Raw genomic sequence first — 144179 nt, 5'->3', positions numbered from 1 at the left:
GAAGCCCGTCCATGCTTTGATCAGGGTTCCTGACGCGTTAACCGCTTCCTTCTTCCCCCAACCTACAAAGTGCTGAACCTGGGAAGCCAAGAAATATAGCCATGGATTAGGGATCGCCAGTCCCCCTTCCGTTTTACTCCTCTGAAGCGTATCCAGACTGATACGTGCCTGTTTGCCTTTCCATATCAGCTTACGAAATAAGCTTTGTATTCTATGGAAATAATGTTGTGGCACCCATACCGGGGTATTATGCAGGACATATAGAAGCTGCGGCATCAAAACCATTTTTATCAGGTTTCCCCTACCCACTGGGGACAAGGGCAACTTACACCACGTCTCTATTCTGGTTAAAAAACGAGAAAGCAAAGGGTCTAAGTTATCTTTTAGGTAAGTTTTCGGTCGTCCAGTCACCACCACTCCCAAGTATTTGAGCTTGGTTACCACTTGTAATGGGCCCAGTGTTTGGGGGTCACCCGGGATTGGATCCAGGGGAAGTATAACGGATTTATCCCAATTGATCCTAAACCCTGAGTATTCTCCAAAGGTCCTAATAATGTTCATGGTACTGTCTAGAGATCTATCTGTGTCCCCCAGATATACTAGGAGATCATCGGCATAGAGAGACACCCGCTCCTCTACCTCTCCTCCCCTGAAGCCCTGCACGTCTGGGGTAGATCTAAGGATGGCCGCCAGCGGCTCTATTGCTAGTGCAAACAAGAAAGGGGAAAGTGGACAGCCCTGCCTTGTCCCCCTCCTCAACTGAAACCCCTCCGAGACTAGGCCGTTCACTTTTATCCTTGCCTTTGGGTCAGCATAAAGTAACTGAACCCATTCAATGTATTGAGGCCCAAACCCCAATTTCTTCAGTACGGCCCATAAAAAGCCCCACTCGACACTGTCAAAGGCTTTGGCAGTGTCGAGTGAGAGAACTGCCCTACCTGTCCTGCCCTCCGCCTCAGCCTGAATATTTAAGTACAGCCTCCTGATATTGACCGAGGTGGACCTATCTGGCATGAATCCGGACTGATCTGCATGTATTAGGGAGGTAATAACCCCTAGAAGACGGTTAGCCAATGCTTTAGCAAATATCTTAACATCTGCTGAAAGTAATGAAATCGGACGATAAGAGTCCGGGCTCTGTAAGTCCTTATCTGGTTTCGGTACTAGCACCACAATCGCCTCTCTCATTGATGGAGGAAGAGTACCTTGCACCTTTGAATCTTCCAGTGCTTTCAATAATCTGGGTAACAATACTTCTTGATGCTTTTTAAAAAATTCCCCTGGTAAGCCGTCTAATCCCGGGGCCTTATCATTGGGGAGGGATATTAGGGCCGCCTCCAACTCCTCCACCGTTAAAGGTGAATCCATACATTCTGCTTGCTCCCGTGTTAGTTTAGGCCAGTGATGGCGAACCTTTTAGAGACCGAGTGCCCAAACTACAACAAAGACCCGCTTATTTATCGCAAAGTGCCAACACAGAAATTTAATTTGTGATTTATACTCCCTGCTCTGTCACAGTTTTCATTGATACCAGCACCCTGAGGGACCAATAAAGCAGAAAATAGTCCCAGGTACAGCGGTCACTTTAAAATAGCTCTGTGCACAGCAAGTCCTGGGCTGTCTGGGACTTCAGGAAGATGCCTGCAGTTATCTCTGGTGATGGCCTGAGTGCCCACAGAAAGGGCTCTGAGTGCCACCTCTGGCACCAGTGCCATAGGTTAGCCATCACTGGTCTAGGCAATTGTATGTTATCTAAATATCTCTCTATTTCTGCCGCACTACATCTAAGCTGAGATTTATAAAAATCTCTATACATATTGTGAAATACCCCCATGATTTCCTTATCCCCTACAATTATGGAGTTATCCGGCGCTCGTATTTCTAGTATCTGTGTGCGGCTCTTTGGGGTGTGAATTATGTTTGCCAGCAGGTGGCCCACCGCCTCACCCTGAACAAAGTACTTCTGTTTAAGGAAAAACCTTTTGTCCTCCGCTACTTTTAATACATGTTCCTTCAAGAGATCTTGAGCTTCCTTCCAAGTGGCCTCAGTCCCCACCGAAGGATTCGCCAAAAACTCCCTTTCTGTACTAAGGGCTCTCTCCTGTAAATGGACAGTTAACTCCCGTGACTTAGTCTTATGTCTATTGATGTGTTGCCGGTATATGCCCCTGATATACATCTTCATAGCATCCCACACTAAGCTAGGCGTAGTAGAGTTGCCATTTCTCACAAAGAAGGACTCTATTTCATTGCCGAACAGGCCCCCTGTGTCCACCAACTGTATCCAGAAGGGATTAATGTTCCAACTACCAACCTGCCGTGGGACTTCAGTTGGGACTACCATTTTAACCAGAACCGCAGAGTGATCTGACACACTACGTGGTAAATACTCCACATCCAGGATATGTTTATGCATCTGCGGCGAGATGACAGCAAGATCTATCCTAGACAGTGTATTATGAGAACTTGAGTAGCACGAGTATTGTCGAGCGTCTAAATTCCTCCTCCTCCAGTAGTCATACCAGCCAACTTCCTCCAATATTCTAGCCAAAGCTGTGGGGCCATCAGTGCCCAGCTGGGCACTCCCTCCAAATATATCCCGACCCGGAGACAGGACCATATTATAATCTCCTACCATTAGGACCGGAATCTGAGGCAGACCATTTACAAAAGCTAAAATTTTCCTGATGACCTCACAGTTAAATGGAGGAGGAATGTATAGTGCAATCAGAATTTGAGGGATCTTATAAATGGAGCAGTGTAGACAAACATATCTCCCCTCAGAATCCACCATAGAAGAGAAACATTCAAACGGAATAGTGGCAGGGACCAGTATGCTCACCCCCCTTGAGTGTGTAGAGAACGTAGAGTGGTAACTATGAGAAATCCACCGTTTCTGTAAGTAGTGTGTGTTATCTTTTGTCAAGTGTGTTTCACAGAGACAAAGTATTGCAGGTGAGTATTGCTGCAGCGTTGAGAAAACCGCCATTCGTTTAGTGGCATCCCCCAGTCCCCTTGTGTTCCATAAAACTACATTAAATTGTCTAGCCATATTGCAGTACATTCTTTATAGAGTGTGAGGACTTCACTGTGGCCCGCATTGCTATCTTTCTCCAGGAGCTGACTCTTCCCTCCCCCCAAACAAATCTCAACAACCCCTTCCATCCCCCCTTACCCATATACATACTAAAGACGTTCTCCCAAGTATGGAAGATGGGGGCACTACATTTGCTTTCCCATACCTTCTTGGCACATTGGTACGTCAATATGAACATAACGACAAAGAACATTAACAGCAAGTATCTATATCTACTCTACTGTGCCTGGGCTCCTGCCCTTTGTAAACTATAAAAGGGAAAAAATCTTGACATTCCTTAACGTATCACCCGCACAGCAAGCTCAATACCCAACATTACTTAACAACTGTCAGGACATTGATTAAGCATAGTGAAAGAGTGTAGCTCACGGTTCCTCCCGGACAGTCTCTCTGAGTCGCCGTTCGTTACTGTCCAGCCACTTCATGGCTTCAGTGGCTAGGTCAAAGAAGTGAGTTGTATCGAACGCCACCACTCGCAATCTGGCCGGGTATTGCATGGAGTATTGGACTTGTAGTGCTCGCAGCTGACGCTTAACCTCCACAAACTTTACCCTCTTCTTCTGTACTTCAGCAGAAAAGTCCGGGTAGAATGAGACTTTGTTCCCGTTGATTGTTAGATCCGGATGATCTCTCGTAGCTCTCAGGATGGAATCACGGTCCTTATAGTGCAGGACCCGTAAGATAAACGATCTTGGGGCCGCTCCAGGCGGCAAAGGACGTGATGGAACCCTGTGGGCTCTTTCGACTGCAAACAACGGGGATAGAACATCTTGCCCCATCTTTTCTTTAATCCAGGTTTCTATGAAGGTCACCGGGTCTTTCCCTTCGCTTTTTTCCGGAATGCCTACTATACGCAGATTATTCCGGCGGAGCCGGTTTTCAAGATCGTCAGACTTTGATATGAGCAGGGAAACATTGTGAGCCAAGCGCTTCAATTCTTTGTGCACAGGAGGCATTTGGTCCTCAATATCACTAACTCTGTCTTCCACTGCATGGACCCTTTCATTCACTTTCCTCAGGTCTTGTCTGACTAGGTTAACATCCTCCTTCAGGCCTCCTATGTGATTATTCATGGTCAGTAATGCTGAACCACAGTGAGCTACAGCCAGGAATACATCTTTGATGGTAGGCTCCTCAGGAACCTGAAGTGAGGCTTCCAGCTCTGCAGCTGAACCCAGTGGCAGCGGACCCTTGGGACCTTTCTTCTGGCGCTGGGGCATAGGGGTCTCCAGAGTTTCCTCCATTTCTGTATCAGAAGCTACTGACTCTGTTCTGGCTGTCGCTGCTGCTCGAGCGGACTTGCCATCCGAGGGCCCTGCACTCTCTCGTGCAAACCGCTCCAATCTTGCCGCTACATCTTGAAACCGAGCAGTGGAAGTATCTTTGGTCTGTTTTACAGGAGTATTTGCACCTTGCTCCCTTTCTTTTTTTCTCGCGCCAGATCTAGACATGTTAGACAACAATTGTGAGGGGAATCAGAGTGGTAGTATTTCAGTTCAACCCTGGCAGGGAGGAACTAATAGGATAGTATAAAGTCCTCTCTCCTTTCAGAGTAACCCGTTGTTATTATAACAGGACCTAGTGTCAGATGAGTCTCCGGATCACAAAGCTACACAGTGCTCTTCCCGCCCCAGCGCTGTAGTGAGGAAGACAATATGGCGGTGCGCCAGACAGTACCTTCACACTCGAGCGACAGTCCTCCTGTGAAGATCCCCCCTCGCGGGTAGTAGCTATATGATGCGCACCTTCGTTCTGTCCCTCCACGCTGTCAGATCCAGGCTGTAGCGGTGAAGCCACCCGTGCGACACTCCGTGCGACACTCCTACAAAGTGGCGCTGCTGCGCTTGCTTCTTTGCCGCGTGTCCTCTGTGCCGGCAAGATGGTGCCCGGGCCCGAGACGAGCCGCGTGTTCCGAGGCAGTACACCCCGCACTGGATCGCGCTGGAGGCGCTGTGCCGGTAACCGGGTGTTGGAGGGGCACTTTCCACGTCCACCTCACCAGTTTAGGCAGTGATTTGCCAAGATTAAGATGTGTTTCCCAGGATGTAGGGCAGGAGCTCCACGCCGTGCGACCTCTTACATTGCCGGTTAGGACACGCCCCCACTTTTGATTTTAATTACATACCTGTTTGCATGTGATTGTGTTTATCTTTTCTCACTTTGTATCATCATAGCTTGAATCTATTGTTATGATGCTGATATATTGCAAAACAGAGTATACATTGTATTCAGTCTTGGTGGCTCCGCCCACTGGTGGTCACATGAGTGCATATATGTAATGTCATCAGTGGGTGCCGCCATTGGCTTGAGAAAGCGCCACTGAGCGCGAAACGGCCCTGTTGCCAAGGCTTGCTTCTCCCTGCATGTGATTTTATACTTCTTCACCTGAATAAAGGACATTGTACTTTTCTAACAAGTGGGTGAGTGCCGTTACTTTTTTCTACATGTTCCTCATTCACCATTACAGTTGCCCACTCTAGCAGTGCACATGTGCCGATATCTATCCAATGTCAACAATAACATCGTTCATAGAATCTGTGGTGAATCTGCATGTCAAGTGGGGTGGCATCAGCAGAAAATCTAGTAATGATATTCATAGCAGCATTACAATACATGTGCATTAACCTTTACACTTATACAATACACACTGTTAATAATTTACATAGGAAAACAGATTATACTTGCTCGGTAGCAGGATGAGTTACTTTCTTGCCTTCTTTTATTTGACATCAGCAGTGCCGGGAGAAGGTAGCAGGGGCCTGAAGGATGGAGCAGTATGTTCTCTCTGTAGCCAATTTACATGTCACCAGCAACTGTATGCCGGGAAAACAGTGTAGTAGTCTCCTGAAGTATTTTCTGCTAAGGTAGAATCCAATTTATTGTACAAGTCAGGACCAGAACAAACAAAGGTTATCAGAGTAGCCCACATTATGAGCGACCGCCTGCGAATCTCTGGCCTGGGCAGATTGTTATTATGACCATTCCTATGACTGGTCAGACTTCCAAGGCAATGACCAGAGAGCATAACAGGGGACACAGGACAGAAAAGAAAGACACACATGATGCTAATGAGGAAGAGGGAGGCCTCCCAGCTTTAGAATCTGAGCTTCTACTGCCAGCTTTGCACATCCTCCTCCCTGTATGTCAGCTCTGAAGTTCAGACCCCTTCACTGATATCTTGGGGGAGTACGGATTTATTGAAAAGACTTCTGTGCTCTGTATTAGTGTATCACACTGGATGTACTGTATGTCTGTTTGTATTCAGTATGTGTTTTATGTATTGTATGCATTTATGGGTGTGCATACGCATTGCATGTATATGTGCATGCAGTATTAGTGTGTCATATGTATTGCATGTGTAGTGTGCAACATTAGGGAATGTTCACACTGTTGCATTGTGTTATTGTTAATTTCACTGGTATAAACCATTCATAATGCTGGGTAGCTTCCAGCAGCTTGAATACCGTAATATCTTTATTAGAAGCACTGCATAAGGCAGGGGTCGAAAAGCTTTTTGGCTGAGAGAGCCATGAATGCCACATATTTTAAAATGTATTTCCATGAGAGCTATATAATATGCACATGTCCCCTAGTAGATAGGTAGCCCCAGCTCATGCCTACCATTCAATAAGTAGCCACAGCACATGTTCTCCAGTAGATAGGTGGCCCCAGCATGTTCCCCAGTAAATAGGAAGCCACAGCACATACCCCCCCAGTAGAGGTAGCCCAAGCATATGTCCTCCTGTAGAAAGGTAGGTATCCACAGAAAAAAAAAAAAGAATACTCACCTACCTGCGCTCGCTGTTTTCATCTCCCTGTTGCTCCCGAGCTCTTCTCTATGACTCAGGCTGTTGTTGCTTATGCGACGGTGCCTGGATCACACAAAAGATGCAGATTGTGGTCAAGTGATATTGTTTCCTGCGTCCAGTAATCAGTGTGTGTCTTAGGCGCGCAAAACACTGGGACTCATTTACTAAGGGTCCGAACGCCGCACTTCTGTCGGGTTTGCCGAATATTTCCATTTTGCGCCGAATTGCCCCAGGATTTTGGCGCACGCGATCGGATTGTGGCGCGGATTGTGATATTACAGCAGACAGAGGGATGGGGAAAAGCCACAGAAGCAGGGTGCATGTTACAAAGACTTTGGGGGGACACCATTCCCCCCCAAAGCCCTTGCATGTCATTTGCATTAAGTACATTTTAATTCTACGCAGAGCTCCTAATAAACATATCATCATTATATTCATGGTGCTGGAAGCTACTCGGCAGCATGAATGGTTCTTACCAGTCAAAATGACTTCTCTTTTTCCTTTAAGGCTTAATGCACATGAACTTGAACAAGTTGTGCGCTGCAAAATGAGGGATCAGTGTGGGGGTGTAAGACAGTGTAACAGTCTGAAAGCCAGAGCACACCAGCCACTAGCATAGTATCATTAGCATCATTTTAAAAGTTGTTTTTAAAAGGAAGGAGGCCTTGGATAACAAATATAAGGCACAGTGACAGATCCATGAGAAAGTACCCCTAGTTTATCATGCTTGATTTTGATGATAGATTTCCTTTAATCATATATTGTGTGGAGGATTTGGCCCAGTAGAGACCGTGGTAGCGGGGTGCTAGGATGCAGTTCAAGACAGGGACACCAGGGTACAGTCCAAACAGGTCTCGCCTGCGTTTATTGCAGCAAAATAAAACCAGCCTTTACATACAGGTATTTGAATAAACAAAAGAAAACCTACCCGTCAGGGTGCTAACTATACAAGTAGACCACTAGCTCACACTAAACCAAGATCACGTGGCTGCTCCAGACACACAGGTCAGAGCTGTGTCCTCTCAGCCTCCTTCCACAGAGAGACAACCCACTCAACTCTGCTGAGTCATTTTATCCAGGCTAATTAGGCTGTTCCCATCACCTGTGTCCAAGGTGCTGGACAAACCCACCTCAGCACTAAGGCCTTGCATAGAAGCAAAACCTAGGGGAAACATACCGCCCATCCACAGTTAACCCCTTCAGTGTCTCACATACCCTCCCCCTCTGTTTGACCCTGTGGGGACGAACACTTTTGGCCATCAGACAGTGGGTACGGGATAGGGCATCGGCATTCCCATGCAATTTTCCTGCTCGATGTTCCACCGTGAATTTAAAATTCTGGAGCATTAGGAACCACCTTGTGACCCTGGCGTTCCTCTCCTTGGCCTGACTCATCCAGGTGAGGGGAGAGTGATCGGTCACCAGTGTAAACTGCCGCCCTACCAAATAATACCTCAGGGATTCCAGAGCCCATTTGATCGCCAAGCACTCCCTCTCAACTATGCTATAGTTCTTCTCAGGAGGTGTGAACTTGCGGCTCAGGAATGTTACAGGATGTTCCTCACCCTCCACTACTTGGGACAGGACAGCCCCCAAGCCCACGTCAGAAGCGTCAGTCTGCACAATAAAGGTCTTGGTGAAGTTAGGGGTGATCAGTATCGGTCCCTCACACAAAACCGTCTTAAGTCGCTGAAACGCCCCCTCAGCCTCTTTACTCCACTTTACCATCACCGCCCTGCTACCCTTAGTCAGGTCAGTCAGAGGTGCCGCTATTGTCGCAAAATCGGGGATAAATCGGCGATAATAGCCCACTATGCCCAAAAAAGCCCTCACTTGCTTCTTGCTCAAAGGTCGTGGCCACTGCTGGATCGCCTCTACTTTATTTACTTGGGGTTTGATGACCCCTCGCCCAATACGGTACCCCAGGTAACGGGCCTCTTCCAGACCCAGTGCACACTTTTGGGGGTTCGCTGTCAGCCCTGCTGCCCTCAGGGAGTCTACCACTGCTTGTACTTTGGCTAGATGACTCTCCCAGTCGTTACTATAGACTATAATGTCATCTAAGTAGGCCGAGGCATAACTCCGGTGAGGTTTTAGCACGAGATCCATTAACCTCTGGAATGTGGCGGGAGCCCCATGTAGCCCAAAAGGGAGTACCACGTACTGAAAAAGCCCATCAGGGGTAACAAAAGCGGTCTTCTCTTTAGCCCTGTCAGTCAGGGGTACCTGCCAATACCCTTTCGTCAGGTCAAGGGTGGAGAAGAACCTAGCCTGTCCAAGTCGTTCTATCAACTCGTCAACCCTGGGCATGGGATAGGAATCAAATTTGGACACCTCGTTCAACTTCCTAAAATCATTGCAGAACCGTAGGGAACCATCAGGTTTGGGAATCAACACAATAGGACTCGACCAGTCACTTTTAGACTCCTCGATAACCCCCAGGTCTAACATCTGCCTGACTTCTTCGGATATGGCAAGCCGGCGCGCTTCAGGGACCCGGTAAGGTTTTTGGTGTACCCGGATGTGGGGTTCGGTTATGATGTCATGCTTGATGACTGAAGTACGTCCCGGTAACTTAGAGAACACATCCATATTTCGGAGCACAAACTCCTTCGCTTCCTGAATCTGGGCCCTGGAGAGGGACTCCGAGATCCGTACTTCAGGCACCTTGGCATTGGGTACACCTACCTCCGGTGTCCCCTTCTTGGAGACAGACGCCTTCTCTACTCCCATGGCCATCAGGGACTCTCTTTCCCTCCATGGCTTTAGGAGGTTCACGTGGTATATCCTCCCCGGCTGAGATACCCTGTAGGTTACCTTCCCCACTCTCTCCATGACCTCATATGGCCCTTGCCATTTGGCCAAGAACTTGCTCTCCACGGTGGGCACCAGAACTAGCACTCTGTCGCCTGGGTTAAAGGTCCTGAGTCTGGCTGACCTATTGTAGACCCTAGACTGGGCCTCTTGTGCCCTTGTCATGTGTTCCTTTACAAGGGGCATTACCGCCGCTATGCGGTCCTGCATAAGGGAGACGTGTTCTATCACACTACGGTGGGGGGTCCTCTCCTGCTCCCAGGTCTCCTTGGCTACATCCAAAAGCCCACGTGGGGAACGGCCATATAACAGCTCAAAGGGTGAGAAACCCGTGGAGGACTGGGGAACTTCACGTATGGCAAACATCAAATAGGGCAACAAACAATCCCAGTCCTTCCCATCTTTGCTGACCACCCTCTTAAGCATCCCCTTCAAGGTCTTATTAAACCTCTCGACCAGGCCATCTGTCTGAGGATGATACACAGAGGTGCGGAGCTGTTTTACCTGTAGTAACTTGCACATCTCCTTCATTACCCTAGACATGAATGGGGTACCCTGGTCAGTCAAGATTTCCTTGGGGAGGCCTGTGCGTGAGAACACCTGGAACAGCTCCCTAGCAATATTTTTGGAGGAGGTGTTCCTTAATGGAATCGCCTCGGGATAGCGCGTAGCGTAGTCCAGGATAACCAGGATGTATTGGTGCCCCCTGGAGGATTTGACTATGGGGCCAACCAGATCCATTGCAATCCGTTCAAAGGGCACTTCTATGATCGGAAGCGGGACCAAAGGACTCCTGAAGTGGGAGACCGGGGCAGTAAGTTGACACTCAGGGCAGGAGCTACAATACCGGTTTACCTCCTCCCATACCCCGGGCCAGAAAAATCGCTGCAGGATCCTCTCTCGGGTCTTATCAGCACCTAAGTGCCCTCCCAGCACATGTTTGTGTGCCAACTCTAGCACCAGCCTACGGTGAGATTGGGGTACTACAAGTTGCTCAACCTCCTCACCCCGTATCTGGTCGACCCTGTACAACAGTTCCCCAATAATCACCATTCGGGGGTATATTTTATCAGCCCCTGGTATTTGGAGTACCCCATTTATCACCTTGACATTCTCCCGTGCTTTAACCAAGGTAGGGTCCTGTAGCTGTGCAGCCCCAAAATTGTCACGGGAAATCTCAAGGTCCAGCATGTCGGCCACCTCCTCGTGGCCCTCGACCTCACCAGCTAGGACCTCTAGGGGAGAGAATTCATCACATGGGGTCACCCCTACTGCTGGTGTGGGTACATCGGCCTCAAAGGGTTCAGGGGCCAAGGCCGGACATACCTGTTGTCCATTATCTGCAACAGCACCTGAGGTGGGTCTTCGTCTCCAGAGGTCCCAAAACACCGGTAAGTCTCTGCCGATAATAGCCTCATGAAAAAGGGTCCCCACCACCCCCACTTCATGGGTAACAGTACCACAAGGGGTATGTAGGTTGATGACAGCAGTGGGATATTCGCGAGTGTCCCCATGTATACACAACACTCCCACTCTCCGCCCACTGTATAGTCCAGGATCAACCAAAGTTCCCCGCACCAGGGTGACCAGACTCCCTGAGTCTAGCAAGGCTTCCACTGTGTGACCACCGATTGTGACCATGCATACTTGGGGTTCTGCATCCGTGACTGACTCTGCCGCCAGAACTGGCCGGGCAAACAGTGACACTCGCCGGGTCTGGTTGCAGTCCATCGGCTCCACTGACAGTGGACAGTTGGCAGCAATATGGCCCATTTCATGGCACCGCCAGCACTGGATACGGCCATGACCTCTGTCACGAGCCTCACTGGGTTTCTGGGTATCCACGCCCCCCAATGAACCCCCTCCCAACCTGACATGTCTCCCCTTTTCCGCAGTAGCCGTCTTACCAGCTGGTTTGGTGACCCTGTCACTGGCACTGCTTCGTGTCGGAGAGGTAAGTAGAAGGTCCTCCGTAGCCCGATACCTCTCTACAAGGGACACAAGATCCTCAGCTTTTGTGGGACCGGCCTGTCCAACCCACCGCTGGAGCCGAGAGGGCAGAGAACGGGTGAATTTGTCGAGGACCACTCTCTCTACCATCTGTGCTGGGGTGCAGTCCTCTGGTTGTAGCCACTTCCGGACAAGATGGATCAGGTCATGCATTTGGGAGCGTGGGGGTAATTTTTCTGAGTAAGCCCACTGGTGGACCCGGCTGGAGCGAACTTGAACGGTGACCCCAAGACGAGCCAGAATCTCCGCCTTTAGCTGGGGGTACTTACGGGCCTCCGTTTCACTCAGGTCGTAGTAAGCCTTCTGCGACTCGCCGGTCAGGAACGGTGCCAGGACATCTGCCCACTGCTCAGCCGGTAACTCCTCTCGCTCAGCTACTCGCTCGAACACAGTGAGATACGCCTCCACGTCGTCGGTCGTCGCCATTTTTTGTAAAGCCTTTTGTACTGCAGCCCGTGCGGAATGCTGGACAACCGGGTACCCTTGCAGACCAGTATGGGACCCCTCAGTAGTCGTCGCTTGCGGTGCTGCCATCATGCCAGAAAACTTCTCCATCATCAGCTGGAACATGGCTCGGGATTCTTCCTGCTGCTGGCGGGACCTCTCCTCCTGCAGCTGAAACATGGCTTGCTGCTGGCGGGACCTCTCCTCCTGCTGCTGGAGCATGGCTTGCTGCAGCTGCCGATTAGCCAGGGACTCTTCCTGCTGCTGCTGCCGATTAGCTCTGGCCTCCTCCTGCTGCTGGCGGGATCTCTCCTCCTGTTGCTGGAGCATGGCTTTAATAAAGTCCTCCATCTTGGCTGTATCCTGCAATTTGCCTGCTGCTTTCACCCAGGCCATGCAATGTTGCAGGATGTAGCGAGCCTTTCAGGTGTATGTCTTTTGAACTGCCCGCAATCCGAAGCACCATATGTGGAGGATTTGGCCCAGTAGAGACCGTGGTAGCGGGGTGCTAGGATGCAGTTCAAGACAGGGACACCAGGGTACAGTCCAAACAGGTCTCGCCTGCGTTTATTGCAGCAAAATAAAACCAGCCTTTACATACAGGTATTTGAATAAACAAAAGAAAACCTACCCGTCAGGGTGCTAACTATACAAGTAGACCACTAGCTCACACTAAACCAAGATCACGTGGCTGCTCCAGACACACAGGTCAGAGCTGTGTCCTCTCAGCCTCCTTCCACAGAGAGACAACCCACTCAACTCTGCTGAGTCATTTTATCCAGGCTAATTAGGCTGTTCCCATCACCTGTGTCCAAGGTGCTGGACAAACCCACCTCAGCACTAAGGCCTTGCATAGAAGCAAAACCTAGGGGAAACATACCGCCCATCCACAGTTAACCCCTTCAGTGTCTCACAATTGATATAATACAAGGCGTGTGGTTGTTTCTGGATACAGGACTCTGAATTGTCAGTGAAAAGGGACCAACTATAGCTCTTAGTCTAGCAACAATATACAACATAATCGATTTATGTGCTCATACCCGATACACAATACCTGGTTTTCTGCAGAAACTGAGGTGTGTATGATGTAGTGCTGCAGCAGCTGAAGTGTGTATTATGATGTTCTGCAGAAGCTGAGATGAGGATGATGCTGTTCTGCAGAAGCTGAGGTGTCGTATTATCAGATTTTGCAGCAGCTGAGGGTACATATGATGATATTCTGCAGAAGCTGAGGTATGTATTATTATTTTCGGGCAGCATCTTAGCTGCGTAATATCAGGTTCTGGAGAACGTAATAAAATGTATTAATAGTGTAATCTGTATGTGTTGGGGGTGTTTCTAAAACTCAACTGATTCTGTGTGTATAGGAAAATGTGACTTCCTTAAATATTTTAGGGCTTCAGGACAAAGCTGGATTTTTAAAATATGCCCTGTGTCACTATAAGTGGTTTTAACATATCCAGGGGATATTGAGATTGTTTACTCGTGACACATTGGGGCAGATTTACTTACCCGGTGCATTCGCGATCCAGCGGTGCGTTGTCTGTGGAGGATTCGGGTCTTCTGGCGATTCACTAAGGTAGTGCGCCCGATGTCCACCAAGTGTCGGTGCTGCGCTGAAGTCCGTCGGAGTTCACCGAGCTACCCTGGGTGCAGGTAAGTGCGTGTCAAGCGACACTTTTATAAATAAAAAAAATACGGGGCAATTCAGGTAAAAATTGGCGCAAAACGGTAAAATTTGGGTAACCCGACGGAAATACGCGATTTGGGCCCTTAGTAAATGACCCCCATTGTACTTCAAATTAGTTGAAAAATTAGCAATAGATTATTTTTTGGCAAACATTTTGAAAAATTCGACATTTTCGAAATTCTTTGCTTTTCAGGCACCTAAATAACATCATAACATCTCCCGAATTTCTGCTTTATTTTGCCATGGCTTTTTGTGCATCCTCTCATTTTTCTAGAATGTTATGAGACTTAGAATTTTGGGTTAAATTTTTAACATTTTTCTGATAATCGCCAAAACCTATATTTAAAGAGACCCACTCAGCTTTTAAGTGACTTTGAGAGGTCTAAATATAGTAAAACCTGTAAAATTATAGAAACTACAATCCTCAATGTATAAAAAAAACTACTTTAAGAAGTTTGTAATACCCTTAGGTGATTTCACAGGGGTTAAAACAAAATGGAGGTAGAAATTACAACTACTAAAAATGTTTGACAATACATTGGCCCACATTTATCAAAAACAGTGCAGTCCCTTTTAGTGCAGAATTTTGTCACGTTGGGTATAGTGCAGCCGCGACACACTTTATAAATACATGTAGAAGCAGTTTACACTGAAAAGAATGTGCAAAGTCAGACTGAATACTGACTCAATTAAATGACGAAAAGTCATAAAACAAAGTTTTATACCCATTTTCACTCGAGTATACCGATATCCTATATATGTTGGTAAACTGCTTTATGGAGCAGTCACATTTTACAGGCTATAAAATGTTTTTATTTTTTGTAACGTGGACATATTATTTTTTCCAGGATGAGATCCACTTTTCAGATACATCATTTAGGGGTATTCATGAAATTTTATCTCTTTCTTGGTAGTAATAAGAAAAGCATTAATTCTGGTTTAGGGTTTTAGCTCATTCTTTTCTTGGCCATTCACCACACTATAAAAATAATATCTTATCTTTATTGTATGGGTCAGCATTATTACAGAGATAACCAATTTATACAGTTTTAGATGGTTGACTGGTTTTGCCTCACTTTTTGGTTTATTATTTTTTACAAAAATTAAAAATATCCAAAAACTTGTTGATTCTTCACCATAAGAAAAATTCACAATTTTATATCTTTATGTTTGAAGTGTGAAATGTGGCCAAAGGTAGAAAGGTTCAAGGGGCTAAATAGAACTCGTTTAGTGAGAAATTCACATGTTTTGCATCTCCATGTTCCAAGAGACATAACATTTCTATGTTTTTGTTTGTGAAGTTGTTTTAGGACTTGTCCTATATAAGCTGTACTTTTTATAGGTACCGTGTTGGGGTAAATGTTACTTTTTGATAACTTTTTATCCTGTTTTTATCAAGTTGGATGTGTTTTTTTTTTACGGCATTCACTGTACATGTTAAGTAACAATTTTATTTTTATCTACAGGTTTCTACGGACATCTTGATACCAATATGAAGTCTTTTTGTGGTAATTTTCATTTTCTGTTGAATCTGATTTATGAGACTTAAACAAGTGATCATTTGTTCAGTGTAATGCAATAGTTGATTGCATTAGCCAGTATAAGCATTCTACATAGGCACACTGTTAAATCGACCCCAGGGCTGCCATGGAAGCTATCAGCACTATCGTGCCTGGTAAGGAGGGTGCTGATTGTCCAGGTGAGTGACCCGGTTATGGCCTATGAACATTGCGGTCACCATGACACAACGTGCATGTACGTTAGGATGCAGCAACAGATTCAATTATAATAGATATAGTGATGCAGATGTGTTTCATTCATAAATATTCTATATTAAGATCTATGGAAAAAACAAGAATTTGCAAAAATAAATGTTCTGGGAAAGTGTTCAAAAACATGGAAATTTGTTGCATTTGCATCATACCATGGAACTGATATTGCAAGTGTATAGTACAGTTACTAATGGGTAGAGAGCCATTCATTATTCATTCCTACATGCATACTCCTATTTTAGGATTTTGATGGCTTTATGGAGGTAGAGCTTGATGGATTCACTCTAAAAATTTTTAAGAGTAATTAAAACAGTAAAACACAATAAACATTTTCAAAGACTTGTTTTATTTACAGGAAACATGATATTTTGCATATGATTTAGTAAGAGTACAGGGAGAGTTGCCCTGACTGCACTCGACCTGGAGTCCTATGGAATGCATGAGGACATAGGTAATACACTGCAAATAATTAACGAATGTAACAAAATAGAAGTGGAACTGGTTCATTGACCTTGATCATATAGTATTGAAAAGAATAAAACAGATATAACAACCCAGATTTATTTATATTTAATTAATTCTATGCCAGATATGAAGCCTAAGGGTACATTCCCACTGATGTGTGGCACGGCAGTTCTTACAGCCAAAGAATAAGCAAGCTCTTTCTTTTTTGCGTCCTTGGCACGGCAAGCATACATTGTGCTCACCATACCACGCCTGGTGCTTGATGGATATACGTCCACATACGGTCCGTGTGAATGGGGCCTAAGGGGCATGTGTTATTACTAAAGTATTATCAACTGACTAACAGTTTTTAGCCAGGAAGTTAGCATGAATGTGTATGAAATCTGCAGATCATGCATTGAATGGTGGTCCTCAATGCCATTCACATGCATTGTATTATCTTTGTGTGGATTTCCAGATTTTTTTTCCACCAAAAATGAATGACCTGGAAAACAGGAGGATAAGCAGCAAAGCAAACTATGGAGCTCATGCAGATGAAGAAAAATAGCAATATCTTTTATTTTCCAGGTTAGAGTTTTCCACAGTTTTATTAGAATAATCTGTACACTTTTTGTGGTTTATTTATTAATGCAACAGTTGCCCCTAAACCCACAGAGACTGGGGCCTCTGAAGGTGTCTCAATAAATTCTTCAAAACTGAAGAATTCACTAAGTACGTGAATGCATGTGAATAGGTAAAGTTACCCTAAAATAGTTTTGGCAATAATCAAGACCAAGGACTTACTCATTCGGTGCGTTTAGATATTTTTAATTATTGTGATATTCTGCCTATAAGGTTCCCGAATAGTACACCACCTAAGCCAAAACCATTCTAAATACATAGACTGACAGTGGGGAACAACAGGTCTACAGGGAACAATGCAGTGGAAAAGCATGACTATTGTAATACATATTGTAATTTTATAACATAAAAGTGGTATACTAAGTTATAAACTGCAAGTTTAGCTAAACTGAAAACAATCAGAAAGTGTGTGGAGCTTTCAAGTACCATAAAAATCATATGCAGCATTACCAAAGATAGCCAACTTGTATTTCCCCCCTTTCCTGGACTTTTGAAGCATAATTTCCCACAATTTGTGCAATTCCTTATATGATTTACAAACCATAACAAAGGATATAGATAGGAAACAAAGCATTAAGTGTTTGTATAGGTTCTAGGTATACATAGCTTCTGGCAGTCTGCATTCAATACTTTGCTTATATTTCCAACAAATTACAAAAAAAGTAGACTATACAAACCATATTGCAACTCAAAGGGGGACATTTATTTTTGTTTTCTGTTATATTTTTTGGGGTTCAGTGGTAGATTTGTGCAAAAATGTGCAACTTAGTTTCATGTTGTGTCTGTTTTATCTTTGGAATATTTTAAACACCAATAGTCGCATGGCTTGCGACCAAATATACCCAGGGTTGGTTTTTAAAAATTAACTTTTTTTTATTTCGCCAAACTGGCGTCATCAGGTGTAGTCAGCCCCGAACCCCTGATGACGCCAGTTTGGCGAAACATGTCGGGTGGGCTTGGTTGAGCAGCATGTTTGAATTTAATTTTCAGCAGACAGAAAATAGAATAGTGTTATAAATCAAATCATTATAAAACCAAGTTAAGATTTATTGGAGTGCCTTGAAGATATGAGAGGAAAGCCACCTACCTTATAGTAACAATTAGGAGACCTCTATGAGTGATACGTCACCACTTATGGTTGTTCACCATAGTAATCTACAAACTTCTTGGGAAGAACACTACTTAATTCTGTCTGTCTGCATATTTTAAAGATGTTCCTTTGTAGTTGTTCTTAAAATAAATGTAATAAGAGGTTATTTTTAAAACCCAACCCTGGTGGATAAAGGGTATTTTTGGTCACAAGCCGTGCGACTAATGGTGTTTAAAATATTACAATTTCCCATCCACCATGGGTTATGTCAATAATGGGGTTCATTCATGTGTTCTCCCTTCTTTTGAAGGGGAACTTTTGTGATGATATGATTTATCTTTGGAATCATATCATCAACATTGGCAAAAAAGCAAACATTTTTGTGAAAGAAAACTTCACTCTCCTGTTGGTGCCAGAAAAAGATTCAAAGGGGTTGCTCATAAATGTGTGACTTTAAAAAAAAAAAAAAAAAAAAGTTGAAAAAAAAAACTATTTAAAAAGTTACAAAAAATGACTTAGATGATTTATGACCCCGAAAGTGTGCAAGTAGGTAATGCAGAAAATGCATTAAAATCCAAGCCTAAATAGAAGGATTCCACAGTAAAATGGAATTTTGGCCCACATTTACTAAAGCCCCAGTTTTCTATATGACTTTGCACATTTTTTAGTGCAAACTGCTTGCACATGTATTTATAAAGTGTCCGAGACATTTCAGGAGCATGCAAATAATGGTGGCACACGTTGTACTATACAACACAAAATTCTGCACATAAAGGGGCATTCTGTGCGCCACATTTCTCATGCAGAGTCTGACAGAAATGTGTGGCATGCCCTATGTTACAGGTGCACCAAAAAAAGTTGGTGTACTCTATTAGAGCAGTGCAGGGAGTGCCATATTCATGAAGAAACAAGAGACACATTTTGTGAATCTGTCGCTAACTGCACCCTCTACAGGCAAACTGCACATAGTGCAGTTTGCACTAGTTTTAATAATTGTGGGCCAATGAGTACCAGAAGTAAAGTACTTGGTCTCGAGTCTTTTAGAGGGAAAAAGTGGTTGTCCATCTGTGGAAAATCATATACAATGTAAAAAAATAAAAAACTGTATGTGAGTGATATGTTTTTTTCAATAATTATCAACATTTTATGCATAAACTTTTTATCACTCCAACAACCATTTAAGAAATTAGTGAGTGAGTTAGAGGAGTGATAAACTTAGCTGCAACATTTTACTTTTGTCAAACCGGACCTTATTTCTGAACTGAGATCCACCTAATACCAGAGTGTTTCACGTAAAAAATCTTGTGGACTTGGAGTTTTATCCGAAGTTGAACTAGTTTGTACAGAAGTACCCACCAATCATAGGACCAGAAGTGAGATCCTTGTAGATATCAGACTAAGGCCTAAAACCCACGAGTGAGTCTGATGCAACTAACTTGCATCGTGTGCTTGTCAGAAAGACTGACCCGAACACTTAGAGACCAAAACTAAACTCAGCATGTCAGTTCTGGTCTGTGAACGTTCAGCCCAGACATTCCGACAAGCACACAATGCAAGTTTGATGCAAGTTAGTCACATCAGATTCACTAATGCGTTTTAGGACTAAAATCAAGGAAATTACAGTGCCATAAATAGCTTATAGGGGAGTGACCTTTTTTTTTTAATTCTTTGATCATTAATGTTGGAGGTTACCTATTGTGAACTTCATGTTTTGCCCAGTACCGGATTCATTCAGGGCATAATTGTAAGCACTAATTCAGACAGATAAGTTGCATGAACCTTACCACAATGAAATAACAATCCAACCACTAGTTGCTTTTAAATTCTGCAGAGTACAGTGTGATGTTAGATAAACTAGTATTATGTGAACAAAATCTGCTGGTGTTACAATATTGATGTCCATCCTTAGAATAGGTCATCAGTATTCCAGTCCTCAAAAACAATGAGCAAAACACGTAGAATATCCACCAATTAAGAATACAAATATACTGTTTAAATTAGATTTTTGAATTAAAATAACAGGATACAACACATGTTGGAGAAATGCACCCTCAATGGCTATAAATTTGAAACTGTTTGTGCATATAATACTAGATCTCAGTTTGTGAAGACAACAGGTAAGTTGTTTCTTTGTTTTATTGAACTACCTGGCCAGAATATAAGAATTGACTTTGCTGGCATACTAATCGGGTATATCTACTTATGATGAGATTATACCCTGGATTTCACATAAAAGAATACATTAGATCCACTCATGCAGCATTTTAAGGTAACAATAACGTTAAAGGTTCATCTAAATGGCAAATTAGCTCTAAATGGAGATTTCCATTGCAGACGTGTATAGCTGACATCTCCATTCTTTTCAATAAGAATTTAAAAAAAACATGGAAACATGCCTGACTTTTGTTTTAAGACTCTCAAGTGAATAGAGAGAACGTCCATGTGCGGTCATTAACCGATGCTGTGGAACAAGGGGTGCCAGATCCTTGTATTTGAGATGTGTGCGGTTTTCTGTCTGCTATAAATTTCTGTAATGGAAAGACCCCTTTCAGTACAACTTGAGATTTTACTTTATCGTAATTGAAATGCCAAAGAATAGATAATGTATGGTCAACTTTTGTTTGGTCTAAGACAAAACTTTTAATAATGCAACAGCTCCAATTTTAACTTGTGACACTGGATGAATATATCAACATGAATTTGTCAACGTATTACTATCATTATTACTATATTTGATTTGCAATTATTGAAAAAAGTTGCATGTAAATATAGCTTAATGTGTCTAAAGAAAGTAACTTAATTGTTTATTTCTATAGAAAGCAACGGTTGAAATCAGAGCTAGCATGCTACAAAAAGTCTCTGCACTGCTCCAGCTTTGACAGTCAGCCTGGAAAGTAGATGGAGTAGACAAGTATATTGATATTACATTGCAATTTATACTTTACGCTGATGGTGGATTGTTGCAGTGTACATCGCATCACATTGTCCTCCGAATGTTGCAAATACACCAAAATAATGTTAAAAAAATACAAACATATATTCCTGTCTAAAATTCAAGCTTCCTTTACAAGTGCAATCAGCTGTGAGGGCTCAGGGTTAGTAACAGCCTAGTTAACACTATCCTCATTGTTACCCACCACACAACCTCCCAGAACATGTAAACATTACAGGGATTTGTAAGGTGCTTCTTATAACTTCTGACCTAAATAGTACCAAGTGCTTTGCTAAATATCTCTAAATTCTCTTGCACAGTCATGCACTCTTCTCACCTTGGATAATATTTGTAGCATGATCTAAATATATTATGTGCCGTGTCATGGACTGACCACATTGCTGTGCAACATATTTATATAGGATGCATTCATATAATACTTCCACCGATATGGCTTATATCCATATCACAATGCACCAAGGCTGACACTGTAATGATTACATTGTCAGCTCTGCTCATATAAGGGGAAGCAGGAACTTGACCCATAAAGTTTGACCCACTCGTATTTGCCTCTTTGCCATGCCCCTTGTAAAGCATGATCTAAAAATTCTCAACATCCGGGGAAAAACAATATAGATTCACTGTGAAATGTACACAGGGATGATGACTGTACTTAATACTTCCCCTTTTCCAATCTTTAAGGGGTTGGCCACTCTAAGTTGCCCATGTGCTTTTACAGCCTTGATAATATTCCCTGAAAGTTCATCAAGTGATTCAGCATTCCTGATACTTACATTAGTGTATTCTGCAAACTCTTACAGATTTTTTGTTTACATGACTGAGCACTGATGAATAGGAAGGGATGCAGCAGCAGAGACATCCTTCTCCCACTCTGTCAGTGAGACGGACTGTGACAGACAGGGACACAGTGGAAGATGCCATGAGGATGGGCTAGAGCACTGAGAGACAGGAAGTTGGGTTTATATGCAGAGGACAGCAAGGTGAGGACAGGGAAAAGCTGAAGATCTCTAAGAAGACAAAGACACCGGTACACACATGCAGTGACATGTCCAATAGAACAGATTTATTAAAAAGTGGCCAACCCCTTTTAATGCATTGGGCCACATTTATCCAGGATTTAAGACAGACAGTTTTACAACTAATATGACAAAGGGGTGTGACTTTAAGGGAAAAGTCAGTGCACCAAAAATATCCAGATTAAGGCAATTTGTAAGAGGTGCAAATTACAAATAGACAGTCTTAATATATGCCAGATTGATCATCCAGCATTCAGAAATCTAGTGCAATAAAAGACTGTCTAGTCATACTTTGCAACTTCTATAAGTTGTAAACATATGACAATTCTGTCTGCCCATGTATGCTCTGGGGTTTTTTACACAGCAGACGTATTCCATAGTGCTGCTATTGTAAATTGGCAGATGTTACATAAGGTTTGTTTTACATGGCTGAATTCACACTGGGGCAGATTTACTTAACCGGTCCATTCGCGATCCAGCGGCGCGTTCTCTCCGGTGGATTTTTTCTCTGCGGCAGTTTTTCCGAATCCGTCGGGTTTCGTTCGGCCACGCCCCTGATTTCCGTCGCGTGCATGCCAGCGCCGATGCGCCACAATCTGATTGTGTGCGCCAAAATCCCGGGGAAATCGGCGCATATCGGAAATATTCGGGTAACACGTCGGGAAAACGCGAATCTGGCCCTTAGTAAATGACCCCCAATGTGTCTACTAACCCAAACCGAAAGACCTGACCTGCTAGTTCAGTTCAGATTATTGGGGTTCAGGCTCTTAGATGCAGTCAACACAAAGATCTTTATCTAACATTCAAAAGGGTGTATTCTTGCAAAAGAAAAAATAAGATGTATTACACCATATCTTGGAAAGACTTTTTCTCATTTGTTTAATACTATAGTAAGTGGTTTGATATTCAAGGAAATGTATGGCCCACAGTCATTTGAAAACATTACTGTACTAGGTAAATTAAATAACCTGTAACCTGTCTAAAAATGTTTCAGTTATGATATAGAAAAACCTGTTCAGACTTAAAAGAGGTTGTACCATTAAGTAAACCAGTCCATGTTTAACCACCACACCATAAAGATAGTATTGACGGCCCTGTTCTCATAACTGCCGGGGGTCCAAGAATCTGTTACCCTGAAGATCAGACAATTAACTCCTATTCTTTGGAAAGCGGATAAGTTTATTTTCTGGTACAACTTTGTAAATTGCCCCATTCCGTAACCCATATTTTTTTTTATTACAAATGCAATGTTACCATCAAATATTTGATATTAATTTTATAAAAGTATGGGTGCGATATTGTTATGGTTACTAGGGTGTCTAATGTTAAGCCTGCTCTTTTTGAGTGTATTAGACTGTGTAAGCTGTATTGTTTGTAATTGTAAAAATTACAATTGTAAAGATAATACATTCATTAACAGAGGCAAGAATTATTAGAAAAAGGAAAGCATTAAATGGGTCACCCCATCAACCTCTGGTCACCACATAGCATGAACAAGAATAGGGGAAATACGTTTCTTGTTCCAATTCTAATGGAAATCCCCTATAAGAAAACCTGTAAGGTGAGTCTAACTATATTGTCATATTTATTATATTTACAGATATGTTACCGTACAAATTAATTATTGCCAACATAAAATATATGTTCTCTTGTGCAAATATAAACCACTAACTTCCCAAAGTCCTAAAGTGCATAAAACTGCATAGGACATTGTACAATGTAATTTTTATTATAGTATTATTTATAACATTATAGTATAAATAACATTTATTCAGAAATTACTAATATAGGATATATACATACACTATTTATTTTTATATACAATGTGTTTGGAATAAAGCCACTTGTTTTTTCATTCAGTACTTGGAGTGCTGCTGAATTAATTGTGTGTGTATATATATATATATAATAAAAATATAACTTTTAGAGGCTATTTTATTTAAAAGCAAACCTTTACCCATGGGGTTGGGTGGAGGGTGTCACTCTATTGATCTGTGACATTTAAAAATTGATGCCTTCTTGCACTAGGAGCAGGCTAAGTATCTTTGCGTATGTGCACAGCACTTTTTGTTCAGATTCAAACATTTTAACAAAAGAAAAAAAAAGTTGGCAATTAATATGTTTTTAGCATAAACATTAAACAAATGTTGATGAAAAAAAAACACATAAACTCTAACCAAGCATATATAAAATCTATCATTCTTAACCAAGTTTTTGAAGGTTAGGAATAATTCAAGTATCTGATATAAGGCTCTATGGCTGCATTGGTATCATAATGTCCATTTATAACCACAGTGGAGCCATGGTAGCTGTCACTGCTGTGATTTCTAATAGAGATACAAGTGGGTGGTAATGTACCATTGCATAATAATGCAGGAACCTCCGTAGAATCTGTTTAAGTCTAACTGCTGTTTACCACTACCCCGTTTGTATACTAAGGATGCCACTGCTTTTATATCAATGCTTTTTCTATCCTTAAAGGGGTTTTCAACTAGTGATGTTAGCTCAATAAAGATAATTTTCACCCTTTACTTTACAATTTTACTCAGAGTTATTGCAGTTTTAGCTCCTATCCCTCCCTATGCTGCTCAGTGTAAAATCCCAGGGTGTGGACGGGGACTCTCTAAGCAGACAAGTGCATTGTCTGTCTATAATGCACTGTGCCACAATGCACTAAGATCGTGCCCCAATATCTTGCATCTATTGCTTCCTCGCATCAGACTTACGTGCAATGCATCTCGACACAATTTGAAAGTTAAATCCCGTGCTCAGTCCGAATCTGTTGGATCGTCCGAAAACACGACCCCTAATTTGTGTCATATGGAAGCCAGCGCAGCTGCGCCAAAAAATGCCAAAAATCACAGAGCAGACACCTGTTAAATACCTGTCCAAGCCATGCAATACCCCCAAAAAAGTCAAACAGTGCGACAAAAGTGCGATCTGCAACCCTTAGTAAATGAGCCCCATATTGCTCCATGTAGTTTTGTGGGGTGAAAATGTGGTTACATTATCAGGGTACAAGGTGTATGTGTACTTGCATCTGGCTTCTGACATTGTACTAACACACTGACACATAGAAACCATGGAGACCATCTCACAGATATGTGCCTGCCATCCCCTTCCCCCAGACCACTTATCTCTTTGTAGCTTGTAGTTTGCAGCCTCTCTCTCTGCTCACCATCTGCTGACAGGATGTAATCAGTCAGTGTCTCTGAATTCTCGTGCAGAGGGTGTGGCTATGGACAGTAATCTCAGCAGCACGATCTCACACAAAAATCCAAGATGGCTGCCGACCCTACGTGAGAAGTTACTAGGTTGTGTCTAGGGGAAATTGAAATTGTGTACAGTAGGACTGACAGAGACAGGTTAGACTTATATCTGTGAAATGCTGCATTTTTGATAACAGTGAATTAGAAAATATGTTATTTTAATATGCTGAGTACATATTAGAAACTTGTCTTCGTAGGAATACCCCTTTAACACCAGAAACCATTGAGTCCCAACCCTTGCCTGAAATTGTTAAATGGGAGTTCCCAAAATGCATAATTAATAGTTACTAAAACTTATTAGCTTCTAATTTTGAAGGGAATTTTTCACTCAAGGGAACTACAGTTCTGTTCACTGTAGAATAGAAAACATTGCAATGAACATAGTAATAATACAATTCTGCTTTGGAAGAATCGCTTTAGACTTTGCATTTGTACTTCTAAACATTAACCTATTCTAGTCTAACCAGAAGAAAAAGAGTTAAATGTGGTAGGGTGGAGCTACAGTCTGCATTGGCCAGCAAAAATTACAAACAACAAATGTGAATGAAAAGAAAAACGAATTATAAACATTAAGAAAAAAACATTTTGGTCTCTGACATTTTGGTGTCTTCTTAAATAACATTAAAGCTATAGTGTGTATTGAAGCTATGCAGCTATGGTGCGGCTGCATTACTATCTTTCCTTTACTTTGTCCTATCCCTTTTCTGAGTAACATATACCAAGCATGATCCCTTTATTGCTCTGCCCCTGGATGGTTCCCTAGTCATTCAAACAACTGCCATTGTTTCAGGATTTGTCCAATTTAAAGCAATTGCAAAAAGACAATGTTAAATCCCTTATGGGACTCCAACATAGTCATTTTTACCTATTATGTATAAGGGATTGTTGTGAAATTTACAAACATATAGTTACTGTCAGGACAAGGGATAAAATAAAGAAACATACTCATCTCTTCAATCCCTTGCAGCTTCACTTCCAGCATCTCAATGGGTTCCCTGCTTTTGGCAAAATATCTGACAACACCAAACACCCTTTTAAACAGTCAATAATGTCTTTCTTGTCTTCTATCACAATCTGTTGTCTCTACAAAGCCAAAAGAAGCATAAAGAAAATGGTAGATACTTGTTTCTGTAGATCAGACAGAAAGTAATATCTTCATTAGTTATTACCATGAACCCTGTTAAACAACTCAAGAAGTTTAATTTATCCTTTGGAATATAGAGCCCCATTTCAATATGTAACATACCATAATCATGCCAGAATCCTGTAACCCTGACAAACATTGTGGATAACCAATCACACAGCTGCACAAATAAGCATTCTTTTGCTGTATTTAAGTCTAAATCTTAGAGTAGACGAGCAGAGTTTCAGTGTTTCTGCAGGTATAATAATAGTGCAACCTCTCCAGCGTTTTTTACTTTCACCTCCTTTCATTCATTGCTTCCAAGCATTCCCCACCACCCACAATTGTAGAACACAGTTCCCCTACCTGGTCCCCTGTGCTGAGTTTATACTCTAAAGTCCCATCCCTCCCATGAGGATAGTGATAATTAGGCAACCCCAAATATACTCTGATATAATTATATATTTATATATATATATCTATATATACTTTTTATATTGATTTTGAGAAATTTCTAGGTTTTTTTTGGTTTTCTTTAGGAAGTGTTTCCAGCCCCCACACTTGGACACCCGGCATGAATTTCTCCTGGACCATTGCCGCTTCCTGGAGGTGGAGGAAGTGGAGCAATCCCTTCTCGAATCCTGGGTTTACGTCCTCTGCGTGAGGGGATACCATTGCAGCCATCCTTTTTTAGGTGTCTGTGTAGATGGTCAGAACGTACAAAGGTTTTGTGGCATGCCTGGCATTGGTAAGGACGCAGACCTGTGTGTACTCGAGTGTGATTTTTCAAGTCGTAGTTGTGAGCAAACGCTGCACCACACTGCTGGCAAAGGTAAGGCTTCTCTCCTGTGTGCTTCCGCATATGGACCTTTAGCTTGTCCTGCCTTTAAGAAAGAGAAATTGTCTCATAGTTAGTTATGTAGATAGTATAGAATATTTAAAGGTCAATGAACTTTTTCAAATGGAGTAGAATAAATCTTGAGCATACCCAGAATTCTATAATCTGTACACTTCTCAGTCAACTTACCCTCATTCCTATTTTATCATCTGACAATGATATTGCTAAGTTATGTCTTATTTTATTAGTACATGTACCCTATGATCTGGAAAGCGCTGTTGAATATGGTAAAGCTTTATAAAGATTTTGTACTATTATAGGTCCAAAAGTGAAAGAAGAACTGAATGGGAACAAAAAGGGTATATGGCAGATTGTCCATGTGTTCTAGTAATTCAGGCAATCATTTTTCATTCCTTTCCTGTCAACAAAGCTAAACTTGGCTTGTTTTTTGCAGGTTGAGTTTAATTTTTAAATAAATGAGCTTTAGGTGCACTCAATGGGGCACATTTACTTACCCGGTCCGACGACAATGAAGTCCGGCGCGATTCACCAACATCGTGCGGCCGAGATCCTGCATCTGTCGCTTCCCCGCTGAGGTCCACCAGAGTTCAACTTCTTCTTCCCGGTGCATGTAATTGCATGGCTTGCGACACAATTTGCAATGTTAAATCCCGCGCGTTACAGAATCCGTCGGATTGACCAACGGCCCGCCCCCCGATTTGTGTCGCGTGAAAGCCGATCACCGGGGACACCCGGTCCACGGACCCTTAGTAAATGAGCCTCAATGTATTCAATATCCTTTTAGCTGTTAACTAAACTTTTAGCAAATAAAGAGTGCAGATGATCATAATAAATTTATATTATTAAAGAAAAATGTTGCTGTGTCCTACTTTTTCTCCGCCTTTCTTTCTTGTATAAACAGTTTGTGTAAATCGACTTTCTGTCCTGTACTCTACTGGCAGCTAAGAGATAAAGGAACTCAATGGGGCAGATTTACTTACCCAGTCCATTCGCGATCCAGCGGCGCATTCTCTGCGGTGGATTCTGGTCCAGCCGGGATTCATTAAGGCAGTTCCTCCGACATCCACCAGGTGGCGCTGCTGCGCTGAAGTTCCCCGGAATGCACTGAAAATCCCGGGGCAATACAGGGAAAATCGGCGCAAATCGGAAATATTCGGGTAACACGTCGGGAAACCGCGAATCCGGGCCCTTAGTAAATGACCCCCAATGTGTCTTAAGTGTCTAATGACTTTATCTGCTTTTTACAGATAATCTAATCTCTATTTTATCTTTATATTTTCTTAAATATTTTATCTTTAGCCTCTTATCTTCTGCTGCATTGGGAACTATAGGTAATTCGAAAGAAGGAGAAAAAAGCGACAGAGGGGCTGTTTTCCTCATTAAAGGGGTTGTCCACTTTCAGCAAATAATTGATATAGTATCATAGTATCATAGTATATAAGGCTGGAAGGAGACGCAAGTCCATCAAGTCCAACCTTCAAGAATTAAATAAATGTTTTATCCCCATAACCCGTGATATTTTTTCTCTCCAGAAAGTCATCCAGGCCTCTCTTGAACATGTACATAGAGTCGGCCATAACAACCTCCTGCGGCAGAGAGTTCCATAGTCTCACTGCTCTTACAGTAAAGAACCTTTGTCTATGGTGATGGTAAAATCGCCTCTCCTCTAGGCGTAGAGGATGCCCCCTTGTCCTGGTCACAGGCCTAGGTATAAAAAGATCTTTGGAGAGATCCTTGTACTGTCCGTTCAGGTATTTGTACATTGTAATGAGGTCTCCCCTCAGTCGTCTTTTTTCTAAACTGAATAATCCCAAATTTTGTAATCTGTCAGTGTATTCTAATCCCCCCATTCCCCTAATAATCCTGGTTGCTCTCCTCTGCACCCGTTCCAGCTCTATTATATCCTTTTTATACACTAGTGCCCAAAACTGTACACAATATTCCATGTGTGGTCTGACCAGGGATTTGTATAAGGGCAAAACTATGTCTTTATCATGAGAATCTATTCCTCTCTTGATACATCCCATTATTTTATTTGCTTTAGCAGCAGCCGCCTGGCTCTGGTCACTAAAATTAAGTTTACCATCCACCAATACGCCCAAGTCCTTTTCAGCTTCAGTTTTACTAAGTAATTGACCGTTTAGAACATAATTATACTTTTTGTTTCCATGGCCCAAGTGCATAACTTTACATTTATCTACATTAAACCTCATCAACCATTTCTCTGCCCATCCCTCAAGCTTCCACAAATCCCTCTGTAATGCTAAACTATCGACCTCAGTATTTATTACTTTACACAGCTTAGTATCATCTGCAAATATTGAAACTTGACTGTGTAAACCCACTACAAGGTCATTAATAAAAATATTAAAAAGAAGTGGCCCCAATACTGACCCCTGTGGCACTCCACTGGTAACATCAACCCAATCTGAGAATGTGCCATTAATGACCACCCTCTGTTTTCTATCACTAAGCCAATTACTTACCCAGATACACAGATTTTCTCCTATTCCCAGCAGTCTCATTTTATATACCAACCTTTTATGTGGCACGGTGTCAAATGCCTTTGAGAAGTCCAGATATACAACATCCACAGCGTCCCCCAGATCCAGTCTTGAACTTACCTCCTCGTAGAAACCAATCAGATTAGTCTGACAGGACCGATCTCTCATAAACCCATGCTGACGCTGGGTTATAAGGTTGTGCACAGTGAGATACTCCAGGATAGCATCTCTAATAAACCCCTCAAATATTTTCCCCACCACAGCAGTTAGACTTACGGGTCTGTAGTTTCCAGGATCGCTATTTGATCCTTTTTTGTATATTGGTACCACATTTGCTATGCGCCATTCCTGTGGAACATAACCAGTCCTCAGTGAATCTTCAAATATTAAAAATAACGGTCTGTCTATCACCGTACATAATTCATGCAGAACCCGGGGGTGTATGCCATCTGGCCCCGGTGATTTATCTATCTTAGTGGTTGCGAGGCGGCGCCGTACCTCTTCCTGGGTTAAACTGTTGACATTATAAAAAGAATTAACATTATTCCTCATTGTGTCTTCCACCAGGGGATTTTCCTGGGTAAAGACAGTTGAGAAGGCGACATTCAGTAGATTGGCCCTTTCCTCATCTCCTTCCACCATGACCCCCATGTTATTTCTAAGGGGACCCACACTCTCTGTTTTTAGTTTCTTATCATTTATATACTTGAAAAATAATTTGGGATTATTTTTGCTCTCCCTGGCAATATTTCTCTCAGTCTCTATTTTTGCGGCCTTTATCTGCTTTTTACAGGATTTATTTTTCTCTCTATAATCCTGTAATGCCTCATCGCTACCTTCACGTTTTAGCACCTTAAACGCTTTATCTTTCTCGCTTATTGCTTTCCTTACAAGACTAGTTAGCCACATAGGGTTTTTCTTGTTCCTTTTATGCTTTTTCCCATAAGGTATGTGTTTCTCACAGGACTTTTTCAGAATATATGAGAAAAAGTCCCATTTTGGGGGGGGGGCTTTTGTCCTTGAGAGCATTATCCCAGTCTATGCCTTTAAGGTCTTCCCTTAGTTGCTGAAAATTTGCCCTCCTGAAGTTTAGAGTGTTGGTTGCCCCTTCACTAACGCTCTTAGTAAAGCGTAATACCAAATCAATGATATTATGATCACTATTCCCCAGGTTCCCCCCAACCTGTAGTTTTGATATCCTATCAGGTCTGTTGGTAAGGATAAGGTCCAGCAGTGCCCCCCCTCTTGTTGGCTCCAGGACTAGTTGCGACAGGTAATTGTCTTTTGTTGTTGACAAGAACCTGCTACCTTTGAAGGACCTGCAGGTTTCTGCCCCCCAGTCAATATCTGGGTAATTGAAGTCCCCCATGATAAGTACTTCACCATGCTTTGAAGCCGCATCCATTTCACTTATCAGCATTTCCTCTGCTGCCTCCATTATATTTGGAGCCTTATAACAAACCCCTAGTAATATTTTATTTTTATTTTTCCCTCCTCTTATCTCCACCCATAGGGACTCAACATTTGCATTTGTGTTACTGATGTCATCTCGCAAGACGGGCTTGAGGCAAGAATTCACATATAAACAAACCCCTCCCCCTTTTTTATTTATACGATCCTTTCTAAAAAGACTATAACCATCTATAGTAACAGCCCAGTCATAGCTACTGTCCAGCCATGTCTCGCTGATACCCACTATATCATATTTCCGTTCCAACATCAAGAGTTCCAGTTCCTCCATTTTGTTTGTGAGGCTTCTGGCATTTGTGTACATACACTTTATATGGTTTTCCCTGTCCGTATTCCTTTTGTCCTTATTCCCCAATCTCATTCCAGCCCCCCTTCCTCCCCCATGGACTATGACCCTTCCCAGCTCTCTATGTACACCGTCTATTTGCCCTGCACAAGTGTAATTGCCCTCCCCCCAGGTCTCTAGTTTAAACACTCCTCCAACCTTCTAGCCATTTTTTCCCCTAAAACAGCGGCCCCCTCCCCATTGAGGTGCAGCCCATCCCTACTGTAGAGCCTGTAGCCCACAGAAAAGTCATCCCAGTTCTCCATGAACCCAAACCCCTCCTTCCTACACCAACTTTTGAGCCACTTATTTACCTCCTTGATCTCCCGCTGCCTTTCTGGTGTGGCACGTGGTACAGGCAGTATTTCGGAGAAAATTACCTTTGAGGTCCTTGCCCTGAGCTTATGGCCTAAATCTCTGAAATCATTTTTAAGGACCTTCCACCTTAAAAATATAGATATAGTTTGTGTAAGGAAAAGTTGCACAATTTTCCAATATACTTTCTGTATAAATTCCTCAAGGTTTTCTAGATTTCTAGATCTCTGCTTGCTGTCCTGATATAGAAAGCTTCTATGTTTACTTCCAGTGGATAGAAATGTCCATGGACACTCAAGTACATGAGCCGTTAGTATAACACGGCTCGGATTACTCTCTGTGATAACAGCTCATGCACCTGCTTGTCCATCACATGACCATGGACAGATTTCTATCCACTGGAAGTAAACATAGAAGCTTCCTATAGAATGACAGCAAGTAGAGATCTAGAAAACTGTTCCTTACACAAAAAATATCAATTATTTGCTGGAAGTGAACAACCCATTTAAGTATATAGGAATGTTTACTATTTTACTCTACACTATTCATTTCTGCAGTGAAAAAATTGCTTAATAATAATCCTTTATTTATATAGCGCACACAGATTACGCAGCGCTGCACAAAGCTTGTCAAATTGGTCCCTGGCCCGATTGGGCTCACAATCTAAACAACCTAACAGTATGTTTTGAAGTGTGGGAGGAAACCCACGCAAACACGGAGAGAACATACAAACTCTTTGCAGATGTTGACCTGGGTGGGATTAGAACCCAGGACTCCAGTGCTGCAAGGCAGAGATGCTACTCACCGTGCCGCCCACTTACCAAAGGTAAGTCATTTTTTAACTTTCATTTAAACTTTTTTAGGGATCAAACTTTTTTTTTTTTTCACCCTCGCCGTTCAAAGGCCATCATTTATTTTCATTTTCAGTGATCATAACCATATGGGGAATTACTTTTATCGATGGCACCATATTGGGGTACAATGAAGGAAATTGTGATTCTGATGTTTATTTCTACGTTTTTAATTTAGCGTCTATGTATAAATAACATTCCAACTTTCCAGGTCAGTACAATTCAGGATACTACTTTTTAAAAATATATATTTTTTACCTTTGCAGTGCAACTCATTTAAATTGTATGGTCTCTACTGCTCTCCTACCCAGTTCCTGGGATGCATCCAGCTCTTCCTATTCACGTCTTATTAGGTTTTTGGAACAGCTAACTGGGACATGAATAGGTAGTGCAGTGGAAGCAGGTAAGGTGGAGACGCCCCCTTCTGCAAGCATCATCATGGGTGGCGGTGTTTATCAAAGTCCAAGAAAAAGCTAGTGTGTATAGGCAAGGATAAATATAGATTTTTATTACTTATAATTCAAAATACACACAGATAGACGTCATGCATCAAAAATTCATAAAAACAATTAAAGGTGTAAAAACACACATCAAAGAACACACAAGTGGACCAAGATGAATCACAATGGTCCACATACAGCCACGAATGCAAGAGAGTAAAGTCAATTCCCACAAACAAAATAAACAATAAATTGTTACAATAATACACACATGCCAGTCCTAGAGAACCAAAGTATTGAGTGGTATAAATCTAGGGACTCCTTCAGTAGTACCTATAAATATCTGAGAACCCCTATGCCCAGAAACAAAATCATTAGCTAAAGTAAACAAGTATATACAAATAGTGGGCAATAGGGTTCCCTGGTGGCTCAAACCAAGACCTAGGCACTCAGATCAATATACACCAATTGGACTGTGGTTCAGTCCAATTTCAATAAAGGTGAATTAGGGTTGCACCGGCACCAGTATTTTGAATGCGTTACGATACCCAGAAAAGTATTTGAATGTTTAGGGTGCGGTCACATGGGGCGGTTACATTGCATTTAGAAATGGAATGCAAACATCTGGGGGCGGGGCTTGATTACATTTGCATTTCCATTGAAACACATGCGATTAGTATTTGCCAGGGGGCTTTAGTGTTTTATGGTAGCTTTAGTATAAAGGTAATCCTGGTGATGTTAAATACCATTATATGGTGAATATAAAATACTATACTAAATAGTATAATTTAGAGCTCATGTAGACGGGTGTTTTTGATGTACGTATGCTCTCCTTTTTTTGCGGATGGCAAACAGACCCACTGTTTCCTATGGGTCTGTTCACATGTCCATTTTTTCACGGATGTGCAGACAGTGAGAGAAAAATGACAGCATATTTTGTCTCGCATGCAAACCACGTACATCATAAGCCAACGGATTTGCAAAAAAAAATGGACGGCAAATGCATGACATGACATGCATGAAGAGTGTTTTTTCTTCAGATGTTGCTAGGCAACCAACTGGGCAGGGCAAAAAGTAGACTAGAAACCCGTCAGCTTTTTTTGCATATGTGAAAAAAACAGATGGCGTACAGATACAATATGGAATGATCACAGACATCATGTCTGCATTTGTGCTGATGAGCCACCGACGTGACCATCTGAATGAGGCCTTATTTTTTGGCTTATACATTTTTATTCATTTAATTTAACGGTATTATATGTTTAAAATATTATAATCTGAGGCACCTGCCTTCCGGTTCGGATTGGGCACAGTGGGCCCCCGCTATGTCTGCTGCGGCTGGGGCCTCCATCCCCACCTGAAGCCCCTGCCAGTGCGTGACAGCACTGGTACTCGATGTGGCCGTCAAGTGCCGTCTTTAATGTAATGCGCGCATTGTGCATGCGACGCGGGCGTTTTTTTTGCCGGCACACGCCGCGTTGTGTCCGCTGATGTGCGGCAGCGCGTCTTGTTCCTGTTGGTCGTGCTGTAGCGGGGAGAAGAGAAGAAAAGGACGTGGGAGCGCTGCTAAAGGTGAGTGAATTTTATTATTTTCAACTATTGCAGAAATATATACATATATTAAAGGGGCCCCTAGAAGATTACCATATTTTTCGGACTATAAGGCGCACAAAAAATCCTTTGATTTTCTCAGAAAAAAGGTGCGCCTTATAGTCCAATGCGCTTTATATATGAACCATACTTACACTCATTTTAGCAGGCATTTATTGATGGTGCGCCTTATAGTCTGAAAAATACTGTATATATAATAATGGGAGTGGTTGCAGGAATATATATAATTAATGGGCACTAAGGGTGGGGGTATACAGGATAGGAGTAGTAGTACTGTGCCCATTTATACAGGACAGAAGTAGTACTGAGCTGTGCCCATATATACATGATAGGAGTAGTTGTACTGTACTGTGCCCATATATACAGGATAGGAGTAGTAGTACTGTGCTGTGTCCATATATACAGGATAGGAGTAGTAGTACTGTGCTGTGTCCATATATACAGGGTAGGAGTAGTAGTACTGTGCTGTGCCAATATATACAGGATAGGAGTGGTAGTACTGTGCTGTGCCCATATATACAGGATAGGAGAAGTAGTACTGTATTATCCCCATGTATACAGGATAGGAGTAGTAGTACTGTGCTATGCCCATATATACAGGATAGGAGTAGCAGTACTGAGCTGTGCCCATATATGCAGGATAGGAGTAGCAGTACTGTGCTGTGTCCATATATATAGGATAGGAGTAGTAGTAGTGTGCTATGTCCATATATACTGGATAGGAGGAGGAGTAGTAGTGTGCTGTGCCCATATATACAGGGTAGAAGTAGTAGTACTGTGCTGTGTCTATATATACAGGGTAGGAGTAGTAGTAGTAGTAGTAGTAGTGTGTTGTGTCCATATATACAGAGTGGGAGTAGTAGTACTGTGCTGTGTCCATATATACAGGATAGGAGTAGTAGTACTGTGCAGTGCCCATATATACAGAGTAGGAGTAGTAGTACTGTGCTATCCCCATGTATACAGGATAGGAGTATTAGTACTGTGCTATCCCCATGTATACAGGATAGGAGTAGTAGTACTGTGCTGTGTCCATATATACAGGGTAGGAGTAGTAGTACTGTGCTGTGCCCATATATACAGGATAGGAGAAGTAGTACTGTGTTATCCCCATGTACACAGGATAGGAGTAGTAGTACTGTGCTATGCCCATATATACAGGATAGGAGTAGTAGTACTGTGCTGTGTCCATATATACAGGATAGGAGTAGTAGTACTGTGCTGTGTATATATAAACAGGATAGGAGTAGTAGTAGTGTGCTATGTCCATATATACTGGAGAGGAGGAGGAGGAGTAGTGTGCTGTGCCCATATATACAGGGTAGAAGTAGTAGTACTGTGCTGTGTCTATATATACAGGGTATGAGTAGTAATAGTAGTGTGTTGTGTCCATATATGCAGGATAGGAGTAGTAGTACTGTGCTATCCCCATGTATACAGGATAGAAGTAGTAGTACTGTGCTGTCCCAATTTATACTGAATAGGAGTAGTAGTACTGTGCTAAGCCCATATATACAGGATAGGAGTAGTAGTCCTGTGCTGAGCCCATATATACAGGATAGGAGTAGTAGTACTGTGCTGTGCCCATGTATACAGGATAGGAGTAGTAGTACTGTGCTATGCCCATATATACAGGATAGGAGAAGTAGTACTGTGTTATCCCCATGTATACAGGATAGGAGTAGTAGTACTGCGCTGTGCCCATGTATACAGGATAGGAGTAGTAGTACTGTGCTGTGTCCATATATACAGGATAGGAGAAGTAGTACTGTATTATCCCCATGTACACAGGATAGGAGTAGTAGTACTGTGCTGAGCCCATATATACAGGATAGGAGAAGTAGTACTGTGTTATCCCCATGTATACAGGATAGGAGTAGTAGTCCTGTGCTGAGCCCATATATACAGGATAGGAGTAGTAGTACTGTGCTGTGCCCATGTATACAGGATAGGAGTAGTAGTACTGTGCTATGCCCATATATACAGGATAGGAGTAGTAGTACTGTGCTGTGTCCATATATACAGGATAGGAGAAGTAGTACTGTATTATCCCCATGTACACAGGATAGGAGTAGTAGTACTGTGCTGAGCCCATATATACAGGATAGGAGAAGTAGTATTGTGTTATCCCCACGTATACAGGATAGGAGTAATAGTACTGTGCTGAGCCCATATATACAGGATAGGAGTAGTAGTACTGTGCTGTGCCCATGTATACAGGATAGGAGTAGTAGTACTGTGCTATGCCCATATATACAGGATAGGAGTAGTAGTACTGTGCTATGTCCATATATACAGGATAGGAGTAGTAGTACTGAGCTGTACCCATATATACAGGATAGGCGTAGTAGTACTGTGCTGTGTCCATATATACAGGATAGGAGTAGTAGTAGTGTGCTATGTCCATATATACTGGAGAGGAGGAGGAGAAGTAGTGTGCTGTGCCCATATATACAGGGTAGAAGTAGTAGTACTGTGCTGTGTCTATATATACAGGGTATGAGTAGTAATAGTAGTGTGTTGTGTCAATATATACAGGGTAGGAGGAGTAGTACTGTGCTGTGTCCATATATACAGGATAGGAGTAGTAGTACTGTGCTATCCCCATGTATACAGGATAGGAGTAGTAGTACTGTGCTGTCCCAATTTATACTGAATAGGAGTAGTAGTACTGTGCTAAGCCCATATATACAGGATAGGAGTAGTAGTACTGTGCTGTGCCCATGTATACAGGATAGGAGTAGTAGTACTGTGCTATGCCCATATATACAGGATAGGAGAAGTAGTACTGTGTTATCCCCATGTATACAGGATAGGAGTAGTAGTACTGCGCTGTGCCCATGTATACAGGATAGGAGTAGTAGTACTGTGCTGTTCCAATTTATACTGAATAGGAGTATTTATTAGGACTTTTATATAAAATATTTGATAAGAGGATCAGTAAATATTAGAAGAATAATTAAGTAGAGCATTATATAAAACTTAATAAATACATGAGAGCACTATAAGACTGTATAGATGAAATGATTAATAGGAAATTATATATTATGTAATTAATTAAAGGGAATTATGTCCAATTTAATTCATTAGGTGCATCATATGAGGAGTCGCAATGTACTATTTCATTTATGGAGAGCACAGTATGGTTTTTGTTATGGGGGTATGTTTTGTATGTATGTATTTGTGGGTTCACAGTGTGGTCAGTTGTGAGTGGTAAATATTATTTATGAGCACATAGTAAGACATTGTTATCCAGGTGACATTGTGCTGTAGTGACCGTGATATTTTCAGTTGCACAGTGTGGAGCAATGCCTCACAGAGATGAAGATATCTGGTGGAAAATTCTCCAGTGATAAGAAAAAAAAAGGGAGAAGTTGTCCTGCAGTTCAGTACCCAAAGGAGAAGACGTGTGATATGTGAGGTATTGAATCTCACTTCTACGGTTGGTAACTGTAATTACTGACTAACTATCTAGACTATTTCTATAATGTCAGTGCATAGTCTTCTGATGTGGTGCAGAGAATATACGGAGGAGGTGAAAGGTTATAGTTAGTTATTTTTACTGGTAAGTTATTGCTAAGCACAATGCAGCCACGGCCCCAGGCACCCCAGTCCGACCCTGTCTGAGAAGATCCCTCTCTATACACCGTGTAACAGTGAAGCTCTTAGTTACATGAAATCCTCCTATAGTCAGCCACTAAGCCCATAGTCTAGTGGACAGAGGCTTTGTCCTTTATTTAATTCAGTTAAATAATTTTTTTGACATAGAGACCATGGGGGACATTTATCGTGCGCCAGCATTTCGCAGTGGGATACATCAAGAGGCTTCTGCCTCTTGATCTATCGGGCCCAGAGGTTGAGCAACGTTTATTCTACGCCAGGCAGCAAGTGCGCCAGCGAGGGGACAATTACGCCCGGTGCCAGCCCAATCCCGGATGGCCGCAACCACCCCTCACGCCCCACTGGCGTGAAGGTGGCGGAGAGGGCAAATTGTCGCAAGTGCTAGCAATAAGCTAGCATTTGCGATTATTTCAGGGCCTCTGCCACGCCACGTTAGATCCTGATAAATATGCCCCCTTGTGTCTGGGGAACCCTTGGGAGATGGTGATATCTCCCGGATGACATGGTCCCTACTCTGCCGCTAACCTGAAACATCTCTCAGAAGGAGTCGATGCAGATACAATATCGTGAGTAAGTCATTCAGTACCGCAAGTAACAGAACCTGGTATTGAACCGTTCTGGCTGGTATTGAATACCTTCTGTCCCAGAAGGTATTGTCTCTCAGAATGCCGAGGTGCTTTCTGGCATACCAGACAGTGTCCCTAAAACACTCACTGAGAAAGGAGGTCCACACTCGTTAAGCCGTGGCTTGATGGTGCTCTGCAATTTCCATAAGCTCCATAGAGATTAATGGAGCAGAACGGTCATGCAAGGCCGTCTGCTCCACTAGTCTGACAGAGCGACGAGGGGTCCGAAGGAAATACATCGAACTCCTCGTTTTCATGATCAGTGGGGTCTCATCACTGAGACTCCCACTGATCAACAAGTTAGGATAGAGCCTAAATTGTGTTGGGGAAACCCCTTTAAAGAAACCTTTGGCACTAAGCCAAGTATCTCTTACACTATTGCTATGCATGGAAACGAGGCTAGGTGACAGGAGATTGCCCAATGTGGGAGCTTTTCTGATTGGAAATCTACAACCGTGTTGAAGAATAGGATGGAGCTTCTGATTTTGTAAAAGCATAGGTAGGTATTTTTTAATGATACCTTGAATTTTATTGACCTTTTCACTAAAGGTTGTGACAAACACCATTCTATGATTAAATTTGACTTTGTTTTGTGTCTGCATATGATCTGAACGTGATCGATTTTGGCTAATGTTTTTGGCCCTTAGTTACATCTGGCCCTCAGCATTTCTCCAACTATAATTCCTTTTAATGTGTGGGTAGGATGACATGATGTACCATGTAAGATGGCGCTTCTGGCTGCAGCCTTGCGGTGTGTAGAACTGTGAATGCAACCCAAATTGAGGTCAAGGAACGTGATTTCATTGTGATGCCATTGGTAAGTAAAAAAAACAACTGATACTGGATCACCTGCTGCAGAAAAGGGTTTGAATATAAAAACAGAAATATTTTCTCCCACTATGTGACAGAGATTGAAAGGTATGGGGAAAATGTAGCCCCCCTCATCACTGTGCCAGGTCGCTGTAGATAGAAAACCCCATTTCATTGGAAGTAATGATATGCCAATGCAATATATACCAGTATTCTCCCTTCTTCTGGTTTCTAACACTTCTATTTTACAGGTAAGCCACGAATAATTAGGAAGCCATATTGTTTGTCGTAAGACAGACAAAACATGCTTGCTGTCCTTGGGGTAACCATAAAAACTCACAACTAAGGTCCGAAGCAGTGAATCTAACCATGCTCTTAAAGGGGAACTTGTCACCACAACCATCATTTTTCACCATGCACATGTTTCAAAAGCCCATAACATGTAATGTTTGGGAGCAGTATAAGTTTTCTATATCATTTAGTATATTTTACCTGGCTCCGTGCCAAGCTCCCAGGCCCGGCAGCAGGTATTCAAAATCAAACAGATCTTTTCCCCAGCCCACATGCTCCAGTCCCTCACTCTGACATCATGGATGGGCGGCAGCTAGGAAGCAGCCGACGTTTAAGTTTGAATTCCTACACCCGGACAAGCGTGGGAGCTTGGCAAGGAGCCAGGTAAAATACACTATATGATAACAGCGAACCTATGCTGTTCACAAAAATGACATAAGCAATCTATAATATTTTGTAACTTATGGCTAAATCGTGCTGTTGGATTATTGGGTAATACATTTGCACATCTCCTGGAACTTATCTAAAATCAAGGTTCTAGAATAACAGGACAAAAATCTATGACTAAAGACCAACGGGAATGAAACTCGATACAGTGCCAAGAAGTAGCAGAGGGGAGAGTGAGGCAGTATATTAGCCTGTGAATCTGTAGTATGGAGGGGCTCCGGGAACTGCCCTAGTAACCTTTCAGGCTCATTCTCATAATTTTAAAAGTTGATTTCAGAAGAAAGGAGGATAACAAATGTAAAAAGTTTACCACAATCATAGTGCCTGGGTGTATGAGTAGGTGTCCCTGGTTTATCCACGCACCAAATTTTAACACAAAAAGCTGGGAAAACCTAATGACTCGGATATAAGCCTAGGGTGGGAAATGCATTGGTCACAGCCTCCACCCAGTATATATCTAGCCATGTATAAATGCCTCCCATCTTACTGTTTTTAGGAAAGTACATTTTCTTCATATAAATATTCTGGATTTGTACATATGTTATTGGAAATTAAAAATTTTCATGTAATTTTTGGATTTTATACCAGTTTGCTGCTAAGTTGCATGAAGGTAGTGTGTATGAATTTAAAAGTAATTTTTTGTATACATGGTTGTCTGTGATTTCTGAAAAAATAAGATTTTGACAGAAAAGGAGCTTTTTACTTTGTGCGTTATATATTTTTAAACACATCTGTGGATTGCAACCAAATATTGCATGGTCTTTTGTTTTAGTATTTTTGGGAGTGTAAATTCTTGTTGATGTTGTGTATTGTGGTATATAAAAATTTGCTCACTTTGACTTGTTACTTTTATATCCCTATTTGAGTGTAAACATCTGCTTTGATGTGAGTTTTATGTAAAAATGTATGTTTTCAATGTATCTTTTTAAATAATTTATGTTTATCAGAAAGTGGCATGATGGTGGTCCAGGCGATAAACAGTTAATAAAGCTCTGTGTAGCGCTGCATAATCTGTGTGTGCTAACTAAATAAAGGAATTATTATTAATAATTAATTAATTAATTAATAGGGAGGACCAAATCTGCTTACTGACATTTCCTTTGCTTGAGTCTGTGTGACAGCAGTGTTCCTGCCCTTTGAACTGTTTTATTGCTTTATACTATACAAGGGTTGTGTGTATGCTCCTCCCTTATATAAGTTGAGTCAGCCAAGACATCAATGAATTAATTGTCTATTACTGCTGGGTTAACCTGCTTTCTTTTGAGTTGTATTTGGGCAAACAAACCCATATATGTGTTGCCTCACAGACAGGCCCGTTTCTTCCACCAGGTGGGGCAGGTGTCAGCTGGTGAAGGAAACAGTGGCCGCCAGCAACAGCACACTGCCCCCAGGAGATTAAAAAAACTCAGTACTCACCTTCTGTTGCTCCATGGGGCTCCTCTTCTCCCTAGTATTCTTCAGCAGTAGTGTGGGCAGTGCTAAGTCTGTGCGCTTTGCCCGCATGAACAGTAGCACCTAGACACTAGATACAGCACCCTACAGCTGCACACAGGCAGAGTGCATGGACTTGCCTCTACCAAAGCTACTTCTGTAGAATCCCGGTAGAAGTGTTTGGATTCTTTGAAGCTAGTTTTCTTCCTGTGGTTAATAATGCAGTGCTCCCGTCCTGCAGGGGTGATGCTTTAGAGGTATACAGCGTGTGATAAATGGGGTCAGTCATTGATATGTATACAGATGCATCATCTAATATATAACGCTGAGTGTATGTATGTCCACAAAAGGAATCTGCACTGTTGTTTTTACAATCACCAAATTGAGGACAGCCGCACCTAGTGACTCAGGGAATGTTATAGACTAGGTTTTGAGTTGAAATTTTCACCCTGCGCTTTCCAAAATGACATTAATCAGCATCTACAGGAGCCATTTTCTGCTGGTTGCTGTGGTAGCCAATCACAGCTTGGCTTCCATTTTGCTGCAAGTCATTAATATGAGCTCTGAGCTGTGATTGATAACTATAGGTAATGAGTATAAGATATCTTATGCGTGAGGTAAGATGACAGATAGACAGGTAGATAGATAGAAAGACATATAGATAGATATGATTACATAGTTAAAGCAGCACAACATAGAAAAATATTGCTTTACCAAAGACAGGTTGCACGCTGTTTGAGACTAGGCATAAGGTACCCCACAATTAGTCAAAGGAAAAAGCAGCACACCAAAAAAAAAGTGAGCCTTTCTCAAGCTAAATATTAGTGACTACAAACAGATATTTATACAATATGGAGGACATCACATAACACAACAATCTCCACCCATATACAAGTTCAAAGTTCAATAGTGCCTATATCATAACACATTCAAATCAAGAATCAGAGAAAAAAGTAGTGTGTCACTGACATGGTTTGATTCAAAAAACATAACAAATTTTATTAATATTCAACACTGAACACAGACATGCATATAAAATCAATTAAAACTGTACCAAAGTACATACAATTGTCTACCATGTTATGCACTATGGTCGGTGCAAAAACAAGACACCTCCTGAATGGGTGGTATCCACCCAAAACCACCCCTAAACAATGAAAAGACACATATAAAGTGCAAGTGCATCTGTCAAGCTGCCATGGAAGTAAGGGTTAAGTCAATTAATGCCTACAATGTAAACATGGTAAAAAGACCCCTGAGGAAGTCTCCAGTTGGAGACGTAACGCGTGGGGAGCCCTCCACCTCCTGATCATTCCACCACCCCGCCTGCATGCTGCTATTTCTCTGGTTTGTTTGCCAGGTCACTTGTTATATGTACTAGGGTTTGCCTCCATTACCTTTATCGACTTTTTACCATGTTTACATTGTAGGCATTAATTGACTTAACCCTTACTTCCATGGCAGCTTGACAGATGCACTTGCACTTTATATGTGTCTTTTCATTGTTTAGGGGTGGTTTTGGGTGGATACCACCCATTCAGGAGGTGTCTTGTTTTTGCACCGACCATAGTGCATAACATGGTAGACAATTGTATGTACTTTGGTACAGTTTTAATTGATTTTATATGCATGTCTGTGTTCAGTGTTGAATATTAATAAAATTTGTTATGTTTTTTGAATCAAACCATGTCAGTGACACACTACTTTTTTCTCTGATTCTTGATTTGCTCGTTTTGAGTGTGTCGACTATTACCTCTACTTGGTGCAGTATTCTGCTGTGCAAGGTTCCATTTTCTATTGACTATCATAACACATTCATCATAATAAGTAGTGCAATACAGGCGGTCCCCTACTTAAGAACACTCGACTTACATACGACCCCTAGTTACAAACGGACCTCTGGATATTGGTAATTTATTGTGCTTTAGAAATAGGCTGTAATGATCAGCTGTAACAGTTATCAAATGTGTCTGTAATGAAGCTTTAGTGTTAATCCTGATTCTTATAACAACCCAACATTTTTAAATCCAATTGTCACAGAGACCAAAAAAGTTCTGGCTGGGATTACAATGATAAAATATACAGTTCCGACTTACATACAAATTCAACTTAAGAACAAACCTACAGACCCTATCTTGTATGTAACCCGGGGACTGCCTGTACATAGTATACCAAATGTATAAAATAGGTGCATTAACACGAATAAGTAGAATAATTGCCTTACATAGAATAAACATTGTTGTTCACAGCAGAAGTGCAATCGGACTAGTGCAAATTTAAAATCTACTTTTAGGTAGATAATGGATACTTACCCCATCGTTGTACAAAATCACAAAAAAGCACATGCAAATAAATTGATCCTGATAGTAATATTACATCCCTATCCCGAGAGTCCATACCGCTTTTGATACATGACAAGATCTTCCTGGCTTTAGAGGCAGCTGATTGACATTGCATGCTGTCATTTAATCTATGATCTACTAGTACCCCCAGGTCCTTCTCAACAAGGGACACTCTCAGATTTACAATGGTAACACAGCCACACGGCTGAAGTAATACAGCTCACCCCTTCAAGCCTTGAATCCTCCTTCCTCGTGGTGAAACTCCAGCACTACGCTACGCAAGAAGTGTTCGGATAAAAATAAAGCCTTTATTTCAGATATAGCAACCATACATCATTTATCGTGAAGCGATTGAGATCAACCTGTTTTGATGACTGAGTGTCTTAATCATGACCTAACATATGTACAAACAACACGAACACTTAAACTTCTCACCTGGTGTATACGCCAGTGGATGTTTCTTCACTAGCCCGATCACATGATCAACCTCACTTGTACTGGCGGCACATTTTAAAATCTTGCAGATTAAAATCAAATATTATTATATAAACAAGGACAACAATCAATGTTAAAGTGGAGGAAACAAAATAAATGTTTGATTTAAGACGATTATAAATTATCATATAGATATACCGACCCAATGCATCTGCCTATATCTTAGCACTTTAAGATATCTTAAACTGATCAATAGGGAGTCCCTTGAGGCCTTAATACAAGGTTGGATCTTATCACCACATGGTAGGATGTGATCTTTTATGTTTTGTCTCATTTATTGTTGGAATTTGGAAGAGCAGTACTATTGACGTCCCCAACAATTGCCATAAGGTATATATATATACTAGTACTGGACATGGTTTTAACTTGTATGGACACTCTTCTTTTCATTAATGTTTGTGTTAATATATAAGCTAAGATGTAGGCGGATACATTGGGTCGGTATACATTATCTATATGACAAGTGATCAGGCTTGTGTAGGAACGCCCAGTGAAGTGTACACTAGATGGGCAGTTTAAATGTTTGCATTGTTTGTACATATGTTAGATCATGATTAAGATGTTCAGTCATTGAAATGTGTTAATCTGAATCATTTCACTATATATGCTGCATGGATATTATACCTGAAATAAAGGCTTTATTTTTTTTGAAGACGTCTTGTGTAGTAATGGAGTTTCTACTATCTACCAGATTTATTCCTTCAAGGACATATGTTGTGAATTATTAGCCCCCAGATTCATAACCTTGCATTTATCCACATTGAACTTGATTTGCCAAGTGGATGACCAAATGATCAGTTTGTCCAACTCACCCTGGAAAATACTCCATAGACTGTATTAAACTAGACAGCTTGGTTTCATCTGCAAAAATAGACACGGCGCTATTAATTCTTAACTCTACATCATTAATAAATATATTAAATAGTAGTGGGCCAAGCACAGAACCCTGGGGTACACCACTCATAACTGGTGACCATGCCGAGTAGGAATCATTGACCACAACTCTCTAAATATTATCCTGCAGCCAGTATTCAATCCAAGTGCAAACGATTCCTGTCAAACGAATAAATCTTATTTTACCCATCAGGCGTCTGTGAGGAAAGTCCAAGAACACAATATCTACAGAAGCTCCTCCATCGAGGCATCTGCTCACCTCTTCATTGAAGCAGATCAGGTTAGTCTGACAACTTCTATTCTTAGTAAACCCATGCTGGCTGTCACTTATTGTACTAATTGATGTCACATACTCCTGTATGTAGTCTTTTACTAACCCTTCCAATATTTTCCCCACAATGGAAGTTGATCTTACAGGCCTGTAATTGCCTGGGGAAGTTCTCAGTCACTTGGCACTGTACCAGTCATTAGGGAATTTCTGAAGGTTTTAGACAGCAGCACAGCAGTAACAGAACTAAGTGCTTTAAGAACTCTGGGTTATAGCCAATCTGGTCCAGGGGCCTTGTACACATTTTATTTATATATATTTATATATAAGTTATTATGAATATTTGGGGATTATGTATGGGTTCACTTGCCATAAGAACATATGGTAGTGTTACTAATTATGGTCTCCTATTTTCGCCATGTATTCCCTTTTAACCCTTACAGGATTCAGCCCTTTTAAGTTCTTGCGTTTCTGTTTTTTGCTACGCTCATTTCAAAAGCAATCATTTTTTTGTTTTTATGTTAACAGAAATGTCTTAGCGCTTGTTATCTGTGGGACAAATTGTACTTTTTTGTGGTGCTATTTAATATTCCATGTAATGTACTGGATAGCTGGAAAAATATTGCAAGTGCAGTTAAATTGACAAAAAGACACATTTGTGGCGTTTTGTTATTGGCTCTGTTTTTACAGGTTTTATCATGCGCTCCAAATGACACTTTCTATTTATTCTTTGGGTCGGTACAATCACAAGGATATCACATTTATATAGGTTTTAATAGATTTAAAAGGCCAATAACTTTTCACACTTTGGTGTATGGACCCATGTAAGGTGGTAATTGTGGTATGTGCTGGCATATTAATTTATATCAATTATGGATCTATAGGACTTGTTAATTTATAGGAATTTTTATTCAAAAATGGGGAGATTCTGACATTTGGACGCTATTTTCCATTACGGTGTTAATGGCCAGAAAAAAAATCTTTTTTATATTTTAATAAAACAGGCATTTAGTGATACGGCGATACCTATCATGTTTACTATTTTTACTGTTTATTTATTTTTTATATGTGTTCAAGGGAAAGGGGGGAGATTTAAACGTTTACTTTTCTTTACATTTTATTTTATTTTTTGTACTTTTTTTTTACCATTTCAAACCCAGGGTGCTTTAACCCTGCAGAATCTGATTGCTTATATTATATACAGCAATACTACTGTAATGCAGTATATAGCAATTTTACTGATTTCTAATGGCCTGCCATCTGCTGGCTACTAGAGATCATTACACATGGCAAGCCTACAAGTGTAGGCTGCCATGGCAACATCATCAGAGGGCGACGATCAGCCATCCAAGATGGAGGTGCCCATGAAATGGTAAGTTAGGTGCCGTGGACGGGTTCGTGGGAGCAACAAGCGGGTGTATGTGGAGAGCTCAGCCCGTGAGCTCTCTCAATACACCCCCCACAGCACCAGGACATTTTAGTACGTCTTGCTGCGCCAAGGGGTTAAATGGAATGCATAATAGGATAATATGTAATTTTAAGTGCGTTTGAAACTGACATTCACCACTGAATTAGGAGAAATAGCAAAAAGATAAACGGCTCACCCATCCACTATGAATTCACATTAGTCCATCTGCTAGATTCAGTGTGAACGGTGCCCTTGATGCGTGATCAGAAGATCCTGTGTTCCTGTCACTCATACACAGGAAAACAAAACTATACCTTTTTTAGATCTTCTCCTAACGGGTCACTCTGAAAAAAATACTATCGCTAGAAAACCCACCAGTGGTAATGCCATTTTGCATGCCACCAGCAACCAACCTAAACATGTTACCCATAATCTACCAGTGGGAGAATTTATTAGAGCCCGAAGAAGTTGTAGCGAAGATTCCGCATTTAATCAGGAGTGTAAAATTATGAGGCAACGTCTACTGAATAGGGGATATGATAACCATATACAGGCAGTCCCCGGGTTACGTACAAGATAGGGTCCGGAGGTTTGTTCTTAAGTTGAATTTGTATGTAAGTCGAAATTGTATATTTTATCATTGCAGATCCAGACAAAAAAATTTTTGGCCCCAGTGACAATTGGACTTTAAACATTTTTTGCTGTAATGGAACCAAGGATTATCAATAAAGCTTCATTACAGACACTTTACAGCTGATTATTGCAGCCTGGGACTATAGTAAAGCATTCAGAAAGCTTTACCAGAGGTCAGAGGGGTCTGTCTGTAACTATGGGTTGTCTGTAAGTCGGGTGTCCTTAAGTAGGGGACTGCCTGTAATAGATATTGCTGAAAATAAAGCCAGAAATAAAGACAGAGAATCCCTATCACAGAACAAACTAAAATCCCCTGATAACCAACAGATGCAGGTAGTTTTCTCTACTCCATACAGTACAGATTACTACAAAATAATTAATATTTTGAAAACTTACCTGCCTATTCTTACTGGAGATGACAAACTCCATGAAATTTTTAAGAATGGCTGCCGTTTTGTAGCCCGAAAAAGCTACCTCTATAGGTGACATAATCTCACCTTCTGTGTACCAAAGCCATAGTAATACTCAATCCAGTACTTGGCTTAATGTCAAAGGTTCATATCCCTGCGGAGGGACTAGATGTAACATATGTCCATATATCTTGCCTCCGAAAACTTTTTCCTCTACACATACCAACAATACATTTGATATTCTATCCATGATAAATTGTAATAGCCGGAATGTAATATATCTGGCCACCTGTAAAATACAATAAGTGGGCAGCACTATTAGACCCCTTTAGACTAGAATATCTGAACACATCCGACATGCAACAAAAAATGACCAGTTTTCTAGTAGAGGTATGTCTTGTCTCTCTAGGCACTTTCTCAATGTACATCAAGGTAATGTCACCAACTTACGAGCAATAGAGAAGGTTACCGCCCCTAGACGAGGGGAGATGTACTGGATACTGAAATTGGACACACGTACACCTACACGTCTCAATAATAGAACAGATACTATGTACCTGTTTTGATTATATACAATATGTACCTATTTTTTTTTTTAGAACGTAGTAATTCCATGGCATTTACACCGTATGTTATCTGTTCCTCAAACACACCTGCAGACATTGTGCATGCACATTTTATGCTTACTCACGCCCACAGGTTGTTTAAAAGTGCCATTCAGTACAGAAACTGTAGACCATGACTAAGGAGGAAATATGTAACGTCCGAAACGCGTAGGTCCATCTGTGCTATATTTTTTTTTATCTTGTGTGTAAGCTTACTACTTTTTTCTAATATGTCATATTTTTCTATTTTTATGGAGTTACAATTAAGAAAATGGATTTTTAACCTAGAGAACATGAGTGCTGGATCTTCCACTTGTCTCTTACAAATTCACCACTGAATATTGGTTGAAAAACCTTTTCTTATATCTGTTTTCAAAGAGTAGTTTTTCATTTGCACATGGTCCGATTGCACTTCCATTATGGATAACACTGTTTATTCTATGTAAGGAACTTATCGATCTTAAATATGACGATCTGCATTTAGATTTTGCACACTGACAATTGTAATATTGTCATTTGCACTTTTTAAAATATATTTTGTATACTATGTATTGCACTACTTATCATGATGAATGTGAATTATGATATATGCACTATTGCACTTTGACCTTTTATAGGGGTGTGGAGTTTATTATATCATGTGATTTTCTCCAACTTATATAAATATCTGTTTGTATGGATTATAGTGTATGCTGGACTATCCCCATAATTTACCTCAGACATCACTCTCCCATAATTAATTGTAACATATACAGTGTCAGGACCAGAGCCTTTTTCATTTTTCACTCACCACCTACAAAAATCTATATAATTTTTTTTTTAATTTTTCCATGTAAAGAGTTGTGTATGGGCTTGTTTTCTGCGTAACAAGTTGCACTTCATAGTGACGGTATTTATTATTCCATGGCGTGTACTGGGAAGCGGGAAAAAAATTCTGAATGCAGTAAAAATTATGAAAAACCGCATTTGCGACATTTCTTGTGGGCTTGGATTTTCCGTCTTTCACTGTACAAAAAAAAGTCTTCATTTTGCCATCTTCTGGTGCTAATAACTATTTCATACTTTGGTGTACATAGCTGTGGGTGGTGTAATTTTTTACGACTTTTGATGACGTTTTCAATGCTTCTATTTTAAGGACTGTGCAACCTTTTGATAGCTTTTTATTGAAATGTTTATATTTTTCACATCTATTACAATGTGCAAATCTTTGTGTGACCCGAGACTGTCATGGCAACGGATCACCGCTCCCCAATGACGTCACTGGGAGCGACGATCGGTGACTGCTCGTTTGGCTAACACAAGGGTGTTAGCGACGGGTGTTTAGTTCATTGTGAAGCAAACACCCGGTGAGTATGAAGAGGGCTCAGCCCGTGAGCCTGCTTCATACTCTCCCCAACGCAGCTAGAAATAGAGATTTACATATATACTTCACCAGAACAAAGCTTAGTACATAAATACAAAATCAATATGGAGGCCACATACAGCACAAGAATCGAGCAATGTACAGAAACATATGCCCTATATGCATATATTCAGTATCCAAAATGATTTTACATATGTACAGAACCCCCTAATTTACATGTATATAGAACCCCCATATATATGTATGTATATGTGATGATGCATCTGTACATATCATTGATCACACACTGTACCACTAAGGTATCACTCTGCAGGAAGGGAGCGCTGCACTTAAAACCACAGGGAAAAAACTAAAGAATCCAAACCATGAATGTTCAGAACATCAGCTTAAAAACCTAATAAACCATCCTTTGTATATAGGGATCCAGCACACTGTAGACCCCCCCACCCAGTACATAGGGAGCCAGAACACTAAAGCCCCCCAGTATATAGGTAACCGAAGCATGCTGCAGCCCCCCAGTATATAGGCAGCCACCACACTGCTGCCCCCCCCAAGTATATAGGGAGCCAGAACAGTACAGTCCCTCCACTCCCAATACATTGGTAGCACCTGCACACTGAAGACCCACCCCAGTATATAGGTAACCCTAGCACACTGCAGCCCCCCAGTATATAGCAAGCCAGCACACTGCAGCCCATCCCCCAGTATATAGGGAGCCAGAACATTACAGTCCCTCCAATACATAGGTAGCTCCAGCACACTGCAACCCCCCCCCCCACCCTCAGTATATAGGTGTCCCCAACACACTGCAGCCCCCACATCCCCATGTATATAGCCAGCCCTAGAACACTGAAATCAGCACACAGCAGCCTCCCAGTTTATAGGCAGCCAGCACACTGCAGCCCACCCCCAGTATATAGGGAGCCAGAACACTACATTCCCTCCACCCCCAATACATAAGTAGCTCCAGCACACATACATGAGTACATGTATATAGCAGAGCCCTAGCACACTGAAGCCGCCCACCCCAAGTATATAGGGAGCCAGCAAACTGCAGCCCACCCCCAGTATATAGGTAGCCAGAACACTGCAGCCCACCCCCAGTATATAGGGAGCCAGAACACTACAGTCACTCCACCCCAATACATAGGTAGCGCCAGCACACTGCAACCCCCCACCCTCCGCATATAGGTGTACCGAACACACTGCAGCCCCCCACACCCCCCATGTATATAGCTAGTCCTAGCACACTGGAGCCCATCCCAAGTATATAGTGTGTAGGGAGCCAGCACACTGCAGCCCCACGTACATAGGTAGTTCCAGCAGATTGCAGCCTCCCACCTCCCCAGTATATAGGTAAACAAAGCACACTGCAGCCTTACCCCCGGTATAAAGGTATCCCCAATGCACTGCAGCTCCCCTAGCCCCACACTGTAGCCCCTACACCCCCACATATAAAGTTAGCCCTAGCACACTGCAGTCCCTCCGCCCCCAGTACATAGGTAGCCCCAGCACACTGCAGCCCATGCCCCAGTATATAGAGAGCCAGCACAGTGCAGCCCCCTCAGTATATAGGGAGCCAGCACACTGCAGTCCGCTACCCCCAATACATAGGTAGCTCTAGCACACTTAACGCTCAGTATATAGGTGGCCCCAACACATGGCAGTCCCCACGTATATAGGTAGCATTAGCACACTGAAGCCCACCCCAAGTATATAGGGAGCCAGCACACTGCAGCCCCTTCACCCCCAGTACATAGGTAGCCCCAGCAGACAGCAGACCCCCAGTATTAGGTATCCAGCACACTGCAGCCCCCCACCTCCCCCAGTATATAGGTAGCCACAGCACACTGATGCCTATCCCCAGTATATAGGTATCCCCAGTGCACTGTAGCCCTTTCGCTCCCATTATATAAGTAGCCCCAGCACACTGCAGCCACCCCCAGTATATAGGGAGTAGTCCCAGTACACTGCAGCCACCCCCCAGTATATAGGGAGCCAGTACACTGCAGTCCCTCCACCCCCAGTACATAGGTAGCCCCAGTACACTGCAACCTCCCACCCACAGTATATAGCTAGCCCCAACACACTGTACCCCTTACAACCCCCCCAGTATATATGGAGCCAGCACACTGCAGCCCCCTACTCCTAGTATATACACTTACCGGCCACTTTATTAGGTACACCTGTCCAACTGCTCGTTAACACTTAATTTCTAATCAGCCAATCACATGGCGGCAACTCAGTGCATTTAGGCATGTAGACATGGTCAAGACAATCTCCTGCAGTTCAAACCGAGCATCAGTATGGGGAAGAAAGGTGATTTGAGTGACTTTGAACGTGGCATGGTTGTTGGTGCCCGAAGGGCTGGTCTGAGTATTTCAGAAACTGCTGATCTACTGGGATTTTCACGCACAACCATCTCTAGGGTTTACAGAGAATGGTCCGAAAAAGAAAAAGCATCCAGTGAGTGGCAGTTCTGTGGGCAGAAATGCCTTGTTGATGCCAGAGGTCAGAGGAGAATGGGCAGACTGGTTCGATCTGATAGAAAGGCAACAGTGACTCAAATCGCCACCCGTTACAACCAAGGTAGGCAGAAGAGCATCTCTGGACGCACAGTATGTCGAACTTTGAGGCAGATGGGCTACAGCAGCAGAAAACCACACCGGGTGCCACTCCTTTCAGCTAAGAACAGGAAACTGAGGCTACAATTTGCTAAAGCTCATCGAAATTGGACAGTAGAAGATTGGAAAAACGTTGCCTGGTCTGATGAGTCTCGATTTCTGCTGCAACATTCGGATGGTAGGGTCAGAATTTGGCGTCAACAACATGAAAGCATGGATCCATCGTGCCTTGTATCAACGGTTCAGGCTGGTGGTGGTGTCATGGTGTGGGGAATATTTTCTTGGCACTCTTTGGGCCCCTTGGTACCAATTGAGCATTGTTGCAATGCCACAGCCTACCTGAGTATTGTTGCTGACCATGTCCATCCCTTTATGACCACAATGTACCCAACATCTGATGGCTACTTTCAGCAGGATAATGCGCCATGTCATAAAGCTGGAATCATCTCAGACTGGTTTCTTGAACATGACAATGAGTTCACTGTACTGAAATGGCCTCCACAGTCACCAGATCTCAATCCAATAGAGCATCTTTGGGATGTGGTGGAACGGGAGATTCGCATCATGGATGTGCAGCCGACAAATCTGCAGCAACTGTGTGATGCCATCATGTCAATATGGACCAAAATCTCTGAGGAATGCTTCCAGCACCTTGTTGAATTGAGGCAGTTCTGAAGGCAAAAGGGAGTCCAACCCGTTACTAGCATGGTGTACCTAATAAAGTGGCCGATGAGTGTAGGTAGCCATAGCACTCTGCAGCCCCTACAAACCTCAGTATATAGGTAGCACCAGCACACTGCAGTCCCCAGTATATAAGTAGATAAGTAACCCAAGCACACTGCAGCCCCCAGTATATAAGTAGCCCCAGCACACTACAGTCCACCCCTAGCACAATGCAGCCCTCCCCACAATATAGGCTGCCCCCAACTCCCCAATATATAGGCAGTACCCCCCACTCCCCAATATATAGGCTGCCACCACATTCCCTGGTATTTAGGCAGCCCTCCCACTATATTGGTAACCCTCCCTGCACTCCCCAGTATACAGGCAGCCCCCCCCCCCCCACTACCCAGTATACAGGCAGCCCCAGCTGATTAAAAAAACTAATTGCTCACTTTCAGTCTCTCACCGTGGGTCCTCTCCTCCTCTCTTCTATTTTCAGCAAGTATAAATACTTTTTTGCTTATGATGTCATCATCACATGATCCTTCTCAGTAGTACAGCCGCCGGTTAACGGAGGGGGGACAGATTTAGGGGAAGTTCTGCGTGAGAAGTGGGCCAGACCTGAGGGGGTTGCTGTGTGAGATAAGAAAATCCTGGACTTGGTGTTTGAAAATATAGAGGAAGCCAAAAGGACTAAGATTGACCACCACTGGGCAGGTTAGACCACAATATTGGCAAACCAGTCTACCAGCAGCTGGTCAAGAGAGTATACCCACTACTGGAATGTGTTTAAAAGGCTACATACATCAATATGTAGGTCAATAATGTTACAGGGAACCATACATTCTGCTTAGACTCCATCATCCCTGAGGAAGAAGTCTGGTGCTACCCTAACAATAAGCAGTGGGTAACCAAGGAGCTAAAAAAACCCACGCTGAATAGGGAAAATATTGCAATGAGAAACAGGGATAGAGCTGCAATTAAAATGATATAGTCAGAATTAAGAACCAAAATCCATGCAAGAGGGCATATGTGAGTAAACTGGAGGCCAAACTGAGTATTAATGACATGAAGGAAGTCTGGGCAGGCATGAGGAAAATCATTAGCATGGGGGCAAACAAAGGTATAGCACAGAATGGGAACTAAAGGTGGACAAACTGAACCCATTCTTCAAAAGATTCTCAGAGGGCTACAATGTCAATCAACACTGGGTATCAACCAAGGACACTCACTCCCACCTCACATCCACTACTACAATCCTTAACCAAGAAGTCAGCGGGGTTAAGGTATCAAAGGATGATGTGCAGCATATCTTGTCGGTCCTCAAACAGAGCAAAGACATTGGCCCTGTTCAAGAATTCTAAAAAGATATTCTCATGAGCTAAGCAACCTGCTTGAATACATTTTAATCAAGTTCTCAACTGTGGAAAAGTACCGGATATATGGAAGATATCCTGTTTGCGTCCACTGCAGAAGTCAACAAAATCAACCAAATGTAGTGAATTCAGGCCAATCCACCTAACTTCCCATATTATTAAGGTTTTTTAAAAAATCTGAAGGGAGTGGTAGAGGGGGAACTCGACCCACTACAGTTCACTTCCAATTAAAAAATGGAAGTTGAGGATGCAATAATGTTTCTATAACAAAAGGTCTACTCCTATCTGGAGCACACAGGCACCACTGAATGCATTCAATACCATCGACCCTATTAGAAGAAATTTAATCTAACACTACTAGAAGAAAAAATTATGAACCTTGACTTGGATCCAAAAGTAATCAACTGGATCCTCAACTACCTAAGGAACAGACCACAATTTGTACAAATGGGCAAAGTATGCTCAAACTTAGTAATTAGCAACCATGGACCACCATAAGGCAGTATTAGCCCTGTATCATTTTACCCTATATACCTCAGACTTCAGACACCAATCAGAACAATGTTGTCTACAAAAATTCTCTGACGACACGGTTATTGTTGGTTGTATTAGAAATGTAAGGACAACATCTACCGGGAAGTCATCAACAGTTCAACGAGTGGAGCAAGAGCAATAAACTCATCTTATACATGAACAAAACCAAGGAGATGGTCATAGACCTGAGGAAATGTAACGCCAATTAAGATCAAGGGCTAGGTAATATACAGGGCCGACTCCAGCACCCAGTATACCTGGGAATAGAGCTGCTGTGGAGCACATCTGCACATCTTCACTGCCTGGATGCCCCCCTCATGAATACGCTGGACCTCTGCAAGTGCCACAGTGTGGCAGCGCTTATCAGTATGTTCTGCTACCTCAATAATATTAACAGGAAGAGGTCTAGGAACAGCTTTTCATTAGTATGTAAAGCTAGTCCTGTATTTTTAACTGACTAGTGTCAATTAAGATAAGTCCTGCCCCTTCTAAATAAAACAGGGTTCAGTTCATAAAGATGATCTTCCTCTGGTTAAATTCATAGTATCATAGTATATAAGGTCGGGAAAAGACATAAGTCCATCACGTCCAATCTTAAAGAATTCAACAAATGTTTTTTCTCCATAACAGTTTTGACAGACCAGTTAGACTTCTAATCAACTCTTATAACTCTTATCTTATATAGTCACCTGTATAATAGACTCCTGTCCACAGACTGCATTAATCTGTCAGGCTCTAACCTCTACAACATGTGTACGACCAAAGAGCTTTCCAAGGATGTTGGGGACAAGATCATAGACCTCCACAAAGCTGGAATGGGCTTACCATAAGTAAGGCGCTGGGTAAGAAGAGAAATGCTGTCTATGACCCAAAGAACACCGTCTACACTGTTAAGCATGGAGGATGAATCATCGGGACTCATTTACTAAGGTCCCTGCGCCAGTTTTCTGGTGGACTTTGCACATTCTTTCATGTATAAGTAGTATATATTACCAATTTTTAATAAAATCACATGATCATAATTAATCTCAAATTTTTTTTATGAAAGAGTTGTGATCTGTAGGTAATATATACATGGTTCAGGAATAGCCCTTATACTGTATTTGGGTATTTGACACATACTTAAATTGGATTAGAGTATTGTTTTTCTTTGGTGTATACATGAAGTGCCTGTGCCACGTGTGACCCTTTTGTGTTGAGACTACACTATTCTTCATGCTTCACAAATGACCGCTCCAGTGCACAGTTGGACCAGACCATGCTCCACATTTAACAAGCAAAGTCCGACAGAAGTGTGTCGAACGCCCAATGTTAAAGTTGAACAAAAAAAAGTTGGTGCACTCTGTCGGGGCAGTGCAGGGAGCGCCAGATTCATGAAGAACAGGCGCTACAATTAATAAATCTGCCACCCTCTGCACACTACACAGGCAAACTGCACATACTGCAGTGTCCACTGTTTTTATGTGCCCGATTATGCTTTGGTGGTGTATCTCTGCTAAGGGCACAGCACTTCTACACCGCATGGGAGAATGGATGGAGCTATGTACGATAAAATCATAAAAAGTGACAACCTTCTTCCCTCCACCAAAACATTAAAAAAGGGTTGTGGAATCTTCAGTGGCTGCTGGGGTGCACTGTGTCAGCTGGTGCGACACTAGGGCGGCACTGTGGCTGCTGGCCAGGGGCCCTGTGGGGCATGGGGACTGTGGCTGCTTGGCGGGGACAATGTGGCTCATGGGGGGGCACCGTGCCTGTCTGCAGGGCAATGTGGCTGGTGGGGGGCACTGTGGCTGGCTGCAGGGCAGTGTGGCTGCTGTGGGGGCAGTGTGGCTGCTGGGTGGCACTGTCGGGGCACTGTGGCTGTTTGGAGGGACTGTGCTTGCTTGTGTGGGCACTGTGGCTGTTTGGAGGGACTGCGCTTGCTTGTGCGGGCACTGTGGCTGCTGGAGGGGCACTGTGGTTGCTGGTGGTGGCACTGTGGCTGCTGAAGTGGCACTGTGGTTTCTGGTGGGTGACTGTGGCTTCTAGGGAGGCACTGTGGGGTCTCTAGTTATTACCTCAAAAGGGGCTTATACTCAATACTCAGCAAAGAGTCTGAATACTTGTGACCATGATATTTCAGTTTTTTTTTGTTTAATTAGAATAAAATATCATTTTCTGTCAAGACGGGATACAGAGTGTACATTAATGAGCAAAAAAAAGGTGTCTAAATACTTTCCGCACCCACTGTATATTATAATCAATTAGACCCTGCAGGGTTAAAGTACCCTTGAGGGTCTAAAATAATAGTAAATAAATTATTTTTAAATGGTAAATAAAAAAAGGAAACATTTAAACCACACTCCTTTTCCTAGAGCACATATAAAAATATCAAAATATAAAAAAGATTATTGCCGACCACGAACACCATAACGGAAAATAGCGCCCAAATGTCCAAATTACCATTTTTCCACCCATGAATATTTGAACAAAAAATTATCAATAATTAACATAGGTCCCAAATTGATATAAATTAAAATGCCAGCACCTACTTCAAAAAATGACATCTTAAATACTACACCAAAGTGTGAAAAAGTTTTTGGCCTAAGAATTTGGCAAATTAACAAAAGATTTACACTTTTTTAAATCTACTGAAACCTATATAGAAATTTAGTATCCCTGTGATCATTCCGCCCCAAAGAATAAAGGGGAAGTGCAGAATGAAAGCCATAAAAACAGTGCCCAAAAGAAATAGCTGAAAATGTGTTTTTTTGTCAATTTCAACTGCACTCTAAATTTTTTTCAGCTTTCCAGTACATTGTATGAAATATTAAATGAAGCCACTAAAAAGTAAAATTTATCTTGCAGATAACAAGCCCTAACACATCTCTGTAAACAGAAAAATAAAAAAAAGTTATCGCTTTTGGAATGAGGGGAGTAAAAAACAGAAATGAAAAACAAAAAAAGGTCCTGTAAGGGTTAACCCATCCCTGACAAGTATCTCCAACAACCCATCCTTAGGCCATAAGAAATATGAAACACTTATGAAATACTTCCTTGTTCCTTAAAGGGCACCTACCACCACAAATCTACCTATAAAGGTAGATCGGGTGGTAGGTGAATCAATGGGACGTGAGGATAGCCCTTTTAAGGGCTAATCCTCACGTCCCCGCACTGTTTTATAAACTTTTATTACTTATATATGTTAATTTACTTATGCGGCTACCGGGGCGTGGAGTAGCCGCATCTGAGGTTACACGAGGCGGCTACTCCACGCCCCGGTAGCCACATTACTCCTCCTACTCACCATGTTCGGCGCGCAGCTGCTCGTAGCTGCGCGCCCTCGTCCGCCGATCCTGCCGTCTGCGCATGCGCAGAATAGCAGGCCCGCGCCTGCGCAGCCCCGGCTTCAGAGCAGTGACCGCGCAGGCGCGGGCCTGCTGTTCTGCGCATGCGCAGACGGCAGGATCGGCGGACGAGGGCGCGCAGCTACGAGCAGCTGCGCGCCGAACATGGTGAGTAGGAGGGGTAATGTGGCTACCGGGGCGTGGAGTAGCCGCCTCGTGTAACCTCAGATGCGGCTACTCCACGCCCCGGTAGCCGCATAAGTAAATTAACATATATAAGTAATAAAAGTTTATAAAACAGTGCGGGGACGTGAGGATTAGCCCTTAAAAGGGCTATCCTTACGTCCCATTGATTCACCTACCACCCGATCTACCTTTATAGGTAGATTTGTGGTGGTAGGTTTCCTTTAAAGTTTTTCTGGGCTGTATAGTTCTTAGTACCAAGGTTACCATCTTAAAAGTTTCCTGTTTTGTAAAATTTTTTTCATTATTACCCTGTTTCCCTGATAGTAAGACACCCCTGATAGTAAGATGTAGTGTACGTAAGACGTACCCCGAAAGTAAGACATAGTAAACTGTAAGTTGGAAAAATATAAGCCATAGTACCGGTACCTTTTGCTGCATTAACTGCGGGATGCGGACGGTTAGAGCGGGATGTGGACAGATCTGGAGCGGAATGAGCGGAGGGATGTGGAGGCCACGGGAGCAGCAGTAATGTTCTCCGTGGTTCATCAAGACTATGGACAACATCCAAAAATACGTTGCCTCAGTGCCCTCATGTGCAGCTGCTGGTTGCCCCGCTGATTGCCCAGCGGCTCCTGCATGAGGAAGAAGAAGCCACACCTCTACCCAGCACCGCAGAGGAATTGATCAGATCCCCATTACGGTACCAAGTAAGCAATTCACAAAATGCACCATGTAAAGTATAAGACATACCCTGAAAGTAAGACATAGTGGGACTTTTGGGGGTAAAAACAATGCATGACACTCTTACTTTCGGGGAAACACGGTATATTTTTTTTACAGCAATCTACTCATTATCAGCACATAAGCAGTGAAAAGAAAAGTATCTGTAGATGAGAGTAAACAGAATCCACTATTCACATCAGGTGATGGTCAGGGCTTATGTATGCCTCATCCATGCACAGGCCAGTCTGAAAATTCCCATAAAAAACAAATCGTTATCCTGATGATGTTACATATGTATAAGATGAATCAGTTATCAAAGTAAAACAAAAATAATAACAATAACAAAAATTTACGTCAATTAGTGTATGCCATCATTACCTGGTGAATCGGACCTTGCAGATTATGCACTCATATGGTTTCTCTCCAGTGTGAGTGCGTATGTGCCGAGGCAGCTTTCCTGCTCCCTGAATAACTTTTTCACAAATTGGACATTTTTGAAAGGCCTTAGCCCTCATTTTCTTCTCCACTTTTTGACTCCAGCCTGGATAGCCACCTCCCCCTTCTTCACCATCCTCTTCCTCCTCTTCTTCGTGAGGACCACTACGGAAATATTTCAAGTAATAGTCCATAATTCCCTCTTCACTCTCATCTTCTGCACCCACACCCTCTCTCTGAGAGGTACTCATGATGTGCTGCAACAGTGCACTTGCTGTTAGACTGTCCATTTCATCTAAACATGGTGCTCCAGCAAGTCCTTCAAGCAATGGTGAGCCTTCTGCATCCTGTGGTTCAGTCCCCCTATCACAATTTTTATCCTCAGGCATTAGCCTGTAATGTCCATTCTGTGGAGGGACATACATTTGGTCCTCATCTTTCCCTTGCCATTCATCCAAAAGCTGCCCATCTGACCCATTCTCTTGTAATGACTGGTTATATTCCTCTTCCAATTTAGAAGACAGCTCTGCTTCTTGTCCCAATGCACAAGTGCTGTCCCAAGGACTCCCTTCCTGTCCCTTACTTTGAAAGTACTCCAGATATTCCTGTGCTCGTGCCAAGTTCTGTGGATCAACCAAATGTTCAGATTCTTTATATTCTAAAAAAGGGCCATCGAGGAGGTCAGCACATACATTTCTAACTGTGCCAATATCCAACAACCGTGAGGCATCCAGAATTTCCCCTACATTCCCTGAACTCAGTGTTAAGGTGGCTGTATAAGCAAAGTCAAGAAGTGCAGAGAGGGATTCAGCAGTAACAAAGTCCAGCTGATACACAGTAAGTCTTTCAGCTGCTGGACCTGAGGTAAAGAGCTGCCTGAAGTAGAGGCTGCATGCTGCAAGGACTGAACGATGTGCAGGAAAATCCCGACCTTGGCAAAGAAGAAGTACATCACATAATTCCCCCCGCTGACGCTGCCCATTGAGAGCACACAACACATCACTACCGTGGTCCGGGAAGGGAATTCCAATTGGGCCATCAACAGCAGAAGATGCCATGCTGCTTCAACTCTGTAAGTAGATGAAAGGGAAATATGATTTGTTAAAAAGTAATGGCTAAACTCTGCAAATCAGAATTAATTTAAAAGTGTGATATTGAACTAAACCAGAAATGACTAAATCCGTCTAGTGCGTAAAACAGTCTTAAAACAATATCCCTTCACAACTGTCCTATTTGCACAAAACTTGTGTAGAGAATACATATATACACATCATGACAGTGTCAAACAAATGGTCGTATCCCCAGAACCGTGCCACTTTGAAACACCCTTCTGTCATATTAAAGAAGAAAATCTTACCTTTAGTATTATCTTACAATTGTATTTCTAGGTAAAAATGAACAGGAAAAAGGGGTGATTATCCTCTTTAATAAGACACCAGAACTGTGTTATAAGGTGTAGGCAGGATGCAGAAGACACAATTGACACAATTTACCTGGCAAAATTTACAAAACAAAGATACATTTTTCACATTTTTATTTGTCTTCTAATTCTAAAAAAAAAAAGTCTTGTGTGTCATGAAAAAACTAAGCAAAGCAGTAAAGCAGTTCCAAAGATATCGTTATTTGAAGAAGAGCATAACAGAACTCCAAAAATTTACCTTAAGAGTGGTTATTTGGTTCTGTTGCATCTGTAAACACAATACTGGTTCAATAATAAAGAGGAAAATGTCTTTACAATGACACCAGAACTTTGGTTCCAGGGACAAGTTATAAGTCTTTAGATGAATACAACTGTGAAAAACAGCCATGGCTGCACCAAAGGCAATACTTTTTAATGAATCATCGACCAAGGCCATTATTTTTAACAGACCGTGCAATCAATCTTTGAAGTATCTATAATTTGTTGAGTAACTTTTAGTTACCATATATACTTGTGTATAAGGCGAGATTTTCAGCACAAAAAATGAGTCAATAAAAATAAAATAAACTTACATACTCACACTCGGCGCAGCTCCTTTTCTGTCTTCTCTATGGTTTATTAGTCGGAGGAGACATGTCCATGTGATCTGCCGGCCAGCGCACACAATGATGCAGCGGTCTCGCCGCTGATGCCGTCATAGTGTACGCTGGCCGGCAGATTGTATGGACGCGTCTCTGCCGACTGTTACAGCAAAGAGAAGAAAGAAGAGAAGCCAGGGACTGGAGCATTGGGGGGCTGCCCGGGCATCGGGACCGCCCGAAGGTGAGTATGTAGGTTTGTTTTTTTATGTGCTTGGCAAACTGCAGGCTGGCTAGCTGTATACTACTGGGGGCTGGCTGGCTATATACTTCTGGGGGCTGGCTATATACTGGGAGGCTGTGACCACTGCATTTCCCACCCTCGGCTTATACTTGAGTCAGTAGGTTTTCCTGCTTTTTGGTGGTAAAATAAGGGGTCTCGGCTTATATACTCAAGTATATACGGTACTCTATGGAGAGGGTGGAAAAAAACTTGACTCCCACCTTTAATTTTCTTTGCATTTTGAAGTCAATACAATTCTGTAATATGAAATATGCATTACCCTACACCTCTTTAAAAAAAACATTTGATTACTATGCTTTTTTCATATATTATTAACTTAAAACCTGATTGTTCTTTATTTAAGTTTTGGAAGACAGGATAAAAAAGCAGCAATTTTGTCCTTTTAAAAAAACAAAACAAAAACATCATAGTGCAGTTTGGTATTTTGACACATAAAGGCAGCAGGAAAAGGTAATTTTCCTTTATCTTGCTTATTTTTAGTTTATTTCCATTTTTTAAAGTTCCCCAGGAATATGTTAACATTAATGGATTCAATGATCATTGACATAAACTGCATTAATTACTGTGTAGTAAATACATTTCCATAAAGAGTTGTAATCTACGGGTATCAGAGAACCTGCAGGATGAGGTAAATATAAGTGTTGGAACATTTTACAGGTTCCTTCCCTTTCTTGCCCAATTTCCTGGGAGTAGAAGCAATCTCAATCAAGGCTGCATAGGAGGGGCTAAGTAATGAAACTGGGCAAAAGAGGGTATACTGCACTTTGAGGGCACTCCATGGTCCACCAAAACAGAGTGCCTACATTTTGTCTTTGCACAGGCTAATGGTTTGGATCCCTATCTTGTGCTCCTTTCAGAGTGCCACAAAAATGTTTGCACCAGAAGAGCATAAAATGAGAATTGATCATTGTGGTCCTTTGTTCCTAGGAAAAGTGTCTCCCCCTTCTGTGGTTTGTATGCTGCCCACTTAGTATGGAACCTTACCTTATTGTTTTTTGCAGTTTTTTGCACAGTTTTAAATTCAAGGCTCATACTTTGTTCCTCCAGAAAAATGTATTATTGTTTTCTACATTTTTTTTTATATTTTCTGACTATTTATTGTTTAGGGACAGACAAACTACTAAGGGAGACACCTTTATTCTTCCTGTCTTTATTATACCACATTTCTTACAAAATTTTACTTGAAATGCGTCACTGTAATTATGATTGACTAATAAAGTTTATATGATTTTTCAATACTCTTTTCTGCATACAAGTGTTTATTTAGCAGTGCTGTATGTTGAAATTTGTTTATCAAAGGATATTTAGCTTCTTTCACCCTGAATAGGTATATTTGTATAACGAATTATCATGTGGAGACAAAGAATCATACAATATTTTGTCACCACACAGTTTGTGTTTGTCAGCATCACATTGGTTGTTAACACCAGAGGATAAATAGTTCTCATGCCAAATGATAAATGTTGAGCGTGTTTAGATGGACAATAATAAGGAAAACACAGCTGATCTTCGGTATAAAATGCTGTAAGCAACCAAAACATGGTGGGGTTAATTTACTTACAAGGTCACTCCAGTTCACCTTGGTGGTCTTTTTAGCATATTTCTAGGCCGTAGCATGATTGAAAAATTATCTTTTATTGCTTTGGAAGATGCAGTCAGACCCAGCCTCCTACAGTCAGTTTTCTCTGCCCACTCCATGCATCTGATATGAAAGTCCCGCCTCATATTTGTGATATCATTCTCCAGGTATTTGGAGATCTAAGAGGCAGGGCTGGGACGCTAGATGCATGGAGTGGGCAGAGAAAACTAATTGCAGGAGGAGGGATTTCCTGATTGCAGTAGGTGGGGTTGCCTGACAACTTGACTGCATCATCAAAAGAGTAAAAGATGAAAAGATAAAATTATTCATTCATGCTGCAACCTAGAAATATACTTAAAACATATCCAATGGACATACATATTACAGAAGAATGTACTGTTTGTAGGCTTGGGGATTAATGTGGTGACATGTTCCCTTTAACAATGCTGCTTGGAGCCCTTGGTCAATAAAATGTGGTGCATGTTCTGTGTGTAAAACAAGGCAAAATGATGAAAACTGAGATGTGAAGTGTCAATAATTCTGATTTGAAGAGACAGACTTGGTATTTTAGTACAATGGCTTTGTTTTGTCAATGGTCTTCTTATAGATCCATTTATCTTGTGCAGTCAAAATAATTGAGCACGGAAATTTATGATAGCAATACACCATCTATGTATGTTTGGTGTCCTTTATTGTAATAAAAGCAATATTCAAAAAAATATTATAACCATACATGGGAACAATTCTGTAAGAATACTGCTTTACTAGAAAATTAGCCACAAAATTAGTACACTCACTAAAGCATAGGAAAGGAGACAATAGCAAACAATGGATCAGATCTATTAAACTGGCAGTGCAGGGTGTGCCATGATAATTGAAGAAGGTGCCAGTGTTCAATAATTTGGCGCACCCTGCACAGAAGTGCAGTTTGCATCACTTTTAATAAATCTGGGCCAATATCTTGTTCAGTTATTTTCAACTGAGAAGTCATTCTATGATTTGTATTGTAAGTACCTAGGAGGCACTTGAATATTGCCAACACTCTGAATTTCCTTCTGATGCTTTTCTTTACAGGCTAGTGACAGATCAGACTGACTGCAAGTTTAATATGTGCAGTAACAGTGGCGTAACTAGGAGCTGATGGGCCCCAGTGCAAAGTATGTGCCAGGCCCCCAACTATAATGTATGGTATATAGTAATAGTCTTCTCATATGGGGAAAGTGACACCATAAGGGCCCCTTAAACCTCTTGGGCCCGGGTGCGACCGCAACCTCTGCACCCCCTCAAGTTACGCCCATGTGCAGTAATATACATGGCATCATTGCCCACATATCTTCATTATGCTGTGCTTTTTCAGTGGGTGATTTACCTTCCTATACAAATTTCAGAAAGGAGCTGCCCCACCCTGTAACTCCCACAGGGTGATATGTGCCCAGGATGCCTCACCCAACCGCCACAGAGATAGCATTTATATTTTATATATACTTTTAGCAAATAGCTTTACTTATTGAGGCCTTTGTGCCACCTGCAATACTTTGATCATTAATGTAAGAAGTCAGGATACAGCTGGGCACTTGTAGTGGCTCATTACTGAACCTAAGCATGACCTGTGCCTGCCCCTCAGCCCTGTCAGCTGACTGAATGTCTATCTGACAACACAAACGCAGTGGTTGCCACCATGTCTGAACATGACCTGGCACAGCCCTTCCCCCACACAGACTCTGCCACTTGTGTACATGACCCGACTTCCCCCATGGTCTAGCCTACCCCTCTACTTCCCACTCTCACACCTGCGTCTGTATCGGATCCAGCTGCTCCCCAACAGCAGGGAGGCTCTCAGCTCACGGACACACACACGGAACAGTCACTGGCAGACTGGCATCCTGCCACCCTCCACCCACCCTATGCGAGGTGGGGCCTTGTGCTTCCCGCTCATGTTGGGGGGGGGGGGGCTGCTACAGCTGTACACTACCGTCAGGTTGGCACATTATAGCTACGCTGCCAGTCCAGCACTTCAAGCAGAACTGGTAGTCGGGCTGGCATATCACGGGCTAAGCTGTAGTAAGTGGGCACCTGCCAGCACACTGCCAAGCTGTTAGGAAGTCATTAAGCCGGCAGAGTCCATGGTCGCTCACCACGCAGCTCTTACAAGTCATCTTTATTACAGATAAGAGTCAACTTGACGCTACAACTGCAGGCGAAGGGTTAATGACCCGTACAAGAAACAGGAACTTGGTATTATAGGGCTGGGTACGATACTTGCCCCTCCCACCATTCCATCCTATTGGACGTGGTGCAGGGTTGTTATCCGTCCCTCGTATCAAGTCTGTCATTGGCTTCGCTGTCATTTGCGCTGAACCTTGGGATATGAAGTCCATCCGGGCCCTGTCATCTGGAGCGTAGGTTCTGTGCGGGGACTACAAGTCCCAGCTATTCAGAAGACTTCTCTGCAGAGCCCGACCCGTGCGCGTATTGGCCCCCTCCACTCCCACGCTGTTACAACCTTTTAGATGGTGGCGTTTGGAAGTTCCCGCTGTCACACAGCAATCTGTAGTCGGACACAAACCACTCAGTCATTATGTAGAAGTCATGTGCGTTCCAGTCATGTCAGGGGCAAGAGAGCAGATGCTACGGCCGACATGGGGTTAATGCTTCCGGTCATCAGCTCCCACAGAACCGAGAGCGGCCCAGTCTTAAGTTGTGGGCGGTGCGCAGCTGCCTACCTGCTGCTGGGGAGGTAGATGTGTGCAGGCACCGTGCATAGACTTCTGCGCCGCCGCCGCTCTGCTGCTGCTGCTCCCTTCCTGGTTTCTGTGAGGACGCGCGGGGTACTCCCTTCTCTTAAAGGAGAAACGCTTTCTGCCACCTCTGCTGTGAAGGAGACTGGCACATGGTGCCAGTAGTGCCCACATGTTGCTATGGTATGCCGCAAAGCCCATTTGTGGCACATGCTTAAAGGACATCTACCATCAGAACAGCACCTCCCCGCCCAGTGCCGAGGTGCAGGTCACCCTATCAGAGAAATAAGGCTTTTAAAAATATGTAAATGAGCCTGAGGCGTTCTGCTGAGCGCCTCTTGGCTCCTCCGATTCACCCGGTGTAACGTCACCTGCTTGCCCCCTGTAATTCTGCATTATGCGCGATCATAGCACGTTGCATAGATGCTATGCTATGATCGCACATACCGCAGAATTGCAGGGGGCAATCACACCGGGTGCTGTGACGGCGGAGCCCGCCCAGCCAAGGGCCATGCGTAATTAGTAATTGGAGGAACCATACATATTTTTAAAAAGCTTATTTCCCTGCACTGCTTAGACATACTAAAACAACATTACGGGGAGGTGAGTATAAGCAGTGGTCCCCAACCTTGGCTGCACCCAAATGTTTTTTCCATGGATTGGAACCATGGTCTCCCTTTTTATACCACATATACTTGAGTATAAGTCAGCCTGAGTATAAGCTGAGGCATCTAATTTAACCACAAAATAAACTGGGAAACTTATTGACTTGAGTATAAGCCTAGTGTGGGAAATGCAGCCGCTACTCATTAACAAAATGTCCAAAGCAGGGCCCCCTCAAAAATGTACAGCCCAGAGCGCCGGAAATTGCCCCTTGGCTCTGTATCTCCTATTTCTAACTTTTATTTTTCAATTTACAGCAATCACTGTGTGCCATGCTTAATGAAGACCAGGATCCAGGCTGGCTTGAAAATGCTAGTCTTTTGCTGTGCCAGATTTATCACTGTGAGAGTAATTTCTGGTGCAGAAAAAGACTTGGGAGTATTGGTGGATAGTAATTTCAATTTAGTGACCAGTTCCAGGCGTCTGCTGCTAAAGCAAATAAAATAATGGAATGTATCTCTCATGATAAGGCTGGGTTCACAGCCAACTTCTGCTGCCAATGTACACAGGGGGAATACAGGGGGGAGGGGGATCCCTGGGCGACGTATCCCACTGTACAGGCATACAGTAGGATACGTCTGAGCCATACTTTGTGAGGACATGTCAGAATTCTCCTGACATGTCCTACAACATAGGACACAAAACATAGTGTGAACACAGCCTAAGGACATAGTTTTTCCCTATGGTCAGATCGCACATGGAATATTGCGGTGTATAAAATGGAAATAGTAGAACTGTAGCGGTTGCAGAGGAGAGAAACCAAGATTATTAGGGGAATGGAGGGACTAGAATACAACAACAAATTACTAAACTTAGGGTTATTCATCTTAGAAAAAATCTAACCAAAAATCTTTTTATACCTCGGCCTGTTTCCCGGAAAAGGGGGCATCCTCTACGCCTAGAGGAGAGGCGGTTCTACCATCAACATAGATAATGGTTCTTTACTGTGCGAGCAGTGACATTATGGAACTCTCTGCCACAAGATGTTGCAATGACTGATAATTTGAACATGTTTAAGAGAGGCCTGGATGCCTTTAAGGAGAGCAAATATATCACATTGTATGGGAATAAAACTTTGTAAGTAGTACCTGTTGATCTAAGGCAGGAGTGTCAAATTCAGTTCCCACAGGGGCCATATTAGCCTTGAGGTTGCCTTAAAGGGGCTGAATGTCAATTTATTACTGTATAAATGTATCTATTAGAGCTGTTGAGTAGTTAGTTATACAGTACTACCATTATAGTCACAACCACAAAGCTGAACATATTGTTAAGTGACGGAGACACCTCCATGGCAAGTGTACCACCCAAAAACTAGTCAATAGTCAGAGTGACCCCACAGCAGCCACCAGAGTTCCCGCCACAGTGCCCGCCAGTGTACCCCACAGTGCCCTCCACAGCTGCCAGAGTCCTGTCACACCAACCCCAGTGCACCACATCAGGGCCGATTCTAGCATATTTGCTGCCTGAGGCGAATATTAAAATGCTGTCCCCCCCCCGCTCCCTGTTCAGTAAATACTGAAAACTTTACTAACAATTAACATCCCAACAGACAGCTTACTGACACTGTGTGACTGACTACAGGTTCTGGAAGTCATTAGTGGCATCTAGTACCTTATTGATGACAATCTCTTCCATCAGGAGGACTTTATTCCGGGTTCTCCAATCCATAACATATCACTGCTGAATTCATGGCCAGATATCTTCAGCTCCATGCAGCATCTCCACCCGGCGTCCCTAAAAATACCACAGTCACTTACAGTATGAAGTCTCCTGGATAACAACACTGCGCTCCTAAATAATATATACCCCTCACAACGTAATGGACGTGACTCCCCCCACATATAAAACATCCCTTCACTATAATATATACATTCTACTGGAATTATAGCATGCACAGCAGCAATCAATATACAACACCCCCAATTTATTAATACAGACCCCCCCCCCCATTTAGTTTACACGATGCAAAGTTGTATCCTATTGTATCCTATAACTAATATATCCCACCCTGTTACATAAGATTTTATATATATTTTAATGCACAGCACCCCCCCCTTCCCAGATAAAAGGATTATGGCCCCATATAAAATGCACAGCACCCCCTCCCTCCCAGATAAAAGGATTATGGCCCCATATAAAATGCACAGCACCCCCCCCCACCCCAGATAAAAGTATTATGGCCCCACATAATATTAATAGCATCACCCCCCCCCCCCCAGATAAAAGGATTATGGCCCCATATAAAATACACAGCACCCTCCCCCCTTTCCAAGATAAAAGGATTATGGCCCCATATAATATTAATAGCATTCCCCCCCCCCTCAGATAAAAGGATTATGGCCCCATATAAAATGAACAGCCTCCCCCACCCCCCCAGATAAAAGGATTATGGCCCCATATAAAACGAACAGCTCCCCCCCCCCCCCAGATAAAAGGAATATGGGCCGATATATATAAATATATAGAAAAACCTCCCCACCCCTACACAGCTATATTAACTATATAATCCTATATCCCCCCCTTATTGGCCACTTTTAATTAGTAGCGGGACATCAAAAATAATAAAACTTATACTTACCTCCGGCAGGGTGCTCCCATCTTCTCGCGGCTCTCCTGTCAGCCACGGCTCTGATCAGAGACACAGGCGGGTGACGTCATCATCCGCCGCCTGTGTCTCTGCTTAGAACGGAGCGACGCCAGCAGCAAGATAGGCACTGCGTCGCTCCGCTAATAAATCGCGTCTGTCTCTTAAAAAGACAGGCGCATTTTATTTAGCTGGTGGGCAATTCGGGCAGCAGCGGGCGCCCGAATCACCCACATTAGAGCGGCGAATATCGCCGCCCTTTACAGGGACCCGCAATCTGCCGCCTGAAGCAAGATTTTCATCTCGCCTCATGGCAGATGCGGCCCTGCACCACATAGTACTCACAGTTCCCCCACAGATGCCATAGTGGCCACTATAGTAGTCACAGTGTCCCCATAGTAGCCAGCAGTCTCTGCCTCTCCCCGATGCATGTCCCTCTGTGAAAAAAAAATTTAACTCATCCACTCCCCTGTTGCAGCGGTAGTTATCTTTAATGACGGTTGTACATGCTTTAGAGCCGACACTTACAACCATCATTCACAGAAGTAAAGAAGACGACCACTGAATGGGGGTCACGCCCCTAGGCAAGTCAGAAAAGTGCCAAAAAAGGTCTAAGATCCTTGATAAATGCATCACAAGGCATTTTAGACAGTATTTTTAGCTGAAATCTGAGGTATGTGCGTTAATAAATTCCCCCTAATGTGTTCACACCAGATAATTGGCAGAAACACAGCGACAATTATGAGAGGAACAAAACAGAGGTACAGAAATCCAGTCTTCAGGAAGCAGGCATTAGGTGCAGATGAGAGAGCATATCCTGTATTAAATAGCTTCAAAGGATGTGACAAGTGATGGTTTATGCAAATGCCAAAACTTGACAATATTTCTCATACCCTTGACATGTCAGCAGGACAACTCATTGACACAGGCAAATGTGCAGTTGACAAAAGGTTTTCACAGCTGCTATGAATTAATATGTTCAATATCTCCAATCATTATAGCAACTAAGTGCTGCTGTTTTGCTGAGAAGAAGGGACTCCTGCAGCGCGCAGGAGTTTCTCCAGATCAAATCTGTGTTTACAGTGAAACACTTGGGATCAGGAATGTACGTTGTAGACAGGCAATCGGGAAACACTCCTCCCCGAACTGTGTTCCTAAATGTAATTCAAATGCAGTGTGTGAACACAACCATCAGGAATCTAAATGTGGCCACTAACCCTACGCAGGAAGCGCTGTGGTGGTGACATCACTGCTGCATCTCCATACATACAGACCAGAGGATGATAGGGGCATAGCGCTGGACCGGAGCATCAGAAGGGGTAAGTACAACTGCTTTCTTGTTTTACAGACTTCCCACTTCACTTGTAAAAAATACACAAGCCTGGACAACCCCTTTAACCCCTTAAGGACGCAACCTGTTTATAGCTTAAGGCTCAGCCCCATTTTTTGTATTCTGACTTGCATCGCTTTATATGGTTATAACTTTTGAACTCTGTTACTTATAAAAGCGATTCTTAGATTGTTTTTTCCTCACGTTGTACTTCATTGTAGTGGTAAATGTTGACTGATAAGTTTTGCGTTTACCAAAAAAAGAAATCAATTTTTTTTTAAATTTGCCATTTGCCAAAGTTAAAGAGGACCTGTCACCCAAATTTTCGGCACTAAGAGCTGCTTACTAAAGTATACCTAAAATTGGGGTTTTCTGGTACATCGCCATATCTCCTGTTCAGCATGCAGCCTGGTTGGTATTTATGAGCTACTTAAGCACTATGCACTTTATTTTGCCTTAACTGGCTATATGACCTCCTACCAGGTTTTACTTTATATGGATTAACTTTACATTGAAGTTTACTGTTTACACTTGTACTGCATTGTATTTACTGACTTCGGTATCCAATATACTTGTTCAGGTATGGCTGTGCACTTTTTGTTCACCAGGGATTGATTTTATGGGTTGTTTTTATTGTAGTGATCATATGTGTATTACTTTGGTTTAATAAAATTTATTGTACTTCATACAACGGTATCTTTGTATATATTTTGTGTACTTCATTGTACAAGGCCTGTATATAGGTATACACAGTTAGTGTTTGTAGCAGTCCTTGCTTTTCACATACCTTCCTGGATAATTGGTATTGATTAAAGCCATAGATGCTCCACTAGGGAACTCTGGGAATTATTTGGAAAACGTATTTGCATACTTCCCATACTGCAGGACCTGCTTCTGCATAAATAAGTAGCAGAAGACTTTGACCAAAACATGCAACCAGATTTTGACAAACCAATAAGCATTAGAGAGACAGCGAATACCCCAGGATGTGACTTTTAACTGTTAGTGACCTGGGTGGAGGCACATGCACCCAGATGGAAGAGAGTATACATTTCACTCAACGCCAGTCGTGGTCAAGGCTAGATTATATACTAGTTATCCACTGTCAGGATCGATGGTGGTGAAACCAATAAACCGCCGCGAGCAATGACATAAGCCGACACCTGGGAGCAGAGTCTAAGTGGCACCTGGTATTCACCAGAGCCCACCGCAAAGAAGGTTGGACTTGCTGTGGCATGATACCACAGGTCGCTCCACTGGTGCGACTTGCTCACAGTAGTGGTCAAGGCGAGGTACAAAAACGTCAGACAGAGTCATGGTCAGGACAGGAGGCACAGGAGTGGAGTGGGAAACGAAGCAAACGGTCAAGACAGACAGAAAGAATCAAGATCAGGGAATGAAGCAGAGGTCAGAATGGGAAAATCACAAAAGTCACAGTAACACGCTTTCTCTCACGCAACAGGGCACAAAGATCCGGCGCAGTACAAAGGAAGAGGCATGGCTATATAGCAGTGCAACGATTAGCAGTGCGCTGGCCCTTTAAATTTCACAGAGCCAGCACACACGCATTCTAGGGGTCAGTGAAGCGCACTCCAGGCCACAGGAGCCATCGCTGGAGTGTGGACACGTGAGCAGAATTGCAGCCATCGTGATGGGGCGCCGCCATACGGGGGCACACAGTATGCGCAGAGTCTGCGTTTGCTTCTCTGAGAAGACAATACCATATATGAAGTGGGGAGACCCACCAGGGGCTTTGAGGACACTGAAGAAGTCATGGCGGATACGGAATGAAATGCCAGCAGACAGCGTGACTGGCATTTAGGTCCCTAACAAAGGACTTCCCCAGTCTGCCAGTTGAGCACAGGAGCGTGGCGCTGCAACCCCAGAAGACCCAGTAGAACAGACGACATAGACAGACTGGGGTAACATATAAAACAAAAGTCTTTCCTTGTGCATTGTCCCAACTTGCAGACAGAGACTCAGTACAATACCAGACTGGATCGCAGAGAATCTGCACACTGACGGACGATATAACCAGCAGCTTTTCAAGACAGACCACAGGAAGATGATGCTGGTAGACCAGAGCAGCATCCAAGAAATCTTCCGCAGAGCCGGAATCCGGGAAGGCAGAAGCTTTAAACTGGCTACCTGTCCTAGAACTGCGGAGGACAGGAATGCTCAGACGTGAAGAGACTCACGTAGGGAGGCCTCTCCCAGGAACCCTAGGTGCTTGTGTTTCCCAGAAGGAGTGAACAGGTCCTGAGAAAGTGCTCTGGGCTAGCACAGTAGAGGCAGAAATTCTCCTATCGTCACCAGGAGCACTTTTGGGGTGTCAGATGAGCTTTGTCCACCTGCATGGCCTCCTCTGCAGAAGGGCTGCATGAGAGCTCGGAGGCAAGAGTGTGTAATTGAACTACGTAGACTACAACTGACAAGTCCCCTTGGTGCGCCCTAGAAGTCGGGGACAAGCGCGCACAGCAGAGGGGAGTGAGCAAGGAGCCGGGACGAGTGAGATGCGCTGGTGGAGCGCTGGCGGGGCAGAGCAGCACGGGTGAGCCCGCAACCCGCGATGTGGGTCGCGGGACCACCCGTGACAGGAAGTTCTTATCGCAAAGACCAAAGGGCAACAAGTTTCATGTGAGAATCAGTGGGCGGCATGGACTGAATTCCTATCTGTCCACCCATTATGATTAATTTATACGGGCTAACTAAAATCTAGTAGCAACATTTGCTAACTCATTAGAATAAACGGAGGAACTTATATGGGCACTGCTATTTGTTTTCCATTATTTGTTACTTTTTTCTTTGCTATGACATGTATTGCTTGATATATAACTATGCCTTTTGAAACTCTGATATTATATGCTATCATTTGTATCTATTGTAATACATGCACTGTTGTATCTTTTACAATAACGAGCCAGGAGCCACAGCAGATTTAAAGGGCCAGCGCGCCATTAATTGGTGCTGGCCATATTGCCCAATTCTACATAAGCCTGCCTCTTCCTGCAAGCCTTGCCAGATCTTTGTGTCTCATAGCCTAAGAGAAATCTTCCAAGCAAGTATTCCTGCGTTCCTGTGTATTCCTGCGTTCTTGTGTGTTCCTGCGTTCCCGTGTATTCTTGTGTGTTCCCGCTCCCGAGTCCTGTGTTACCCGAGTTCCTCCGTGTTGCTGTGTTCCGTGTGCCTGTGTTCCCGTTCCCACCTGCCTGGACCTCCCGTTGCTGACCCCGGACTTGGACTTGACGTTGCATCTCTGCCGCCTGCCCTGACCCTGTGTCTGGACCTGACTACGAGATTGTCATCCGCTAAGGTACCTCGACCTCGGCTGCCACCGCGGGCTGGTCGCACCTGTGGAACGCCCTGGTGGTATCCTGCCGCAGCAAGTCCAACCCTCTTTGCGGCGGGCTCTTGTGAAAACCAGGTGCCACTTGGGCTCCGGTCCCAGGTGTCGGCTACTTCCATCTCCCGCGGTGGTCCAGAGGATCCACTGATCCTGACAGTAAGATCCGGCCATGGATCCCGCCGAGGTTCCGCCTCCCAGTCAGCCAGACCTCGCTACCATAGTGATCCACCAGTCCCGGCAGATTGCCGCACAGCGGAAACAACTAGAGCAAGTCACCGCCATGCTGCAACAGCTGCTAGCTACCCAGCATCTGCAACAGTCTCCTGAGGCGGCCGCTGCGACTCCTGCTACCCCAGCTTATCTTCCTGCTGCTGAACCCAGTCTACGTCTCTCTTTACCCGGAAACGCCAGCACCTAGGCTTCTCGGGAGAAGCTTCCCTAGGTGTGATTAAAGCTTCTCCACACTTGACTCTCCCAGTGCTCCTCAGCGTTGGCACTGGCACCCAGATTCAAGTTTCCACCTTCCTGGATTCAGGCTCTACAGCGAACTTTGTGGATGCTGCCCTGGTCTCCCAGCATCACTTCCCGGTGGTTCGTCTCGAGAAGCCATTGTCCATTGCCTCGGTCAGTGGCCAGATTCTCTCCGTGCCCATCCGGTTTCACACGGAACCCCTGCTCCTGCAAGTTGGTGCATTACATAGAGAAAGACTTTCCTTTTTTGTGCTGCCCCAGTGCACTTCCACTCTCCTGCGCTTCCCGCTCCGTACCAGGACTTCGCAGATGTGTTCTCCAAGAAACAAGCTGAGACCCTTCCTCCACATCATCCCTACAATTGCCCCATCGACCTGCTGCCTGGATCTTCTCCTCCTCGGGGTCGGGTGTACCCGCTCTTGGTACCTGAAACAGCCGCCATGTCTGAGTATGTCAAGGAAAATCTGCAAAGAGGCTTCATTCGCAAATCCTCCTCTCCGGCAGGCGCAGGCTTCTTTTTTGTCACCAAGAAAGATGGCTCTCTCCGCCCCTGTATTGACTATCGCGGTCTTAACAAAGTCACCGTTAAGAATCGCTATCCTCTGCCGCTGATCACGGAGCTGTTTGATCGTCTACGGGGTGCGATAGTCTTTACCAAGTTGGATCTTCATGGGGCCTACAATCTTATCCGCATCAGGAAGGGCGACGAGTGGAAGACTGCCTTTAACACCCGTGATGGGCATTTTGAATATTTAGTTATACCTTTCGGACTCTGTAATGCGCCAGCCATTTTCCAAGAGTTTGTCAACGAGGGACTTATTGTAGAGCTGTGTTGTGGTTTACATGGATGACATCCTCGTGTATTCTGCTGACCTCGACTCCCACCATTCCCATGTACGGAAAGTGCTCAGCCGCCTCAGGGCCAACCATCTTTACGTCAAACTGGAGTGTAGCCTTCCATTCCTCGGCTACATTATTTCCGATAAAGGCTTGCAGATGAATCCTGACAAGTTATCTGCGGTTCTTCAGTGGCCACACCCAGTGGAACTGTGGGCTATTCAAAGATTCCTGGGCTTTGCAAATTATTATAGACAATTCATTCCTCACTTCTCGACTCTGGTAGCTCCTATGGTGGCGCTAACGAAGAAAGGTGTCAATTCTCGTGTCTGGCCCCCAGCGGCTGAGGAAGCCTTCACGAGACTAAAGTCTGCTTTTTCTTCTGCATCTGTCCTTACCAGTCCTGATACCGAGAAGCAATTCTTTGTGGAGGTTGATGCCTCCTCCGTAGGAGCTGGAGCGGTCCTTACTCAGAAGGGGCCTAGGGGCCGAACTCTATCCTGCTGCTTCTTCTCCAAAACTTTCTCCCCCACAAAGAAGAATTATTCTATTGGAGATCGTGAGCTTCTGGCCATCAAGATTGCCTTGGAGAGCGTCATCTGTTGGAGGGAGCCAGATTTCCAGTCAGCATTTACACAGACCACAAGAACCTCCAGTACCTACAGTCGGCTCAGTGGTTGAACCCGCGTCAAGCCCGGTGGTCTCTCTTCCTTTCCCGTTTTGACTTCCAAATCCATTTTCATCCTGCCGAGAAAAACATCAAGGCTGACGCCTTGTCCCGTGCTTCAGATGTTATGGGGGAGGACTATGCCCCTAGACACATCGTTCCTCCTGAGAGACTTGTGCTGCCAGCGCCGGTGGACCTCCGGCAATTACTTGCCAGCAAGACTTATGTGCGACCTGGACTTCGAAAGAGGATCCTGACCTGGGGACATTCTTCTCGTGTGGCTGGGGTGCAGCGCTCTGTGGCCCTAATTTCCCGATTCTATTGGTGACCTGATTTGGTCAAGGACGTTCAGAATTTTGTGCCGTCCTGTACCTCTTGTGCTCGTAATAAGCCCTCACGACAAAAACCAGCTGGTCTTCTGTTGCCGTTACCCGTGCCTACCTGCCCGTGGTCCCACATGGCTATGGACTTTATTTCAGATCTGCCACCATCATCTGGCAATACCGTTATCTGGGTGGTAACCGACCGTTTTTCGAAAATGTCTCATTTTGTTCCTCTGCCAGGTCTGCCGTCTGCTCCACACCTTGCCAGCCAGTACTTCACCCACATCTTTCGCCTACATGGACTTCCGTTGCACATCGTTTCGGACTGAGGGGTCCAGTTTGTCTCCCGCTTCTGGCGAGCCCTGTGTAATCAACTTCAGATAAAACTGGACTTCTCTTCTGAGTACCATCCTCAGTGTAATGGACAGGTTGAAAGCGTTAACCAGACTTTGGGCTGTTACCTGCGTCACTTTGTCTCTGCCCGTCAGGACAACTGGTCCACTTTACTACCTTGGGCAGAGTTCTCATATAACTCCCTGGATTTGGAGTCTGCTGGTGCCTCACCTTTCTTTGTTCTATATGGAAGACATCCACGTCCACCCCTACATCTCTCCGTGTCTGTTGATGTTCCTGCTGTGGAAGAGTTGGTAGCAGACCTTAAAGCTATTTGGGAACAGACTCGTCAGTCCCTGCTTCGGGCGTCTGCCAATAAAAAACGCAGGTCTCCTCCCATCTTCTCTCCAGGGGATAAAGTGTGGCTGTCTTCAAAATATTTTCAGTTGAAGATTCCCAGCTACAAGCTTGGCCCTCGCTATCTGGGTCCATTTGAGGTGCTGAAGCGCATTAACCCTGTGGCCTATAATCTGCGCCTTCCTCCCACCATGCGCATCCCGAACTCCTTTCATGTCTCCCTGCTCAAGCCTGTCATCCTGAATCGCTTCGCAAGTTTCTCCTCCTACATCAGTGGCGGACTCCCCCAACACCTATGAGGTAAAAGAGATCTTGGACATGAAGACGGTGAGGGGGAGGCGGTTCTTCTTGGTTGACTGGAGGGGGTTCGGGCCAGAAGAAAAGTCGTGGAAGCCAGAGGACAATATATTGGATAATAATCTTCTGCAGAGATTCCTCCAGCCTAGGAGGAGGGGGAGGCCGAAGGGGGGGCACTGTCACGGGTGGTCCCGCGACCCACATCGCAGGTTGCGGGCTCACCCGTGCTGCTCTGACGCCGCCAGCATGCCGCCAGCGCATCTCACCCGTCCCGGCTCGCTCCCCTCCGCTGTACGCGCGCCCCGACTGCTAGGGCACGCTCGCGGCATCTTCTCCAGATTTAAAGGGCCACCGCGCTGGCCTTATTGCCCAATTCTACATAAGCCTGCCTCTTCCTCAAGCCTTGCCTGATCTTTGTGCCTTGTAGCCTAAGAGAAAGCTTCCATGCAAGTATTCCTGCGTTCCTGTGTATTCTTGCGTTCCTGTGTATTCCCGCTCCTGATTCCTGTGTTGCCGTGTTACCCGAGCTCCTCCGTGTTGCTGTGTTCCGTGTTCCCGTTCCCACCTGCCTGGACCTCCCGTTGCTGACCCCGGACTTGATGTTGCATCTCTGCCGCCTGCCCTGACCCGGTGCCGGGACCTGACTACGAGATTGTCATCCGCTAAGGAACCTTGACCTCGGCTGCCACCGCGGGCTGGTCGCACCTGTGGAAAAACCTGGTGGTATCCTGCCGCAGCAAGTCCAACCCGCTTTGCGGCGGGCTCTGGTGAAAACCAGGTGCCACTTGGGCTCTGGTCCCAGGTGTCGGCTACTTCTATCTCCCGTGGGGTCCATATTTCATTCAACCACGCAACAATTATCTCTCATTCCATAAATACATTGATTATTTTTATGTTTTACTGTTTTCAACGCATTCACTATGTAATAAAAAAAGATATGCAACTGGAAAATTTCATTCAATGAGATTGAATATGTGGTATTTAGTGTTCCCTATATTGAATAAGCATTGTATATAATTGCTCAAAAATATTTGATGTATTTATTATTTTAATATGTATTGTGTCGCCTGTGGATGAAATGATTATATGAATTGTCTTTACTAAAATGAAATATATTAATATACTGTATAATATAAAAATTGTCTGTGTAGATACTTGTAGGAATGGGCTATTTTAGTTCCCTCTGGTGGTCCTTGCTGGGTAATACAACATACGTTCACTGTATGTGAATGGGTGTGGGTAGAGATGTGCAGACTTGATGTTCAGCTTCGGGGTTCAGCCACGCAACCTGGACATATTACCAGATTGGCGACTGTGCAACCCTCTGGCCAATCATAGCCATGGATAGATGCTAGAGGCATCAATTTGTTGAGCCCCAATTCAGCAATATGTCCTGGTCACGTGTCCGAACATGAATGTCCGGTCTGCTTGACAGAAAATGGCATGCTAATGTATCTCAGGCAAACTGGGCAATTATGGTGAGGTTTTTTTTATAGTGTAGCAGAGTTTTTTTTAAAAAATTTCTATTGAGTAATATTAAAGAGAACCCGTCATGCAAAATAACCCCCCTAAACTAAATATATTTTCATAAACTGCCATTAGAGAGCATTGCCTCTATCCCTTCATTGTCCCTCTACATGCCTGTAAACCTAAGCAATGAGGTCCTAAAGCTGTATGCAAATGACCTGTGAAATGTCCAATGAAGCATTAGCATATTCAAGCTGTCCACTCTATTCATGAGTGGGAGGTTCAGCCACACCCCCAGTGCTTGAGTGACAGCCTGTATAATGATGTGAGGCTGTATAATGATGTGCTTCCTGGTGCTGGTGGCCACGCCCCCTGCAGCCTGTGTGTGCATGTGTGTGTGTTTAGGAGAGATACAGCAGCTCCAGGCAGCCATGTGCAACATCCCCCACCGGGGTCTAGCCCTTGAGGTGAGGCCTGGAGACAGCCGGGGCCCGCGGTACCGGAGTGGCTGGCGGTTGCGGCCTAAGCACGCTATTGTCACGGTGCTTGGTACGGGGGAACCGGAGGGCTGTCCTACAGCCTGGCAGGTCTCCAGCAGGGTGGTGTTGGCAAGAAAAGATGAGGGAGAGGCTGCTATAGCGGATCTCCCTGGGGCAACCCCTTAATGTCCCGAGTGTGAGCCTCTGGGTGATGGACAGGGTGCCGGTGATGAAGGCAGCCGTATTAGCAGGGACCAGACGGAGACAGAAGTTGAAGAAAACAACTTACAGTTCTTTATTTGAACCGGCAGGAACCGCAGCAACGTGCCTTTAACAGGTAAATGGAGTGCTGAGATGTGAATTGGAGGGAGCCTCAGGAGATAGTTCACCAGCCTGGATGTAGAGGGCAGGCTGGGAGGCAGCTGTGTCCTGGTAGGAAGCTTCAGCTTGTCCTGTAGGGCTTCAGGTATCACCTTTAAAGGTAAGATGATACCCCTTTTCCTCACTACACTAACTCTAGTCTAATACTCCACTCTTCAGAGGCAGGGGCTAAGCTCTTCCTGCTCTGGTATGGGCTAGACAGAGATCCTTCACTCACTCACTGATCTCTAGGATTTCACACTAGAATCATCTCTCTAATTCCCCACTAGAATAATCATCCAGAACATTCCTGGCCAGAGGTTTTATTACCTCCCTTTGGTCAGGTGGTGGCTGCTCCTCCAATCACATCTCAGCTTACAGAGCACAGGATGTAACACATATCATTGGACAATAGCATCTTGCATCATACAAAATACTTAACCTCTGCCTTGCCAGGCAGGATTCACCACTGCAATATCCCCTATGTCCTATAAGGACCATGTAGTTTGATGTGATTACATGCAGGTGGGACGTATTCGCAAACACTCCCTCGCCATTGCATCGGCGAGGGTGTTGCATACCCCAGGGGCAATTGAAAGAGCCGCCCTCGGCTCGACTACAGATGGTTTTGGGCACAGAGGGGGCTAAGGGCACTTCTGGGAAGTGCAGGCTATGTGAGGTGTAGGGACAAACCGCCCATGGTCCTGGAGACAGGCACCTGGGTTGGTGTCGGACTAAGACAAAAACATATAGCTGTATGACAGTTGGTCGCTGACGCCATTAAACCGAACTGTACAGTAGGAAAGGTGTGGTGTCATGTCCTGTAATCCACTCCTTGCACCAAGGCCTGTATATTTGTTGTATCAACACTTCTTCCCTGGCGGCAATTATATAGTGTGTATATCTGCATTGCGTTAGCATATGCGACACAAGTACCTCCTGACTGGCATCCTTACCCATGTATGGGTGGCATCCAGGTGCTATCTTTGTAACACCCCCGGTCCCCTAAAGACCCGCAGTTTACGGACTACCCCCATGTGCAAACCTCGGTTTGAGGGATCAGGTAGCGGTCAGTGTTTTACAAAAAGACGGTCCGACACAGCCACACTACAACCTGAAAAGCCTATGAAAGGGTTAATGCAGACTACTGGCATATCTTCTGACAGTGTGCAAACAGGTAAATTCACATTGGCTTAGGAGCCCAATGGGTACACATCTTGAACGTTACAAACGTTACAGAAGTAGATAGGCTACTCAGGGTAGCACGGTAGTAAATGTCTCTTTTCCCTCAAAGAAAAGGCATAAAAAGTGCAAGCAGAATGTCCGTACCTAAAAAGGAAGGCATTAAGTGCAAAATGATAATAAATTAAGTAGCCACTTTTCCTTGAGGTTGGCAAAAGTCTCTCAGAAGGTCTCTAGTAACAAAGTCCATCTTCTGGGTACAGCCCTTGAGGTGGGGAAAAGTGCACTAAAGAAACAAAGGGTCTCCTCTTTGTGTAGAGGGACACAGTCCTTTGGGTAGGAATCTCTGCTGTGGCAGAGGAAAGGGTGCTATCATAGCACAGGGCAATAATCAGGTTCAAGGTATGTCTCTTGACTGAGATAAATAAGGGTTAGAGTCTCAGGAAAGTCTCTGGCTCTTTAGGGAAAATGGGGATAAATACACATATATACACATGGTACAGTACCTGAAGTGGGCTACAGCCCTTCAGGGGTTACTCTGCATCTTCTTCGGTGGTAAGTACTTCGGTGGCAGAAAAACGTACCTGCCTCCTCCTTCTGTGTGACACCAGCTGATACTCCTGCAGGTACGCAGGAGCTTTACCTTTTGTCTCCCTTTGAGACCTTCGCAGTTCCGGCTGGGAGAAGATAACAATCTCCTCATCGTCCTCCTCTGATTCAGGCGCTGGAGTCGGAGTCTCAGCTGGCTCTGATGTTTCAGGGGTTGCAGACAGTGAAGCCGGATCATCCTCCACAGGCAGCAGTATTGGAGACTGCGGTGGGGATGATGGTCTCTCCGAGGTACCTCTTACTGGAGTGGAAACAAAACAGAATTGAGGCACAGTCACAAGTTCCAAGAAACTGGGGGTAGGCGAACACAAGGAGGTCTGTAAGTTGGGGGTCGAGGTGAGAGGTGTGGGCATAGGGGCAAAAGGACGAAGACACCTCTTCAGCCGGTTCCTATGTACCCGGAGTGGTGGACGGTCTCCTCTTGAAATCTCGTAGACTTCAGGGGAGAGACTGTCCCTAACTAGGTATGGCTCACGCTCCCAACGCCCATCTAGCTTACTGGTAGGATGGTTGTTGCGCAGCCACACTCGATCTCCTGGGGCAAAAGGCTCAGCACAGGCATTACGATCAAAGTCCCTTTTTTGTTTCTCCCGGGCCTCTTCTAACCGCAGATCCACAATTTCTCTGGCATCCGCCAGGCGCCTCTGGTGTTCGTGAACCCAGTCAGTCTGGGGGAGTAAAGACTGGGAATCAGGGGACTCCATGTCCCAGGTCATATCAGCAGGGAGATGGCCATGTCTCCCGAACATCAGATAATATGGGGTGTACCCTGTGGAGCAATGAGTGGTATTGTTGTACAAGTACACTAATTCGGGCAACAGTTTTGGCCAGTCAGCCCTTTTTGCAGGGGTCAGAGTCCAGCATATTGATTAGAGTCTGATTCATCTTTTCACAAAGCCCGTTGCCTTGGGGATGATAGGCTGTGGTCCTCAGCTTCTTGCAGCCATATAGAGTGCACAGCTCCTGGAAGACTTGGGACTCAAATGCTGTTCCTTGGTCTGTAAGGATCTGGTCCGGACAGCCATAGGGGAGGATGAAGCTCTTCCACAGGGCCGCTGCGGTAGTCCTTGCAGACAGATCCCTGACAGGTACTGCAACCACAAATTTGGTATAGTGGTCGATGATCGTAAGAGCATAACTGTGCCCGGGTCTACTGGGCTCCAACTTCACGTGGTCCAATGCCAGGATCTCCAAGGGCCGTTGGCTCACAATGGGACGTAGAGGGGCCCTTTGATTGTGTCGCTCTCCTCGAGCGATGGCGCAGGCTGGGCATTCTCGACACCAGGCTTCAATGTCGGACTTCATGTTGACCCAGAAGAATCGCCTTCGGAGGGTGGCTTCAGTCTTCTGAGCGCCAAAGTTTCCAGACTGGTCATGGTACATTTCCAGTACTATCTTGGCGTCCCTCCTGGGAATCACAATCTGGTATAGCCGGTCATAAGTGATAGGGTCCAGAGTTCTTCTCTTTAGCAGACCCTGGTGCATGCTCAGAGTCTTTCTCTGGCGCCACAATTGAGACAGTTCTCCATCAGCTCTTCTGCGCCGGATTCTTTCAGGCACTCGCCCACTAGAGAGATAGTCCATTACTTCTCCTATGGCACGGCTATCAGCCTGAAGACTCATCCAGAGGTCCTTTTCCGCAGGGGGCTCTGACTCTTCTTGACCCGGGGGCTCAGTCAACCGTTGTTTGAGCATCTGGAAGGCAGCTGTCTGTGTCTCTAACCTGTGTATTAGGAGGATGCAGCATGTCAGCAGATGACATACACACACACACTAGCCATGCTTTACTCTACATTACACACAGACATGAGCAGGGGGAGGAGAGGGGAGGGGGGACAGGGGTGACATCACTGCCTCTGACCATGTGACCAGACTCACTTACATGATAAAGAATAGATGATTTTACAATGATTAATGTATGAAATAACTAGATAAAGGCTGGGATGGGATCCTTGTGAGCTGTTCCAACAGGTAGAGGTGACAGGACAAGTGACACAGACCTGATGACAGGTGTCCTTTAATGTTTCTGAATATTTATTACTATGGTTTTATTTTATATGTTCCCTTTGAGGTCATAAAGGACCCCTAAGGAGCATTTGCAGAAATTTGTGTCGCATGAAGAATAGTGTAAAACGGACACAAATGTGGTGCACACTTATTAATAGATCCATGCACCGTGACTCTGGTAATTTTTTTATATTTGTTATCCATTATCTTCTTTCTTCCAAAAAAAAGTAAATTATGCTAATGAGCCTGAAGGGTTTTGGTGGGTGTCTCCAGAACCCGTCTGCACCGCTGTTACAATGAGCAGCGCAGGTCTCCCCTACCCCTGCAATTCTTGCTGCTGCTACATTAGATTGGCTCTGGTGGGTGTTTCAGGAAGGAGAAAAAAGGGGGCTGGGTGAGACATGTTCTGCTCATAGTAACAGCCTTTAAGTCTGCAGCACTGAGCGGATCTGGTAACACCCAGGCTTCAGGCGCATTAGCATAATTTTAAAAGTTAATTTTAGAAAGAAGGAGGCCATGGATAACTAATATAAGATGCTTACCATTGTCACACCCTGGGTCTATGAGTAATTGCGTCTGGTTTATCATGCTTGATTTTGACCATAGATCTTAAACGACAAAACACATGCTGCATCTTCCTAGTCGAAAGCAATTAGGTCTAAACATATAGGAGGAGATTTATCAGTGCTCACAAGCCAGTTTTCTGGTGTAAAAGCAACTTAAAGGGAACCTACTACCACAAATCTACCTATAAAGGTAGATCGGGTGGTAGGTGGATATAAGGGACGCAAGCATAGCTCATTTTAGAGCTAATCCTCACCTCCCCGCTAACTTTTGGTACACTTTATTGAGCTAATATGTAAATTTCGTTATGCGGCTACTGGGACGTGGAGTAGCCGGCACGAGGCTACACAGCGCGGCTACTCCACGCACCAGTAGCCACATTACTCCTCCTACCCTGTTGCGTGCGGCGCGCAGCTCCTCGTAGGCCGATGGTAGAGCAGGCCGCCGGTAGAGCAGTCCCAGCTTGTCGGACGAGGGCGTGTAGCTACGAGGAGCTGCGCGCCGCACGCAACAGGGTAGGAGGAGTAATGTGGCTACTGGGGCGTGGAGTAGCCGCGCTGTGTAGCCTCGTGCCGGCTACTCCACGCCCCAGTAGCCGCATAACGAAATTTACATATTAGCTCAATAAAGTGTACCAAAAGTTAGCGGCGACGTGAGGATTAGCTCTAAAAAGGGCTATCCTCACGTCCCTTACATCCACCTACCACCCGATCTACCTTTATAGGTAGATTTGTGGTGGTAGGTTCTCTTTAAATGAAGGGGGGCGGGATATTCCTGTCCCTTGCCTGTGCACTTTTTAAAAACCTGCAAACTTTCCTTCGCAGGTTTTTACTTGGCGTAGTTTCGTCTGGTGGCCGCATCGACCACCAGTGCATAGACTGTAAGCTCTCGTGATCAAGGCTCTCATTCCTTTTGTTTCATCTGGTTATTACTATGTTATGTCTTATTTTATTTACATATATAGACTATGATCTGTAAATTGCTATAGAATATGATGGCATTAAAGTATGTAAATGTTTATTATTATTATCTGCGATAGGGAGAAGCTCCTCCCTGTTTTTTAAAAAAACAGACCCTTGCTTTTGTACAGCCCTCTCCTTTGTTTTCACTGTTCTACTCACCAAATGGCTGATTGAGTGGAATATGATGGGATCCATCCATTATAATACCGCAAATAGCGCACAACATTATTCTGCAATGTTCTGTGCAGTGATTTTGAATTGACGTGTCTCTATATTAGCAGCCTTATTGGAAAAGATGTAGGATGCTGTTGTAATAAATAGGAAGGGGCAAGGAACATGGGTGCAAAATTTATAATAAATAATTGTTTCAGAGTATCCTCTTAACTCGATTCCCACCACCCACTGACGAACTACATCAGCGGACATGAGTCTTGAGTCTGCAGTGACAACGCTGCTCTTTCTGCAATCAAAGAAGCAGGGCTGGGTCTAGAGAGACCCTAGGGAGAAGGCAGAATCTGTTCATTACTCCTTTCTGCTCAAGTAGCACCTATCTGCAAGGGTTGATCAGAGCTGCCGGGTCCCAGTAACCCCTGATCAGATGGCTCTTATAGATGCCACAGTTACAGGTGAAAACTAAAAAGTGGGGAAAAAAATGTAACAATGAAAAACTGTGGAAATGCCCCCCATGGGTCTTTATGACTCCATGGAGGACATATAACTATTTTAAAATAAACATTAATATTTTTCAATACAATAAAAAAAAATCCCCCGCTACACTATAATAAACATTGCCAGTCAACCCATTTGCCTACTATACATATTATATATCATAATGACCATCACACATCTTTTTTTCTCCTTTTTTTAATCTAAAAATTATTTATTATTTTTAACCTTACGTGTCACGAAAAAAAACCCTAACCCAGCACAAACACTTTTAAGGTATTACATAGAAAGGAAGTTATGGCCCTTTGCTAAAAATTCCCTATTCATTAAAGGACATCTACCACCAAAATAAAAGACTGTATGCAAATAAGCCTGAAGGCCTCCAGCCTCCATAAACACCTATGAAGCCTGGAGCCCCTCAGGCTCATTAGCATACAGTCCTTCATCCTGGTGGTAAAGCCTACAGTCCGTCATCCTGGACAGAAAGCGGTTAAAGAAGCTTAGTAGCTGCAAATTAGTTTCCAGCACAATTCCAAAACTGGTGCAGGTGTATGGACACATGTGGCTGCCACCTCAAAGGTAACCACGAATGCAATAACGTACGTTTCAGGGATCATTTGGGGTGGATAAGACGCTTGACAGGGAGGAATGTATCGGTTACTACTGTGCCCATACACGGAAGTTACATTTTAGCATTAGCCGATGGCGTCATCCTCTGCATTAGAATAACACACAGCTCTCTCAGTTCTTCTCAACTATGCAGTCGCCGGCCATTGATGACATGATGACGTTCATTAATGTCCTCCAATCACTTGAGCCCAAGCGCTGCGGGAGGCGGAGCCCCAGGCCAGACCAAGACGTCATTGCCCTGGCATCCCGAGCATTACGAGTCCGGAAATACTGGGTGGGAGCGAGAGAGGAGCCTGGCACTCCTGCCGCTAGCAGCCGAGCACAACACACCGAGCCTGGGCACCATGAGCGGCTTCCGCCAGCAGAATGTGGAGGACTTCTATGAGATGGGAGAGGAGCTTGGAAGGTGAGAGCTCGGGACACAGCACGCATGTCTGCAGCCTCTGACTGTATATGCTAAGATCCCTTTACTGTGATGAGTGGTAATTTGTAATACATTGCTGAGGGCATTGTCCATAGTGCGGCCCCCATATGTGCAGCCTCCTGAGACACCTGTCCTTGTGATCAATGGGGTCCATCCATCTCCTTCCCCATAATGACCTATTCTGTTTGGTGGTACAACCTCTGGTCTGACACTCATGCTGGCTGCATAACATTGATAACTGTTCCCAAGGCCCCTTGCACATAAATATATAATGTGGATGGACTTGTGCTTGGCATTGTTTCAGGGGCGCACACGTCCCATTATATTTATATGGACTTATGTGCGAGGCTGCAGATTCCACGGCCCTTTGGTGAATGCCCATGCCGCATATTGTATATATTCCTGTCTGTCTTTTAGACTCTTCTATCATCAGCATTGCTAAAGGGACCACCGTCCCAGAAACAGATCATGGTCATCTATGTCCATATTTCATTGCCCGAATATTGTGTAGGGACCAGAACTCACAGCAACATGGTCATCAGTGGGTCACTGCTTTCCTTTGCAGCTACTGTCTTGTACTGTAGTTACAGCACAATAGATAACACTGCTTGCAGTTCAGGACCTCAGAAGATCCTCCATACTACGATTTCTGTTTGACCGACTCCCAAATCACTCTACAAGCAGTATTTGTGTAGAAGCTTCTATAAGCTTTCCAGACTAATTTTTAATGTTTCCCAGTGGTGTATCATTCTTGGGCTAATCAGTTTTTTAGGGCAGCACAGTGGCTTAGTTCAAGTCCCAGGGTCAACATCTGCAAAGAGTTTGTATGTTCTCTCGGTATTTGCATTGGTTTCCTCCGGTTTTCTCCCACACTCCAAAACATACTGTTAGGTTGATTAGATTGTGAGCCCCATTGGGGACAGGAAACAATTTGGCAAGCTCTGTGTAGCGCTGTGTAATGTGTGTGTGCTATAAAAATAAAAGAATTATTATTATTAAATAACTTCTCAGTGCCCCAGGTTATTTAGCCCTTTTCTTCTTTCTTTAAGAGATCATTGTTGGGTTCCGCTGGGCAGCATACAAAGAACAAATCAAATACGCCAATATAGGTGCCCTACACAATATTCTTTTCACTTGTGGGATGATTTTGGAGCTGATAAATGAAGAGAGGATAATTCGCTGACAAGAAATATTGTTTTTTTTCACATTCTTACTCTCCTCTTTTCAGTGGTCAGTTTGCAATTGTGAGGAAGTGCCGGGAACGTAGAACAGGAGTCGAATATGCTGCCAAATTTATAAAGAAGCGCCGATTGTCATCCAGTCGCCGAGGTGTGAGTCGAGAAGAGATCGAGAGAGAAGTGGACATCTTGAGAGAGATTCAGCACCCAAATATAATCACCCTTCATGATGTGTTTGAGAATCGCACTGATGTGGTGCTCATACTAGAACTAGTGTCAGGAGGAGAATTATTTGACTTCTTGGCACAAAAGGAGAGCTTGAGTGAGGAAGAAGCCACCATGTTCCTAAAACAGATTCTAGATGGGGTTCACTACCTACACCACAAAAGCATTGCACATTTTGATCTAAAGGTATTATGAGACATTAGTTTTTTTCCAATCATAGTTTATATCATAGGTAGAAACCTCAATGGAATGTAATTGGATTCCTTTGTATTTTTGACAGAAGTAATACAGAATGTTTTATCCTTGGTATCAAATTATAAAATGGCTAACGTAGCTCTTATTTAACAGGCATCTACTACCAGGATGAAGAACTGTATGCAAATGAGCCTTAGGGCTCCAGACTCCATATATGTTAAAGAGGACCTGTCACCCCCAAAAAGACCCCCACCAAACATGCCCCCATAATCCTCTCCCCAGCTTTTCTATATATGACAAATTTATTTAAATTTATATCGGGGAAAGTTGTTTGCAACAGATCTGACCTCTTATCAAATAAGAGGTCTGATCCTTGTATCCCCTGCGCTGGCAGTTGGCTTTATTAATGAGGGGGCCGGCCGGCACTCCCCCACCACACCCCTGTCAGCAGGAACCCGTAAGAGAAGCCATGATTCGGGTGGTGCTGTCAATTAGCACGGAGGCAGCCTCTGTAATTTTGGCGTGGCCGGTCAGTGTAGTCAATAAGCATGGCGCAGCCGCATCACGGAGAGCCGGCAGGGATTGCGCAATATATGCGATGCTGCTGTCTTCTCTTACAGGTCCCTGCTGACCGGGGCATCGTGGGGGAGTGTCAGCTGGCCCCCTCATTAATAAAGCCTACTGCCAGTGCAGGGGATACAAGGATCCGACCTCTTATGTGGTAAGAGGTCAGATCTGTTACAAACAACTCTCCCAATATAAATGAAAATAAATTTGGCATGTATAGAAAGGGGTTGGGGAGAGTATTATGGGGGGCATGTTTGATTTGGGGTCTTTTTGGGGGTGACAGCTCCTCTTTAATGGAGCCCTCACGTTCATGTGCATACTCTTTCATCCTGGTGGTAAATGTCCTTTAACTTTGGTGTATAGATGTAGAAAAAGTTTGCAATTGAAAGTGTTAATGATTCTTGTCATAACTGCATGTGTCCATATAATAGTATTAAACTAATTAAATACTTCAGTCTGGTCATCAGTAGAGGGCCCCTACAGCTCCATTGCTTACCAGATTTTTGGTGGTCTAATGTAGACATTGCCTTGAGATGGAAGCTGAAAGTATAGCGCAGAAGGGATTTTGTATGTGTCAGATTGCCAGTTATATGGGTTAATCTATCTATTGCCACCTTTATTGAAAACTGTTTTATAGGTTCAGAACTTATTTCCAGGTTCTCTAAAGTTTAAAGTACTTTGTCTGAAAACAGAAACATTTTTAGAATAGTGTGTCATGGTCTATAATTTTCAGTCTGGATCTAGCAACATTCTAATTTATAAACATTTACACATTTAAACATTTTTTTCATGATTGTGAACTCCATAAAGGCAGTAACAGCTGCCATGGATACTTTGATATCTACATCAGAGGCTCTAAGAGCTCTCATTTCATCACATTTGCTAGAAAATATAGTATTGAATGCTAAATTATTTTCCTGAGAAATAGCTAAGGCCTAAAACCCCTTTCAGTTCTGTCGTGTTCCAGATCTGCCTCTGCCGTTCTCTGCTTCCACAACGTACCGTAACAAAGAACCTGATTGTACCTTATTTGTACCATACTTGTTTGAAGCTTGAAAATGTTTTATTGTTTTGTTTCGACTATGAATCCAATTCATTTTCTTTATTCTTCAGCCAGAAAATATCATGTTGCTGGATCAAAGCAGCCCAAACCCCCGAATAAAACTAATAGATTTTGGAATCGCCCATAAAATACAGGCTGGAAATGAGTTCAAGAATATATTTGGAACACCCGAATTTGTTGGTAAGTATGCCAAGCCAGGCTAGTATAGGTTTGTGGGCCACAGCTTGATAACTATTGCATACAATAATAAAATATAAATAAAATCTGGTAGAATGTAATAAAATCGCAACAATGCCTTTGCCCTCCTACTGGTTATACTCTGGGCTCTGGTGGGGTGAATTGTTTTTAATGAACACTCTGTGAGCACACCTATTTTTGGGGGAATTAGTTTTACAGTTTTAACCGTTATGTATAAATAATATTTAAAGGTAAAGATATTACTGGCTAGGTTTTCAGCAACACACATCCCATATTCCATATTGTATCCACCTTTTACACAGACTTATAAGTTACAGTAGTCAATGTAATCTAATGGGTAATGGACACTTTATATAGTGCAGACTTCAAAATATCCACTTTCCCTCTTCATCAAAATGGCTGAACCCCTAGGTTAACATGGGGTAGCATTATGGCCATATGTCACCGACCAGGTTCACAGTGTCATTACAGAAACTAGTGACAAGGTTCAGGACATCGCCCCAGTGGGCGGTGTGCTAAGTGTATCACTTCTACGATGACACATTGAACATGGTCAGTCCCTGCAATGAGGCACTGACCCTGTGCAGCCTAGTGTGGTTGCATATTGGCATGTCGTGTGGGATGACATGTAATCTGGTTTGATGAAACTACCTAAGTATTTGACTCTGAGTGCTGCCATTATGATTTAAAGAGAAGCTTACCCTGGCTTTACCCCACTAAACTAACAGTACCCTCAGATATCTTTTTTTTTTCCACACTGCCTTTTTTGTTTTAAACCCAGCCATTTATCTATTAAAAAAAAAATCTGTGAAGTAGCATGCAAATGAGCTGAATGAAAGGGGGAGCATCACAGTTGTCCATATCTTGGACTTAATAGTATCTAAAACTGGAACGGTGGAAACCGATTTCTATCTGCTGCTTACATCCCCAACTACCTCTTTACCTGCCTGTATCTCCAGTTCCGTAGTTCACATATCTCATAACCTACCTTGGGGTACTTCTAGTTTTTGTTGTGGTAAAAGCTGGTGACGGTGGTGGAATGGCACAATATGCACACTATAAATGTTGAAAAAGGTAAGGTATGTGGATAATCTGAAGAATACAATGGATTTTGTGCAAATGTACTTATCGTACAGAAAAAAATGCCAAATAAGTTGGAGTAAAAGTGGCAAATGATACAATATGGATATGATACAATATGGATATCATACAAATTTGAAATGTATGCTGACGAGAGATTTAGTAGGAGGGGCATATCTACTTCTGTGATTTAAAGTCACTGGGGGTGGGGGAGAGTTAAAAAGAGCTGGGGAATCTTAGAATTGTGCTATAAACTGTAGCAGGAACCTGGCAAACACTCAAATGCTACAGTTGATGGGCCAGGGTGTCCCGGCCTGGTCTACTCTGCGCCCTCTCCATTGACTTGGGTTGGGGGGGACCTCCAAGAAGGTCATGATAAATTTCCCCCATTGAGGGTAATTGAGAGAGGTTTTACAGCCGCAGCATTGTACCAAAGATATCTGCACACTCCTCCATCCATTGATGTGGAAGTTGTTATGATAGAGGGGAGCACAGCCATGTCTGCATTACGATGCATCAAAACTCTGGTACTTGTTCTATACTTTCAAACTCGGAACGGTTCAATACTGGGTTTCTGTTATTTTTGGGTACTGAATGTCTTATGCTGTCTGCAGATAATTCCTCACAGTAGACTTCAGGAAGAAAATCCTTTGAATAGATATGTCGGGTCGGGGAATGATTTGTATAGAAGTAATTGGGGAAATATAATCATCTTTCCATATATGTTGATTCCTAAGGCTTCCTCAGATATAAGGTTTCTAAATTATTTCATAATTTCCCAGACCGGGATTTGAACTCCACTCCACCACTCTTAGAGATACAGTACCTTTATCTAGATTGGTTGTGAATGGGAGGGTTTTATCTCACTAGAGCTTCTATAGAGATCTCTCTATATATAACTACATTTATATATATATATATATTTTTTTTTTTTTTAAACTGTAATTGATACAGTTAAATAGAATTAATAAAAATAAATTAAACATTTTATATTTAAGGGGACCTGTTGCCTCAATCAGATTTTAAAAAATGCCTACAGTACCTTAGAGAACATTTTATAGTCATCTTAATGCTTCTAATCCTGTTAATCTGCCTTGCTGCTGTGTGATAAAAACAACTTTTATTTTTCTTGTCTTTCATTTATCCAGTCAAGAAGGCGGGAGAGCTTTCCAATCCAGTCAAGCTCTGCCGCCTCTTAACTGCTGCTCAGGCTTGGACCTACGCCTCTCTAGGTCAGCTTTATGTTACTGAACTTTAGTTTCTAACTTCCCTGCGTCTGGAATCCGCCTGTTAATTTGGCGCCGGCGAGCATGTCTGCAGTTCTGAATCACACCAACACCGTGCATGTTACTGACGCATGGGCTTTGCACCTGTAGGACCGGAAGTGCATGCACACTCCAAACTAACAGGCGGAAGTTTGAAACTAGGGTGTTGTGACGTAAAGTTGTAAACACCTTGTGACCGCAACCTAAACACTGAATTCAGATAATATGTTTTTCTTTACTTGAAAGTATCACAGCGAGTGTCGTGGTACTTCTCCACTCGAAACTCTGGTATCGATGCAATCCTAGCTTGCGTGGCCTAATCAATCTACCGAAAGCTACAGGAAGCTTGCTAATAGGGCTCCTAAGGCAAACAGCAAATTTTAACATGGTCTGAAAGGCCCTATTACCCTGCCTAAGTTTACTATAAGTGTTCAACACACTTTGAACTACAATAGTTAATAGAATACTGTTTTCTTGTTTTTTCTTTTCTTTGTAGAACCATAATAATTTTAATACGAGACACAAAAGGCTTTAGAGTCGGGTGGCACTACTTCATAATCATCGTGTTGACATCAAATAACCAAATCCAAATAACAAATCTGACATCAAGGGAGCAGTGGTGCTCTGATTCCCTTAATGTGAATAGGTCCCAATGGTGCATAAAGAAAAACAGTGGAATCGGCACTCACCAATCTTCTCCTTTTCAATGCTGTTTTATTGATGCATACTTACAAAAACATTTCATAAATGTAATTGATCGAGGTGAGGGGGGGAGGGAGTACGTGGGTAGACTCACAAGACAATCAAACACATGACAGCTGTTTCGCGCTCCCTGCGCTTCATCTGACCTGTTTGAAGCGCAGGGAGCGCGAAACAGCTGTCATGTGTTTGATTGTCTTGTGAGTCTACCCACGTCCTCCCTCGCCCCCTCACCTCGATCAATTACATTTATGAAATGTTTTTGTAAGTATGCATCAATAAAACAGCATTGAAAAGGAGAAGATTGGTGAGTGCCGATTCCACTGTTTTTCTTTATAATAATTTTAATGTTTTTTTGTTGATGAAACTTTAATTGGTACAGTTTGTTTGGGGTTATTACATTACTGGTGAGCATGCACAGCATCACTCTGTTCATATGGAGCGTGACAGGCCCCAGTTGTGATTACGGTGATCTGGCACTTCTCTTCTATGTTGTGGATGCTCATCTATGTTAAATTAAAAATCTAAATTAGAATAACTCTTATTCTAGTTGTGTAAGTAATATATGATTTCTGATATTCTTGATTTACAGCTCCTGAGATTGTCAACTACGAACCTCTAGGATTGGAGGCTGATATGTGGTAAGCCATTTTCTTTACTGCAAATTGTTATTAACCACACTGAAATTAAATAACCATATCTTTTGACTCCTCTATATTTTCACACCCCAATTTTTTTTTTTCTTAAATGGGGGCCTGAATTATATAAATAAAATTTCTATATACAGTATTCTCCACTGGTTTTCCTCCTATGAATAAATATAGCCTAGATGGCCTAGCTGACAAGTTTATAGCAAGTCTCTGTTCACCATCAGCATTGTGTTTCCATTGCTCTTTCTCTTTTATAAGAATTAGAACAGAAATGCAGAATTGCACACAACTTTATTTGGAACATTTTTTTTAACATGCTTTAAGAGGTGTGCAATTTTTGGCCTCAGGGGACACATTGTCATTCTTCATCAGGAACCAGAACAGATGTGTTTGGGAAGGAGAGGACTGGGGACCAGTAAGTACTTTCCACACATACTTACTGATATCCGGGCTGTACTCTTCGATAAGCACTTCCCATGCTAATAAGTGTTCATTGGATTCTATTAGTGATGGCAAATAGGAGGATGCAGTTAAATCACCAGAGAGCCTTTTTTCCATACTCCTGACCAATTCTTAGGATAGGGTTTTTTGGGGGATTTTTGTGTTTGATCAGTGAACTCCACACCAATCCCTCTATTTAAGTACAACTCATAAAAAACTTTGAACTGCGACAGTGGGGCAGGTTTATCAAACTGTTTGTGACAGAATTCAGGCAAATTGGTTTGGCCTTTGGAAAAGATTGTGATTTTATGGAAAAGCTGTGCACCAAAAATGATGGCGCAATTTTCTTGATTAAACTAGACACCATTATGACAACACGGTCTTAACTAGACCAGATTTATCATACAGCATAAGGCTACGTTTACACAAACATATGCCCGCCGGTGTGTATACGTCTGCCTTGTATAGGAGGAGGGTTGACCCTTTCCCTCTCCATAGAAATGCAATGTGTACGGGCCGAAACACTAGGAAAATTGGGACATGTCCTATCTTTTCCCCTTGTACGGAGCGGTATGATGCTGCACTTGGCAAGCTTGCAGCCTTGCATACGTCCCCCATATGGTCGTGTGAATGTAGCCTAAGACTGTCTAGACTAACTTTAGTTTGTAACACAAATCTCCTCCAGCATTGTATGTTTTGAGGTCCGTCTCTCTGAGATCTCTCTCAACCATAATATTTTGTATGTTTGATTATTATAAGAAATCTACAATCAAATTTAAGAGAAATGTTTTCTTAAATGATTATCAAACTTTAACCTCCATATCTTTTCCACACAGGAGCATTGGAGTGATCACTTACATATTGTGAGTATACTTTAACAGTTGGGTGTCCTTATTTTGATTTTTAATGTAATAGTTTGTAACATTTTAAATAACACATCACACACATCAACCTGGAAATCTAAATAAATCAGAGCCAAGACAGAATAGTTCCGAGATGTATAATAAATGGAAATTACCATACAGCTTAATACTACATCAAGTGTAGATCTTCCTTGGTTATACTGCATGTTTTTAGGGTCATACAGAGCCTATCTTACTAGTGTTTTCTTCATAGGCAATGATGTCCATACAGCTGAAAGTCTCTGTACGTAGAAATTACTTCCTAACCCTAGAATAATGATTTTTGTTTAAGGCATTGACCTATATTTCATTAGTATTTGGTACCATTCCCTTACACTGTATGACTTGGGTCAAATGTTTTGGATATCCTTCTAAAAGCTTCTCACAATAATTGGTAAATTGGGTCCATTCCTCCTGACAAAACTGGTAAAACTGAGCCAAGTTGTACGCCGCTTTGCTTATACCTGTCTTTTCAGGTTTGCTCATAAACTTTCAATAGAATTTAGATCAGGGTTTTGTGATGCCCACTCCAAATCATTTACTTTATTATCCTTAAAGAGGACCTGTCACCAGAATTTTACCCCCCAAACCAACAATGCCTGCTGGTAAAGGCTTACAAGTTCTACCCATATCATCTAAAATTATCTGCAAGTGAGGAACTGTACCTTAATTACAGCCATTTTCCTGATATACGAATTGGCATACTTGACTCAGTGTCTCTTCAAATCACTCCCTTTAATGCCAGATAATATAAGGTTATACCATTTTTAGCTAAAAGAAGGGTGTCAATTAGGTTTCTATGGAGCCCAAGTAACTGCCACTAAGTACCCGCTTCAGGTCATTGTGCATCTGGAAGACACCTTTGCTCCCAAACTTTAACTTCCTGGGTGATGTATTGAGATGTTGCTTCAGTATTGTCACTTAATGTTCTAATGTTCTTTCCTCGTTATGACATCTATTTTGTGAAGTGCACCAGTCCTTCCTGCAGCAAAACAACCCCACAACATGATGCTTCCACCCTGTGTTTCACAGTTACAGTTAGGATGGTGTTCTCGGGCTTGGAAGCTTCTACCCTTTTTTTTTTTTCCCCCTCCAAATATAACAATGGTATTTATGGCAAGACTATTCCATTTTAGTTTCTTCAGACCACAGGACATGTCTCCAAAATTGAAGGTCTTTGTTCCTGTGTACATTTGAAAACATCAATATGGCTTTTTATGTTTCTTTTGGAGTAATGGCTTCTTTCTGGCAGAGCGGCCTGTCAGTCCATGTCGATACAGTATTCGTTTTACTGTGGGTAATGAAGCACTCTTACCAGCTTCAGCCAGCATCTTCAAAAGGTCTTTTGCACTTGGGTTGATATGCACATTTCAGAATAAAACATGTTCATCACTGGGACACAGAACCCGTCTCCTTCCTCCTTCCTTCCCATTCCCTTGTTTATACAGAGGAACAAGGCATCTTCAGGTATCTTCATATTGTACCCTTAAATTATCCTTGACCTAAAACGGTATAAGTTTATTCTTATTCATTTCCGATTTTGAGAAAAACATGCAGATGTGTCTTTCTATATAATGTATGTAAACTTCTGTTTTCAACAGTTTTTATTACTGCGCTCACTAGTATCTACTTATTGTGGGGAATCACTCTAGCGGATGCTAGGTAGTGCAGGAAGCAGGGACACGTGCAGGTTATAGTCCAAATCAAGTGTTTTATTCATACGCTGTGATCAAACAACTTAACCACTTGGTGCTCTGCACCATACTAGTTTGATGCAGGATCACCTGGTGAATCGCATGTCGCCATGTCACCTGTCATGGCGATAATCCCTAGGTGTTACCCGTAGTTTGGTGCACTTGCCAGCTGTGCGGATTGACCGTGTATTGAGTGCGCGTTATCCAATTTTTCCTCTGTGTTCCGGCTAGGCTGTTTATCCAGGTAGTTGGGTGCACATTATCTAATTTTTCTGGTGCATGTTCTTATTTTTCTGTGTACAATGTACAAAACGTACACTGTGTTGGGGGCATACAACATGCTGGCCTCTGACACAGAGTAAGCTAGTGGGGATGATGTCCCTTCTATCTCTCCTCTTCCTCATCTTCCAGTGACCTGGAAGGACCACCAAGAAGGTGCCAGAGAGTTGAAGGCGGGAAAAGTGCCTGGGACTTAATTGTAGTCAAGACAAATCTCTATCACCCCTGTCACTGCAGCAGAAATGGAGAAGTATTGGGGTATAATACTTCTTATGGGGATTGTAAAGAAGCCCGCAATCGGGGACTACTGGAGCACATTCTGTACTACACCCTGATGTTCTACATGGTGATGAGTATGGTGTGCTTTGAAGCCATCCATATCTTTTTGCATTACACCGACCACACACAGTGCCCACCCAGAGATAACCCCAGTTATGATTGTTTATTTATGGTCAGGCCCATATTAGACAATTTTAGTGCTAAGTTTGCCCAGGCATATACCCCCGTGAAACGTGGCCATAGACGAGTCCCTGGTAAAATTTAAAGGGGGACTTCAATTCCGCCAGTACCTGCCCAATAAGAGGGCAAGGTATGGCATGAAGATGTATAAGCTGTTCAAAAGTATATCAGGGTATACCTCCAAGTTCAGGGTGTATGAAGGAAAGGACTCCACTTTGGTTCCCCCAGAATGTCCCCCGCCCCCCCTTTCTGGGTTTTACTCCGAAGATAATGTGGGATTTGGTGCACCCACTGCTGGACCAGGGCTATCACCTCTACCTGGATAATTTCTACACCAGCAATTTTTTGCTTGGGCAAAAAAATTAGGAGGCAAGAGAGCAGGGCACTATGCAGTGACTCTGTATTGTGTGTTAAGTACAAGGACAAGAGAGAGGTCCTTGTATTCACAACAATACATGGGTCCAGAGCACCCCTGTACCAGTACAGGCTACAGGGGTTTCTACTGTACTGGTCCCTATTGGCATCTACATATGCATCATGATGCCAAAAAGGAAAAAGAAATATGTAAAATGTTGGTCCTCCAAATGGCAGTTATTCCCTTTTGAGCCCTGCCGTGTCTCCATCATGCAGATTATTGACACATATGGGATATTGCCATACCCGGAATAAGCCACAAAGATTTTTGGGGTATTTGTCCCCAGTGGCATAGGTTGGGCTGATTTTCATTTGTCACTACAATGGCATATTTGAGAAAACAATGCAATTTTTACTCTGCACCCTTCGCTTTGCATTCTATTTAAGCCAGCATCTAGGGGGTTAAAATGCTCATACAACCCTAGATCCATTTTTTGAGATGTGCCCTTTCCAAAATAGGGTCACTTCTTGGGGATTTCTGTTATACTGGTACCACCAATCAAGTGAAATCGGAGCTCCAAAATATATATTTTGCTCCTTTCCTCCTGAGTACTGCTGTGTGCTTAGCTGGTAGTTTATTGCATATGGGATGTTGCCACAGAAGGATTTTTGATGTGTTCGTTCCCAGTTGTATGAGTTGGGCAAAATACATTTGTATTGTATTGCATTTGTATGGCATATTTGACAAATTACAATGCAATTTTTACTCTGCACTATTCGCTTTGTTTTACATTTTGACCAGCATGTTGAGGTTTAAAATGCTCACCTCGACCCCAGATAAATTCTTTGAAGGGTGTAGTTCCAAAATGGTGTCACTTCTCGGGGGTTTCTATTGTACTGATTTGAATAGTTTGAGATGTTAGGTTAATAAATTGTTGTTATGGTAACACCATAACCATATACTTGAGTATAAGCCGAGGACCCTAATTTTAACACAAAAAACTGGGAAAACCTATTGACTCATGTATAAGCCTAGTATATAACCTGGTAGCTCTTGCCCCCAGTATATAGCCATCAGTCCCTGTCCCCCAGTATATAGCCAGCAAATGTACGAATCAACACTTTTTTTGCCATTTCGCAACACATGAAAACCTTATCTAGCTCCATGTATGAAAAAGTTATTGGAGTCAGAATAATGGTAAAGGTAATAATTTTTTTTCGGCACATAATATATTTTACCAAAGATTAAAAACTTAACACCTAATAAAATCTATATACGTTTGATATCCTTGTGATCCTATCAAACCAAAGAATATTTGAGAGGCCATTTAGAGCACACAGTGAAAGACGTAAAATCAGAGCCCACAAGAAAATAGCAAAATGCAGTTTGTCAATTTTACCGCATTTTGAATTGTATTTCCACTTCCCAGTATATGGGATGGAATATAAAATGCTGTCACTAGGAAGTAAAATATGTTACGCAGAAAATAAGCCCTCATACAGCTCTGTACACGGAAAAATAAGAGTTATTGATTTTTTGAAAGTGGGGAGCGATAAAAAGTAAAACGGAAAAAGCCCATCAGGGACAAGGGGTTAAAATGCCCCCAATACCACATGATAAAAAGTTTACAAATTCTCTGGGATAAGGATTTATGGTTTGGAAATGCAATCCAAAGGCTCCACTTGTGATAACATATTTAGGTAACATTAATTCAATTAATTTTAAACTGTCGATGCTGCAGGTATAGGGCCCAATAGCCTGGCACCATAAGCCGCCTGTACATTCATCCAACCAATTGTCCGCAAGGATTGTGCACATATTCTGTTTTATAAACAACGTGCACACATTTTATGCATTGTTTGCACATTGTATGAATTTTTTTTATAATTTTTATTTTTTATATTTTTCATACATATGAATTTGTCTACTATTTTTTAACCTAAAGAGAATTACTATGATACTCAACTCTTGTGAATAAGCAAAAAGATTCCCAAGGACGAAACACTGGATCCATCATTGATAGACTATTTATAATAATATCTTTCTGTAACATACCACATTGAGTATTTATTCTTTTGGTTATGCATTGTAGTATGTTTTACAAGTAACAAAATTAAATTATTTTTTTCTATATGTGGTCCAAAAAGAGACCGATCCTATATATTGCCCACATTTTGTATACAATTTCTTGTTCATAATTTTCCTTCTTTGGTTTGAAGGTATTTTTTTTCTTGTGGCAGCACATAGGACTAGGGAGATAAAAAATTGATAAGTGCCACTATAAAGATTTTATTACATTAATACAATAGCACGTCCCTCTCTACACGTGTACCTGACTGCCAGGCACACGCTCTTGGCCAGCAATATATCAGGAGGTACTCTGTTACCTTTCCTGTATGAACGCAGAGCAGCCTGCAGTCTAAATCTGGCTCTAACTGGACCTGTGGGCTATACAAGCCCACCCAGGACAAAAGCATCCCACTACCAGCCTACCCCTACTCCATAATAAGCAGCTCCAGTCCTGACATTACAAAGGTGTCTATGCTAGCTTTTTTATGGATATTCAAATGATCTTTTTTTTTTTTTTCTCATTTAATTACCATAGCTTTTTCTTATCTTCACAGGTTAAGTGGAGCATCTCCTTTTTTGGGGGAGACAAAACAGGAGACTTTGACCAATATTTCAGGTGTTAATTATGATTTTGATGAGGAATATTTCAGCAATACAAGTGAACTTGCAAAGGATTTCATACGAAGACTGCTGGTCAAAGATCCAAAGTGAGTTATTACTTTTCCATAATAAAAATTAAGCTATAACCAAGGTTTTTTGGGCTATCTATGCATTGATAGTTCCAATCTCAAAGCAGGGGTGTTTATGACTGCTAAAGCAGTCTACAGCAGCACTTGTTTCAGTGTTTTTTCAAAGTGGTATTGGAATTTGTTCCCATATTGATTTAACATTTATTCCGTATGCAGTGGATACCATTAATATCCTGTAATTCCAATGTAAATTTAATTCCTTAGGAAACGGATGACAATTGATGAGAGTTTGGAACATTCATGGATTAAGGTAAGAAGTTATTCATTATTTTTTTTTTTTTTTTTTTTATCCTATTGATAAACAGAGCTGTTTTTTTTTTATAAGGATTTCTTCACATCTGCATTATGGCTTTTGTTATCAAAAGGCTTTTACCAGATCCTTTGTAAACAGATCAAATAAACCCAGTTGACCTTTATGGCTCAAGCATTTTGATGAGAATAACTTCATAGTTTTAGCCCATTTGATTTACTACAGGGCCTTTGATGTAAATTGCTTGTGTTCTCTCTAGACAACTACTTATCTTCAAAATTGTATTGTGTCTCTAAACAGGCAATCAAGCGGCGTAATGTTCGCCATGAGGACAGTGGAAAGCGGCCTGAACGCAGGAGGTTAAAGACCACTCGACTTAAGGAGTATACAATCAAATCCCACTCTAGCATGCCTCCTAATAATACATATGTGAATTTTGAAAGATTCAGTCATGTGTTAGAAGAATTAGGAGCAGCAGAGGATTCACTCCGTGAGCTCCAGAAGACTCAAATGACTTCACGTGAAGACCTTTGTGCTCTCCGCTCAATTTATGAAGAAAAAGAAAGCTGGTATCGGGAAGAACAAGAAGGTGTGGCAAGCCAGCTGATGGGGCTTCAACAAGAGCTTCAGCGCGGAGAAGGCCAGCGTCGTCAAGTTCAAGAAGATCTGCGGACTACCATGCTAAGTTCAAATGGTCTGAAAAGGAAATTTAGCAGATTGGAGAATAGATTTGAAGCATTAGCTGCACAGGTTACTGCGGAGGTGAGCTTTGTTGAAGAGCTACTGAAGACTATGGAGAGGCCAGGAAGTGAAGATGTCCGAGGTCTATGCTAGGCATAGAAAAACCTTAATGAGTGCATGCTAAAAATTCTCTTCAAATATTTGATCTCTGTCTTAAAGACTATAAATGTACAAAGCTACCAGTGTAAAAGTAGTGAATGAATCAGTACATTACAATCCCACATTCCAGTAACATTATAAGAGCTGGGATCTATATAAGGAGCTAGGAATTCTTTCCCTAGAAGTGGTGAGAAAAGTCAGTCATCAAAGCTCCAGAAATATGTTTAAGCCAAAAGTCTTTGCATTACATTCTTTGGTTTCACTTTCAGCCCATAAAAATACAAAGAAATACACTTTTATATATAAAATTTGATTTTATTTAAACCTTCATTTTATACATAGTCTTTTTCATATATATTATGATCATCTGATAGAAGTGAATGCTACCCACCACTTGTTTTGCCCCTACCATTTATTATACCTCGTGTATAGCATTTGAATATGCAAATACAAGATTAGCTCTGTCTGTGGTCTGCCAATTTCTTTATTGTATTTATATTTCTAAGTGTTGAAAAGAATCTTTCCTGCCTGGTCTCGGCAGTGGAAGCTGATATTCAGGAACAAACCAAAGATTTCACACATAAGTGAGCATTTTGTTTCCTACCTAACATGTATGTTTTTAACAACTACTTGTGTGTGTACACCAGCAGCTGTGATGACGGATGAGCAGCATGTGAAGGTGAAGTTTCACAGGTATGCTTTGTGCAGAAACACTTATACTCTATTCTGTGGTGAGATAGATCATCAGCAACCCCACACACCGTGCCTTTTTAGATGTCTTTATGTTCCACTGATGCCTCTACTGATGAACCTAGAGCCACCAATTTTTATTGATGTCCTGTATCATTCATAGAGGCAGGGAGCTGCAGTATACAGTTGAGCTATATACCTCCTTGTGGACACTGCTAACACGACTGAAGACAATTCCTGAGGTGAGAAGCAATGTTGATTTCTCTTCACATAGCCCCCACCTTTCTGAAGGAGTGATAAATGCTTTATCAGGGCCGAGAAACAAAGCCACTGTGTCTCACCTCCTCCTCACCCCACCCCAGGAATTCTCATCAGCTAGAGGGCTCCCCTTTACCACATGGTTCTTACAATGTGTGTGTAAATGTGGCGGGCAGGGTGTTGGGTAATTTACTTATGTACAACTTTTAAAAGTTGACTTCTTTCTTGAAATGTAAAGTAATTCCCCCTGGTTCAGGAGGTGCCTTACCTCATCAGTTGCCATTCCTGTCTATCAACAGCTGGAGATGGAGGGTCATGGGATCCTAACTGTCCATGACCAATCTACTTTCTAGGACCTTCAACCAACTACAGGTCTGTACGGACCTGTGGCTTTGGTTCCCAAATCAACCTGTATGTTTTGGGGGTGACCTCTATTTTCAATTAAGAATAAAAAAAAAAAACTTGCCTATGCCATTTGTACAGTGAAGCCAGGGTGTACTAAGCCGGCTTCGTTTGCTCTAATGTGGATGAAGGCATGAGTAGTAATTTTTTTTTAATGCGACAAAGTAGGGGCCAGTTTTCCAAACTAAACTACAGTTCACAAACTGTGGGTGGTTTTCTTGTTCCAAATTGCCCTGACAGGATCCCTTTTAAGCTTGTATTCATGAATGCTATCGAAAGGACCAGGCAAAAGTTAAGAATCACATGGCCCACCATCTTCATCCTTTGAATGGCAGGTGATGAGGTGAAAGATGTATCTTAACTATGGGGCTTTACTTAACATTTCGGGAAAGTGGTGCAGAACTGATGTTTATTGGTAAATTACCTAATATTCTGTTCCCCACACTTGCACACATGATGTACTTCAAGCTAAACCTGCACAGTATCATTTCTAATTATTCTGGAATACTAAATACATATTTCATTACATCTACTAGGATACCAGAAATGTACTTATTCGCATAGCAGACCATACCTAGTGCATGTCTTTTGTTTCTGTAGAAAAACTACATTTGTCAATAGCTAACGTAGGAGAAACAAATGGTGCAAATTTATACCCCCCCTCCATTTCCAGAAGTCTTTTGTGATTCTTTGTAACAGTCAGTGCTTCACTTTCATTTCTGCCTGACTACAGTTTAATGATTGTTGCCCTCAGATGCTGTAGAAGAAAAAGAATATACGGATATGTAACAATAATATACAAGAGTGATTAATTCAATAAGTTTGCAGTTATTCTGAATGCTTCACATGTGACCCATTAACCCATTTGTGACTAAGGTTATTGGTGCCTGAATGTCCAAGTTAATTTCAGTTATTCTCTTCTTTAAATGATGATCTCTTTGGTACTACTTTACATATTATAAAAATGTTTACTTTGCTTCTTGTGACATGCGAGACTTGGTAAAATTGTGTAAATCTTTACCAAAATATATTATAAATATGTAAAGTCTCAATCCATTACCATTTTCCATGTTAAGAGGCAGAGGGTGCATGTACTTTTCCACAGTGTCTTCTGCAGCTCCTGCTGCATTCTGCTTCAGCTGATTAAGTGGTTAAATTTGGTCATATCCCCTGAACCATGTGACATAGAAATACAATTCTGGTGTTCTATTAAATAGGCGAATTTTCCCTTTAATACAATAGGATTGTCTTTTCTAGGTGACACAGAACCGGAGATATTCACTGTTTAACTTAAAGGGGAAATGAGATCTGTTTTTAACCCCTTAACAACCAGGCTCTTTTTCGTTTTTGCGTCTTAATTTTTCACTCCCCAAGTAAAGAGCTGTACGATGGCTTGTTTTCCGAGTAACAAATTTCAATTCATAGTGATGGTATGTAATTTTCTGTGCCGTGTACTGGGAAGCAGGAAAAAAAATTCTGAATGCAGTGAAAATGATGAAAAACTGCATTTGCACCATTTTGTTGTGGGTTGGATTTTACGGCTTTCACTATGCGCCATAAATAAATTTTTTTTTTTTATACTTTGGTGTACGGAGCTGTGGGCGGTGTAAATTTCTTTTTTTACGACTCTTGATGACTTTTTCAATTTGATCACTTTTATAATTAAAAGGTTGAAATTTTCAACTTTGAGCACTATTTTCCATTACCTCCAGGAATAACCATTATTATATTTTGATAGATTGATCATAACGTAACATGTTTATGATTTTTACTGTTCATTTATAGGAATTGGTGGTGTTCAAGGGGAAGGGGGTGATTTGAATTTTTAGTGTTGTGTTTTTTTTGTTTTGTTTTTTTTTTAATTTAATGTTTACGTTTTAAAATTTATTTATTTTTTTAAACCCCCTACTGTATTTTAACCCTCAGTTGTCTGATCCTACCGTACATGGGGATTTTGCACATCTGTTACAATGTGCGAATCGCACATAGTAATGGTCTAAAACATTACATCCAAGGCTGTCATGGCAATGGATCGCCACTCCCTGATGACGTCAGGGGGAGCGACAATCCGAGCTAAGATGGGGGTGCCCATGCGCCGCCAGAAGCTTTGCCGGAGGTGATCAAAGGGTTAACAACCGCAATATTTTTTAATGATGCCTTACTGAACCATTCTTTTCAATTGGCTTTTTCACACTTCAGTTTTTTTTCTACTGATCCATTATTGTCAATGAACACAAAAAAAAAACTGGAAAAAACTGAAGTGTGAAAAAGTCCTTTGGAAAGAATGGTTCAGTAAGGCATCAATGAAAAATCTTGAAGCTGGGAACAGAAAACAAATCTGTACGTGTCTATAAGCCAAAATGGGTTCAGTGAAAAATCACGGATGTAAAAAAAAAAAACCCAAAGCATGAGTGGTCAATCCCTTTTTAAGTTATCAAGTTGCGAAAGCCATGAATCTTAGTGTTTCATCTGTGCGTTTTTTGTCAAACCCGGCAGTTCTTTTAATTTGGCAAATGTAATCACAAATTCATTGAAGAACATCCTTTCACCAGTATAGAAATGACAGTACTAATAGAAACATAAAAAAAAAATTACTATTGAATAGTACAAAGATTACCTTGAAAGACGGCAGTTACGAGTTATGACATAGCTTCCTGTGTAGGTCAGATCACATCGCACTGCGTTATTGGAGAAATCTGATTCTAGGACTTGGAACTTTGGATTCACAGATACCTGAAACATTTACATTCTGATATTGTTTGTATTGTAACAAAGTCAGTGCTTTATACCACACTTGGTGCTGCTTGACTTTTCTTTCATCACTTTCTTCAGTGTATAGGCATATTTTAGCATGCACCAAAAAGGGAACATTAACACATTAGTCATTAAAACATCTTTTATTTCCTTATATTAAAAAAATATTGTATCCAAAGAAAAAGGGTTAAAATTATCAGCTTGTGGATCACAGTGGTTGTGTGTGCTTCACACGTTCTTTCATATCGAATTATCAATTAGTCAGTACCTCACTAAGGGCTCTTTCACATTGGCATTGTTTTTCACATCCGTGGTGCAGTGATTTCCACGGATATCTTACAGAGCCATTGTTTTCAATGTATGTTCTTATAGAAGGGCCAAAAGAAATCTATGGGTGCCCAAAAAAACATAATTTGGTTTTCTCTGTCTGCACAAAAAGAAAATCTGTATGCATCCATAAGCCAAAATGGGTCTCCTCATCCAATTATGCCATTCAATTTATTAACCACCTCTCTCTTTCACATGGAGGGGCAACCCAGCACGTTAGTTCTTTACAGTAAATGGATCACATTTATACTAATTCCCTGTCTAACTGAACCATTGGAGTTTTGATTAGCTAGTCTCACTGTTAGCTCAACATAGGATTTTTACTGGTAACATAATGCTGGATTAAAATCTAAAATAGTCCACCCAGCATGTTTCACCACCGAGCGTGGCGTCCTCAGGGATGCTAGGGCTTTAAAAGATGCCGCATGCCAGTTCCTTTTATAATCACACTTAGTGACGTGTACACGTGTGCTTGTTCCTCTAAGCCTATCATTGTGAGGAAAGTCCGGATCATGTGTTTGCTGTAATTATATTATCATCGGTTACTCCCATGCACTTAGAGCACAGCAGATTGCTATAGTTTCTATGTGCCTGCATGGTCAGCCCAAATTGCCCATTCAGTTTTAATGTACCTCCCTTGTGCAACACAGTGAACTTCAGATAAATGCGCAACTGAATGTGTTAATGTGCATGTGTGGCCAGTAGTCGCTCACGCATGGCAAGATACTTAGACTGCTGCAGTAGATATCTATGGCACACGCTCTCATCTGGCTTACTTCACTTCGAGTCACTTAGAGTGCAGAATGCAGTGCCTATGTTCCTGGGATCTGCTCTGACCCCAGTCCAGTGTACGTGGACACTGACAAAGGACTTGGATCTTTGCAGATTCCAAAGATACACACAACACTTGGATGAAGATTAGATTGGCTTTGATTGCTGTCATAGTATTATCCTTAATAGCGCTTGCCATTCTGAATCACAAATCTATACATATTGAGTTATCAATTGACATTTTCTTATCCCAAAAGTATTAATTCAGCAGTCTCGGAGCTTTGGCCGTGCACCCGCAAGCCTGCCTTCTGCGCATGCGCAGATGCCGGGTATTTGAACGAGGGCGCGCAGCTACGAGGAGCTGCGTGCCGAAGATGCAATGGTAGGGGGAGAAAAGAGGCTACTGGGGCGTGGAGTAGCCGCGACATGTAGCCACAGGTCTGGCTACTCCACGCCCCAGTAGCCGCTTAAAAAAAATGTACATATCTGCCGACTAAAGTTTTCTTAAAGATAGCCGGGATGTGAGGATTAGCCAAAAAAAGGGCTATCCTCATGTCCCATTCATCAACCTACCACCCGATCTACCTTTATAGGTAAAATCGTGGTGGTAGGTTCCCTTTAAAGCCTAAAGTTGGCCATATTCTTTAGATAGTTACCATGTAAATGCTCATACCACCGAAACCTATTCCATCCGGTCTGCCACCAGCTTTCCTGCTGCTCAGATGTATCTTAGCAGTTTTTACTAATTGATGCATGTGGTGTTTGATTGTTAGTGAAATTGTGACTTTTTAATAAAATAATACAGTACTATAAAGCTAAGCTAAGTGACATGCACGTAAGCCAGATGTTGAGTTAAGGGAGCACTTAAGTAGACAATGTGACATGTCCTCTTTAACATGCATTCAAACTTATTGACGTTTTTACTCACCTTGAGGATATATTTTCCTGGGTGTACGTCAGTAATATCAATCCACTGACAATCAATATTTGCATGGTAAGTGTCATAACATCCTGGGCTCAGACCCTGGAATATAAATATAAATAGTCACTTTTTCACAATATTACTGCAGTACAAACCTGGCAAAATGTCTGATGCTTGAACATTGTATGGCAAATGTGAAAAAAAAACATTCTCACAGTTAAAGGAAATCTACCATCAAAATAAAGCATGATAAACCAGAGGCACTTACTTATAGATCCAAGCATGTTACTGTGGTAATCTAATATATTTGTAATGCATGGTCTCATTCAATTTAAATTAAACTGTAAAACTTATGCTAAGTGTTCCCAGAGCTGCTTCTGGCTGCAGATTCACATTGTTCAGAGCACTTCCCTTCCCACGGTGTAATAGCCTGTGAATCAGTAGCATGGAGTGGATCTAATAACATCACAAAAGCCCTACATACTAATTAATTTTCAAAGTTGATTTTAAAAGGAATGAGGCCGTCGATAACAAATATAAAAAGAGTAGCACAGACATAATGCCTGGGTCAATAAGTAACTTCCCTGGTTTATCATACTGGATTTCCTATAAAATAATACAAAACCTTTTTAACTGTTAATTTGTCAATAATGTATCACCTGGGTGTGTGCTGTACATGCATAGCGCCGTCTTACTCCTATATCACATGAGGTATCCTCCAAGCAGAAGCTTGCCTTGTGACCTTCTGCCACTTTTCGATTGGTCACTGAATCCAGGAGATCATAATGACTGAAGGAATCCATACTGTGATAATGCCTTTAATAAGACAAGTATGCAAGTTAAAATAATGAAATAGCACTTTAGTTTATGATATTACAAACTAAGTACTCACTGGTGGCAGCTGTGCCATTCCCATGTATGCCTTGGTTTAACTGGTAAGAAGTCTGCTGTACCACGGTTTTTAACTCTTTGAGGGAAACGAAGTAAAACCCTGGTACTTAATTCTAATGTACCTGGAGAGTAGGCTGATCTAAAAAAAATTGGAAAAAATTATGTACATTGGGATATGATTAAGAAAATGTGCCTCAGTAAAGCAGTCTTAAAGTATGCATTATTAAATCAAATATTAGGTACAAGAGGCTGTACACAGTGGGGCACATTTACTTACCGTCCCGTCGCGATCCCTGAGGTGCGTTGTCCGAAGAGGATACGGAGCTGCCGCAATTCACTAAGATCGTGCGTTCAATTTCCTGCATGTGTTGCTTCTCCACTCAAGTCCGCCGGAGTTCACCATCTACTTCCCGGTGCATTGCTTGCGTCACAATTTTGAATGTTAAATACTGCGCTTAGCCTGAATCAGTTGGGTTGTCTCAGGTAACGCCCCCAATTTGTGTCGCATGAAAGTTGGCGCCAAAATCCAATTGCGTGCACCAAAAAACCTCAGTGAAATGCGGCACAGAACGGAAAAGTCGGGAAACCCGGTGAAAATACGGTCCGCAGACCCTTAGTAAATGTGCCCCAGTGGGTCCTAGTTGTAGTCCTATGTGTCCTTCTAATGACAATGGCACATTTCAAATCTAATCATTCTGTCCAGTGCTGAATTTTACCTTTAAAATTTCAAATCTGAAGGGTGATTAACGGGGGCAAGAGTCCCATGGGCCCCGGTGCAGAATTCCTAACTGCCCTAAATTTGAAAAGGCTGGATACAACATATATCTACTCCACACACATGTAATATATACACACATACAGGGGGTGTGGGCCACTGCAAAATGTTCCTGTCCTGTATGCACTCACTATAGTCTGCGAGCGTTCAAGGTTGAACAGTCACTGGCAATGGCACCAAGAAGGCGTGGGCAGCCAGGAGGGGGATTTTATAATACGTTGGCATATGAAATATCTCCCTCACATAGTACAAATAACCCCATATACTGCATATCCATATAAATGCAAATACACACATCTATTACACATAATTAACATAACTCACACATGGGGGAGATGTAGCAGCTCCTGTGCCGGTGTATGATACTGGCCACGCCTCCTGCTCCCGCTGGACACCTCAAAAGACTTAGGCCTCTTGATGTATTTGACCTGCGGTGCTGGGGCCCAGGTAAAACAACGCCAGGTCCAAACTGGCGTACTTTTGCTTAAAAACCTGCAAACTACACAGGTTTTTCAAAATTACGCAGCCACTCGTCAGGAACATAGTGTGCAAGAAATTGCATTTATATTAGTGCTACTACGCCAGAAATTCCCCTCATATTGGTGTTGACTCAAGGAAAGTTTTTATTATTGTGGCAGTGTACAAACAAATCGTGAGATGTTTCAGCTCAACACCATAAGCCTTTGTCAAACTCGCTGGCTGTGCATTTGTATGGCAGGTTCCAATCTACTCGATTCTCAGGTACACAAAACTAAATAAAACACAATACAGCAAGGTGCAGATTAATGACAGTCTGTCCAGGAAGAGAGAATGCTCACTCTATTATTAATGGCGCCCCCTACAATAATAATACCAGTGTGATCCTTGAGAACAATATTGCTTACTTAGCGCGGGCGACGCGCCAGCGGGGATACAGGAGCACGGGTGAGCCCGCAACCCGCGATATGGGTCGCGGGACCACCCGTGACAGTACCTACAGGGAAAGGCAAGCTCTGTCTTTTTCCCCGCTACAGCATGGCACCGTGGGCAATACATACAGCAAAAAGGATAGCTGTATTGCCCATTGAAATGCATGGGGTCATCTTCTAGAATAGCATACGTATGTCAAGCAGCCTTACTGTTATATTATTAAAGGAACACTACAGGATTCCATATCTTTTTATTTTGTCACGGTTTGCTTAATTGGATAGACACCAATGTTTTGCACCCCTTTTTTGGAAATCAACAACTTGTTTTCATAGGATATAGTAATATAAATTACAGGAACCAGATATGTTTCTGAATAAAATAACAAGAAATGTTAATCTGTTTTCCCTCACCTGGCTAAACAGTTTTCTTCAGCTGCACATTGAAGACTATACAAAGGAACCCTCTGAATATATGTGGCAGTTTGGATGAAAAGAGCATCAGGAACCAAATCAGGAAGTCCTGTGGATTTATTAGATGAGTTGAGTATAACACACAGGAATTCCAGCAAATACTGTTCTAAACAGTATATGATATATATTAATACATACAGTACTAGGATGGTATAATTATATTGGCAACACCTATTTCTCTAACAAACATTATATCTTTCAGACTTCACAACATGCCCTATTTGTCTGATGTGTCATGTGCAGTACAGCTGGTGCAATATCACAGTTAAAAACTGAAGGACAGTGTTCGCTTTGCAATTAGCATTGGGTGTTGGAAAACAATATATTAATATTGTTAATATAGGTAATATTTGCCTTTCTAAAAAAAAAAAGTGGAATGGCTTTCCTTACCATACTGATAGTGTCTTGTTCCAGGTCGCCTTCCTGTTGGGACCAAATTGGACTGTACTAAATTCCTGCTCCTGTAAGGGCTTCTTGGTTCATCCCCTGCCATTCTCTGTGTGGCTGGTTGGGACCCTACTGACCGGGTTGGTGTCACTACATCAGGTGCAATATCATTTGAATTTGAAGGAGTTCTACTTCTCTGACTAGAAGATAGTCCTTGAATAGGCTCACTGTGAGTTGCATCATTCCTATGAGTTACAGCTCTCTGAGGCAGAGAACTTGTCTGTGCTTCATTCACCGTAGGAGTAAGCCTTTGACTAATTGTAATAGGTTGTGCTGAAGTTAACTCATTTCTTTGTGTATTAGTCCATGGAGTGTCCTCAGTTGTTTGCACTATACTTCCTTTTGTTACAGCATTTCTTGGAGTCACGATGTTCTCCCTTGTATTAATTCTTGGTGTGGGCAATCTGTGTGTGGCTTCATTTCTCTGTATACTGGTTGTCTCTGTGATCCCAAACTGGTAAGTAGAGGGCTGCAGTTCTCCTTCGACTTGTGTTGGATACACTCTTGTCACATCATTCCTCTGGGTAATCTCACTCTGAGTTACCTCACTTCTTTGTGTAGTGGAAACTTTGTGCACTTCCTCACTAGTGGAAGTTTTCACTGCAGCATCATGTCTTTGAGTGGGAACCTGAGCTACCAAGCGACGTTGGTCAAAGACTCCTTGTCTACTAATACTACTTAGATCTCCTTGTCGTGGTCCAGGATATCTCCTTGGGTTAACATGATTGTGTATTTCAGAGATGTAGAAGGTACCAACTCTATGATCAGAACCTGAACTCTGGAGACTAAAAACTCTTCCATTTGTCTCCCATCGAAATCTGCGACGCCAGGAACCTCTTGGTCCATCCTGATGTGCTCCATGAGAGAAGAGGAGTAGAAGTAGTGGAATGAATAAGAAAGGAGGCATAGCTTAGACTAGTCAAGAAAGTAGATTCAATTTTGGGGTATAAGTAAAGCTTCTTTGAGGCTATGTTGGTCATCTATTGTATCCTGTACTGTTTTGTAGCTTGGCACAGTACTTGCGAAGGGTATGGTGATTCATAGGTTTGTCATTCCACAGATATATCCTGCATAAGCTATAGGTTGTAGTGATACTATCCTCTCACAAATCATTCTGTCTTTTCATCTGTAAATGTAAAACCCTCTTAACCCGCATGTTCATTACCTCCTCCCACTACAGATAACACCTCCTTTTTCAAGTGTGCTTATGTGGCCTTTTCTCCTGTCTTCTCTATACATACATAACACCTCTATGTAAAACACTTAGCTATCCTACTTGTTAATGTTTCCTTGAACATAGACTATTGTAATGATAAACTGTGACTTAGGACTAAGCTTTTTTTAATCTTTTTATAAAAAAGAAATACTTTCTTCTGGTTTCCAAAATGTAAAAACATGTACTCTTCCAAATGTATGAATTTATTACTGCAACTGCTATTGTTGTAAAATCTAACTTCATTTAAAGGGATCCAATTGATAATACAATCTAATTTGTAGGCAGCATGTTACAGAGCTATGTACAGTCTTCTTAGCTCCTCGTGCTCTACAAAATGGAGCCTGCGGATAAGATATCATTTCCATTCTACTTAGCTGTCTGGAGATTACATTACATTTTTCCGGAAACAAGTTCATATTGGCCATTTGCTTAACATTTTCACTATTAACTTAAAAACCGTAAATTGAAAGAATTAATTCATCATTAGAGGCCATTGGACATTTCTCTTCACACCACTGCAAGAAAGCACAATGCCACCTTTATATGACATTCTTTTTTAAACTATTACAACATTTTTATAGTACTGTAGTCATTTAATTTTTTAGAGATTCTTTAATTCAGACAAAGTGGTTGGTTTTACTTCTAAATCAAAAGTTTTGGAGTTGAGGACAATTGATTCCAAATGAAAGAAGCCTTAGAAGAAGCCTCTTCCCAGACGTGTTCAGTCTTATATGTTTCTCTAAGAACCCCATATATGTTTTTTTTACCTCCAGTATTAATTTGAAAAGAACAACACATTTCTTTAGTTTCTCTAGTCAAGGTATCTTTTCATGCCTTGACATAAACTGTGTCAATTGTGTCTCTATAGTATCTAGAACCGTCCTTTCGTTGTCATATTATCAATAATCATCAATACGTAGGTGGGAGTGTGAGCTGCAGAAAAATTCCCACCTTTTTCTATAACTGTGAAAAGTTAATTTATTACAGTTGTGTGAATAGGATGTATTACAGTGGTAGTGTACTGTATATATTACAGTGGCAATATAGTAGTTGTATTGCAGTGGGTATAACAGTTGTAGTATATGTATTACAGTTGTGTGAAACAGATGTTTTATTGGGGTAGTGTAGTGGATGTATTACAGTTGTGTGGATTGGATGTAATACAGAGGCAGTGTAGTGGACATATTACAGTGGCAGCATAGGGGATGTATGATAGTTATATAAATTGTATGTATTACAGTGGTAGTGTAGTGGATGTATTGCAGTGGGTATAACAGTGGTAGTGTAGTGTATGTATCAAAATAGGGGATGTACTACAGTGGATGTATTACTGTGGCAGAATGTTGGATGTGTAACTAGCAGTGTAGGGGATGTATTATTGTATGTATTACAGTAGCAGTATAGTGAATGCATTAAAGGGTCAGTGTAGCGGATGTATTACTGTGGCCACTGCGGGATGTCAATAATGTATCATCTTTAAGTGGACTTGCCCTGTGTGGCCTAGTTTAAACAGTTCCACAAAACTCACACAGACATCACTTACAGGTAGTAGCAAGCTACTGCCTTCTCTTTGATAGTTGAGTCTTTCCACACTGTGCCACTGAACATACATACCACAGTCACTTACTGTATTGTGCTCCCTGGATAACCACAATGTCCAATAATGTGTCAATGATTAGTTTATACTACACGCGTCTGTGCTGTACCCCACACACACATATAAAACAAATAATAAACACCTTTAATAAAAATGTTACAGTGACTCCTAAATATGTACTGTATATACTTTACACACTAAAAACAAATATATCCAATGCACCCTTAAAGAGAACCCGTCATGCAAAATAACCCCCCTAAACTAAATATATTTTCATAAACTGCCATTAGAGAGCATTGCCTCTATCCCTTCATTGTCCCTCTACATGCCTGTAAACCTAAGCAATGAGGTCCTAAAGCTGTATGCAAATGACCTGTGAAATGTCCAATGAAGCATTAGCATATTCAAGCTGTCCACTCTATTCATGAGTGGGAGGCACAGCCACACCCCCAGTGCATGACTGACAGCCTGTATAATGGAGTGAGGCTGTATAATGATGTGCTTCCTGGTGCTGGTGGCCACGCCCCCTGCAGCCTGTGTGTGCATGTGTGTGTTTAGGAGATTTACAGCAGCTCCAGGCAGCCATGTTACACCAGAACATGTCAGATTCATGTGTAGCTGATGTCTGTGTCCCTCACCTGTATATTAGGAGGATGCAGCATGTCAGCAGATGCAGCACAGATATCAGCAATACTTTACTATACATTACACACAGACATGAACAGGGGGAGGAGAGGGAAGGGGTAACAGGGGTGACATCACTGCCTCTGATCATGTGACCAGCCTCATTTACATGATAAAAAATAGATGATTTTACAATTAATAATGTATGAAATAACTAGATAAAGCCTGGGATGGGATTCTTGTGAGCTGCTCCAACAGGTAGTAGTGACAGGACAAATGACACAGACCTGATGACAGGTGTCCTTTAAATAAAAGTATATATGGTCTATATACAGCACATTCCTAAATAATTTAATCATATAAAGCACCTCCCAACAGTAGAAAAATATTCACCTAAAGAGTGCCCATAGTAAAGGTTTGTCCTGTACAAAGAAGGTTCAACGAATGTGCCATCTCCATACAGGTCAGGTATCTGTCATATTATACAGCAGACACCTGCAGCTAACTGCCAGGATTAGTGCTGGAAGTTAACCTGTTAGTTGCCATCATCAATGTAGATCATACCACATGAACATCAGCTTCACATTGGTGCGGTCTTATTGCTTCTAATCAGCAACCCAATGACATCATTAGGGTTTGGTGATTGATTGCCATAACACATGTGAGCCTCTTGGAGGTTCCTTTGGCTGCCAATCAACACTCTTTATCATAGCCTGCCTCCAAACGCTGCAATATAAGTGCTTTATATTCACAATATACTGCAATACAGTTATATTGCGGTATATTGCATGAGTAATCAGACCCCCCTAGTGTTCGAACACCTTAGGGAACCTAAAAAAAATAATTAAATAAAAATTTCTAAAAATTTTTTAAAAATATAAAAAAAAATTAAAAAGGAACAATTTTAATCACTTTTCTTTTCCTAGAACACATAACAACACAAATAAAAATAAACTTCTTTTTCGTCCATTCGGCAGCACACATACGGGATTCTTCCAATAGGTACAACTCAGAAGAGAACAGGTTAGCAAGCAGTAGTAGACAATTACAGCTGTACAGCTCTCCTGTCCTTACAGGGGTAATAGCTGAGGCTGTGGTGTGTGTGTCTTCCACCATGTACCTGGCGCATGAGATTGCTCCTGCATCTCCTACCTGTTGGGTCTTGTGGTTCATCACCCTGCGTGCCTCACCATCAGACGCCTGGATTGCCTCCTGCATAGGCCACAGCTCAGGCTGTATACCATAGCACTGCTGGTCTCTGGCCTGGAGGAGCCTGTGCATCTATCCTGTCCTTACTGGGGTAATAGCTGAGGGTGTGGTGTGTATCAGCCACCATGCACCCGGCACATGAGATCGCTCCTGCATCTCCCACCTGCTGGGCCTTGTGGTTCATCACCCAGCGTGCCTCACCATCGGACGCTTGGATCGCCTTCTGCATAGGCCGCAGCCCAGGTAAGAGCCTGTACAGCCATCCTGCCCTTACAGGGGTAATAATACAGACTGTGTTGAGTATCTACCACACATCACTGACACATAAGATCGCTCCTGCATCTCCCACCTGCTGGGCCTTGTGGTTCATCACCCAGCGTGCCTCACCATCGGACACCTGGATTGCCTTCTGCATAGGCCGCAGCCCAGGTAAGAGCCTGTACAGCCATCCTGCCCTTACAGGGGTAATAATACAGACTGTGTTGAGTATCTACCACACATCACTGACACATGAGATCACTCCTGCATCTCCCACCTGCTGGGCCTCGTGGTTCATCAACCCTGCGTGCCTCACCATCGGAAGCTTAGATAACCTCCTGCATAGGCCACAGCTCAGGTAAGAGCCTGTACAGCTATCCTGTCCTTACAGGGGTAATAGCTGAGGCTGAGGCTGAAGAAGTGATCAAGAAGGCAAGTGGGATCCTAGAGAGTAAACAGAAACGTTTATACAAATGATTGAAAGGTGGATTCTGCATAAATTCAAGGAAATAACAAACAAATCTAATGATTCATTATTTGAAAGGCAAGGTATGCAAAAGAATCATTTATAATAAGAAACTATCACGCTTACACTCATGATTAATGAATATTGGTTGGATTGTAAATATGTGATATTTTTCTGTCTATGTTGCTTCTGGAGTATTTTAATTTCTCCAACTGGGGATCAATACATTTTTTATCTCATCTTTCAACAATGGCAGAACTGTGGAATCAGGTGCCCCCTGCTTCTTGGTTCTTGTACCAATTGTCTTTAGTTATTGCCAAAACCTTCTGTCTTTGAAGGGCCTACAAGTTTTTGCCCCCCAGTCTACAGCAGTGTAGTTAAAACATGGTGAAGTACTTACCAAGGGAAACCTATTTGACTTATCATTAGTTCTCTACATTCTAATTTTCCTCACCAATGATCCCGCAGGATGGGCATGACATTCGTTTTCACACATAAAAATGCACTTTATATTGCTTCCCCATTCTTATTCCATTGTTTTCTATGAAATTAATCTATTCCTTTCCCTGTTTGATTTTTTGCATTTGCCAACAAATATTTATCTATAAAACCTATATTTATTTCTTTGGTCTCCTCCAGCCGGCTAACCACCAAGTGGACGGCATCTGATAAATTTTCCCCCTATATCTCTGAATACCACATAATTGATTTGGCTGCTTCTGTGCTGTTTCACATAATCTGGTCAGGCATGGGGCGTTCCCGCCCCGTGCCTGCGTACTTTTGAAAACCTTGCATTTGTTTGCTGGTTTTTACACAAAACTATGCCAGATTGGACCTGGCATAGTTTTGCTCGGCGGACACGCTGCCTGACGGATAAATCATTAGGCTTTGGTACCTGGTACCTTGGTATTTGTACCATTGTATTCATTTTTAAAGTATTTAACAAAAAATGTGTTTTAGGTCCCCTTGGCTGGACTTTTTAGGTTCTACTGAATATAATATGGTTGAATGAATCCTTACCCACTTGATGGTGTAGTGGAGACACTGGCCCTTTTCCCCTGCCATTCCGTTCCCCTATTTACCCTGTCAGTTCCCCCTGGTTTTCTTGATTTTTCTACCTTTTATGAGAAACTGTCTTTCCTTATCATTTGTTGTTCTCGAAGTCCCGATCTATTGTGCATAATTTTTATTATTAATGCAAAGGGAGAATTCATGTGTAGTTATCTCACACCTCTTGAGGCAAACCTATATGTCAACTCCTGTATGTTCCTTTAAAATGATTTAATTGTATGAATCCTGTCTCCTTTCATGATGTTTCAATAAACTTCATGTAATGCAAAAAAATAAAAATAAAAAATGAGTCTTCATGTGTCATTACAAATGATGCTTTTTTAAATGCCTGTATTTTTTGTCCAGCTGTCTGTAGCTCTGAATAGAATAATCTTATTCTATGTTTACAGACCTTTCCCCAATGTTTGTTCACACGTCCCTGTACACAAATCTTTTCCTGCAAGAATCCACTAATCCTCCTCCAGTCACTTTCTCACTTCCCTGCTAACTTTTTCAGTCTATGTTGGTTTAGAAAAAGGAATTGTAGAGATGTTCCTACTCATGCAGCCTTTAGTTAAGTGTGACAGGTAATTTCCAATTATTATTTTTATTATTCCTTAAAATTATTGTTATAAGCAAAGCATAGAAAGAGTATGTGATGTAAGACTTTAACCCCTTATCGACATGTGACGTAAAACTACATCACATGCCGGGTGCGGGTGCATGGAGAAGGCTCATGGGCTGAGCCCTCTCCATAGCTGGTAAGTCTTTGCTTCAAATTTCTCCCATTTAACATTAGTATCATCATGTGACAGTATCTGATCGATCCCTGTCTATATCCTGTAGTGTAGCCCTGAATATCTGGAAATAAGTCTTCTTAAAATTCATTTTGGATTTTACCACATGTTTTTGCTTTTTACAGTTTAAGAGAAAAATAATTATGTTATGATCGCTGTTCCCAAGGGTTTCCCGGACACTGAGATTTTGGACCACAATGCACAATGCATCACCTCTTGTGGGATCTTTTACAAGCTGCACCATAAAATTATCCTGAAGAAAGTTGATAAAATGTCTCCCCTTCAGAGATGGAGAAGACCCCTGACCCCACTTTATAATTAGAAAATTAAAGTCTCCCATTATAACTACCGTCCCCTCCTGTGCAGCCCTCTCCATCTGTTTATATAGGTGGCCCTCTATTTCCTCAGAGATGTTAGGGGGTCTATAAATTACACCACATATAATTTACTCTAAGCTCTCCTGGCTTTGAATTTCAACCCACAAAGTTTCAGCCTCTTACACTCTTCTGAGACCACTGACTCATTCACAATCGCTTTTAAGTCTCTTCTGACATACACACATACACCACCTCCCCTCCTATTTGCCCTGTCTTTCCGAAAGAGTGTAAAACACACATATTAACAACCCAATCAAGTGATGCATCAAACCATGTCTCCGCTACACCAACAACATCTAACTGTTCCTCTAATACCAGAGCTTCAAGCTCACCCATTTTGCCTGTGATACTTCTGGCATTTGTGAATATACACTTTAATTTTCCACAGTTATTTCTCTGATTTAAAGTAATTTTACTGGTACATATATTCGCACTATTGTTTTCTAACTTGTGGATCTCCTTATCCACTGCCTTAGTCCCCCATACATCGCCCCCACTTCACCACCCACCAACATAACCTGCCCCCTCTCTGACCTGTCTAGCCCTTTTGTGTCTTCCTTTTCCTCCTCCCCCGATCCTAGTTTAAATACTCCGCCACCTCTGCTAGGATCTTCTCCGCAAGCACAGCAGCCCCCCTTCCACTTAGGTGCAAGTTATCTGCGGAAAACAGCTTTCAGCCCAATGAAAAGTCAGCCCATTGCTCTTGGATCCCAAATCCCTCTGCTCTACACCAGGATCTGAGCAATGCATTTAACTCCCTGAGCTCCCGCTGACTTCTCTGTGTAGCGCATGGCACAGGTAGTATTCCAGAGAATACTGCCTTGGAGGTCCTTCCCTTAAGCTTTAAACCTAATTCTTTAAAACTATTTTTCAGGCTCCTCCACCTACCATCATTGGTACCAACATGGTACCAGTCCATCTAGCCCTGCTGTATTTCCACTGACCTTCTCCAGAACTAAGAAGTCCTGATCCGTTCAGACAAAACAGAGGGCACAAGAAGTAGTTCTCTATCCCCGGAATGTGCACAGCTGGTCTCATGGACAGAAAAGAATGTCCTCAAAATAAGAGCAGACTGGCTGAGTGGCAATTTGGTCATTCCCCGCAGAATGGTCTCTGATCAAGGAAGTTTCGATCTAGTGGTCCAGAAAATGGGGTTTCCCCAGTTGGATCTAAAAAAGAAACAGGAGAACCCATTGATTTGGATGACCTCTCATTCAGCTGAGAAAACTGGTTTCAGTACGCAAGACAGCATATGTAACCCCCCAATTTTGATTTTGATATTGCTGCATTAAAAAACATGTGTGCTCATTGCCTTGGAGGTATCTTATAGGGAGTCAGTTTGCCAATCACTATCGCTAATTAATTATTTTCTGTCCAATTGGAGAACATAGCCTTAACCCATTCATTGCTGCCTTCGGACTACAGGAAACAAAAATTTTGGTGAGCAAATTTTCCTAATATTAGAAACCCCTTATATATCAACTCATTAAAATCTGCATCCCTCAAACTATGAAAAACAGCTTTTTGGAAGATTGTTAACCCCTTGAGATCTTCATAGTAATTGAATCAAAATGGAAGTGAAATTAAGAATGGTCCGATTTTGTCAGTATTACGTTCATTTAGCCCTGAAATTTACATATTTTCAAAAGATAAAAAGAGAATATCCATCTTAAAATTTGTTATGCAGTTTCTCCCGAGTAGAGAGACACCCAACATGTGGCCATTATTTGTTTTATGGGCACACATCAAGGGGCAGATGTAAAGGAGCGCCGTGAAGCTGCCAGAATTTTCGTTTCCTCATTGGCCCCTTTTGAAGGCTATAAAATTAAAAAAATGTCGTTATTGGGGCCATTTGACTGCATTTTTTTGCGGGATGAGATATTTTTTCCAGTGTTACCATTTTGGGGTTGGTATTCCCTATTGTATAACTTTTTTTGAAGGCAGAAGTAGAAAAGCATCGATTCTGTATTGGATTTTTAACTTTTTTTTTATTTTGTTCAAAGTATAGCCTAATAAACATGTGATCTTTATTCTATGGGTCAATATGATTATGGGGATACTATACTTAGATATTTTTTCTTACATTTTACAAAATTAGCAAAATAAAACCTAATGTGGGGAAAAGTCTATAATTTTTGCATTTTTGTCTTCCAAATGGCATAGCATTTTTATTTTTTTGGCTACGGTGATGATTGATGTCTTTTTTTTAGGGACATGTTATACTTTGCAACACTATTTTTCTGGGGTTCATATGTTTTTTTAATCACTTTTTATAGCATTTTTGTGGGATGATCGTTTATATGTGTATGGGGCTTATGGGCATTTGAATTAATTTATTAATTAATTAATTTTTTTTTAAGAACATTTTTTTGTTTACTTTTTTCTTAGCTCCACCATGGGACATGAACAAGCAATCATCTGATTGCTTGTTCATGACAATACCCTGCAATATTGATGCATTGCAGGGTATTAGCTCAGTCAGCCTAAGCCCATACAGGCCCTGATCGGACCACAGGCTGCCATGGAAACGATGGCTATAGATCAGTGATGGCAAACCTTTTAGAGACCGAGTGCCCAAACTACAAAAAAGACCCACTTATTTATCGTGCCTACACAGGAATTTAATTTGTGATTTATACTCCCTTCTCTGTCACTGTTTTCATTGATACCAGCCCCTGAGGACACCAATAAAGCAGAAAATAGTCCCAGGTAGAGCTGTCAATTTACAATAGCTCTGTGTACAGCAAGTCCTGGGCTGTCTGTGATTGCAGGAAGATACCTGGAGTCATCTCTGGTGATGGCCTGGGTGCCCACAGAAAGGGCTCTGAGTGCCACCTATGGCACCAGTGCCATAGGTTAGCCATCACTGCTATAGATGGTGGTTAATAAGTGTATTTTGGAAAGCGCAGGTTGAAAATTTCTACTCAAAACTCTATGATGTTCCCTACAATCAAAATATCTTCATTGTAAATGCGACAGTGCAGATTCCTTTAGCGGACATTCATACACACACACATACTCACATACAATTAGCTTTATATATTAGATATCACATTGGCAATGGTCTTACACCCAACACAGCATACACCCTACCAGAACTAACCCACAGAACAAAGTCAGAAGCCCAGCTCTGTCTTTGTATATTGGCTGACTTTCTGCAGCTTAGTTCTGCACCATTTAAAGAACAAAGCTATGTTCCTTTGCTCTGTTCTCTTCACAGATAGTTCCCATTAAAGTAAAGGATTGTCACTGGATACTGGTTATCAAACTCCTGCCAATATGATTTGAAGGACCTATACATCACCAATATTTTTAACCTGGGAATCACTGTTAATAATTAAACAGTAAAAGATACAGGTAATTTAAAAGGGTTTACTTTTTATATATTTCTATGTTGGCAAAGTGTGGCAAATATTTGTTGAAAATGTATGTTGAATAAAGGTTTGTTGAAAAAAGTCAGTCCCATTAATGAAGAGATATTATGATCTCTATATGTGTGAGACGTACTGTATAAGCAATGTATTTTCTACGGTTCTCCGCATTCTCTAGCAGAGTGTCCCTTTGAATGAAACCCTTTCTAAATATTAACATCTCTATTTTATATATACAGATATTACAATTACCTCTAGAGGGCACCATACACTATGAAATGACTAAAAATAGTGGGTCTATACCTGTAATTGTATTTTGCAACAATTTTATTATTTAGTTTAACAATGATTTCCATACAAAATGAAAAATAACCTTTTTGTCTTATTAACTACTTAATTTACTATATTTATAAAGCTATAGCTGCCAATCCTATGCCTCCATAGACAATACTTCCTACAAACATGTTGCATCCTCCAAACAACAGATCATCTCCACCTGTGAAGACCCTGATCTACATACAGTGATACAGCTTGGTACTTGATTCATACCTTCCAGGGGCATAACTAGGAGAGGCAAGGCCTTTTAGCAAACTTCTGAATGAAGCCCCTGCCCCTTCAGAAATATATATATATATATATATAGTGAAAATTTGCTCACCGAGATTTTTGTTTCCTGGAGTCCGAAGGCAGCACTGAATGGGTTAAGTCTAGGATCTCCGATTGGACAGAAGATAACAATTAATTAGCAATATTTATTGGCAGGCTAACTCCCTATAAGAAAACCCCAAGGCAATGAGCACATTTGTTCTTAATGTAGCAATATCAAAATTTATTGGGGGGGTTACATGTGCTGCCTTCGGACAACAGAAACCAAAATTTCAGTAAGCAAATTTTCACATTCCTGGTTGTCCTCAGGCAGAACTGAATGGGACATGAGAAGCAATAAAAGAAAAAGGGTGGGATAAACTTGAGGCAGCCGTACTAAGGACTCTTTTTCCGAAGGCCGTGCCTACCCCGGAGCCTACATCCAGCCTGGGGTGTTTTACAAAGGTTGAAGGGTTTGACCAGACTTCGGCTTTACATATCTGGTCCAGTGTAATCTGCGCCATTTCAGCCCAGGAAGATGCTGTTGATCTGGTTGCATGTGCTCTGAGATTTAATGGGGAAGGAATATCGTCCAGCTGGTAACATAGAGGAATGACACTTTTGATCCACCTTTCCAAGCTTGGTTTGAAAACCGGGCATTGTACGAAGGGTCAAACAATTGTCCATAATTCTCATGTATGTCTCTTTACAGGAGAAGTCCTGTATCTCACTTATTCTGGGAGCAGAGCAGTTGGCTACCAAAAATACAATTCTCCAGGAGAGAAGATGTAGGGCTATCTCCTGGATTTGCTCAAAAGGCTTCTGAGCGAAGTGTTTCTGGATAACCGTCAGGTCCCATGATGGAAGTGGAGAATAAACCAGGGGTTTGATTCTTTTAAGATAAGCAGGTTCACAGAAAAGACACCTCCCATGGTGGAATTTATGGCCGTAAAATGAACCTTCAATTTATTGAATTTCAATCCTTTTTTCAGGCCATCCTGAAGGAATTGTAACTGAACTGGAACTGCAGTAGTAGAGGTTTATTCATGGAGCACTGTCACGGGTGGTCCCACGATCCCCGACGCGGGTCGCGGGCTCACCCGTGCCTTCGGTCCCCCGCCAGCGCGCCGCAAGCGCTACTCACAGGTCCCGGCTCCTGTCCCGCCGGCATCGGCCCCGTCCGCGGATGCTCCGTCCCCTTCGGCTGTGCGCGCGCGTCACCGACAGCTAGGGCGCGCGCTCGCGGCAAGTTCTGCAAATTTAAAGGGCCAGCGTGCCACTAATTGGCGCTGGTCTTTCCCCCTTAAACTATTTAACCCTGCCTCTTCCTGTTACCCTTGCCGGATCTTTGTGCCTTGCGCCCTAGAGAAAGCTGTATTTGATGCCTTGTGCTGTTCTTGAGATTTCATGTTGTGACCCCGGTTCCGTTTCTGACTACGCTCCTTTGCCGCCTGTCCTGACCTGTTGCTACGACTCTGACTACGAACCTGTGCTGCCCGTCCTGACCTCCTGCCTGACCCCGACTACGAGATTGTCTGCCGATTCTGTACCTCGACCTTGGCTGCCACTGCAGACAAGTCACGCCTGTGGAACGACCTGGTGGTACCACGCCGCAGCAAGTCCAACCCGCTTTGCGGCGGGCTCTGGTGAAAACCGGGTGCCACTTAGACTCCGGTCCCAGGTAGTGGCTTGTGCCATCATCCGCAGTGGTTCAGAGGATCCACAACCTCTAAGCCTGACAGTAAGATCCGGCCATGGATCCCGCTGAGGTGCCGCTTCCTACTCGGCCGACTCTGGCTGCCATCGTGGGTCAACAATCCCGAGAGATTGTCGCTCAACGCCAACAGCTGGAACAGGTTACCGCCATGCTGCAGCAGCTTCTGGCCACCCAGCAGCAACAACAGGTTCCTGAGGCCGCTCCAGTGGCTCCCGCTACCCCGGCTACTCTTCCCGCCGATGAACCGAGGCTACGGCTGTCTATGCCCGGGAAGTATGATGGTGATCCCAAGTCTTGCAGGGGCTTCATAACCCAGTGCTCCCTGCATATTGAGTTGATGCCGTCTCAATTCATCACGGAACGATCCAAGGTGGCCTTCATCGTCAGCCTTCTCTCTGGTAAGGCCCTGGCCTGGGCTACTCCTCCCTGGGACAGAGGCGACCCGGTCACAGACAATCTCACTGCGTTTCTGGCGGAGAACCTGCACGGGCCTCTTCTGCTGAGACTGCCCTGTTGAATCTCCGCCAGGGGGGCTCATCCGTGGGAGAATATGCGGTCCAGTTCCGTACCTTGGCCACCGAACTCTCCTGGAGCGATGCGGCCCTGTCCGCAACCTTCAAGAAGGGACTTGCCTCTCATGTTAAAGACGCTCTGGCCGCCCGGGATCTGCCGTCTACCCTGGGTGGTCTTATCACCTTAGCCACCCGGATTGATGTGCGATTTACAGAGCGTGCCGAGGAATTACGCCTAGAGCAACCCCAAGTTCGCCCACGACGATTTCCTCGCCTGGCTCCTGCTTTTCAAAGACCGCTCCAGCCTCCTGATGGACCACCTGTAGAGGAGCCAATGGAGGTGGACAGGCTCAGACTCTCTACCCAGGAGCGTATCAGAAGGCGTCAGGGAAATCTCTGCTTCTACTGTGCCAGTCCTGAACACTTCCTGGGGTCTTGTCCTATCCGTCCCCAACCTCCGGGAAACGCCAGCACCTAGGGTTCTTGGGAGAAGCGTCCCTAGGTGTGAGCAAAGCTTCTCCACGTTTGATGATACCGGTGCTTCTCAGCGTGGGCACCGGCACCCAGATCCAGGTCTCTGCCTTCTTGGACTCAGGTTCCGCGGGGAACTTCGTGGATGCCGCCTTGGTCTCCCGGCATCACCTTCCTGTGGTCCGTCTTGAAAGGCCGTTGGTCATCTTCTCCGTCAGTGGACAAATCCTTTCTGACCCGGTCCACTACCGCACCAAGCCACTGTCCGTGCAAGTCGGTGTGCTGCACAAGGAGAGACTGTCCTTTTATGTGCTTCCACGTTCCACATCCTCCATCCTGTTGGGTCTACCATGGTTGCAGTTCCACGCACCCATTCTTGACTGGAAGACGGGGGAGATCCTTCGGTGGGGACCCGACTGCCAATCTCGCTGTGTGGATTTGCAAGCTGAGACGTTGCCACCTCAACGTCCCTACGACTGTCCTGTGGATCTGTTGCCGGGCACTTCTCCCCCACGGGGTCGTGTGTATCCGCTCTCAGTACCAGAAACCACAGCCATGTCGGACTATATCCAAGAAAATCTGCAGAGGGGATTTATACGTAAGTCTTCCTCTCCGGCTGGTGCAGGTTTTTTCTTTGTGACCAAAAAGGATGGGTCACTTCGACCATGCATAGACTATCGCGGTCTTAACAAAATCACGGTTAAGAACCGTTATCCGTTGCCATTGGTCACTGAGTTGTTTGACCGCCTTCGTGGAGCCAAGATCTTCTCCAAATTGGATCTTCGTGGGGCTTACAACCTCATTCGTATCTGCCAAGGGGATGAATGGAAGACCTCTTTTAATACCCGTGATGGACACTTTGAGTACCTGGTGAGTACCTGGTGATGCCGTTCGGACTCACCAGCCGTCTTTCAGGAGTAATGCACCAGCCGTCTTTCAGGAGTTCGTGAATGACATCTTTAGAGACTTGCTTTATGTCTGTGTGGTGGTCTCTCTGGACAATATCCTCGTGTTTTCTCTGGACCTTGAGACCCACCAAGTCCAAGTACGGCAAGTACTCAGTCGATTAAGGACCAATCGTCTCTATGCCAAGCTCGAGAAGTGTCTGTTCCATCAGCAGAGTATTCCATTTCTCGGCTATGTCATCTCGGACAAAGGTCTCCGTATGGATCCTGCCAAGCTGTCGGCGGTTCTTCAGTGGCCTCGCCCAGTGGGACTGCGCGCTATACAGCGATTTCTGGGCTTATTACCGCCAGTTCATCCCAGATTTCTCCTCTCTGGTGTCTCCAATTGTGGCGCTTACCAAGAAGGGTGCCAATCCCCGACTCTGGCCTTCGGCAGCTGAGGAGGCCTTTAAGAACTTAAAATCTTTGTTTGCCTCGGCTCCAGTCCTGGTGCGTCCCGACATTGAAAAGCCTTTTCATCTGGAAGTGGATGCCTCCTCGGTAGGGGCCGGAGCAGTACTCACGCAGAAGGGTCCCAAAGGCCGCACAGTCACCTGTGGATTCTTCTCCAAGTCTTTTTCCTCCGCAGAGAGGAATTACGGTATAGGAGATCGAGAATTATTGGCGAACAAGCTTGCCCTGGAAGAGTGGCGTTATCTCCTGGAGGGAGCTCGGTTTCCAGTCAGCATCTATACAGACTACAAAAACCTCCTCTATCTCCAGACTGCTCAGCGACTCAACCCACGCCAAGCTCGCTGGTCACTCTTCTTCGCCCGGTTCGATTTTCTCATTCATTTCCGTCCGGCCAAGAAGAACATCAAGGCTGACGCCCTTTCTCGTGCCTCGGATGTCATTGGGGAAGAAACGGTTCCTCGTCATGTCATCTCTCCTGACCGACTTGTACTGGCCGCGCCAGTGGATCTTCGTCTATTACCTCCTGGCAAGACATACGTTTCCCCCTACAACTATTTAACCCTGCCTCTTCCTGTTACCCTTGCCGGATCTTTGTGCCTTGCACCCTAGAGAAAGCTGTATTTGATGCCTTGTGCTGTTCTTGAGATTTCCTGTTGTGACCCCGGTTCCGTTTCTGACTACACTCCTTTGCCGCCTGTCCTGACCTGTTGCTACGACTCTGACTACGAACCTGTGCTGCCCGTCCTGACCTCCTGCCTGACCCCAACTACGAGATTGCCTGCCGATTCTGTACCTCGACCTTCCCTGCCACTGCGGACAAGTCACGCCTGTGGAACGACCTGGTGGTACCACGCCGCAGCAAGTCCAACCCGCTTTGCGGCGGGCTCTGGTGAAAACCGGGTGCCACTTAGACTCCGGTCCCAGGTAGTGGCTTGTGCCATCGTCCGCAGTGGTTCAGAGGATCCACAACCTCTAAGCCTGACAAGCACCACTTCCAAAATCCACTGATAAACTTTCAGAGTTTTGGTTTTCTAGAAGTAGATAATGTATTCCTTACTTCCTCTGAAAATCCTGATTTTCTCAGTTGCCCCCTTTCAGCTTCCAAGCCGTAAAGTGAAGATGGTCCAGGTTTAGGTGAAGGAGACCGTTCTGGTATAACAGATCCTTGCAGAGGGGCAATTTCCAGGATTTTCCCTCTGACCTGGCTAGGAGCAGAGAGAACCATGACCTTCTTGGCCCATAGGGTATTATGGCCAGCGCAAGCATTTTCTCCCTCGATTTTTTGAGGAACCTTCGGAATGAGCCGGTAGGGTAGAAACACGTACTGGAACCAGTTTTCTCAGCTGACTGAGAGGGAATCCACAGGGAGCGGAATATTGGAAGTTTTGCTTGTCACCATCAGATGCATCTGGGGTAACCCCATTTTCTGGACCACTAGACTGAAAACTTCCTTGTTTAGAGACCATTCTGCAGGGAATGACCAGATTGCGACTCAGCCAGTCTGCTCTTATATTCAATACTCCTCTGAGATGGATTGCTGAAATAGTCTGGATATTCTTTTCTGCCCAAGAGATCAGCTGGATACATTCGAAGGATAGAGAACTGCTCCCTAGCCCCCTGTTTGTTTATATAAGAGACTACTGTTAGATTGTCTGAACGGGTAAGGACTTCTTGGTTCTGGAGAAGACCTTGGAAGTACAGGAGGGTTAGATGGACCGCTTTCAGCTCCTTCAGATTTGATGGTTCTGTTCTGGAGAGGACTATTTTCTCTGAGCTACCCTATGTGAGCTTTTGCCCGTGGCACTGCATCCATGGGTAGCACCCCTAAAACAGACATTCCCTTTTGGATTGTTGATCTTGGAAGAAAAAAACTTTTTTTTTCTTTCTCTCTCTTCAGACTGATGGCTCTGGCAGATAAGGAGAGGGTATCATCGCAGAGTTGATAATGAACCCCAAGAACTTCTGGCAGTGGACAGGATCTTCCTGTTTATGTAGGGCAGCACGGTGTCTCAGTGGCCAGCACCACAGCCCCGCAGCGCTCAGGACCTGATCCAAGTCCCATCCAAGTCAACACCCGCAAAGAGCCTGCATGCTCCCCCAGGGCTCGTGTGGGTTTCGTCTGGGTCCCCCGCTTTCCTCCAACACTCCAAAACACACTGGCAGGTTGACTAGACTTTGACCCCCATTGTGGACAGGGATCGATCCGGCAAGCTCCATACAGCGATGCGCAATCCGAGTGCGCTATACAAACAAAGAACCATTATTATTATTCGTATTATTAGAAACCCATGGTCTTGAAGGCTTTCAGGACCACAGTTAGGTTTTGTTTTATCAAGTCCTCTGTCTGGGAGCCAGTCCTCCAAGTATGGTACCACATGAACTCCCTGGATTGTAAGAAAGGCTGAAAGTACAACTGCGACCTTTGTGAAGACTCTGGGCACAGAATGGGAGGCACTTGAACTGATAATGAAGGACTACATCTTTCTGTTGAATGGCTACTAGCAGGACTCTCCTGTGGCTCTGAAGGATTGGAACGTGAAGATATGGATCCTTCAGATATATTGTTGCCATTACATTAAACAATTTTCTGCAATTATCATGACAGCTGTCTGAAATGACTCTATCTTTAATCTCTCTTCACCAAATATTGGTTGAGATAGATGAGGTCTATCACAAACATTTAACCGCCGGTCTTTGGTACTGAAAAGACCCTGGAAAAAATGCCTGAACCTTATAGAAAGAAACTGGTTCAAACTTTGGAGACCGTTCCTGGATGAGATCCGGAACAACCTGAGAGGAGGAAAAATTGAGGTAAAACCTGTCTGGAGGAAAACTCTTCAGCTCTATTGCATAACCTCTAACAATTAGAGAGGTGAAACAGGTGTCTGACGAAGTCTGAGCCCAGACGTGGGCAAAGAGGGGCAATCTTACTCCGACCTGTACAGGCCCGGCACCAGGAATCATTCCTAGAAGATTCAGGCTGAGATTTCATTGACTGACAGCAACACCCTCTGTTATTCCTCCAGTCAAACCTGAAATTCCTCTTGAATTGAGACGATTTTGGTTCTCTAGGATAAGGATAAGGATTGGACCTAGGAAAATGATGATTTATCGTCATTAAGACCTTTGAGAATTTCTTTCAGTTGTGAAAGGCTGAAAAGGAAAATAGCAAAAATTAGATTTAACAGGAATATCACCCAGCTAAAGCTTAATGCATAAGAACCTAGATTAGCTGAAGCTATAACTGCATCACACAGAGAATACAGACGCAGATTACCACATAGGAAGGTCTCTCAGGAGGTCACCTCCTGGTATACCATCTTGGATATCATTAGTCAGCTGACTGAGCCATATTAAGTGCGATCACGCCACAGGCACAGAGGATACAGCAGATTTACAGAAATTCACAGAGTGTAAAATCGTTTTCTGCAGGTGTCCATCTTGCTATACAGAGGATCTCTTAGCAGAGCGGACCTTGGGAACCGACTCCATTTAGCAGACACTTGAGAATCTAATTTATAGACCGTTATAAATCTGACACCAGGGTCTGACTTTTTGTCAGGTTTTTAAATTATGATAAGTAGAGATAACAAAGTGTCCTGATGAGATTCTGCAGTCTCTATAACTGCCCTGATATCAGTCTGCCCTGGAATCAGTCAGTAAGGATGACTCCTCTTGCAGTGGGGAACACTCCTCACAAAACTCAGCCTCACAATCATCAGGCAGCAGCTGCTGACATGTTACACCTGTGTATGAACTTTCTGGAGCTATTTCTCCCTTCAGTAGCATCTAGAGCAAAAGACACAGACATTACCATCTGCACGTAACAGGTATATAACAAGTATACAACAGGCACAAGGAGTTCAGGAGTCATCACTTACTTTACCCATGGGTAGACTCTGCTGCCTGGCGAGTGCTACCCACGCCGCACGCTTACCTTGTTACACAACACCTTGCGTTACCAGAACTCCCTGCACATGAGCAGATCAGCACCGCAGCAACCCGGAAATCGAGAAACACATTGTGCGCCCTGTGCATAACCAACGGGTCCGTCGGCACTGGCGCACAAGAGAGCCCGGCAATGGAGACCCCAACCAATGTTGGATGGAAGGCGGAGAAGCCCAGGCACGAGGTAAACGGCTTAAACACAGGGAACATTTGCATAGAATAACATAGTTAAATGTACCGCAAAGATGACGTCCTGTGTCGTGCAGGGACCCTGTACACACACGTGGGTTTGCAACAGGCTACTTAATAGTAGCAGTCCCAAAGGCAAGGGCACCCAGGCCTGAGGATGACCAGGAAATATATATATATATATATTTGTATACTCATGCATTTATGTACTCTTACACACATACACCCATGTATGCACCCTACACAAATGTGTACACTGATATATACATGTATACACATACACAGATCTGTCCAATTCAGTTGCAAAACAAGCAGATGCTGGGCCCCATAGTAGACCTTTGATTGGGTCCCCCTTCCCTTTAAAAAATAAATACATATTTACACAATTACAATCATTTTTACACTGTACACGTGTCTACACATTTATACATTTATACACTTACAGTATATAAACATCAAATTTACAACATATACAACATACACACACATATACAGTATATATACACACATCCAGTATATACAACATGCATACAGATAGGCGTTTATGTAATTCCTCCAATGTTGGAGCCAAGCTCGCCTGTTTTCTTCAGTGGGGGATGCTACGAAAGCCGCCTCTAGGTTGCTACTGCTTTTAGCCAGCTCCTCTTCCTCCCTGGCAGCGGAGCATTTAATGTGTGAGATGGCAGATTGCACTTGCAGTGCTTCCCAATAGTAACTATAATCATTATTAGGGCAGTTATACAGAATATAGTCATCTAGTAATGCTGGGGTGGGATGTTGGTCGCCTATCAGGTTTAGCCAAAATGGTGTAGGGGCAGGTGGTCCACCGATGTTAGTGGCAAACAGGCCTTATTATTCCCGCAGATGTAATCTATACGAGACAAAGATTCCCTACCCGGAGTATAGCATGTGAATTCTTTGATCCCTGGATGCGCCATAGGTACAACCAGCCCATCTCAGCAAGAAAACTAGCTAGAAGCGAGGGGCGATGACTCTGTGGGGCAGGATTTGGACCATGGAATCTATCTATGGATGGATCTAACGTGGTATTCCAGTCCCCCATACAAATGGTCAAGGAACCGGGGTAGCCAGATGCAAATCGAGCCGCCTCATATAGAAGTGATAGGCCTGAAGGGATATATAAACAGGCTGCGGATATATAAACACAGAATGACATATGATACGCAATTTATCCAGGCTTGAGTGAACACATATCTCCCCCCCCCCCGGATCCACTAGGACAGAGCCCAACTCCCACCTGACCATTCTATGGACCAGTAGAGACACACCTCGAGAATGCGTTGAGAGTGTCGCATGTGCCGACCACTGGACCCAAGGGCGGTCAAGTCTGGCTGATTGGCCGGAGGCCATATGTGTTTCCAGCAGGCAGATTAAATGTGGGTTGTGAGCCCTTATGGAAGAAAATATTAAATTGCGTTTGCAAGTGTCTCACATACCTCTGACATTCCACGTCAAGACAGATAAGGACATTTGCGTGCTACCGACTAACTAACTAGAAACAAGTGAAGGGAGACCGCTGCTGGACATAAGTTCCCTGCTCTGCCATAGACGATCAGAGGTAAACAAAGATGGCGGCACCCTTCCGCAGCAGGGCCGCCATCTTGGTACACCTCTGATATCCAGTATCCTGACACCACGAGGGCAGGGAAGGAGATTGGCACGCATGGGGGGATTAAGCATTGAAATCCTGTAGCGTATATAAGCTCCGCCTTCCTCCCACTATGCGCATCCCGAACTCCTTCCATGTCTCCCTCCTGAAACCTGTCATCTTGAACCACTTCTCTCAGCAATCTCCTGCTCCAGAGGCTGACTCCAATGACATCTACGAGGTTAAAGAGGTACTGCACATGAAGACTGTGAGAGGTAAGCGGTTCTTCCTTGTTGGCTGGAGGGGATTCGGGCCTGAGAGCCTGAAGAAAATATTCTGGACCGTAGTCTCCTCCAAAGATTTCTTCAGACCAAGAAGAGGGGGAGGCCAAAAGTGGGGGTACTGTCAAGGGTACCCCTGCGATCCACATCTCGGATGGCAGGCACACCCATGGAACTCCGGTCCCAACTCACTCCGCGTTCCTGCTCCTGTCCTGGCCGGTCCGAGGTGTCGGCTTGTGTCATTGTCCGTGATGGTCCAGGGGGTTCACTAACCCTGAATATAAAATGAATGTACTGTTGCACAAAAATGGTAATTTATAGATCACCCCCCATTTTGTTTTAACCCTTATAAAATACCTAAACAGTTAATAAACTTCTTAAAAGTGCTTTTTCATACGTTGAGGGGTGTAGTTTCCATAATGAGGTAATTTACGAGTCTTGATATTACTTAAGCCTCTCACAGTCAATTGAAAGTTGAGTAAGTGCCTCTAAACACAGGTTTTGGCGATTTTCCAAAAAATGTGAAAAACCACACCCACTTATAACATTCTAGAAAAATGAGTGGATGCTTAAAGAAACATGCCAAAATACAGCAGACATTTGGGAATTGTAAGTTATGAATTAATGTGTGTGCTGTGACCATCTGCTTGAAAAATAGTGACTTTAGAAGTTTGAAAATGGAGAATTGAAATTTTTGCCAAATTTCTGGTTTCTTTCATAACTAAACACAAACAATATCATACTAATTTAAATTACAATTTATCAAGCGAAAACAATCTCAAAATCTTCTGGATATGTTAAAATGTTACGAAGCTATAACCAGTCTTGAAGGAGTTCAAATATTATTATCCAGCTTCCAAATAAAGTTATGGCTTTTAAAACATAAATGGAAAATGAGAGGTTAATGTTACTAAGAATTACAGCGTTGTACTGTTGCATTTTTTGACTGCTGACAGTGCACATGACTCTTCAGTTCAGTTGGAAGTTTACTATCACATGTAATTTTCCCTCCTCCCAAATTTACTGGAGGTGTCATATTCTCTATCTGTCATGCTAAGCACGCAGCTAAGTAAATATAGCATGCCCTCAACTAGTCTTGATTATACCAGTTCTGTCTGACTGTGTCACAGATAGAAACCACCAGCAATACATTGCTAGATGACACCTGTGAGGCTCTTGATCAGCTAGAAGAAAATGTACCTGTAAGGTCAGTGTCCTTGGCCGATCTTAGGTATGAACCAAACTTTTTAGCCACTTAATATTGAACAGTGATGGTTAAAAACAAATAAGTGGCAATTAGTTTTTATGAATGGTAACTATTTTGTAATACATGCCAAGTACCTGCTTAATAGCAATTATACAGTTAAATGTCAGTTTACCACAAAATAGTTTTTTTTTCCATATCTTTCAGATGAAAGGCATCATTTCTGTAATAACTCATGCTTTATCTGTTCACTGTGTATAACTAAAGTGTACACAGCACTGGGCACTGTAGACACTGTAAATAAAGTGATCACCAGGCTGTCTGGTTTCTTGCACTATGCTTTGAGACTTTATTTTGTTGCAGTTAAACCATTTTTTTTTTCAATTGAGACAAAAAAGTTGCAAAAATAGTACAAAAAACAGAGAAAATTCCCCTTCCCCATATGTTTATATATATATTACTTAATTTATTTATTATTATATGCATTCTATTGAAATGGGGGTATATTGATTTACAACATGCTGCACAACTGTATTCTAGTAAATTGTGATTATACTGCTTATCTATAACATGCCTCCATGGAACTGTAGTGCATATTGCAAAATGACAGGCTTGGAAGTCTCTGAGAGACTTCAGGCTGTCATAGCCACCAATCAGCACTCAGCCAACCTTTTTACTGCGGTACTTAAGCCATGGGCTACATTAAACAGCTATAGCAGTTATCAAAGGAGTTTGCAATCAAGCTTTATTGTTTATCTTGGTTCTTATGAGAATCCAACATTTTTAAAATCCAATTGTCACGGAGATAAAAAAAAAATTTGGCTGGGGTTATAATGATAAAACATACAGTTCCGACTTACATAAGAACAAACCTACAGAACCTATCTTGTACATAACCTGTACATAATTGCCTGTATTTCATGAGGTACCCAGGGGTGTATGCCATCCAGTGATTTATCTATTATAGTGGTTTTTTGCTGGCATTCAAAAGAGAACATCCATTATACTGGGTCACATTTACTGGGTAAAGACAGTTGAGAATATGAAATTCAACAGATTGGCCCTTTCGTCTTCTCCGTCCACCATGGCCCCGAGTTTATTCCTCAGAGGACCCACACTCTTCATTTTTAGTTTTTTCTCATTTTTATATTTGAAAAATAATTTGATTACTTTTACTTTCATAGTATCATAGTATTTAAGGCTGGAAAAAGACGCAAGTCCATCAAGTCCAACCTTTAAGAATTAAATAAATGTTTTATCCCCATAACCCGTGATATTTTTTCCAGAAAGGCATCCAGGCCTCTCTTGAACATGTACATAGAGTCCGCCATAACAACCTCCTGCGGCAGAGAGTTCCACAGTCTCACTGCTCGTACAGTAAAGAACCTTTGCCTATGTTAATGGTAAAATCGCCTCTCCTCTAGGCGTAGAGGATGCCCCCTTGTCCTGGTCACAGGCCTAGGTATAAAAAGATCTTTGGAGAGATCCTTGTACTGTCCGTTCAGGTATTTGTACATTGTAATGAGGTCTCCCCTCAGTCGTCTTTTTTCTGAACTGAATAATCCCAAATTTTGTAATCTGTCATTGTATTCTAATCCCCCCATTCCCCTAATAATCCTGGTTGCTCTCCTCTGCACCCATTCCAGCTCTACTATATCCTTTTTATACACTGGTGCCCAAAACTGTACACAATATTCCATGTGTGGTCTGACCAGGGATTTGTATAAGGGCAAAACTATGTCTTTATCATGAGAATCTATTCCTCTCTTGATACATCCCATAATTTTATTTGCTTTAGCAGCAGCCGCCTGGCTCTGGTCACTAAAATTAAGTTTACCATCCACCAATACCCCTAAGTCCTTTTCAGCTCCAGTTTTACCAAGTATTGACTGTTTAGAACATAATTATACTTTTTGTTTCCATGGCCCAAGTGCATAACTTTACATTTATCTACATTAAACCTCATCAACCATTTCTCTGCCCACTCTTCAAGCTTCCACAAATCCCTCTGTAATGCTAAACTATTGACCTCAGTATTTATTACTTTACACAGCTTAGTATCATCTGCAAATATTGAAACTTGACTATGTAAACGCCCTACAAGGTCGTTAATAAAAATATTAAAAAGAAGTGGCCCCAATACTGACCCCTGTGACACTCCACTGGTAATGTCAACCCAATCTGAGAATTTGATATGCAAACAGTTGTGATCCCGTTCCAGCAGAGATTAAAGGAAACGGTGGACAAGTTTGAAAAAGAAATTATAGATGGTAAAAAAAGCAAATTTGTGAGGTACAAAAAAGATTATGACTTTAAAAAAGCATACAGATGGACACACACTGGCAACAGACGGGTAGTCATTAGAGGCACAAACAAACAGCAACAGCAAACATTAGAAAAAACCACAAATGTGAATCAAGCAGATTCAATGTCCAGCGATTTTTTTTATCAACGGACACCAGCGACCAAGAAATTGGTCGAGAGGCAATAAATTCCAAAAAAAGAGGAGCCAGACACAGAGATCACTCACCAGTCTCACGACAACAGAAACGAACATACAAACGATAGATGGAAAATGTGATCCCTCAAAAGAAGACAACGATCAGACACTACAAATCATCAATTTATCTACACATGTCTTAACAGCAGAAGAAAGGTCGGTTTTGCAAAAAGGCTTAATGTTTTCACCCATGAACTCTCTGGATAAATTCACTGTAATTAAAGACCTGTATTTATTTTGCAGACAGCTTACTTTTAAAGCATTGTACCACCAACCAACATTACTAGAAGGAGTTCCAATGGAAGACAGACAGGTACTTCTTGATTTATTGGAGCTACTGAGGGAAAATGAAGACCTAGAAACAGGTAGAAAAAGATTTCCGAGCAAATTACCTTCACAGGCCACTCCGTCTCTGGGCCTATGCCCAGCAGTCAATATTTTTTTCAATTTGGTCAGCAGAGACATCCAGAAACTACCAGTGGACAGATGTAGACGAAACAACCTTACAAAAGCGGAACAACAAGCTGTGCGCCAATTAAAACAACTGGATACAGTTATCATACGCGAAGCGGACAAAGGAGGTAATATTGTATTATGGTCCGATACTCTGTATGTGGACGAAGCGAGAAGACAGCTAAACAATAAGGATAACTATGTTAACTTACCTTCAGATCCAACGCAGGTCTTCAAAAGGAAATTTGACCGACTGATAGACTCAGCAGCGAACTATGGAATCATCACAAAACAAGAGGTACGATACCTTAAGACAGAACAACCGACCATTGCCACCTTCTATCTAGTACCGAAAATTCATAAATCTTTAATTAACCCCCCAGGAAGACCTATCGTGGCAGGCATTGGGAGCCTATGCGAAAAAGCCTGTTCCTATTTAGACTTCTTCTTACAACCACTGGTACTGGAGCTGGACTCATATTTGAGGGATTCGATGCATTTGATGGAACTCTTGGAAACGACACACATAACAACAGGTATGATCCTCATGACTATGGATGTAGAGTCGCTCTACACCAGTATAAGACATGACATAGGTATAGAGGCAGTGGCATATTTTCTTAACAAAAAGACGGAGAGAGATAGACGGCATGATTCTTTTATTCTTGATTTACTCCAGTTTGTGCTACAACATAATTATTTTGTCTTCGATAGAACCTTCTACCGGCAGGTCTCCGGGACCGCGATGGGCGCGAGATGCGCACCCTCTTACGCCAACCTATTTTTAGGTTGGTGGGAGGAGACGTGCTTGCGCCGGTCGCGGTCATTCGGGGACCATGTCGTTAGATGGTTCAGGTTCATTGACGACATTGTCGTCCTGTGGAGGGGAAATGAAGCACAATGCAGGGAATTCGTTAAAGAACTGAACGACAACTCACTCAACATTAAATTGACTCCACAGATATCACAGGAAATGGTGGAATTTTTGGATCTTCAACTATCGATTAAAACAGACAAAATTGAAACAACTTTATTCAGAAAGAAAACGGCAACGAACAACATCCTACACTACTCAAGCTTTCACCCAGAACACCTGAAAAATGGGATACCAATTGGCCAATTTCTAAGACTGAGGCGAAATTGTAGTGAGGAAACAGAATTTAAGAAAAATGCACTGGAACTTACAGCTAGACTACGCTCAAGAGGATATCCTAAAAAAATCATATCACGAGCATATATGCGTGCCAAACATAGTACAAGACAAGAAATCCTACATCCAAGACATAGAAACAGCGACAACAAAGTCAGACTAATCACTACGTATAACAATCAATGGGGAGATATACATTCGGTCATAAAGAAGAATTGGGACATCCTGCTGAGCGAGCCAAGAATTTCAAGCCACATAACTACAACACCGACGTTGACAGCTAGGAGAGCGTCAAATCTGAAAGATCTACTAAGTCATAGCCATTATGTGAAACCGAGCACGGCAACTACCGGAGGTCATAGGATAAAGGGTACCTATGCATGTGGCAATTGTAATATTTGCCAGTACATGATCTCGCAAGATATGTTCAAGGATCCCATTGATGGAAAAATTTACTCCTTGAAACACTACATCAATTGCAAGACCCGCAACGTAATATATGGCATCATGTGCCCGTGCCCAAAAATCTATATTGGCCAAACATCGCAGGAGTTGAGAAAGAGGATTCAACAACACTTCTCCACCATTCAGACAGCACATAGGACAAGTGCCAAGGACAAGAACCTGACATAGGTTGCGAGCCATTTTCTACACTTCCATGGGGGCAAATATGACAAGGTAAAAATAATTGGGCTAGAAAGAATTTTTACAAATATTAGGGGTGGGTTGATTTCCCCCAAATTATTGCAGGCAGAATCCAGGTGGATCTATACCATGCAGACTATGACTCCGAGGGGTATCAATGAAGAACTTCTGTTCACTGGATTCTACAAACAAAAGTAGATGCCCATGCAGTAATTAGAAATCTGGTGAGTATTAAATGAATAAGACAATGTAAATAATATCATAATGTTTCTACTTTACCTACATACGCTGCACCAACACTAGTTGATTTTTTTGGAATACTATCACACTTATTTTTCACATAGGGGTTGTTCACAGCACTACACATTCTCACACATCGCATAATATACATTACATCGCAACACTTATCTTTATATTTCATTTTTTCTCTTGCCATCACAGACACGCCACAGGGTCACTAACTAACATACACAGTATATTCCACTTCAATCAACACATGGACTGGGTTATCCACGTCCATTTAGCCCTTTTTTTCACACAGGCATTGATTTCTTATTTGTTTCACAAGTTTTTTTGGGGGGGGGGCAACAGTGTGGGGAGAGGTGTGTGTGATAGAGGGGAACACGTACACACATAAACAAGGGGAGGTGGGGAGAGAGTGATTTTCTGTTTGTATTTGGAGGTGGAGGGGGGGGGGACACACCACAGTCACTCAGGGCACATTTACCTGTCACGGTCAATCACAGCACATTATTGGTTTTCACACATCCGAGTTTGAGCACGGCACATCCATTAATTTTTACAGATACATTTTTACTCACGTGAGTAACTGTTGAAAACTTATCTTTTTTCATTTTTTCATCAAAGAATATACTTTCCAGATGTACCCTGCCATGTATATAAATTGGAGAGAGGAGTGACTACTTATACCAGACATATGCCCAGATGTATTGATACTCAGCAAAGATCCCCGGCACTTATATGCAAAAACACCAGATGACCAGACCGGAAAGATACATGAGATGAGCCCACTACAAAATTCATCAAAACAAGGAGAGGAGTGAACGCGCCCGATTGGACTTCCAACAAGTCACTTACACAGGAGACGGGTGATTCCCTGTCTTCTCCCCGCCTCTTCATCTCCGGGGGGGGGCGTGGCCTGGATCGGCCCGGTCTCTGCGCGTGCGCGGTGTCTCTGCTATGGAGGTGGAGGTGCGGGGGCACCGCGCATGCGTGGGGGCGGGCCGGCTGGGGGCGGGCCGGCTGGGGGCGGGCCCACTCGGGGGCAGAAGGAAGTGACGACAGACGCCAGACCTCGTTGAACTAAGTATAAAGCCAGCATTATTTGTGATATACGATATCCCCTGAGGAAGCTGTGACGGAACAGCGATACGCGTGGGGCCTTTACCTCCATCAAGCACATGGACTAATTTGGTGATATGCATACTTACCTTATTTATTGTGGATCTATTACATCCCATTAGGGAGCATTTGCTGTTGCTATTTGTACAATTTGTTTACAACTTTTTTGCACTTATTCAGTCCATGTTTACATATCACATGAATTTTGGTGACAATTGATGGGAGGACACTACGCTTTATCATAGCGAGTGGAGATTGTCTACACACTTGGGGTGTGTGTTTTTAAATATGTTTTAATGTATATCAATAAATTCGTGTTTTACATTGAAAAATAATACCATAGTGGTTTATTGACACCAGTCTAGTTGCAATTAAATACCAATCTGAGAATGTGCCATTAATGACCACCCTCTGTTTTCTATCACTAAGCCAATTACTTACCCAAATACACAGATTTTCCCCTATTCCCAGAAGTCTCATGTTATATACCAACCTTTTATGTGTCACGGTGTCAAATGCCTTTGAAAAGTCCAGATATACAACATCCACAGCGTCCCCCAGATCCAGTCTTGAACTTACCTCCTTGTAGAAACCAATCAGATTAGTCTGACAGGACAGATCTCTCATAAACCCATGCTGACACTGGGTTATAAGGTTGTGCACAGTGAGATACTCCAGGATAGCATCTCTAACAAATATTTTCCCCACCACAGATGTTAGACTCACGGGTCTGTAGTTTCCAGGATAGCTTTTTGATCCTTTTTTGAATCCACTCTTTTTTATTAAACATTTTTTCAGTTTACAACAATCGACATAAAACAAATACCCCACCCTCCATAGACCGTACAGCATAAAAGGATCTTATTCACATATAATTCACATTATACATTATACATTATACATTGCGTAATGGGGTTCTCCTTGTACACAAAAGCAGACCAAATCCATGACCTCTAATGACAATCACATTAATAAGGCTCATGGCAGCCATTTTCTGCTTGCAATAAATACACCATATTTTCTAAACCGTGTCAAGTGTGAAACGGGTTCCTGCGCAGGTGCACAGATGGGAGTCCCGGTGAATCGAGCCAGGGCCCCCATATTTTCTCAAACCGCTTTTCGGCCTTTCTCTTAATGTATACCCCCTTCTCTAGCCTAATTATCCTGTTCATTTTAGTAATAAATTCCTGTTTAGTAGGAGGAGCAGCCAGTATCCAGTGATACGCAATCAGTTTTCTCGCTTGATACAGCATATGGGCAATGCCCAGTTGAGGTCCCCTTTCATCTGTTACCCCATCTACCCAAACCAGAATGCAAACCATAGGAGTGGCAGGGATCTGCACATCATATACCTTTTTCACAAGACCCAGTACCGCCTTCCAGAAGGTGCCCAATTCAGGCTTCCCATTTAGATCGGATTGTTAACGGGAATTTTTTATGGTATTCATCTAGTAGTTGTCTATAAATAAGCGATATTATTCCCCTACCATTTCCTGGGGAGATCAAAGTATTAATAACTAAATGGTTTTTAATTATCAATGGGGTACTTTTCATTTGCGTATCCAGGGCATGCCTTAACTGGAGATATCTATAGAACACGTTGTGTGGCAACTGATGTTCCTCCCGTAGCTGCTCAAAGCTCTTCACCACTCCATCGGATACTACTTGCCCCACCCTGTGAATCCCCCTATTTTCCCATACCCCTATCTCTTGTAATTTATTTACTTCGGTGAGTTGTGGGTTCCTCCACAAAGGAGTGATCGTTGTGCAGCCCTCCAGTCCAAGCATCAGCTTAGTTCTCCTCCATACCTCTACCAATAAAGCCACTGTAGGGAGCATGTCCAGGGGTCGGGTCTGGGCACCTATTTCCAACAGATAGAGAGGGGGTCTCCCACCATTACAGTAGGACAGAAGGCGCTCCACTGTTATGGAACTACCCGGCTGTCCCCAGCCCTTCAGCTGTTGTAGCTGGGCAGCCAAAAAGTACAAATACGGATTGGGCACTGCCAATCCTCCTTCATCTTTTGCCCTTTGTAACGTTTCTAGTCTAATACATGCCACCTTCTTACGCCAAATCAAAGACCTGTATATACTTTGTATGCGGTAAAAGTATGTCATTGAGATCCATATTGGTGAGTTATGCAATAAATAAAGAAATTGTGGCATCAAAACCATTTTTGTTAGGTTTGCTCTCCCCGCTACAGACAGTGGCAATTTACACCACGCATCCACCTTTTCCAGGGCCCTGGCCATCATTGGTTGAATATGGAAGATATATAATCTTTGGGGTTAGGTGATACCCACACACCCAGATACTTAAATGTGGATACTACCTGTAGCTGACCCGTGTTGAAGTTCCCAGGAAGAGTGTCTAAGGGTAAAAGTACAGATTTGTTCCAATTTATTTGGATACCTGAGAACTTTCCGTATTCTATCATGAGAGTCATAAATGGGGGTAGGGAGTCCTGCACATTGTTAAAGAATAATAACATGTCATCGGCATATAGCGCGATGCGCTCATCTAGAAGTCCATACTTAAATCCTCCAAGGGTCGCTGATGCTCTAACCATGCATGCAAATGGCTCCAGTGCCAAAGCAAACAGGAATGGGGATAGGGGACAACCCTGCCGTGTTCCCCTCCCCAAGCTAAACGGATTGGATAATTTCCCATTTACTCGGATTCTGGCCTTTGGTTCCGAGTACGCAAGCTGCACCCACCTTAAGTAATATGACCCGAATCCCATCTTCCGCATGACTGCCCATAAAAATTCCCACTCGACGCTGTCAAAAGCTTTGGCAGCGTCGAGTGAGAGGACAGCCCTACAGGTAGCGTTTTCTGGGGACATCTGCAAATTCATAAACAGGCGTCGGATGTTAATAGTGGTAGACTTTCCTGGCATGAAGCCAGTTTGATCACTATGCACCAGATTAAGGATAACTTCTATCAGCCTATTGGCCAATACTTTGGCAATAAGTTTGATATCTGTGCACAGGAGCGATATGGGGCGATAAGACTCTGGCTGGAGGGGGTCCTTGTCAGGCTTGGGGATCAGTACAATTGTCGCCTCCTTCATGGATGCTGGAAGATTGCCTGTCTCATGGACAGTTGCAGCTACTTCCAATAGTTTAGGCAGAAGTATTTCCTGATACTGCTTAAATAATTCTACAGGGAGACCGTCCACTCCAGGGGCCTTGTCATTCTGGAAACTTGCTAAAGCC

General features: G+C 42.8%; 3 protein-coding genes across 5 annotated transcripts; 1 reads left to right on the top strand and 2 right to left on the bottom strand.

Moving 5' to 3' along the window:
- Positions 1 to 23664: 23664 nt before the first annotated feature.
- Positions 23665 to 66780, bottom strand: ZBTB7A (zinc finger and BTB domain containing 7A). 3 transcript variants are annotated; one of them, XM_072113169.1, is made up of 3 exons: positions 66076 to 66780; positions 60003 to 61129; positions 23665 to 27057 (listed from the first exon to the last, which is right to left on the bottom strand). In XM_072113169.1, the coding sequence occupies exons 2-3, from the start codon at positions 61115 to 61117 to the stop codon at positions 26709 to 26711; spliced, it is 1464 nt and encodes a 487-aa protein (XP_071969270.1). In that variant the 5' UTR covers positions 61118 to 61129; positions 66076 to 66780; the 3' UTR covers positions 23665 to 26708. The 3 variants fall into 3 exon arrangements, with proteins under 3 accessions (XP_071969270.1, XP_071969257.1, XP_071969263.1); XM_072113156.1 differs by having other exon boundaries at positions 66664 to 66779; XM_072113162.1 differs by lacking the exon at positions 66076 to 66780 and adding an exon at positions 65731 to 66043.
- Positions 66781 to 86964: 20184 nt separating this feature from the next.
- On the top strand, positions 86965 to 102861 carry DAPK3 (death associated protein kinase 3). Its single transcript, XM_072113147.1, has 8 exons — positions 86965 to 87218; positions 88465 to 88825; positions 90515 to 90644; positions 94299 to 94347; positions 95634 to 95660; positions 101111 to 101263; positions 101510 to 101555; positions 101856 to 102861. The coding sequence occupies exons 1-8, from the start codon at positions 86980 to 86982 to the stop codon at positions 102387 to 102389; spliced, it is 1539 nt and encodes a 512-aa protein (XP_071969248.1). The 5' UTR covers positions 86965 to 86979; the 3' UTR covers positions 102390 to 102861.
- LOC140065539 (uncharacterized) lies at positions 102849 to 113105 on the bottom strand. Its single transcript, XM_072113140.1, has 7 exons — positions 111955 to 113105; positions 111505 to 111613; positions 109412 to 109549; positions 109179 to 109335; positions 108526 to 108621; positions 106363 to 106478; positions 102849 to 104502 (listed from the first exon to the last, which is right to left on the bottom strand). The coding sequence occupies exons 1-7, from the start codon at positions 112916 to 112918 to the stop codon at positions 104496 to 104498; spliced, it is 1587 nt and encodes a 528-aa protein (XP_071969241.1). The 5' UTR covers positions 112919 to 113105; the 3' UTR covers positions 102849 to 104495.
- Positions 113106 to 144179: the final 31074 nt, after the last annotated feature.

The sequence above is a fragment of the Engystomops pustulosus genome, chromosome 1, assembly GCF_040894005.1.
Source record: "Engystomops pustulosus chromosome 1, aEngPut4.maternal, whole genome shotgun sequence".
Taxonomy (NCBI): domain Eukaryota; kingdom Metazoa; phylum Chordata; class Amphibia; order Anura; family Leptodactylidae; genus Engystomops; species Engystomops pustulosus.
Note: the sequence above shows the minus strand (reverse complement) of the source record. Positions and strands in the feature narration are given on the sequence as shown.

Coding starts and splice junctions, on each gene's coding strand:
- ZBTB7A (XM_072113169.1), bottom strand. CDS start 61,117: ATGGCATCTTCTGCTGTTGATGGCCCAATTGGAATTCCCTTCCCGGAC. Junction 27,058..60,002: donor TGCAAGGTCCGATTCACCAG/GTAATGATGGCA, acceptor TCTTTCTTAAAG/GCAGGACAAGCTAAAGGTCC.
- DAPK3 (XM_072113147.1), top strand. CDS start 86,980: ATGTCCTCCAATCACTTGAGCCCAAGCGCTGCGGGAGGCGGAGCCCCA. Junction 87,219..88,464: donor ATGGGAGAGGAGCTTGGAAG/GTGAGAGCTCGG, acceptor TCCTCTTTTCAG/TGGTCAGTTTGCAATTGTGA. Junction 94,348..95,633: donor GGATTGGAGGCTGATATGTG/GTAAGCCATTTT, acceptor TTTTCCACACAG/GAGCATTGGAGTGATCACTT.
- LOC140065539 (XM_072113140.1), bottom strand. CDS start 112,918: ATGCCTCCTTTCTTATTCATTCCACTACTTCTACTCCTCTTCTCTCAT. Junction 111,614..111,954: donor AACAAGACACTATCAGTATG/GTAAGGAAAGCC, acceptor ATAAATCCACAG/GACTTCCTGATTTGGTTCCT. Junction 106,479..108,525: donor CAGGAAAATATATCCTCAAG/GTGAGTAAAAAC, acceptor TAAATGTTTCAG/GTATCTGTGAATCCAAAGTT.